This window comes from Stegostoma tigrinum, chromosome 31, assembly GCF_030684315.1.
Source record: "Stegostoma tigrinum isolate sSteTig4 chromosome 31, sSteTig4.hap1, whole genome shotgun sequence".
Lineage (NCBI taxonomy): Eukaryota > Metazoa > Chordata > Chondrichthyes > Orectolobiformes > Stegostomatidae > Stegostoma > Stegostoma tigrinum.
In genome coordinates, this window is record NC_081384.1 from 39,908,359 (window position 1) to 40,022,121 (window position 113,763).

Genomic DNA, 113,763 nt, shown 5'->3' on the forward strand with positions numbered 1-113,763 from the left:
TTTGAATGTTACAAAACCAGCTTCGTTTTTGATATAGTGGTCAATTTCCACTTCAATTTGTAATCCAAGAAAGAACATATGTGGTCTGTTATGTACCTCCAGCCTTAAAGAAAATGACATGCCATTTTTAAATATGTTCGATAACTGAGCAATACCTATACAATACAACACAAAAGTACCATTCATTCATTTTCATTCATTCTTTACAGAGGATTTAAACACATTTTCATCATTTACTTTCCACATTCTCAAACCTTTTCAGCACATTCACATTCTTGATAATGTGCCTGATATTACATTATCTTTTCCAACAATGTGAATGATTTTTATATTGAATAGTTGAATTAATAACTCTATCAGAACAATCTTGCATTTTGAGAATTATATTTCTCTGCAAAAGCTAGCGAATTATTGTCAGTATATATTAATATTGCTTTGCAACCATAACAGATTTAAACTTAACAGTATGGCAGAGGTATTAATACCAAAAGTGTCTCTTTGCATTAAGGAATACTTCTTCTGATATTGGTTTGTTTTCTTAGAAAGTACCCCACTGAATTCTCTATTCCCAATTCTTCATCCTGCAGTAAATCTGCACCTACTTCAATGTCACTAACATCAATTGCTTTTCAAAAGACTTTATAAAGTCAGGGGCGGTCAATATCAGTTCATTTATTAAAATCACCTTTAGCTTCCGAAAGGCACTTAGTGCTCCTGACTATGCCACCAATGCCTGTTTTTACAACAAATCTGTGAAAGATAAGTCTCTGGTGCTGAAGTTAGGCATATATTTCCAATAAAACCTACAATGTCCCAAATATGTCATGATTTCTAATTTAGTTGAAGGAACAGGGAATTTTATAAGAGCATTCACCTTCACTGTTCTTGGTAACACTTGAATTTGCCCTGCAATATGTCCTGGGTAAGCTACTCTTCATTTTGAAAATTTATATTTGACTTGAATTATGAAAAAGTCATCTTCCTGTAGTTTCTTAAACAGTTCCTCTAGTTGTTTTACATGCCCTTTCCAGGTCTTACTGTATATTCCAATATTGTCTAAATAAACGACACAATTAGGCAGTTTAGCTATGACTTGATTTATAAGTCTTTGAAATGTAGCTGGTGTGTTTTTAAACCCAAATAGCATCACTCCACATTCTTGTTTACATTATTAAATAGCCATATACTTTATAATCCATTTCATGTTACACAGGCTGATATATCCTTAGCTTTTGATGTTATGGTATGTGCCAATACCTGGCAATAGATCAACCTTAAAAGGAAGCACTGCCTACCCTATCTATAGCATCTATAATTGAGGAATTAGATATGAATCAATTTTCAAAATTGTAATTATAATCTATTTGGAGTCACATCAACCCAGACCATTTAGGAAGCAAGACTATCTCGTGAACACCAGCTGCTTTGTCTAGATTCATAGAGGCAGTTTTGTAGAAAGCCTTGAATTTTCAGTTTCATTTGAGTTTGTTTTTCCAGGCTTAACCAATAAAGAAGTGTGATCAGAGATGATGGGAATTGCAGATGCTGGAGAATCTGAGATAACAAAATGTGGAGCTGGATGAACAAAGCAGGCCAAGAGCATCTTAGGAGCACAAAAGCTGACGTTTCGGGCCTAGACCCTTCATCAGATGAAGCACTAGGCCCGAAACATCAGCTTTTGCGCTCCTGAGATGCTGCTTGGCCTGCTTTGTTCATCCAGCTCCACACTTTGTTAACCAATAAAGAACTTGTTTTATTGGTACTAATTATCCTACATTTGCAGAATGTTGGGCTTACATAGTGCATTCAGTCATATCTTTACAAATTTCCTTTAATTTCTTGAGCAATTTGGCTAGATCTTCCCACTGTCTTTCCTTCAAGTACAACAGTACAGTCTAACTGTCCTAAAAGAGTCATTGAGTCGTACAGCATAGAAACAAACCCTTCAGTCCAACGAGTGTATGCTGACCATAATCCCAATCCAAACTAGTCCCACCCATCTGCTCCTGCCACATAACCCTCCAAACATTTCTTAATCATGTATATGTCTTTTAAACATTGTAACTGTTCTCGCATCCATCACTTCTAGAAGTTCATGTCGCACATGAACCATTTGCTATGTGAAAAATTTGGCCCCATGTCCTTTTTAAATCTTTCTCTTCTCACTTTAAAAAGTGTCTCTTAGTCTTGAAATCACCCACCCTACAGAAAAGACCTTTGTGATTCACTTCATCTATACCTCAGAGAATAATGAAATCTTGCTCAGATGAGCTGAGGAGTGGCAGATTTGGATCAGATGGGCTAATGGGCCGATGGAGTTTAATCTAGATAACTGTGAGATGTTGCATTTTGGACAGGCAAATCAGTGCAGGACTTAATGATAAAGTCCCGGGAAATGTTGCTGAATAACGTGACCTTGGGGAGCAGATTCATAGTTTTATGTAAGTGGAGTCACAGGTAGATAAGGTAGTGAAGAAGACGTTTGGTATGTTTGCCTTTATTGGACAGTGCATTAAGCACAGGAATTGGGAGATCATGTTCTGACTGTACGGGACATTGGTTAGACCACTTTGGAACACTGCATGCAATTCTGGTCTCCCTGCTATGGGAAAGATGTTGTGAAACTTGAGATAGTTCAGAAAACATTGACAAGGATGTTAAATAAAATTGAAAGAACTGCAAATGCTGTAAGAGTTCTGAGGAAGAGTCAGTTCTGAGGAAGGGTAACTCGACCTGAAATATTAACTCTGATTACTCTCCACAGATTTTGCCAGACCTGCTGGGATTTTCCAGCAATTTCTGTTTTTGTTAATAAATATGTTGCCAGGGTTGGAGGCTTTGAACTGTAGAGTGAGGCCAAATAGGCTGGGGCTATTCTCCCTGGAGTGTTGGAGGCTGAGGGGTGACTCTATAGAAGTTTATAAAATTATGGGGGGCATGGATAGTGTGAATAGGCAAGATCTTTTCCTCAGGGTAAAGGAGTTCAAAACTAGAAATCAGAGGTTTAAGGTAATTTAAAAGGGACCTAAGGTCAAGTTTTTCACATTGAGGGTGATGCATGTATGGAATGAACTGCCAGAGGACATAGTGAAGACTGGTACAATTACAACATTTAAAAGGCATTTGGATGGGTATATAAATAGGAAGGGTTTAAAGGGATATGGGTCTAATGCTGGCAAATTGGACTAGATTAATTTAGGCTACCCAGTCAGCACGGACAAGTTGGACCGAAGGATATATTTCCATATTATACATCTCTATGACTCTCTGACCCAATATAGTCATGGATTTAGCTGCATCATTTGATGAAAAAGGGGCTATCATTTCTTTTGCCAAATCTCTTTATAACTCTCAGCTCGTTATCTGCTTTTCCACTCACAGTATTTTCTTTGTGAGTTCTCTTTTCAGATTCATTACGAGCTCAAATAAGAACTATGGTTTTCCTCATATCTTCCAGCATTCAAAACTATGCTGTCTCACGTTATCACAATGAAAATACCTAGGCCTTAAGTCTTCACTTCCACCCTCAGCACTTTCATTTCAGATCTAAGGAGGCAATCTTGGGGCATTTCCAGCTGCCCTGTCTTTACCATGGCTAATTGCCTTCCTGTCTTTACCATGGCTAATTGCCTTCCTTTCACCCTATCCTGTACCTATCCAGGCTTATGGGATAATGGAAAAGAGATTTAGTTTCATGAATCATTAATAATTATCAGCCATTTTCACTGCTTGTCCAGCAAGTGCAATCCTTCACTCCCCAACATCGCTTCTTGTTACAAAGGGTAGTGGGTTTTTAAATTTTTCCAAGAGAATGATTTCACTGAGAGCTTCATACATGGTATTTACTCCTAATGCCTATATCCATCTTTCAAAATTACTTCGCTTTAACCTTTAACATTCAATATAGGTTTGTCCAGGCTATCTCCTCATATTTCTAAATTCAGGACTAACTGATATGCCTTTGAAAGAATAGTATTCTTTTCCTGTGTCCTACATTCTTCAAACCTCAGCTGACAGTGGTGCAAAATAGTCATATGCTCTACCTGTCAACTTGTTATGGGTGGGCAATATCCAATTTTCTTTCAGATACTTTACTTGTCTCACTGTTTTCTCAAACGACTTAAAGAATGTCTTCACAAACTTTTCCTCAAGTTTTAGTAGGGCCTGTACAAACATAAGCATTTCCTGACAACTTTATTCTGAACTTTAGGGTCTGGTTCTTCCCATGACAGCCTTTGTCAGCATCTGACATCTCTTTATTTGATTGTGTTATTTTAAGCCAGTATTTCCCTTTGTCACTCTTCTTTTTCTCATTCCCTCAGAAATTCAAATTCAAGTTTTCTCATTTCCATTTCCTGATTTTAAATATTATTCTATTTTATTCCATGTCATGGAGATTGTAAGGATTGCAGATGCTGGAAGCTAGAGCCAATAAATGTGGAGTTGAAAAAGCACAGCAGGTTATACAGCATCCAAGGAGCAGGGAGGTCAATGTTTTGGGCCAAAACCCTTAGTCAGGACTGGGGAGGGGAAGAAGGGCCCAGAAATAAATAGAGAGAGCGGGATGGGGCTGCAGGGAGGGTAGGTGGGATGGAGTTAGGTGGATGTAGGTAAGGGTTTTTTCTAGTTGGTCAGTGGGAAGGGTGGAGCGGATATCTGAGTTGGAAGATGGACGGGTTGGGTGTGGAGAGATTTTGAAGGTGATGAAGTCAATATTCAGGCCACTGGGCTGTAAGCTCTCAAGGCGAAATATCAGGAGTTGTTCCTCCAGTTTACATTTGACTTCACTCTAACAGTGGAGGAGGCCAAGGATGGACATGTCACTGGGGGGATGGGAGAGGGAATTAAAGTTGTTGGCAACCAGAGGGTCGGGTTGGTTGGTGCGTGCAGCGTTTTTGCACCTTTGCCTCCTCCAGAGCATGGCTTCATGCATGGAAGGTCATGTCTCACTAACTTGATTGAGTTTTTTTGAAGAAGTAATGAAGAGGATTGCTGAGGGCAGAGTGGTGGACGTGACGTGATCTATATAGACTTCAGTAAGGCATTTGACAAGTTTCCTCACGGTAGTCAGGTTATCAAGATCAGATCACATGGAATACCGGAAGAACCAGCTATTTGAATACAGAACTGACTCAAAGGTACAAGACAGAGCATGATGGTGGAGGGTTGCTTATCACATCACCAGCCAGTTACCAGTGATGTGTCACAAGGATCAGTGCTGGTGTCCACTGCTTATCGACATTTATATAAATAATTTGGATATGAAACTAGGAGGTAAAGTTAGTAAGTTTGCTGATGAAACCAAAACTGGAGATGTAGTGGACAATGAAGAAGGTTACCTCAGAAAACAACAAGGTGTAGATCAGATGGGCTAATGGGCTGAGAAGTGGCAGATGGAGTTTAATCTAGATAAATGTGAGGTGCTGCATTTGGAAAGGTAAATCAGGCCAGGACTTATACACTTAAGGGTAAGGTACTGGGAAGTGTTGCTGAACAGACTCCTTGGGGCGCAGGTTCATAGTTCCTTGAAAGAGGAGTTGCAGGTAGACAGGATAATGAAGAAGGCATCTTGTATACTCGCCTTTATTTGTCAGTGCATTGAGTATAGGATTTGGCAGATCATGTTGCAGCTGCATAGGACATTAGCCAGGCCACTTTTGAAATACTGTGCACATTCTGGTGTCCCTGCTATAGAAAGGATGTTGTGAAGCTTGAAAGGGTTCAGAAAAGATTTACAAAGATGTTGCCAGGGATGGAGGGTTTAAACAAGAGGGAGAGGCTGAATAGATTGGGGCTATTTTCCCTGGAGCATCAAATACTAAGGGATAACCTTATAGAAGTTATAGAGGGGCTTTGGTAGGATAAATAGAAAGGAACTTTTCCCTGGCGTGAGGGTGGCCAAAACTAGAGGGCATATGTTTAAGGTGAGAAGGGAAAAATGTAAAAGTCACCTAAGGGTAAACTTTTTCACACAGAGGGTGGTGTGTGTATGGAATGAGCTGACAGAAGAAGTGGTGGAGGCTGGTACAATTACAACATTTAAAAGGCATGTGGATGGGTATATGAATAGGAAGAGTTTTGAGAGATATGGACCAAATGTTGGCAAATGGGACTAGATTTGTCTAGGATATCCACTCAGTATGGACAAGTTGGACCAAAGGATCTGTTTCTGTGATGTATGTCTCTATGACAATGATGTTGACCAATTTGCCCTGTTGACTGCTATTCGGAACAAAAGGAATTCACACCAGGTTTCATTAGTAACATGAAGTAATTATTTATTGCAACACATTTAACTACAAGAGCAGTGAAAAGAAATAATTTCTAATCTACCACCAAGCAAATTAAACTATACCCCTTCTCAGCCTAAAAACATGCACACATTCAATCATAAGGCAGACAAAACACAAACAGATTAACATATATACACACTATGGCTGGAAAAAAAAATTAATGTAAATTCTGAAGATCAGAAGTCCAGACTACAAATTAGAAAGTGTTATTCTGGCAGACCTGAGATAATGGGAACTGCAGATGCTGGCGATTCTGAGATAACAAAGTGTGGAGCTGGATGAACCAAGCAGCATCTTAGGAGCACAAAAGCTGACATTTCGGGCCTAGACCCTTCATCAGAAAAGGGGGATGGGGAGAGGGTTCTAAAATAAATAGCGAGAGATGGGGAGGTGGACCGATGATGGATAGAGGAGAAGATAGGTGGAGAGGAGAGTATAGGTGGGGAGGTAGGGAGGGGATAGTGAGTCCAGGGAGGATGGACAGGTCAAGGGGGTGGGATGAGGTTAGTAGGTAGGAAATGGAGGTGTGGCTTGAGGTGGGAGGAGGGGATAGGTGAGAGGAAATTCAGGTTAGAGAGGCGGGGACGAGCTGGGCTGGTTTTGGGATGCAGTGGGGGCAGGGGAGATTTTGAAGCTTGTGAAGTCCACATTGATACCATTGGGCTGCAGGGTTCCCAAGCGGAATATGAGTTGCTGTTCCTGCAACCTTCGGGTGGCATCATGGCACTGCAGGAGGCCCAGGATGGACATGTCGTCTGCAGAATGGGAGGGGGAGTTAAAATGGTTTGTGACTGGGAGGTGCAGTTGTTTACTGCGACCCGAGCATAAGTGTTCTGCAAAGCCGTCCCCAAGCCTCCGCTTGGTTTCCCCATCCCACTTCCTACGGACAAAGGGGGTTGCCATGGGTACCCCCATGGGCCCAAGCTACGCCTGTCTCTTTGTAGGTGACATGGAACAATCCCTCTTTTTTGCAGGAAGGTGGGTGGGAGGAGGTGTATTGCAGGTAGCTGTGGGAGTCGGTGGGCTTGAAATGGACATCAGTTTCTAGCTGGTTGCCAGAGATAGAGACAGAGAGGTCCAGGAAGGTGAGGGATGTGTTGGAGATGGCCCTGGTGAACTTGAGGTTGGGGTGGAAGGTGTTGGTGAAATGGATGAACTGTTTGAGCTCCTCTTGGGAGCAAGAGGCAGTGCCAATACAGTCATCAATGTAACGGAAGAAGAGGTGGGGTTTGGGGCCAGTGTGGGTGCGGAAGAGGGACTGTTCCATGTAACCTACAAAGAGGCAGGCATAGCTTGGGCTCATGCAGGTACCCACGGCCACCCTCTTTGTCTGTAGGAAGTGGGAGGAATCGAAAGAGAAGTTGTTGAGCGTGAGGACGAGTTCGGCTAGGCAGATGAGGTTGTCGGTGGAGCGAGACTGGTCGGGCCTGCGGGACATCCCTTATTCCATCCCCTATTCCCAATTCCTTCACCTCCGCTGTATCTGCTCCCAGGATGAGGCATTCCACTCCCGCACATCCCAGATATCTGCTTTCTTCAAGGACTTCACCCTTGCTGTGCTCTAGAATGCCCTCAACCTTGTCTCCCACATTTCCCACAACACATCCCTCACACCCTGCCCCAGCAATAACTGCCCTAAGAGAATCCCCCTAGTCCTCACATACCACCCCACCAACCTCTGGATACAACGCATCATCCTCTGACACTTCCGTCATCTACAATCCGACCCCACCACCCAAGACATTTTTCATCCTCACCCTTGTCTGTCTTCCGGAGAGACCACTCTCTCCGTGACTCCCTTGTCTGCTCCACATTCCCCTCCAACCCCACCACACCCGGCACCTTCCCCTATAACTGCAGGAAGTGCTACACTTGCCCCCACACCTCCTCCCTCATCCCCATCCCAGGACCCAAGATGACTTTCCATATCAAGCAGCTGTTCACCTGCACATCTGCCAATGTGGCATACTGCATCTACTGCACCTGCTGTGGCTTCCTCTACATCGGGGAAACCAAGCCGAGGCTTGGCGGCCGCTTTGCAGAACACCTCCACTCGGTTCCCACAAACAACTGCACCTCCCAGTCGCGAACCATTTTAACTCCCCCTCCTAATTCTTAGACGACATGTCCATCCTGGGCCTCCTGCAGTGCCATAATGATGCCACCCGAAGGTTACAGGAACAGCAACTCATATTCCGCTTGGGAACCCTGCAGCCCAATGGTATCAGTGCGGACTTCACAAGCTTCAAAATCTCCCCTTCCCCACTGCATCCCAAAACCAGCCCAGCTCGTCCCCTCCCCTCACTGCATCCCAAAACCAGCCCAGCTCGTCCCCGCCTCCCTAACCTGTTCTTCCTCTCACCTATCCCCTCCTCCCACCTCAAGCCGCACCTCCATTTCCCACCTACTACCTCATCCCGCCTCCTTGACCTGTCTGTCCTCCCCAGACTGACCTACACCCTCCCTACCTCCCCATCTATACTCTCCTCTCCACCTATCTTCTCCTCTATCTATCTTCGGTCCGACTCCCCCTCTCTCCCTATCTATTTCAGAACCGTCTCCCCATCCCGCTCTCTGATGAAGGGCCTAGGCCGAAACGTCAGCTTTTGTGCTCCTGAGATGTTGCTTGGCCTGCTGTGTTCATCCAGCTTCACACTTTGTTATTCTGGCAGGTCTGTTTGTTTTATCAATGATGACATGCTGCTGTCTAGGGTTGGTCGGGTGGACCAAGGTCTTTCTTGTTTTAGACTTCTTTCTCATTAAATTTTTTTCTTTTTCTATCTTTTCCCTCTATACACAGAGAGAGAGGGAGGTATGGAGAGGTGGATGATTTCAGTTGTGCAAGTTTCTCTCCTCTGCTACTGCCTAGTTGTTAATAGTTTTTTAATACTTTACAGCCCAGACAGAATGTCCTTAACTCCAAGTGTTCTCAGTCTAATTCTCTCTCTTATAGCCTCAGAAAGCAACACAGCCATACAGCTCAGCAGTCTGCAATCCTCGATTTCAAGTTGAAAACTTCTCCTTTTATTTCAATTTTAACACTCCTATTTTCATTTCAGTTGAGAGCTTCAAACAAAAAGAAACTGTGTGTTACCTTTCAACACTCGCATACAGGCACACGCCCGCTGACATTCGTATATACCCTCAAATGCACATGTGCACATGCACTCGAGCTCACAGGTAGACACACCCACTCATTCACACTTTATCAAATTTACACATACTAGTATATAACGGCAGACCAATACACACGCATACATACCCACCCGCACACAGATGCACACACAAATGCAAACACAATCATTCAGACTCACGCACTCATGCAAACGTGTCCATACAAACAGGCATACACTCACATAGTGAAGCAGGTGCTCACTCACTGCCCTCTGGACCCTGGACCAGCCCATCCTGCAGGACTGTGCTCAGAATCCATGCCGAAAAGAAAGGGTCAGAGTTGACTTTTCTTCTGGCTTGTGGAGCCGAGAACGAAAGTATCTTTTTCAAAGCTGTTGGGACGTGGCCAGGCTTCGTGCCTATTTGTTGTGTGGGACTGGAGCTATATCCAAACCAGACCAGGTAGGTTCAGCAGATTTTGCAATCAAGTGTTGGTTTTGTTTTTTACGTTGTATAAATCGGGAAATATGCTGTCTGTAATACGGTTTCAGAACCGTCTGCCCTAGCCCGAGGATCTCAGCCCCATTGGAATACCATTCCTCTAAGAATGTGTCCCTCTGCCTCTGACTGCGGCTCGCTGCTCACCCAGCTCTCACTGCACCCATGGCTATGTGACCTGCCCTGGAGATGATCCTGGGAGGCGGTTCCCTACTCCCTTCCAGACCGTTCGTGATGGTGGAGGAGGCGGGGTGGGGTCGGTGGAGGGTGGTGGTGACGGGAGAAATTTCCGAGCAGGCGAAGGGGCATTGAGGAGTCTGGCGACGTGGTGGAGAGCCGGGCTCAGAGAGTTTCAGGCGGAGAGTCAACACTGAGTCCGAGGGATACCAGCAACTCAACTCAAATTCTGACTGCAAACTCCAAGGGACTCAGATCGCGGGGAAAGGAGCTCTGGAACTGGGTGAAGTTTTTTTTTATTGAAACACTTTTTGGCGTTTAAATTCATTGTTTTTAGTTGTTTTTTAAATTTATCGCGAGTTTGCTAAATTGATGTAATTTTAGTATAATTGCTGTTCTCCAATTTGGGTTACTGCATGTAATAAACATTACAGTTCTCTTTAGTTCAGTTCATTCGTCGATCTTCGTTGATAAATCATTAAAACTGACGTTTTTGCGCGTGAAACCGTTGCAAAGTTTCTCACCTGATTGTGTGCATCCTGCAGTGAGTGAGTGCGGTCGGTGGAGAAGCCGTCCCCGGGGGGAAGAGGCTGTCGAGCCGGCTGTTGCTGAGGATGCTGAGCCGCTGCAGGCAGGGGGGGCGCCGCTCGCTGAGGATGGGGGATATCGGTCGCCGCTGTCTCGGGCTCCTGCTCTGCTCCTTGCTCCTGGGTTCCGCCTGTGCCCTGGTGAGTACCAACCATCAGCCAACTACAAAGAGTGCGTACCCCGCATTACCCACTCCCCCAGGGACTGGCATGGCGCAGCTTCGGTGTGAATTAAACAGAGGGCATGGATGGCATCCTGAAGAGGGTTACTACACTCGCATTCCTTTACCCTCGTGCCCAGTTTAATTTGGAGCATGTGTACCTACATAGGGTCTACTCAGATGGAGTGCCCATGTACATAATCCTACCGTCAATTCCGTGCAGTCTTCTGTTCAAATGTCATATTCGTGTTCCTAATTGCGATATGGGTTTAAATCTATCCCTGCCCCTCCGACTAGGAGAAGCCCCTCAGATGAGACAATCTGTTGTGTAAGTTTTTTTTCACCTGCAACACTAAGGCTGAGGTCACTTAAAGAGCTGTAATAATCTGGAAGCTTCCCTGTGACAGTGATCTTCTAGAGCTAGAGAAGGGTTTAAATGTGATCGTCTTTCTTGGGACTCGCTGCTTAAGTCAACCGGGTTCGCAACTTTAAATTTCTAATTTCACGGTTGTTATGTAAAGAACAATCGAACATAACACTTCAAAGTAGTTCACCCAACTTTGTGAGTTCATTTGGAAGTCTCAAATGAATCACAGGTCCAAGCTTGGTAAACCGTCTGCCAACCTTAAATGCTACATTTCTTTTAAAGCTTAAAGTCTTTCTTTACCTTTCCTAAAGTGACAATCACTTCTGTCATACTGAAATGAAACTTCAGATCAGGTGAATCCCATCAATGACAATTCATGGTTAATGTTCTGTAGCATCCCACTTCTCTCGTTCCGGTTCAGAGCACAGGCCAGTTGATTCAATTTGCACAATTATGACAAATATTATTGTACATTGAATTGTAAACAAGAAAAGGTCAAAACCATTCCCCCACTTTATGTTTTCATGGTTCATTCATTGCCTAATCTCTTAAGATCCTCCGATACTTTGTATCAGCGTGATTGTGGAAACATTCACTTAAATTTCAGTGTTTCCACCCGAAACATGGAACTTTCTTCTACCAATTATGTCCTTTCTGTTTTAAAAATTTCATTAACTCAGATTGTTAATAGTGTATTTGATTCTCCCCACAACCACAAGTTTTATCGATGTTAATGTAAGATGTTGGTTTCTCTGTGGACTATGCATCGCCCTCAGGCGTAAAAGGTTTAAATTAGTAATGATTCAGTATGTGTTTTCACAATCATGAGCCACATTGACTATTTCTTGTAAATGGGTTGCCAATATTGGCTGTGTACTGAGACCTGATGCTCCGTTATATCTTCAACGTGAAGTCCATTTGTAAAATGCCACATTGACTGTCTACAAATTGTATGCTTTTTGAACAAAATAGAACGTGTCTGCAATTACAAATTCACCCCATAGACTTATATGTATGTGGTTGTGGGGGACAGAGAGTATGTGTGTGAGGGGGAAGAAATGTGGAAGTGTGCCCTTCAGCTCATGCCACCCCTCTGAAGACTGTCCTACCCAGACCTGCCCCCTTACCCTATCCCTGCATTCCCACTTTAGACACACTGGGCAATTTAGCACGGCCAATCTACCTAGCCTACTCATCTTTGGACTGTGGGAGGAAACCCACACAGACACAGGGAGAATGCACAAATTCTACACAGACAGCCACCTGAGGCTGGAATTGAACCTGGGCCCTGGCAGTGCTAACCACTGAGCCACCACACTGCCCACAAGAGTGGGATCTGAACCCACACATAACAGATTAACAACCCATCAGCTTAACTGTTCGGCCACCGTGTCACAAACTCAAAATCCTTATAATGGGGAACTAGCCCATTCAGCCCATTGAGTCCACACTAACCCTCTGAAGAGCACCCCACATAGTTCCACCTGCCTACTCTATCCCTGTAACCCCGCATTTCCCACGCCTGATCCAGCTAGCCTGCACATACCTGGACTGTGGGAGGAAACCAGAGAACCCAGAGGAAAACCACATAGAGGCAGGGAGAAAAGGCAAACTCCACATAGGCAGTTGCCCAAGGGTACAATTGAGCCCGGGACCCTGGCGCTGTGAGGCAGCAATGCTAATCACAAAGAGTATGTATGTGTCTAAGGGGGAGAGGGAGAGAGACAGACAGAGAGAGAGATAGACAGAGACAGAGTGTGTGTGTGTGTGAGAGAGAAAGACAGAATGTATGCACGCGTGGGAGAAAGAGTGTGTGTGGGAGAAAGAGAGTGTGTGCGCGTGTGAGAGAGAGAGAAAGAAAGAGAGAGAGTGTGTGTTTGGGGGAAAGAGAGAGCGGGTGTGTGTATGTGGGAGAAAGAGAGAGAGAGACAAAGAGTGTGTGTGTGTGTGTTTGTGGGAGAGCAGGGGAGAATGTGTGTGAAGGGGTAGAAAGAGAGAGAGAGAGAATGTGTGTGCGTGTGTGTGTGAGAGAGAGAGAGAGAGAGACTGCGTGTGTGAGGGAGAGCAGGGGAGAATGTGTGTGGGGGGATAGAAAGAGAGAGAAATTAGAGAGAAGGAGGTTGAGAGGTGACTTAATTGAAACATATAAAATAATCAGAGGGTTAGATAGGGTGGATAGGGAGAGCCTTTTTCCTAGGATGGTGACGGCGAGTACGAGGGGGCATAGCTTTAAATTGAGGGGTGAAAGATATAGGACAGATGTCAGAGGTAGTTTCTTTACTCAGAGAGTAGTAAGGGAATAGAACGCTTTGCCTGCAATGGTAGTAGATTCGCCAACTTTAAGTACATTCAAGTCGTCATTGGACAAGCATATGGACGTACATGGAATAGGTTAGATGGGCTTGAGATCGGTATGACAGATCGGCACAACATCGAGGGCCGAAGGGCCTGTACTGTGCTGTAATGTTCTATGTTCTATGTAGATAGAGAGAATGTGTGTGCGTGTGTGTGTGTGTGTGAGAGAGAGAGAGAGAGAGAGGGGAAAGAGAGAGAGAGAGAGAGGGGAAAGAGAGAGACAGTGTGTGTGTGGGAGAAAGAGATGCAGGGTGAGTGTATATGGGAGAAAGAGAGAGACAGACAGAGATAGAGTGTGAGATAATAAGATGTGAAGCTGGATGAACATAGCAGGCCCAGCAGCATCTCAGGAGCACAAAAGCTGACGTTTCGGGCCTAGACCCTTCATCAGAGAGGGGGATGGGGTCAGGGTTCTGGAATAAATAGGGAGAGAGGGGGAGGCGGACTGAAGATGGAGAGAAAAGAAGATAGGTGGAGAGGAGAGTATAGGTGGGGAGGTAGGGAGGGGATAGGTCAGTCCAGACGGACAGGTCAAGGAGGTGGGATGAGGTTAGTAGGTAGGAGATGGATGTGCGGCTTGGGGTGGGAGGAAGGGATGAGTGAGAGGAAGAACAGGTTAGGGAGGCAGAGACAGGTTGGACTGGTTTTGGGATGCAGTGGGTGGAGGGAAGAGCTGGGCTGGTTGTGTGGTGCAGTGGGGGGAGGGGACGAATTAGGCTGGTTTTGGGATGCGGTGGGGGAAGGGGAGATTTTGAAGCTGGTGAAGTCCACATTGATACCATTAGGCTGCAGGGTTGCCAAGCGGAATATGAGTTGCTGTTCCTGCAACCTTCGGGTGGCATCATTGTGGCACTGCAGGAGGCCCATGATGGACATGTCATCTAAAGAATGGGAGAGGGAGTGGAAATGGTTTGCGACTGGGAGGTGCAGTTGTTTATTGCGAACCGAGCGGTGGTGTTCTGCAAAGCGGTCCCCAAGCTTCCGCTTGGTTTTCCCATTGTAGAGGAAGCCACACCGGGTACAGTGGATGCAGTATACCACATTGGCAGATGTGCAGGTGAACCTCTGCTTAATATGGAAAGTCATCTTGGGGCCTGGGATGGGGGTGAGGGGGGAGGTGTGGGGGCAAGTGTAGCATTTCCTGCGGTTGCAGGGGAAGGTGCCGGGTGTGGTGGGGTTGGAGGTCAGTGTGGAGCAAACAAGTGAGTCACGGAGAGAGTGGTCTCTCCGGAAAGCAGACAAGGGTGGGGATGGAAAAATGTCTTGGGTGGTGGGGTCGGATTGTAGATGGCGGAAGTGACGTAGGATGATGCGTTGTATCCGGAGGTTGGTGGGGTAGTGTGTGAGAACGAGGGGATCCTCTTTGGGCGGTTGTGGCGGGAGCGGGGTGTGAGGGATGTGTTGCGGGAAATGCGGGAGATGCGGTCAAGGGCGTTCTCGACCACTGTGGGGGGAAAGTTGCTTTCCTTGAAGAACTTGGACATCTGGGATGTGCGGGAGTGGAATGCCTCATCGTGGGAGCAGATGCGGCGGAGGCGGAGGAATTGGGAAAAGGGGATGGAATTTTAGCAGGAGGGTGGGTGGGAGGAGGTGTATTCTAGATAGCTGTGGGAGTCGGTGGGCTTGAAATGGACATCAGGTACAAGCTGGTTGCCTGAGATGGAGACTGAGAGGTCCAGGAAGGTGAGGGATGTGTCTCTTTATAGGTTACGTGGAACAGTCCCTCTTCCGCAACTACACAGGCCCCAAACCCCACCTCTTCCTCCGTTATATTGATGACTGTATCGGCGCCGCCTCTTGCCCCCCAGAGGAGCTCGAACAGTTCATCCACTTCACCCACACCTTCCACCCCAACCTTCAGTTCACCTGGGCCATCTCCAGCACATCCCTCACCCCATCCCCCTCTCTGATGAAGGGTCTAGGCCCGAAACGTCAGCTTTTGTGCTCCTGAGATGCTGCTGGGCCTGCTGTGTTCATCCAGCCTCACATTTTATTATCTTGGATTCTCCAGCATCTGCATTTTGCATTATCAGAGATGGAGTGTGTGTGTGTGTGTGTGTGTGTGTGTGTGTGTGTGTGTGTGTGTGAGATAGAGACAGTGCATGTGGGAGAAAGAAAGAGTGTGCAAGTGACAGAGATAGAGTGTATACGTGTGCATGTGTATGTGTATGTGTGAAGGAGAGGGAGACTGCGTGTGTGTGAGGGAGAGTTTGTGTGTTGGGGGGAGAAAAAGAGAGAGTGTGTGCATTTGAGAGAGAGAGAGGGAAAGAGAGAGAGTGTGTGTGGGAGAAAGAGAGGCAGAGTGAGTGTATGTGTGAGGAAGAGAGAGACAGACAGAGACAGAGTCTGTGTGTATGTGCGCGTGAGAGAGAGAGAGAGCATGTGGGAGAAAGACAGTGAGTGACAGAGAGTGTGTGTGTGTGTGTGTGTGTGTGTGTGTGTGTGTGTGAGAGAGAGAGTGTGTGTGAGGGAGAGAGAGAGAACATGTGTGTGTGTGGAAGAAAGAGAGAGAGTGTGTGAGTGACAGAGAGATAGTGTATGTGGGTGTGTGTGTGAAGGAGAGCAAGGAAGTGTATGTGTATATGAGGGAGAAAGAGAGTGTGTGTGTATGAGGGAGTGTGTGTGTGTGTGTGTGTGTGTGTGAGAGAGACTTTTTGATAATACTCATATAGATGTTTAGAATATTTGCATGAAATCATATGAAATTTAAAGCTCAGAGACAGATTCTTCCTTCATTTAGTTTGTGTTTGAGTTCAGGCTGCAAACAAGTCCCTTCTGACTGTACAGTTTCTCAGAAATTCAGATTTTCCTTTGATTCCTTTCTTTATTTGGTGTTTGCCCTATTTTTCCACAAATGAGTCCATGCTGCCTGCCTTGATTACTCCATGTGCTGGGAAAAACAAAAGTATATAATAATGCTAAGTTCCAGTGTGTGGGGTACGGGGGAACACAGTCCCTTGTTTGGTTTACTACTATCTCATTAATTGCTGACCACAACCCTGCAACTACCATTCTGAGGTAACAAGGTGTAGAGCTGGATGAACACAGCAGGCCAAGCAGCATCAGAGGGGAGGAAAGCTGAAGTTTCGAGCCTGGACCCATCTAGACCCTACAATTCTAGACCCTACCGCCTGGATCCTACACTTATCAGACACCCTACCTTGCTGTTCTCTGCAGAGTGTTGCCTGGTTGAGACACGATCATTTGTTATTATTTTTGAACCATCAAACCTCTTTGAATCTGAGATACTTCAGCAAAGAGAGCACCAGTCATTTAAATAAGCTTCTGTGCCAACTTAATTCTGATCTTTGATATTCAAAATAAATTTCCCTAAACTTACATAGAGTTTAGATTTGATTCTGCTGTGCCCTAATATTGGTTAACTGCAACCCACCAGCAGGAGCAATAACCCTACTATCAGAGTGCATTCGGTAAGTCTTTTGCATCAACACAGTGCATGATTGTGTCACCCAGCTTGATAGGGTTGTTAAGAAGGCGTACGGTGTGTTAGGTTTTATTGGTAGAGGGATTGAGTTTCAGAGCCATGAGGTCATGTTGCAGCTGTATAAAACTCTGGTGCGGCCGCACTTGGAGTATTGCGTATAGTTCTGGACGCCGCATTATAGGAAGGATGTGGAAGCGTTGGAAAGGGTGCAGAGGAGATTTACCAGGATGTTTCCTGGAATGGAGGGAAGGTCTTATGAGGAAAGGTTGAGGGGCTTGAGGCTGCTTTTGTTAGAGAGAAGAAGGTTAAGAGGTGACTTAATAGAGACATACAAGATGATCAGAGGATTAGATGGGGTGGACAGTGAGAGCCTTTTTCCTCAGATGGTTGTGGTTAGCATGAGGGGATATAGCTTTAAATTGAGGGGTGATAGATATAGGATAGAAGTCAGAGGTAGGTTCTTTACTCAGAGAGTAATAAGGGCGTGGAATGTCCTCCCTGCAACAGTAGTAGACTTCGCCAACTTTAAGAGCATTTAAATGGTCATTGGATAAACATATGGATGAAATGGAATAGTGTGGGTTAGATGGGCTTCAGATTGGTTTCACAGGTCGGCGCAACATCGAGGGCCAAACGGCCTGTACTGTGCTGTAATGTTCTATGTTCTATTTACATCAATGTACACATTTCTATAATTTACTCCTCAAATCTGTATGGAATGCAACATTGAATGTTAGATGCCACAGTAAAGAATTCACAACCACAGAAAGTGGTGAGGCCAAAACATTGTGTATTTTCAAAAAGGAGATAAATACAGCTCTTTGGGCCAAAGGGATCAAGGATATGAGGGGGAAGGTGGGATTAGATATTGAGCTCAACAATCAGCCATGATCACATTGAATGGAAGAGCAGGTTCAAGGAGCCAGATGGCCTACTCCTGCTCCTGTTCTTTGTTTCCACGTGTGTGTCAATAATTGAACATGACTTAGCAGCAATATTTTCGACCAGAACTTGTAAGCTTAGAGGATTCAGACTCAGTTCTGAACTGATTGAATCAGCTGCAGATCCTCGAATGCTATGTCTCTGTCCCAACATAAGGATTAGCAGACTGAGTCACTGGTCAATTGAAAAAATGTGGCCTTGAAGGTGATGTCATTGTAGTCTTTAAAATACTGGGAGTTTTTGAAGGAGTGGAGTGGGAAAATACAGAACCAGAGGCTGTAAATGTAAATAGTGACAGAGAATTCGTAAGAAACTACTTTGCTCAGAGAACCACGAGAGCATTGGTGCATTGAAGAGGAATCCAGACAAGCAGATGAGGGCGAGCTACAGCCTAATAGGATTATCACTGGACTATTAATCCAGAGATCCAGGTAATGTTCTAGAAACCTGGGTTCAAATCTGCCATGGCAGATGGTGGAATTTGAATTCAATTTAATAAAACCTGGAATCAAAATGATCTATGAATCCATTGTCAATTATTGGGAAAAACCCATTTGATTCACTAATGCCCTTTAGGGAGGGAAACTGTCATCATGGTCTGGCCTACATGTGACCTCAAACCCAGAGCAATGTGATTAACTCTTAACTGCCCTCTCGGCAATTAGGGATGGGCAATAAACTCTGCCTAGACAGTGACGCCTTCATCCCGTGAATGAATTTTAAAAAAAGGGGATGGTGAATTTAGATGAGGAAAGCTGGGTCGACACTTGTGTGGAACATAGAGACCAGCATAGACTGATTGCCCCCAAGGAATACTTACCCCAAGGGAGGTTCCTCATGCTGTCTAATGAAAGTTTGGCAGTGAGATTATTATTGGGCTGTACTGGGGTGGGGAGGTGTTGGGGTGATATCATGGATTACCCAGCGCACCTCTTGGTATGCAGCATTAGCCCCATACCTTATGTGAACAGTCAGTTTACATATCTGTGTTGATCTTACACAATTGAATAAAGTGGTAAAAGAGAGTTTCACCCCATGGCATCTATTGATGAGAATTTGGTGAGTTGGCTGGGAGCTCAGTCTTCAGGTGTCAGCAGTGGTTAATGGAAGCTTCCGCTGGATAGAGTCCAAGCTAATAGCCTCAGCCACATTGTCAATGCTTCAGGAGTCAAGGCAGATCCCAAAAGGCATCAAGAATTTTCTGTCACCCCCACACGGCTTAGTTGTGACCAAATTGCAGTGAATTGTTATCCAGTTGATCAAGTCTTAGTTCCTTCTGGTTCATTTCAATGAATTCCTAAGACAGCTTTTAAAACAGCCCAGGTTTGTACAAACCTATAGAAAAAATTTTCATGTAATCAAGAATTCAATCACAACTAGCCAAATTCTGGCTACCACAACCTGGAACCACCCACTTTTGATGCATCCAATGCCTTCTCCATTGTCCTAGGAGCAGTTTTTTTGTTCCAATCCAGCGTGAAGGCTCCTGACAGTCGATCCATTTCACACTGCGGATGCTCACCAAACAGTGGCCTGCTGTCATTGGGAAAATGGCCCTAGCACTCACACGAGCCTGTGAGAAGCTCTCTGATTATGTCTTCAAATTCAAATTCACCACGCTTCAGGTTAGGGGAGAGCTTAAGAAGAAGTCACCTCATCAGGCATGGGAATTGAACCCATGCTGCTGGTGTTACTCACAAGGCAAACCGGCCCTTGAGCCAACTGAGCTAGCCAACATAATGAAATGTGAGGCTGGATGAACACAGCAGGCCCAGCAGCATCTCAGGAGCACAAAAGCTGACGTTTCGGGCCTAGACCCTAGCCAAAACCTGTCACCAACTGCACCCAGATCGACCCCTTCTTCTGCTGCCCTTGACTTTGTCCTCCAGCTGAGATCGCTGCAGCTTTTCAGCTCTGATTAAATAGCCAAAATTTCCTTTTCTGAATGTCACTTCTCAGGAGTTCTTTTTACTCTTGCAATTTTAAATGCCTCTTTGTTTATCTATGATCTGTCCAAAGAATTCTTAGCACATGTCTCAGAATCCACGTTTTAAATAATTCTCTTTACTTCCACAGTTCTTTAATTATTGCCCATGTTTCCAAGGCTATAGGGAATTGGATAGAATGTAGCATCTTATGAGGTTTTCTTTTCCCCTGGTCATAAGTTCAATTTTTCTTGTTATTAACACATCCCTCATCTTCACAAGGATACGTCTGGCTAACTACATCCTACTTCTGAATCTTGTCTGTAAGCTTCTATTATCAGCTATTCTCAGCACACAAATGTATTGAGTTGATCAAGTGTGATATTGTTCACTTCAATCTCTACTCCTGCTTCTTTTGAAGTTTTCCTTCTAACTTCTAACAGTTTTTATCCTTTTGGTGTTCAGACTCAATTCATGTTCTAAACGTTTTCACTTGACCTATGATATTTTCTCAGGCTTTTTCTGATACTGCAAGTATTGTTGTGTCATCAGTGTACATCAAGTTTCCTATGTACTTGTCTCCAAATTTCACCCTGAAAGTACAGTGAAATCTCAGTATTTATTTTGTGCACAGACTGAATGACTTTGATGACAGTGCAAAGCCCTTTCAAACTCTGAAACTGATAAGTGATAATGAAACTGATAATGTCTGATAAGGGTCAATTTGCTCCCAATATTGGCTGTGAATAAATCTCATTTTTTAAATTCAATAATGGGATGTGAGCACCATTGACATTGACCAACATTCATTATCCATCCCTAATTGACCTGGAGAAGGTTGTGATGTCCTGCCTTCTTGAACCACTGCATTCCAGTTGGCGTAGGAACACCCCCAAACCACAGTTTTTAGGAAGGGAAAGCAGGATTTTGACGAAGTAACACTGAAGGAATGATGACATGTTTCCAAGTCAGGATGGTGAATGGCTTGGACGGGCACTTGCAGGTAGTAATATTTCAATGTATCTGCTGCCCTTGTCCTTCTAAATAGTAGAGGTTAGAGGTTTGGAAGCTGTTGCCTAGGGTGCCTTGTAGAATTGTTGCAGTGCATCTTGTAGATGATATTCATTGCTGCCCCTGTGGGCAGGGGTGGGGGGAGTGAATGTTGAAGTTCTTAGATGTGGTGCCAGTGAAAAGGGCTGCTTTGTCTTGGCTGGTGTGAAGCTTCTTGAGTGATGTTGAAAGTGCACTCACCCAGACAAGTGGGGAATATTGCATCAAACTCTTGATTTGTGCCTTCTAGATGATGGGCAGGCTTTGGTAAATTAAGGGGTGAATTACTGATGCCTGATGCCTGATGCCTCAAGTCCCTGCTGCTAAACTGACTACACTGCTGTAACCATGTTATGCCATGCTGCTACCATGTAACATAGAGTTGGCACTCTCCAGCACCATCTCACCACCACCAGCACCGCCACCACCATGAGCTGGTGCTGAACCAACCTTGCCAATGCATTGTCACTTGTGCCACAGGGTCCTGCGCTGGGGCCAAACTTGCTATCTCTGCCGCCAGGCTCTGGGCCCAGTCACGGACTTAGAGCCTCAGGTCAGTCTGCAACGCCCGACCAAGGGATTAAGCCTGGGACCTTCTCCTCGCTCACTAGGAGACCTGAGTCTGGGGTGGAACCACATCAGCCTCATCCTGTCACTGCCACCAGATGCCTCCACTTCAACATTTACTTGGCTTGCTCCTCCCCAGGCCCGCGCTGCCATCTATGTCTTCCATTTGTTTGTCAAGGGAATGAAGTGGTGTGGGATTAAGACAGTGTGGTGAGTTTTATTGAATGTTAGGGCAAGTTCAGTGGGGAATATCACCTGCTCTTGCTGCTATTTCCATGATAATATATTCTCACTTCATGAGGTTTGACAGTCTAATTTGAATTCAGACCATGGCTGATTTGTTTTAGAAGATTAGATAGAAATTTTGGAGCCAGTGATTAGAAAAGTAAACATTTGTATATATATAGCAACTTTCATGATCTTAAAGTACTTCACTTCCAATTAAGTACTTCTGAATCACAGTCATTGTTGTAAAGGCAGAAATGCTATAGTCTGAGAGTTGTTCAACGTGTGGAAGGAGATCCTAAGAAATTGGAGCTAGAGTAGGCCTTCTGGCCCTTGCAGCCTGCTCTGCAATTCAAAACTTCATGGTTGGTCTAATTGTGATGTTCACTTTCCCACCTCTCTCCTTTAACACTGGATTACTGTGTTAATTAACACCCTCTCGTCAACCTTGAATAATCCAATCTCCTTGGTTCTCTGTGAATTCCAAAGGTAAAAGGCCATCTGAGACAGGAAATACCTCCCCATCACCATGTGCCCCTTAGCTCTAGATTCTTCCATGACAAAAACATTCTTTCAAGCTTATCACACCCCCTAAAAATAAGATCCCTTCCTATCAGTCTAAACATTATCAGGATAACTTGCTTAGCCTTTCCTCAAAAGACAAACAAGACAAGGTTTATCTCCTTCCTTAAGTAGGGAAACTGTGACCTCCCCAATGCTCAGTACTGCTTTGGAATGATATCTCCACTTTTATACGCCATCCCTCTTGTGATAAATACCAACAGTCTGTTTGTGTTCTAAATTACTTGCTGTATGTGTCTACTAGCTTTTTGCCATTTGCGTACAAGGACACCGACATCTCTCTGTACTGCTACATGCTGCAGTCTCTCTCTCTATCTTTTTCTGTTCTTCCTGCCAAAGAGAATCACCTCATAGTTTCCCACATTGTATTCCATGTATTAAATTTTTGCCCAATTATTTATCCTGTCGATATCCATATTGAGACTGCATATCCTCCTCGCAAGTTCCTTTCATAGAAACATAGAAGATAGGAGCAGGAGGAGGCCACTTGGACCTTTGAGTTTGCACCACCATTTTCCATGATTATGGCTGCTCATCCAACTCAATAGCCCAATCCTGATTTCTCCCCATTACTTTAATCCCATTTGCCCCCAAGTGCTATATCTAGTCGCCTTTTGAATACATTTAATGTTTTGACATCAACTACTTCCTGCGGTAATGAATTCCACAGGCTCACCCCTCCCTATTTTTGTATGATCAGCAAATTTGGCTAAAATGCAACAAATCCCTTTATCCATTCAGAGAATAGATTATAAATCATCCAGGCTCCATCACTGATCCCTGTTGTACACCACTCATTAGAACATAGAACACAGAACAGTACAGCACAGGAACTGATCCTTTGGCCCACTGTGTCAGTGCTGATTATTATGCCATTCTAAACTAATCCCATCTGCCTGCACGTGGTCTGTAGCCCTCTATTCACTGCCTGTTCATTTGTCTGTCTAAGCTCCACCTAAACATTGCTATAATCTTTGCTTCTGTCATGCCCCTGACTGCACTTTCTACTACCTACAGCTTCTTTGCACATCTCCTTTAAACTTACCCTCCTCATTTAAACCTATGCCTCCTAATATTTGACATTTCCAGCCTAAAAAAATGATTCCAACTATTCACCCTATCCATGCCTCTCATAATTTTATATACTTCTGTTAGTCTCCAATCCTCTAATGAAAACTGTCCAACCTCTTGTCATAGCTAATACACTCCAATCCTGGCAGAATCCAGGAAAACCTCTTGCACTCTCTCCAAAGTCTCCATATCCTTCTAATAGTGTGTGAAATAGTTCCACAGAGGCCAGTATTCTGTCAGCAAGTCACCCTTTTATTACACATGCATAGTACTTGACACATATCAGAGCCAGTTCTCAGAGTGAACAGAACCTCTAACAGACCTGTTTATGTCAGTTAGCCAGGGCTCCCCAAATGACCCAGGTTAGCATCCTCAATCAGAGAACTCTTATTCTATGAAGTCTACTTGGCTGACCTTGTTACAATCACTACAATGTAGTGAACAGACTGCTCACAATACTCCAGATATGGCCTAATTAAAGTTTTGTACAGCTGCAACATGACTTACTAACTTTTATATACAATGCCCTGACTGATGAAGGCAAGCATGATATATGCCTTCTTTACTACTTTATCCACCAGTGTTACTATTTTCAGGGAGTTATGAACTTGCTCTCCGAGATCCCTCTGCATATCAACGCTCCTAGAGGTCCTGCTGTTTACTATAAACTTTCCTATTGCGTATGACCTCCAAAAATGCATTACCTCATACTTGTCTGGATTAAGCTCCATCTGCTATTTCCCTGCCTAACTTTCCAAATGCTCTATATCCTGCTGTATCTTTTTATAACCTTATTCACTATCTATAGCTCCACAAATTTTGATGTCATACGCAAACTTACTAATCAGACCGCCTACATTTTTATCCATATCATTTATATATATGTTGCAAACAACAGAGGTCCCAGCACTGATTCTTGTAGAATATTACTGGCCACAGACCTCCAGTCAGAAAAATACCCTTCCACAGCTACCCTCAGTTTTCTGTGATCAAGCAGTTTTGTAATCAACTTGCCAACTTGTCATATGGATTCCATGTGACTTAATCTTCTGGACCAGGGTTCTTATTAAATGCTTTATGAAAGTCTGTGTTGACAACAGTCACTGACCTATCCTCATCAATCAGCTTTGTCATGTTCTCAAAAAACTCAATCAAGTTTGTGAGACAAGCTCTCCCCTGCTGACTATCCCTACTAACTCCATTCTTCTCTAAATGCAAGTAAATTCTGTTCCCAGGAATCTTCGTCAATAACTTCCCTACTACTGATGTAAGGCTCACCAACCTATAATTTCATGAGTTATCCTTGATTTTTAGGGGCAGCACGGTGATATAGTGGTTGGCACTGTTGCCTCACACAGTGCCAGCAACCTGGGTTTGATTCCAGCCTTGAGTGATTGTGTGGAGTTTGCACATTCTCCCCATATCTCCAAGTCCTGCAGTCTCCTCCTGCAGTCCAAAGATGTGCAGGTTAGGTGGGTTGACCATGTTGTATCCAGAGATGTGCACGCCAGGTGGATCAGCCATGGTAAATGATAAATGTGGTAAGGTGGAGTGCTCGTTGGAGGGTCAGTGCAGACTCGATGGGCCAAATAGCCTCTATCTGTCCAGTTCTGTTGCATCCCAATCCTGCTTGGAATGAAAATATGGCAGATGGGCCCTTTTTACAGCTGGCTAGCCTGTCAGATTCAAATGTTGCCTAGTTCGATCTTCCCACCTCCTCCATAAAAATCTTTCCTCAGTTTACCTGAACTTGCTAACATAAGTTAACCCTTTTAGACCAAGATATCCACACTTCCTACGGTGTGATTCCCAGATTTGAATGCAGGGCTCCAGATGGGGGCCAAACCATTGGCCATGGATACGAAAACAGCTAAAGCAGCCATGATCTTTGTTAAAGGAGTGTTCTTGTAGCACTGTGGTAATGTCCCTGCCTCTGAACTGCAAGGTCTTGGTTTGAGTTCCACTTGCTTTAGAGTTGTGTCATAATGCATCTGAGAAGGTTGATTAAAAACCATCTTATTTTAAGACCTTAATTCAAACTGACTGCAGTTCACCTGAAGGCATAGTTCCTGTGGTAACATTGCACCATTTCTGGTTTTCGGTTACTAAGCTGACTGGCTATTCAGCAAGTGAAGTACAACGGGAGGCAGTCTCTGTTTCTAATTGCAAATTGTTTTCAATAACATTCTTGGTATTTGTGTTCACTGATGTGTGTGAGTGTAGCTGAGTGATGTGTTTAGCTTGTCAGTTGTGTGCGAAGATTTTTCACTGGCTGAGACAGGCTTCTGAAAAACATGGGCAGCCTTGTGTATCTACAGTGTACTAACAATCCTAAGACAGGTCAGGCACATGCTGAAGAGACAGAAGTAGTCTCTGTGTGTGCACACTATTTCTTTATGTTTCTTTATCTTGGCAGCATTAAAGTACCTTAACCTCTCGACACTAGGAGCTCTGTATGATTAGTAAACAGGTTCTTGGAATGAACATTGTCACACCAACCTCACTGGGTATTCAGTAAACTCCTCCAAGTTAAACACACCCCTAAGACAAAAGTGGCACAGCTACTGTGGAAGTCACTATCAATATTTCACAATCTCTCTCTGATTTGGCAGCACAGCCACAGAAAATTAAACAGGACAGAAACTAGATCGAGTTGAGAATGAGTAAATACAGAATGACACTGGGTAATACTGAGTCATTTACAATCTATGTCAATAACTTGCAAGAAGGGACAAAATTTATGGGTTGCTAAATTTGCTGATGACATAGATAAATAAAAATTAAATTGCCAAGAGGAGATAGAGTCTGAAAAAAGGAATTAGAGTCTGTTATGATCCTAGCCAATTCTAATACTGGACAAGTCAGATTCTAGGGTGAAATCTAGCCTGATAGTCAATAAGATTTGTTTTTTGCTGTTAGATTACTGTGATGGTCAGTCACTGAACATGCTCACATGAGACTCCCTGCAATATTTCCTTCAAGCTGTGTGACCACAGGGAAGCTCCACACAGTTTGCTCGCCGTACCGACATGTTGCTTATGCTTCTGGAAGCTGCGACTGTGCACTGACCTCAGAGATCCATGCAACAAGAAGAAGAATTATAGGGAATGTTGTCTGCAAGTATACTTTGAAAAAAAACAAATGCCAGAATTTATTACATGGAAGGTCAAATCAAAACAAAGTTGTAGATGTATTTAACAATATGGAAAGATCTAGATGAAGGAACTGTGGGCATTCTGGCTAAGTTTGCAGATGATACAGAGACGGGTGGAGGTACAGGTAGTATTGAGGAGGTGGAGAGGCTGCAGAAGGATTTGGACAGGTTCGGAGAGTGGGCCAAGAAATGGCAGATGGAGTACAACGTGGGAAAGTGTGAGGTCATACACTTTGGTAAGAAGAAGATGAAAAGCATCGACTATTTTCTAACTGGGGAGAAAATTCAGAAATCTTGAAGTGCAATGAGACTTGAGAGCTCTAGTCCAGGATTCTCTCAAAGTAAACTTGCTGGTTAAGTCAGTAGTCAGGAAGGCAAATGCAATGTTGGCATTTATTTTGAGAGGACTTGAATGTAAAAGCAGGGGTGTACTTCTGAGGCTTTATAAGACTCTGGTGAGGCCACAGGAAGGATGTACTGGCCCTGGAGCAGGTTCGGAGGAGGTTCGCGAGAATGGTCCCAGGAATGGAAAGCTTAACATATGAGGAACATTTGAGGACTCTGGGACTATGCTCATTGGAGTTTAGAAGGGTGAGGGGGGGGGATCTAATTGGAACCTACAGAATAATGAATGGCCTGGACAGAGTGGATGTTGGGAAGATGCTTCCATTGGTAGGAGAGACTCGGACCCGAGGGCACAGCCTTGGAGTAAAGGGAAGATCTTTTAGATGGGAGATAAGGAGAAATTTCTTCAGCCAGAGAGTGGTGAATCTATGGAATTCACTGCCACAGAAGGCTGTGGAGGCCGGGTCATTGAGTACATTTAAGACCGAGATAAATAGATTCTTGATTATCCAAGGGTTACAGGGAAAAAACAGGAGAATGGAGTTGAGGAACTTATCAGCCATGATTGAATGGCAGAGCAGGACCAATGGGCTGAATGGCCTAATTTCTGCTCCTATATCTTATTATGGTCTTATAAACAGCAAAAACAAATAATTTTAGCCTTTTACCCAACAATATTGTTTTACAGGCAATCAATCTCAGTGGAACACTAGTCCTCTCTTATCTCTTTAATTTATTGCTTAACTGATGAATTTGTAACTATTTCCTTCTGGTGCTTTTCTGTATGTACAATCACCTGATGTGATTCTCTCTTCTATTGTCTCTCCCTGAGATGCAGAGACACCGGTTACTTCTCTGACTCTTCCAATTGAACTCCCCAAAACTTGAGTCCCTTCTAACTAAACTGCTAAAAACTTTTTAAGACTCCTTGGCAGCTCTGAATATCTATCACTAACTAAACTGTTCTTCTGGTATTGAACTGTTAGCCCTGACTGGAACCTGATTTGTGGCCTTGGTCTGTCTTTTTCTATGTCACACAAGTTCAACTTTATAAACATTTAATTCGCAAACTCCCCAGGTTATTTATCTAGTTGGTTACCAAGTCACATGCACTCTTGGATATTTAACTGCACCATTCAAGAATTACTTTCTGATCACTTAAAACATTAGAACTAAAACCAAAAACATATTTATTGTTACTTTAAAATCCAATTCCCAAGTGATAATATATTATGCACTTTTACCACAATAAAATTGTGAGTGGGCAAAAATTTAGCAGATGGAGTGTGTGGTGGGAAAGTGTTTGCTTTGACAGGAAAAGAAATATAAACCTAGTATTCTTTTCTAGTGGAAAGAGATACATAGACCTCTATAACACAGGGGACCAGGATGTCCTGGTAAATGAATCAAAAAAGGTTAACATGCAAGTGTTTAGGAAAGCAATGGGATGTTGTGGTTAACTAAAGTGAAATCACATATAAAATGAATTGTAACTGCTGTAGGGGCATTAATGAGGCCATCTGTGTGCAGTTTCAGTTTCCTTACTAAAGGATGGATGTAACTGCATTAGAAGCAGCTTAGAGAACAGTCACTTGACTAATCCCTGGAACGATATGATATGCACGCAGCTTTAAATGAGTGTATCCTAAACTACTGTTGATCGTTATCCACCTCTGCAAGAATTGATGGATGAACCCTATTATTTGTTGATCATTCTGAAGCAGCAGTGATAGGAGTCAGGTATATAATCATTAGCTCCCAGTAAACATTAGCTGTAAATATTCTTATCTTTAAATAAAAAACCATGCTTTAATGTTTCACCAAGGAACATTATGGCGGCTGAAACCAAAACAGAAATTGCTGGGGTAACTCAGCAAGTCTGATAACAACTGTGGAGAGAAAGCAGAGTCAACATTTCAGATCCAATGATTCTTCATCAGAACTGGACCTGAAGCATTGAGTCTGCTTTCTCTCTGCAGATGTTGTCAGATCTGCTGAGTTTCTCCAGCAATTCCTGTTTTTTTCAGATTTCCAGTGTCTGCAGTTCTTTGGTTTTACATTATGACATCTGGCAGCTTCTGAAGATGTTTAAATGTTAAGTGCGCATGCTGGTAGTTTGATTTTGCAGATTTGAATGAACAGGATAGAGACCTTCAAATCTAGAGGATCTAATCTGGTAAAATTGTCAAGACTCAACACGTATAAGTAATTCTGTGCTTTTTTTAAATACCCCATGCCTTTGTTTTGGGATCACACCTCATTCCAGTCAGCAGGCAATAGGATTGGTCAAACTCAACAGAGCTGAAAAATAAAGGCCCTGCTGCTGTGAGCTAGGAGCAGAGATTTAAACAGCAAACTCCAAGGGTCTCAAATTGAGTAGAACATACAAACTGCAGAAAAAAAAGTTTATTTCAAGTACTTCTGGGGAAGCAAGATACTACAGATTGGACTAGGTAGAATAATTTAACCAATATTACCAAGACTGCCTCTAAAGAATTTTTCTTCTCTTTACTTTCATTTGATAATTCGGCACCAATGATCCTATCACAATTGTGGGCAATTTGGTAAAATATCAGTGAGCTCAATAGTGCCACCATTGCAATCAAGCAATAACTTATGACCAGCTAACACAGTGGCTACTAATAGTACTGCTATCCAGAGTTAGGTTTTCCCTCAATGAATTGGAAGAAACTTGAATTGGCTTGAACAGGATTAGTTAACACCTCCGGACAGCATTAAGAATTTTGCAAAAAGCAGAAAAGTAATCACAAAATTCCCAACCTCCATTTGAAGACAATAGATTTCCTGACTGAACTTACTTTTCTCTGATAAGGTGTCAAACTTGTACTTTGTGGACCTCACTATTTCTGAATAAGATTAAAATTAACATTGCCAGAGGCAAGGGAGGGCCCCACAGACTGAACATGCCAGGTATGTCCAATGACCATCTTAAGAATCCAGAAAAAATATGCTCAATAATTGAAGATAAATTATGAGTGGAGTTCAACTTCCAATACTTCATCTGAAATTCAGCCTTTTAGGTAACAGTGGAAAAAGAACATGATCTAGATCATGACGTTTCGGGTCAGAAGGGTCCCGACCTGAAATGTCAAGCTTTCCTGCTCCTATGATGCTGCTTGGCCTGCTGTGTTCATCCAGCTTCACACTGTGTTATCTTTGATTCTCCAGCATTTAGCAGTTCCTGCTATCTCATGATCCAAATCATAATAGGTTGCAGGGACAAGTGACACATTACAACTTAACAGCAACAGAACTAACCAACAGAATGAGAGAAGAGTTTATAGGCTACATATAATTTGCGGACAGCACTGGAGGACACTGAAAGCACCAATGTAGACAAAAAGGCTGGAACAAATGTTATGCAGGTTCCTGCAAGATCCCCCTGAGCCACACGCTGTCCTGACTTGGAATTATACCATCATTCCCTCATTGTTGCTCAAAATACTGGAACTCTTTCTTACACCCCGAGGATTGCAGTAGTACACGAAGGCAGTTCTCACCACCTCTCCCTCGGCAATTAGGGATGGCAATAAATGCTGACCAAGCCAGTTATGTGCACATCCCACAAATTAATTAAAAATCAATAACTGCAGTCTAGACAGGTAAAGCATTCTATCAACCATCTTCATGACAAGATCTGTAGAATCTCCAATAAAGCTACACGATCAAATGATGATGATGGCCGTAAACACAGAGTAAGCAGACACTGGTCACAGTGAATATCAAAGACTATGTTGGCACAGTGGTATCAATGGGCGTTTTTGCAGCCATCGGATTGTACACCCATATATGCAGCACCATTCTGTAAGCAGACTGGTTACTGGTGTAGATCCACACCCTCAGAACTCAAGCCATGGCTTGACTAATCATTGCCAAAGTTACACCATGAAATGATTCAGAAATTACATCCTTGGAGGCCACTCAAGTGCCTGACTGGAACTCACCCTGGTCGGCCCAGATACTTGATATAGTTCGCACCACAATCTGCTGATCACTAACTTTCTGGTGTTATAGGATGCATCCTTGGACACTGTCCCATGGTATCATTAAGGCAATGCCTATAAACTACAAAAATCCCTATCAGAAACCCTGCATTTACACTGAGAGAAGGACACTGAGTGAGACTGGACAATAGAATGTGACACTGGGTAACAGAGTGAGACTTGAGAACATAGTGAGACTGGACAGCGCAGACTGAGACTGGCCAACACAGAATGAAACTTGATCATACAGAATGAAAGATAACAAAGTGTGGAGCTGGATGAACACAGCAAGCCAAGCAGCATCTTAGGAGCAGAAAAACTGACATTTCGGGCCTAGATCCTTCATCAGAAGGGTCTCCAGCATCTGCAGTTCCTATTATCTCCTCTCATACAGAATGACACTGGTTAACACAGAATGAGTCTGGACAATACAGAGTGACACTGGACAATACAGAGTGAGACATGATATTCTATAGTGAGTCTGTGGATCACTGAGTACGACTGCACAATAAAGAGTGAGACTGAGTAACACAGAGTGAGACTGAGTTACAAAGAGTGAGATTGGACAAGAAAACGTGAGGCTGCGTAACACAGAGTCATACTGGACAGTTCAGAATGTGACTGGAAAATACAGAGAAACATTATAGAGTGAGACTGGAAACCATAGAGTAAAGATGGACAATGCAGTGTGAAATTGGCGAATGCAGTAAGCCTGGATGACACTGAGTAAAACTGTCTAACAAAGAGTGAGACTGAAAAATAATAATAGTAATTTATCGTTGCATGTATTTATGAAAATACAGTAAAATGCATATAGGGTGCCATAAAGTGGTGTCATTTTAATTACATTAATTATTAAAAATAATAAATCATACAAAGTTAGGACAAATTTTGTTTTTTGTTCCATCTATGGCTTCTTGATTTCCTAAGTTGCTGCGGAGCTCCAGCATATTCTGCAGCTGCCAAACCATTCCCTGAGCTGCAACACCAAGGAGGATGCATGCTGAAGCAGCACCTGCTACCACTGACTAGACCCAGAGTGTTGTTTCTGTCTAAGCAGCCTCATCACTGCCGATGGTGCAGCCACAACTATAGCCAGGAGTCTGTCCCTACTATTGAGAACTCCTGAGAACTGATTGATCATCCAAGTTAACTCCCGAGGACTGAGAGATCATTCAGTTGAGAGATCGTTCACTCTGCTGCTGTTGCAGATGCTGCCAAAGCATCAAAGGGAAAAAACAGATCCCAATCCATCGACATTGGAACAGTTGCTCAAGTTGCAACTGCCATGGCCACAAGGAATGGATCAGATTCACCACTCAACAGCTCCCTGCAACCTCTCTCGTCTGCATGTTGCCCAGTCTCACTTGGTGTTCCACAGATCTCTGTATAATATCTATTCGCCAAGAGCAGTGCAGTGGCTCAGTGGTTAGCACTACTGCCTCACAGCGCCAGGGACCCGAGTTCAATCCCACCCTTGGGTGAATGTCTGTGTACAGCTTGCATGTTCTCCCTTTGTCTGCGTGGGTTTCCTCTGGGTGCTCTGGTTTCCTCCCAGAGTCCAAAGATGTGCAGGGTAGGTGGATTGGCCATTGAAAAATAGTGTCCAGGGATGTGCAGGCTAGATGGGTAAGTCATGGGAAATGCAGTGTTAGAGGGTAGTCAGGTGGGTCTGGGTGGGATGCTCTTTGGAGGGTCGCTGCAGACTCAGTGGGCCGAATGGCCTGCTTCCATATTGTAGGGAATCTATGATTCTCTCCACCACTGTTGCCACAGAAGGAAGAAAAGATTAATTTGATTCAAAAGTTAAGGACTGAGACCGGACAATAGAGCAAGATACTGTGTCACACAGAGTCAGTCTGGATGTTACAAGATGACCAGAGGTTTAGATAGGGTGGACAGTGAGAATCTTTTTCCGAGGATGATGACGTCGGCTTGTACGAAGGAGCATAGCTACAAATTGAGGGGTGATAGATTTAAGACAGATATCAGAGGCAGGCTTTTTATTCAGAGAGTGGTAAGGGCGTGGAATGCCCTGCCTGCCAATGTAGTTAACTCAGCCACATTAGGGGCATTTAAACAGTCCTTGGATAAGCTTTTGGATGATGATAGGATAGTGTAGGGGGAGGGGCTTAGATTAGTTCACAGGTTGGCGCCACATTGAGGGCCGTACTGTTCTATGTTCTATATTCTATGTACACAGTGAGCCTGTAGAACACGGAGTAGGACTGAGTGACTGTAGAAAATGAGGGGTGAGACTCTATGACACAGACTGACACTGAGCAGCTAGTGTCGGGGTAACAGAAAGTGAGAGTGGACAATACAGGCTGAAACTCGACAACAGATACCGAGAGTGGACAATCAAGAGTGTGGCTGGGTAATTGTGTGAGACTGGATAGTACAGTGAGATTGGATAATACAAAGTGATACTGAGTAATAGAGTGGGACCGGACAATGTAGAGTGAGCCTTGAAATCATGTGAGTCTGGAGAACACAGGGATAGACAAGACAATACAAAATGATACTGGGTAATAAAGTCTGAATAGGTAATACAGAGTGAGACTGGGTAATGTAGAAAATGAAAATTTTAGCATTATAGTAATGGAGTGACAGCAGCGACAATAACTTCCGTCAATATATTGAAATAAAAGCACTTTAAACCCGGTGCATTTTCTCTCCCTTTACTGTGCCTCTGGCTATCCTGAATGGTAAAGTTGCTCTCGATAGCTAATGTATTTTTCCCTGACTTCTCGATGCCCCCTGTCTTATTCAGAGTCCCACCTCCCTGCCAAATTAGTTTAAACCCACCCAGGTAACACTAGCCAATCCCCCCACAAGGCTACACCGGTGAGAAGTGCACCCTGCTGCAGTTCCTGACAGACCGCGTTAGGGAATGGGAGCTGGAGCTGGATGTACTCAGGATCATCCGGAATGCAGAGAACATCATTGATAAGAGCTATAGTGAAGTGGTCACTCCAAAGGGGCAGGATGCAGGTAACTGGGTAGAGGGGGAAGGCAGATAGTGCAGTTCTCCTCTGTGGCCGTTCCCCTTAATAACAAGTATACCACTTCGGATACTGTTGGTGGGGTAATGTCCTTTCAGGAGCAGCAGGCAGGTCAGTGGCACTGTGACCGGCTCTGAGGCTCAGAGGAAAAGGATGCAATCAGACAGAGCAATACTGAGGGGGACAGTTGTGAGGGGGACAGACAGGAGATTCTGTGGCTGCAAAAGAGACACAAGGATGGTGCGCTGTCTCCTGGGTGCCAGGGTCAAGGATGTCTCTGAGCAGTTGCAGAACATTCTGAAGGGGGAGGGTGAATACTTAGAGATCATTGTGCACATCGGTACAAACGACATAAGTAGACCAAGGTATGGGATCCCGTGAAGTGAGTATAGGGAGTTAGGTAAGAAGTTAAAAAGCAGGACCTCAAGGGTAGTGATCTCCAGATTACTCCCAGTGCCATGTGCCAGTGAGGATAGAACTAGAAGGATGGGCCAGAAGAATGTGTGTCTGGGGAGCCAGTGTAGGGGGCAGGGTTTTCAGTTCTTGGATCATTGGGGTCTCCTCTGGGGCAGAGGTGACCTGTACAAGACGGATGGGTTGCACTTGAACCAGAGGGAGTCCAATATCCTCGTGCTGAGATTTGCCAGGGTTACCCAGCAGGGTTTAAATTAGTTTGGCAGGGGGTGAGACTCTAAGAGGGGGGCCATCAAGAAGTCAGGGGAGAATACATTAGCGATCGAGAGCAGGTTTACTATTTGGGATAGCCAGAGGCACAGTAAAGGGAGAGAAAAGGCTTCTGGTTTAAAGTGCATTTATTTCAATGCATGAGGCCTGACTGGTAAGTAAGATGAGCCCAGAGCATGGATTGGCTCTGGGGACTGGGATATTATAGCAATAACAGAAACAGGGCTGAGAGAAGGGCAGGACTGACAGCTCAATGTTCCAGGATGGAGAAGCTATAGGCTAGACGGAAGTACAAGTAAGCAAGGAGGGATGTTGCACTTTAATAAGGGAGGGCATAACAACAATGCTTAAAGACAATATTCTTAGGGGGTCATCAAATGAAGCCATATGGTTAGAACTTAGAAACAAGAAGGGGATGGTCACTCTGTTGGGACTGTATTATAGACCCCCAAACCAGCCAGCGGGTACTAGATGAGCAGATGTGTAGAGAGAATGCTGTAGGAATAATAGGATAGTGCTGTTTGGAGAGTTTAATTTACCCCTGTTGACTGGGCCACCCTGTGTGTAAAAGGCTCAGACTGGGTGGAATTTGTCAAATATGTCCAAGAAATTTTCCTAAATCAATATGTAGAGGGCCCCACTCAGGAGGGTGCAACACTGGACCTCTGCTTAGGAAACAAAGTTGGTCAAGTGACTGGAGTGTCAGTCAGAGATTCCTTCGGGTCCAGTGACCATAACTGTCTTCAATTAAACATAGTTATGGAAACAGACAGGTTCGCAGGTTAAGGTGCTAAACTGGAGCAGGGCCAATTTTGGGGCCATGAAGCAAGATCTAGCAGAGGTCAATTGAGTTGGTCTGTTTGAAGGAAAATGAATGACTGGCAAATGGTAGGGCTTTAAATGTTTGATATCAAGAGCCTAAGGACAGTATGTCCCTGTTAGGATGAAGGGAAAAGCTGGCAGGTTTAGGGATCCCTGTCTAATGAGGAATATTGAGACTCTAGTCAAGAAGAAGGAGGAGACATAAATTGGATTTAAGCTATCAGGCTCAGGTAAATCCATAGAAGACAATAGAAAGTGTAGGAGCACACTCAAAAGGGGAATCAGAAGCACATGAAGAGGGTATGAGATGGATCTGGCAGATAAGGTTAAAGATAATCCCAAAAGGTTCTATAGCAATATTAAGAGTAAAAGGGTGGCTGGGGAGAGAATAGGTCTCCTTAAAGATCAGCATGACCACCTGTGGGTGGAGCCACAGGAGATGACGGAGATTTTTAATGAATATTTCTTCTCTGTGTTTACCAAGGAGAGAATCATGGATGCTAAGGAAATGAGGTAAACAAGTGGGGATGCTTTGGACCGCATACATATTACCAGAGAGGAGGTTTTTGCAGCCTTAAAGCACATGAAGATGGATAAATCCCCAGGGCCTGATCAAGTCCATCCTCAGGCATTGTGGGGGGGCTAGGGAAGAAATTGCAGAGGCCCTTGCAAAGGTTTTTACTTCATCTTTAGCCACTGGTGAAATTTCAGAAGACTGGAGGATGGCTAATGTTATTTCATTGTTTAAGAAATGTCGCAAAGATAAACCAGGGAACAACAGGCCAGTGAGCCTGACATCAGTGGTAGACAAGTTATTGGAGAGGATACTGAGGGACAGGATCAACCAACATTTGGATAGTCAGGGTCTGATTAGGGGTAGTCAGCATGGATTTGTGTGCGGGAAGTCATGTCTGACAAATCTTTTAGAGTTTTTCAAACAGCTAAACAAGAGGATGGATAAGGGTAGGGCAGTGGATGTTGTCTACATGGAACTTAGTAAGGCCTTTGACAAGGCCACAGGGCTAGTCATGAAAGTTAGGTCACATGGGATCCAGGGAAAGCCAGCTAATTGGATTCAAAATTGGCTCGATGATAGGAAGGCATGATGGGTGAAGGTTGTTTTTCAGACTGGAAGCCTGTGACTAGTGGTGTGCTACAGGGATCAGTGCTGGGACCTTTGTTATTTGTTATTTACATTAATGATCTGTATGTGAATGTACAAGACACCATTAGTAAATTTGTGGATGATACAAAATTAGGAGGTATCATTTATAGCGAAGAAGGTTATCAAAAATTACGGAGGAAGTGGGCTGAGGGTTGGCAAAAGCAATTCAATGCAGGTAAGTGTGAGGTGTTATATTTTGGAAAGTGAAACTGAGGTAGGACTTCTATAGTAATTGGTAAGGTCCTGAGGAGTGTTGTGGGACAGAGGGACCTAGGAGTACAAGTACATAGTTCTTTGAAAGCGGTGTCACGTGTGAACAGGCTGATGAAGAAGACATTTAGCAGGCCTGGCCTTCGTTGGGTGAGGCATTGAGTATGGAAGTTGGGAGGTCATGTTACCATGATATAAGTCATTGATGAGGCTGCACTTGGAGTCTGGTGTATAGTTTGTTCACCCTGTTATGGGAAAAACGTAGTTAAACCTACAAGTGTGCTAAGAAGATTTAGGAGGATGTTGCCTTGGTTAGTAGGCCTGAGTTATAGGGAGAGATTGGCCAGGACAGAACTTTATTCCTTGGAATGTCAGAGAATGAGGAGTGACCTTATTAAGGTGTATAAAATCATGAGGGGCATAGATAGGATGAATGCACATAGTCTTTTCCCCAAAGGTGGGGATTTGAAAACTAGAGGGCTTAGGTTTAAGGTGAGAAGAGATCGACTTAAGAAGGGCCTGAGGGGCAACTTTTTTCATGCAGAGAGTGGTGAGTATATGGAATGGGCTACCAGAGAATGTGGTTGAGGCAGGTACAATAGGAACATTTAAAAAACATTTGGATAGGTACATGGATGGGAAGGGTTTAGAGGGATATGGAATAACTGCAGGCAATTGGAACTACCTGAGTGGGGACCATGGTCTGCATGGACCAATCTGGGTTGAAGGGCCCATTTCCATGCTATATTACTCAATGACTCTGACTCTAATCATAAATTTTAATGTAGCAATCGTTTGAAGGTGATTAACTGGTGTGTTATTGACAAAGTGAGACACTGAACAATGAATGACTGAAGTGAGTGGCTGTCAATATTTTGCTCAAAGAGTTTAAAAGAATGTCTTAAATGAGGAGAGAAAGATTGAGATGTTCAGGGGAATATCCAGAAGTTAAGGCCCAGTTACCAGTCAGCGATGGAATCATGGAAATTAAGGACCAGGATTACAGAACTGTAGACACCCCTCCGGTGGTTATCGAATAGAGGAACATGGAGCTCGGAATGAATAAGGTCACGAATTGATTTGGAACAAGGATGTGAATTTTAAATTTGAGGCCTTTTTAAAAATTCTTTCATGATTTGTGGGTGTTCCTGGAAAGGCCACTTTTGCCCTTTCTTCATTGCCCTTGAACTGACTAGTATGACAGACCATTTCAGAGGGTAGTTATGAGTCAAGTGCATTGCTGTGGGTCCAGAGTCATACGTAAACTCGACCAGGTAGGGACAGCAGGCTTCCTTCGCTGGGGGAAATAACAATAATAATCAGTGGTTGTTCTTATTGTCACCATCATTCTGATCAGATTTATATTCCTGATTTATTGGATAAATGGATCCAATCAACTCCCGTAATAGCATTTGAGCCTATGGTCCCAAAGCACAAGCCTGGTCCTCTGGATTACAAGCCCAGGGATATTTCCACAAAGGGTACAGGCCAGGTGCTGAAAAATAGGATGAGAATGGTTCAGCAGTTGTTTTTGACCACTTGGATGTGACAGGCTGCAGGCCCTTTTCTGTGCTGTAGATCTCAATGACTCCATGACCACTATACCATAATCATTCCCACATAAAGAGCCAATGGATGTCAATGAGTGAGGGCTTTGGGTGAACCTGACTTAGCGTAAGTTAGGAAATGAGCAATGATTGGAGTTTTGAGTTAGCTGCAATTTATAAAGGATACAAGAATGGCGACGGGAGTGTAAAATCACAAAGGCAGCGATGAAGTTTTCAGCAGATGGTGAATTGAGGTTAGCTTAAGAAAGGTGATATTAGATGGAAAACTTTGTTTCAGGGAATTGGGATGTGAGCAATCTGAATCAGCTTTAGTGGTTGAAGAAGGGAATGGCCTCATTGAGAAAGCCACTGAAAACAGTGGATTTGGTCTTGCCAGACTGGAAGACATTTCTGTTTACCCAGCTAACACAGCACAAGGCATTTCCTTCAGACTCATTGACATCTTCACACTCTACCTTTATAAAGGAGAACAAAAGACTTTAGCAGGATCAGGCCATTCAGCCCTTTGAGCATGATCTGTCATGATCATGGCTGATCATTCAATTCATTTCTGTTCCTGCTTCCCCACACCCACCCTCTTTTGATCCCTTGAGCCCTATGAGTTATAGCAAACTCCTTCTTGAAAACATTCAATGTTTTGGCATCGACCAGTTTCTGTGCCAATGTATTCCACAGGCTCACCACACTCTCTGGGTGAAGAAAATTCTCCTTACCTCTGTTTTAAACAGCCTACCTCACATTCTTCTCCTGTAACCTCTGGTTCTGGACTCCCCACTCACCAGAAACATTCTTCCTGCGTTTGTCTAGTTGGTCAAATGAGAATTGTAGGCATGTATTCGTGTCACTTTGTATAGCATTTAACAGACTGTTGTGTACCAGGCATCTATACCGGCATGCCATTGTGTATGTCACCCCCATTGTGTGCCTCCATAGACCCTGGCCCATTGATACTCATTTTGTCTTTGAGCCAGAAAACTGTTGATGGAAGCCCCACTCCTGAGACCTGAGCATAAGATCCAAGCTGGTACTTCATTGAGTGTGGCTGTAAGGAAGTTTTACACGGTCAGAGGTCTCAGACAAAGCATTAATCCATCCTTCAGATGCACATAGGAGATTGCGTAGGAATATTTCAAAGACGAGCAGGACAATTCTGCTTGGTGTTTGGTCACTAGCAGGAACTTTTGCTGTATTATTTCTTATATTACATTAGTAATTATACCTCAAAAGTACTTTGTTTTCATTGGAACAGCTTGTGTTTGTGAAAGGTGTTATATGAATGCAACTTATTCCCATGTTTCTTAGAGGTCTTTTCCGCAGGTACAGTGTATTTCCAGAATCAAATACCCATTCAATAATGGAATACATGCATGAGGTTAAATCTGAAACAGGGTTCATGGGCTTGTCCAGGATATTAAATGGGTGGTAGGGTAGAGTGTGAGAGGAAAAAGTGTACACTTTTTTCCATGATAGATTCAAATGTACATGAGTTTTTGGAGGAGATGAACTGAATGACTGACACAAAATTGCCCTTGTTCTGGCCCCAACCCTCTTCCATCAAATCAGGTATTGTAAAATGCTTGAAGTACCTTCATGGTTCATCATTACAGTACTGTTTAGAGCTGGCTTCTTTATATGGTTGTAAAATAACGGCTGTGGACTGGAATTGGGATGAGCCTTGCAGCAGCAGTAAGTCATTTTGACTCCTTATGTTCTATTCTGTGGCATGGTTATGCAGGCTCCTGATCCACAGTCTGGGGTGTTTGATGTTTATTTGTGGGTTTCTCTCACTCCTGTTACTTTTAGAATTATCTGTGCAGCCACTGTGGGAAACCCTAAAGGACATCTCAGAGTCTCAGTGTGAAATATTGGAGATTTAAACAGACTATAGATTGTGTGTGTGTGTGTGTGTGTGTGTGTGTGTGTGTGTGTGTGTGTGTGTGTGTGTGTGTGTACCAGGTTCTGAGTGTATACAGCGAGTAATTAACTGGGTCCATGGTAATTTAGTATGTTTATTGTTTTGAGTTGGCATCTGTTCTACTCCTGGAAGTTGAACATGAATTGCAGTATTTGTATCTTTTTGTTGTTCTTTTCTTGCATCTCCTGCGGGCATCAGGTGCAAGACCAGACTGTGTTGTCTATCCGCGGATGCCCTTGAGGTAAGTGGCATGCTCAGCCATTTCAGAGGGCAGGAAAGAATCAATTACATGGCCATGGGTCAGAAGTCACATGTACATTGGGCACGACAGTCTGAATAATAATGTGACATATATGTTTGAGTGTATGAGTGCCATTGTCTTAGGCCTGAATATTTCTGATAGATTAGAAGACTCTTCATCAACTGGAAACACATGACCCCAGAATGGTGCACTGACTGCCGGAGCACCCCCAAATACACCCGATTCTAGCCAATAGCTTCCAGCTCAGTCATTCGGTGAGCAGCCTCAGTGTTACCCTTTACATCACCAGACAGAAAGATAAAGAAGCCCGATTGTGGGTTACTTAAAAGTATATAAAAATAAAGAGAAAATAATACAACCAATGTTACTTTTGATGAAACATACTGATGTGAAGGAAACATGGTGCAGAGCTGGATGAACCCAGCAGGTCAAGCAGCATCAGAGGTATAGGAAGGCTGACGTTTCGGGCCAAGACTCTTCTTCAGAACTGAGCTGGAAGCTATTGGCTGGAATTGGGTGTATTTGGGAGTGTTCTGGCAGTCAGTACACCATTCTAGGGTCGCGCGTTTCCAGTTGATGAAGAGCCCTCTAATCTATCAGAAATATTCAGGCCTAAGACAATTTTTTTCAGGCCTATTTTTTCCGAAGAAGGGTCTGCATGATGTATTTCACATTCAGGTTCTCACTAAGACTGATGTTTTGAAGTTTATTAATCACGAGAACTGTTTTTATGGCTGTAATATCACAGGCTTGTATCCATAGTCTAGGATTTATGTTTAATTATGTGATGTACTGTTATATAAGTGACTACGTGCACTAAAAGAAAACAAAAGAATTGCGAATGCTGGAAAACTGAAACAAAAACAGAAATTGCTGGAGAAACACAGCAGGTATGACTGTACTTGTGAAGAAAGAAACAGAGTTAACATTTCAAGTCCAGTGAACAGGTCCAGAGGAAGGGTCATTGGGCCCATAATGTTAACTCTGCTTTCTCTCCAGAGATTTTTCTATTTTTGCCGAGTTCCTGCAGCAATATTTGTGATGTGGAGGTGTCAGTGTTGGTCTGAGGTGGACAAAGTCAGAAGTCACACCACACCAGGCTTTAGTCCAACAGATTTATTTGAAATCACAAGTTTTCAGAACATAGCCCTTTTGTCAGTTAAGTGAGAGAGAAGCATGCAGACACAGAATTTATAGACAGAGAGATCAAGGGCAGAGACAAATAAAGATCGAATGATCACAGAAATAGTGTGAGTGGAGTGTTCAATAATAAGTCTGTGCGGGTGATCAAAAGCGGCAGACAGTGTGAGTAAAGTGTCAACCGCTCAATAACAACCAAAGGGATGATTTGTCATCCAATTAAATGAGGCAGAGAGATAATTACAAAAAAATTGAGATAAGATGGTGCTGGAGACAAACCAAATAACTGGAATAACATGAGAGTTTTAAGAGTCACATGCCAAGAGTATAACCAAAGTAATAAGTAATCCAAAACTGCAAATCTGTACAAACTAATTAAGGTAGAGAGAGCATAACAAGTTACCCAGGTGATGGTGTTAAAACAGGACAGTAAAGAAGATTTTACAGATACAGAACAGTATGGTGAGGGTACATGTAATGCAACATGAACCCAAGATTACGTTTAACACTGTCTTCATGGGTACAGAGCTTGGCTATCAGTTTTTCTCAGCGATTCTGCAATATTGTGTATCTCAAAGGCTGCCTTGGAGGATGCTTACCCAAAGATTGTGCAGTTTTTGATTTCTTATTACTTTGGTTAGACCCTTAGAATGTGGCTGTTATACCTAGCATGTTATTCCAGCCGTTTGGTTTGTCTCCAGCACCACCTTACTTTAAATTTTGTGTAATTATCTCTCTGCTTCATTTAATCTGGGTATAAATCATCCCTTTGGTTGTTATTGAGCTGCTGACACCTTACTCACACCGTTTGACACTTTTGACCATCTGCAGAGACTTATTATTTGACCTTAATTCACACCACTTGCATGATAGTTCTCTCTCTTTTCCCTTGATCTCCCTACCTATAAATTCTATGTCTGTACACTTCTCTCTCACTTCAACTGACAAAGGGACCACACTGCGGAAGCTTGTCATTTCAAATAAACTGTTGGACTAAAACCTGGTGTTGTGTGATTAGCAATTTTTGTGACTAAATACACCATGTTGCCTCCATCACATGGACAGAGTGACTGAAGGTAAGGTGGTTATCTTTATGCAGAACATCAAACAATGTAATATCTGCAGCTGTCTGCAAGTTTGCAGGTTCATCAAGTCTGGATTCTGTTCAATAACTGGGCATACTAGCAGGAATTGTATTCCTGTCCATTACGACAGAGGGAACAATGAGAGATTGGGGGCAGAGAAGCATTTAAGGGGTTGGGATGAAAGTTCCAGGAGAAAGTAATCAGGGCTAGTGACTGGCAAGCAAGGATCAAAGTGAGAGAAAGCGGGAAAGGAATCAAGCTAGAAGTAGAGGAGAGAGATAATGGGGACTGCAGATGCTGGAGATTCCAAGATAATAAAATGTGAGGCTGGATGAACACAGCAGGCCAAGCAGCATCTCAGGAGCACAAAAGCTGACGTTTCGGGCCTAGACCCTTCATCAGAGAGGGGGATGGGGGGAGGGAACTGGAATAAATAGGGAGAGAGGGGGAGGCGGACCGAAGATGGAGAGTAAAGAAGATAGGTGGAGAGAGTGTAGGTGGGGAGGTAGGGAGGGGATAGGTCAGTCCAGGGAAGACGGACAGGTCAAGGAGGTGGGATGAGGTTAGTAGGTAGCGGGGGGTGCGGCTTGGGGTGGGAGGAAGGGATGGGTGAGAGGAAGAACCGGTTAGGGAGGCAGAGACCGGTTGGACTGGTTTTGGGATGCAGTGGGTGGGGGGGAAGAGCTGGGCTGGTTGTGTGGTGCAGTGGGGGGAGGGGACGAACTGGGCTGGTTGAGGGATGCAGTAGGGGAAGGGGAGATTTTGAAACTGGTGAAGTCCACATTGATACCATATGGCTGCAGGGTTCCCAGGCGGAATATGAGTTGCTGTTCCTGCAACCTTCGGGTGGCATCATTGTGGCAGTGCAGGAGGCCCATGATGGACATGTCATCAAGAGAATGGGAGGGGGAGTGGAAATGGTTTGCGACTGGGAGGTGCAGTTGTTTTTTGCGAACTGAGCGGAGGTGTTCTGCAAAGCGGTCCCCAAGCCTCCGCTTGGTTTCCCCAATGTAGAGGAAGCCGCACCGGGTACAGTGGATGCAGTATACCACATTGGTAGATGTGCAGGTGAACTGAATGTTCTGGGTGTAGAGGTGGTCACGGTTGGAGCCAATGAATGTTCTGGGTGTAGAGGTGGTCACGGTTGGAGCCAATGAATGTTCTGGGTGTAGAGGTGTAGAGTAGAAGCTAGAAGTAGAATGTTTAAAAAGTCACACCTAGCGTCAGAGGGCAGGAGTCAGTGGGCTGGTGAGAAATTTGTTTTTTGATAGTGTTTTTCATTTCTCCAAACTGACAGGTTGATGCTGACGATGTCATCACTAAAGAGGAGCAGATTTATCTGCTGTTTGAGGCAAAGCAAAATTGTGAGAAGAATCTGAACAGAAGACCAGCTCATAAAGCAGGTAAAATATTCTGAAAGAGGAGCCTCAAACTGCGTTTGAACTTTGAACATCTCAACTGGGATAGAAAAGAACTAGATCAGATTACTGAAAAGGAAAATCAGCAAATAAAACCATAGAGATGTTGAGGAGAATGAATGTGATTCAGAACTGAATCATTCCCATGGTGGGGCAAAGACAGAGCAGTGACAGTTAAATTAGAGAAATAAAAATTGTGAATTGATAATTTGTGAAATTGTGAAATTGATCAGCATTCAAGTCGATCAAGTAGCAGAAGTGTTCATGGACCCAAAATTTTGGCAACAGTGGCCATAGTTCTGTAATTTTTAAAGTCATTATAGACAGAGTTAAGATTAGCGCAGAAGTTAAATGTCCAAACTGGGAGAAGGCCAATTTCAATATCATTGGCAGAACGTGACAAATATAGGCTGGGAGCAGCTACTTGCAGGTAAATCTGTATTTGGAAAATGGAAGCCCTTTAAAAATAGTTCAGTGAGAATTCAGGGCCAACATGTTACTCTAAGAGTGAAGGGCAAGGGAACAAGTCCAGGGAATCTGAGATGTCCAGGGATATTGAGAGTTTGCTGAAGAAAAGGAATGGAGCATCTGTCAGGTACAGTGCATTAAAAACAGGGAAGCCCTTCAAAAGCATAGAGAGTATAGGAGGTGGCTTAAAAAGGAAATTCAGAGGTCAGAGAGAGGCCACAAAATGTCTTTGATGTTTAAGATGAAGAAAAACCAAGGTCTTTTCTAAGTGTATTAAATGTAAGATGATCACCAGTGATAGAGTAGGGCCTAATAGAGACCAAAAGGGACAAATGTGTAAGTGGACCCAACGGACTGGGTGAGGTCTTAAATGAATATTTCTCATCTGTATTTACAAAGGACAAAGACATTGTAGCCGGCGATTTCAGTTGGGAATGGAAGGTTCTAGAAAATGTTAAAATTAATAAGGAAGAAGTCTTGAATGTTTTAACTGACATAAAGATGCATAAATCTCCAGGGCATGATAAGATGTATCTTAGTCTTCTGTAGGAGAAGAAGGAGGAGATTGCTGGGGCCATAGTAGAGATATTTACTACCCCACTAGCCACAGGTGAAGTGCCAGATGACTGGATTAAAGCTAATGTGGTTTTTTTGTTCAAGAAGAGCAGCAGGGATAGGCCTGGTAATTACAGACCAGTTAGTCTAATGTCAGTGGGAGGGAAATTATTGGAAAAATCTTTGAGAGACAGGATTAGTCAATGATTGGAAAAGCAGGGATTAATCAGAGATAGTCAGCATGGATTTGTTAGAGGGAGGTCCTTTCTACCTAATTTAACAGAGATTTTTGAAAAGATGACTATGTAATATTGATGAATGTGGTGCAGTTGATATGGTTTACATATGTTTGACAAGATCCTACACAGAAGGCTGTTACAATAAGTAAGACACTGTGGTATCTGAGGAAAGTTGGCAAACTGGATCCAAAATTGTATTGCAATAGGAGGCAAAGAGTAATGTTGGAGGGTTGTTTTGTGATTGGAAGCCTGTGACCATCAGTTTACCAGAGGGATCGATGCTAGGACCCTACCCGTTTGCTATGTACATTAATGACTTGGATGTATGATGAAAGTGTGGCTTTAAGAGGTGTATTTTGTCCTGGTTTTTTTTCTTTCTGAAGAAAGGCTGAGACAGAGGTAACGAACAGTCTGTTTAAATCACTGAAAGTAAACAACTCCTGAGGCCTTTTTTTTAAAAGTTGGAACAGTAGAAGCGGCCTGAATAGGTGGGGTCACGTTCCCACAGAACCAGGATTTTTAGTTTTAGTTTCTGCAATTGCTGAGGTCTTGAAGCTGGATGTGGAAGCTTTTATTCCTCTCTTAGTTACAGCTAAAAACTGAGGTTGTCTTCCTGCTGCTAGATTTGCATATGAGACAATCCGTTTTAATGAATTTGCCTTTGCCAAGGGAGGCTTCTACATTGGAACAGTTAATTGTTAGTAGTTAATATATATATTATTTCTTTATGCATTACAATAGAGTTGCAGTTAAGCCAATTCTTTTCTTCTATTTTTATTTTGTTTGTATTTTAGCTGTAGTATAAAAATAAAGCGCATTTTGCTTGAAGCCGATAGTTTAACCAATTGAATAGCATCTGGAAAGCAATGCCTTATATTTACCTTTAAAATAAGAAAACATTAGTGCCTAGACTATCTTCCTAATATATTTTGAGTTGGTTTGGTCTGACAGATGTGAAACTGGAACATTTAATTCATAAGGTGACAAATGACATGAAATTTGATGCTATTGTTAACAGTGCGGAGGATGGTCTGAGGCTTAATCTTAATACTGATCAGACTGTAAACTGGGCAGAGCAATGGTGGATGGAATTTAACCCTAATAAGTGTAAGGTGATGTGTTTTGGGGGGTCCAATATGAAAGGATATATACATTGAATGGTAAGCCCCTGGGAGTACTGAAGAACAAAGGGATCTTGGTTTCAAGTCCAGAGATCCCTGAAGGCATCAGCACAGATAGATAGAGTGTTGAAGAAGACTTATGAGATTCCTACCTTCATTGGCTGGATGTATAATAGAGGAACAAAGAAGTCTTGTTATAACTTTATAACATAATGTTTAGGCCACAGATGGAATACTATGTACAGTTCTGGTTGGCACACTAGAAGAATGATTGCACTGGGGAGAGTGCAGAGGAGATTCACCAGAAAGTTACCTTGAATGAAAAATCTCAATTGTGAGAAGAGACTGGATAGGGTGGGTTTGTTTTCCCTGGAGCAGAAGAGCCATCTGATTGGGGTTTATAAAATTATGAGAGGCATAGATCGGGTAGAGCATAAAAATAAAATAGCTCATGACAGACATATCTAAGACCAGAGGACACAAGTTTAAGGTCAGGAGCAAATAGTTTAGAGGAGATCTGAGAGAAAACAAACTCACCCAGAGGGTGGTAGAAATATAAAAGTTTCTGCCTGAGAGGGTGGTGGAGGCAGTTACTCTTGCAACGTTTAACAAGCATCTGGACAAGCATTTAAAATGCCAAGGCATAGTGGGCTGTGGATCAAGGTGCAGGTAAATGGGATTAGTATTGTTGAAGCCCAGCCAACACTGGCTCCTGTTATTGGCTCGTACAGAGAGAATAGTTGCTTTTACTATAACTCACTAATCTCTTTTATTTGAGTATCATGAAAAGGTAAATGTGTGGCCTATACATTAGGTAATACACAAGTAAATCATACATTTTCCCGAAAGAACTAGAACCTATTTGTACACCCAGAAAAAGCCCCAAACACTTCCAGAATAATCACGGAATGCGAAAGCTAATACCTGTGCAGAATAGCTGCAGTCGCTGCCGAGGACTGACATTGGCCAGATGCTGCACTCGATTCTGGGGTCACCGCGTCCCTGACGAGGGGTGCACTTCTGCGAAAGTTGATCTCCAGAGTTCTCGCTGGCTACATGCTCCGAGGGTCTACTTTTATCTTTTTTTCTTCTCTTTCTCAAGTTATGTTGTCTTCTTCCTGTAGGCTCAGGCTAATTCAATTATCACATGTCTTTACCTATTGGCCCTGGACCAGAGACTTAGGTAGCATTACTTCATTGCCCCTTGTCCAAATAAGGCTTCTGCATTATCTCATCTTTCTTACTTCTTTTTACAGAACTTGGTTGGGAACAATAGTTTCTGACCAGCACAGGTCAGCTCCTAGGTCTGGGTTTATCCTCAGTTCACAAGCTGCTTCTTTCTTTATGTCAGGATTTTTTTTACGTCCAGTATGTCCTGTTAGCGATATCGACAACTGGCATTCCGCTGTCTCCATCTTTCTCTCTGCAACCTCTGGTCAGCATTTCCCAGGCAGCGATGGCAGAGGCTTGTCTTCATGCCTCTGTCTCTCTCTTTCTCCCTCCCTCTCTCACTGCAGGCCCTGGCTAACAGTATAGTTTAGTGTTTTCAGGGTGGCACAGACATAGTTTGTCAAAGGACAAGTTTCAGTGCTGTATGACTCAATGACTCTAATAGTTTATGTTAAATAATGCAGAAGGAGCATAGTTTGTGGCAATGAAATTAATTGAGGACATAGCCTCAGTTATTATAATGTCAATTAGACAAGAGAATTGGAGGTGAGAATTTAGTACCCAAAATTACCCAATAGCAAAGGCCCTGGGTTTGGATAACTAAATCATATACAGTGACAGCCCAAGATCAAACGCTGATCATCATCTTTCAAACACAAGGAAGTTGCATGGGAGAACTATTAGTGTAAGATCTCTGTTCAAAAGGACGAAAGCCACTTACATGAGTCGGTGTCAACCAAAGTTAAACAGTGACTAATCTTCAAGAGGTCTGGACACAAACTTAAATACTACTCCTGATGAACTTTTGATAAAGGACAGAAAACATCCCTCAAGACCTATCTATGAATCCTTCTGATTTCTGCATGCAACATGATTGTATAGTTTTCTCCAAAGTTAAATTTTCCTTGGACTGTAAGAAATCTGATGATCTATCAATAATTCCAAAAAATATTCTATCTCATATGAATTATGATTTTAGAATTCCCTAGTCAATGTTTTTAACAATGTATTAAAAAACACCATGAAATTATCCATAGATTCCTCTGGAACTTGAACAATTTAATGTTAAATGTTACTCATTCAAGAATTTTTTTTACTTCAACATTGAAGTAATTATCAAAAGATGTTAGAAATTCTTCAAATATGCTTGTGTCTCCTTTCATATATTGGTGTTGTATAATACCATCCACCATAGAATCTATTGAATGCTAATGAATTAATTTATTCGGCTTCGGACTTTATGTTTAACCATAAGGCAATTCTGTGCCTTAAGAATTGTTTTCTCCAAAATGTCCAATCCTGTGTCTTATTTGACATTGATTTTTTTTGAAGTATTACTTCTCCATTCATTTCTTCAATGTGTTTATTAATGCCTATTTTTTGTAAAGCTATTTACATCTGTAATATCTCAATGCTGTTTGTCATCTGTTGTATTAGTCTGACCAATGGCTCTATGCACTGGTGGTGGAGGGACTAGAAGTTTATATGTGTGTTGAGGGCTTCTAATCAAACAAACTGCTTCATTCAGATTGTTAGATAATAAAATGTGAGGCTGGATGAACACAGCAGGCCAAGCAGCATCTCAGGAGCACAAAAGCTGACGTTTCGGGCCTAGACCCTTCATCAGAGACTCTGATGAAGGGTCTAGGCCCGAAACGTCAGCTTTTGTGCTCCTGAGATGCTGCTTGGCCTGCTGTGTTCATCCAGCCTCACATTTTATTATCTTGGAATCTCCAGCATCTGCAGTTCCCATTATCTCTCATTCAAATTGTTGTTCAGTCTCTGTGAAATAAGCAAATGGCTAGGGGAGGGAATGTTTGTGAGTTAGGGGCTGTTTCAGGTAGAACAATCTGAATGAACAAGTTGGTTCAGGAGGGAGATGTTGTGAATTGGTATATTGGGTAGTAAGACACCACATGCATGGATGTGCATGGAGCCTCCAGCTGTTTGAGTTGTCCATTTGTGGGGTTAATGAATGCAGGAGTTACCTCTCTAGAAGCAACTCCAGGATTTCTGCTTTTACTGCAGTTCCTGCTGTTGTGTATTTCTCTAAAAACAGGCTGAGGCTATTGGCTGGAAGCTTGCCCTCCCTTTCTGTTAGATTTCACTGCACCTTGATGGTTTACTAATCTGTGACTTGTTCAACTGTTCAATAATGTTTGCTCTTTTTTTTCTCTGTGCAGGTCTCAGTTGCAGGCCTGAGTGGGATGGTATCGTGTGTTGGCCCCTGGGGACTCCCAACAAGAGTGTCTCAGTCTCATGTCCTGAGTATATTTATGATTTTAACCACCGAGGTAATAGACAGATTGTAGTCTGCTCATACGGACTACTAACATTAACTGTACACACTATATGTCCACATTAACTGTTCACGCTGTCTGCTCACATTGACTCCTCACTTTGAATGCAATCATGCTCAAATGGGAGACCCTGTTAGGGAGCTGGAGCTGGATGCACTCAGGATCATTCCAGCTGCTGAGCGCATCATAGATAAGAGTTTTTGTGAGGAGGCACGGGCAGAGAGTAGCTGGGTGACCACCAGGAAAGGCAAAGGGAACAGGTAGACAGCGCAGGAATCCCCTATGGCCATTCCCCTCAAAAACAAGTGTTCTGCTTTGGATACTCTTGGGGGGCAGCGGGGTGGTGCCCAATCAGGGGAATGCAGCAGTAGCCAGGTCAGTGGCACTATGACTGGCTCTGGGGCTCAGCAGGAAATGGTAAAGATAAACAGGACCTTAGTGATAGGAGATTCAATAGTTATGGGGCAGGGAGGAGATTCTTTGGCTGCAGGTGGGAATTCAGGATGGGGTGTTGCTTCCCAGGTGCCAGGTTCCAGGATGTCTTGGAGCGCCTGTAGAATGTTCTCAAAGGGGAGGGTGAGCAGCCAGAAGTCATTGTGTACATTGGCACAAATGTCATAGGTCGAAATAAGGATGAGGTTCTGCGGAGAAATTATAAAGAGTTAGGAAAAACATTAAAAACCAGGACCTCGATGGTGGTAATCTCCAGATTACTTCCAATGCCATGTGCTGGTGAGGGAAAGAACAGGAGGATATGGCAGCTGAATGCATGGCTAAAGAATTGGCACAGAGGGCAGGGATTCACTTTCCTGGATCATTGGAATCTTTTCTGGGACAAAGGTGACCAGTTTAAGAGGGACAGGTTGCACCTGAACTGGAGGGGTCCAATGTCCTGGCGGGCAGATTTGGTGGTGCTACAACGGAGGGTTTAAACTAGTTTGGCAGGGGGTGGGATCTTCAACAACAGGGAAGCAAGTATGAGACTGGAAGGAGATACAGTAATCAGAATTGGCAAGTTAAAGAGACATGTCAGGCTGGAACAGGACAGGGAGTGAGGAACGTCTGTTGGATTAAATTGCATCAGTTTCAACGCAAGAGAGCTGACAGGTAAGGTCGATGAACTCAGGGTATGGATGGGTACGTGGGATTGGGATATTATAGCCATTACAGAAATGTGGCTAAGGAAGGGATATGACTGGCAGCTTGGTGTGCCAGGATGCAGGCGCTTTAGTTGGGACAGAGGTGGGGGAATAGGGGAGGGGGAGTTGCATTTTCGATTAGGGGGAGTTTCACAACAGTAGTCAGATATGAAATAACTGAGGAATCATTCAGTGATGCTTGTGAGTGGAGCTAAAAAATAAGAAGAGGATGGTGACATTATTGGGTTTGTAGTCAATGGGAATTAGAGGAACAAATATGCAAAAAGATTGCAGAGACTTGCAGAAGTAGAGTTGTCATAGTGAGGGATTTTAATTTTCCTGATGTACACTGGGACTGCCATAGTGTTAAGGGTTTAAATGAGGTAGAATTTGTTAAATGTGTTCAGAAAAGTTTCCTCAAGCAGTGTATAGAGGGTCCTGCTCGAGAAAGGGAAAAACTTGACATACTCTTGGGAAATAGGGCAGGACAGGTGGGGGAGTACTTTGGGTCCAGTGACAATAACTTATTAATTTTAAGATAGATAAGGAGAAGGACAAAACTGGTCCACAGGTTCAAGTTCTAAATTGGGGCAAGGTGAATTTTGATGGAATTAGACAGGAGTTTGCAGGGGTTGATTGGAATAGTTTTTTTGCAGTCAAACGGACCTCTGACAAGCGGGAGGCCTTTAAAAATGTGATAGCTAGAGTTCAAGGTTTATATGTTCCTGTGACGGTGAAGGGCAAGGTTGGCAGGAGTAGGGAACTCTCGATGACAAAAGATATTGAGGCTTTGACCAGAAAAAAGAAGGAGGCATGGCTCAAGTACAGACATCTGTGATCAAGGGAATCCCTGGAGGTATGTAGGGGATACAGGAGTTTACTGAAGAAGGAAATCAGGACGGCAAAAAGGGGGCATGAGATAGCTTTGGCTGAGAAGATTAAGGTAAATCCAAGAGATTCTTTCAGTATATTAAAGGAGAAAGAATAACTAAAGAGAGAATAGGATCCCTCAAGGACCAAAGTGGACATGTACGTGTGGAACCGCAGGAGATAGGCGAAGTCCTCAATGAATATTTCTCCTTTATGTTTACTGTGGAGAAAGACATAAAGACTTGGGAACTTGGGGAAGTCAATTGCGATATCTTGGGGATAACCATATTACAGTAAAGGAGGTGTTGGAAGAATTAGAATATATCACGATGGATAAATCTCCTGGCCCTGATCATATATATTGAAGAACCCTGCAAGAGGCTAGAGAAGAAATTGTGGGGGTCCTGGTTGATATTTTGCATCATCATTAGCTACAGGTGAGGTCCCAGAAGACTGGAGGGTAGTGAATGTTGTGCCCGTATTCAAGAAGGTTTGAAAAGAAAAACCTGAGAATTATGGACCAATAACCTCAACATTTGTGGTAGGTAAATTAATTGAAAAGATTCGATAAGATATACATGCATTTGGAAATACAGGGTTTGATTGGGAGTAGTCAGCATGGCTTTGTGTGTGGGAGATCATGCCTCACAAATTTGTTAGTGTTCTTTGAAGAAGTGAATATAGAAAATAGAACATAGAACATAGACTAGGAAGGTTGATGAGTGCGGGGCAGTAGATGTAGTCTATATAGATTTCAGTAAGGTCTTTGATAAGGATCCACAAAATAGGCTGCCCTAGAAGGTTAGATCGCATTGAATCCAAGGAGAGTTGACGATTTGGATACACAATTGGCTTGATGGTAGGAAGCAGAAGGTAATAGTGGAAGGATGCTTGTCTGACTGGAGACCTGTGACTAGTGGTGTGCCTCAGGGGTCAGTGCTGGGCCCATTGCTGTTTGTTACATATGTCAGTGGTGTGGATGAGAATGTACAGGGCATGATTTGTAAGTTTGCAGAATACACTAAAATAGGTGGTACCGCAGACAGTGAGGAAAGTTATCAGAAATTGCAGCAGGATCTTGATCAGCTAGGGAAATACGCCAAGAAATGGCAAATGGAGTTTAATATAGATAAGTGTGAGGTGTTACATTTTGGAAAGTCAAATCAAGGTAAGAATTTCATGGTAAATGGTAGGGCCTTAAGGAGTGTAGTAGAACAGAGGCACCTTGGAGTTCAGGTGCACAGTTCTGTGAAAGTGAAGTCCCAGGTTGACAGGGCAGTGAAGAAGGCTTGAGGCACACTGACCTTCATCAGTCAGGGCACTGTGTACAGAAGTCGGGAAGTTACATTGCTGTTGCATATAACATTGCTGAGGCCGTACTTGGAAAAGAATACTGTGTTCAGTTTTGGTCACCTTGCTATAGGAAGAATGTAGAAAAAAATCTACAAGCATGTTGCCAGGTCTCAAGGAACTGCTTTATAGGGACACTTTGGACAAACTAGGACATATTTCTTTAATGCATAGGAGACTAAGGGGGGATCTTATAGAAGTGTATAAGATCATGAGAGGCATGGATAGGGTGGATGTCTTTTTCCTACGATTGAGGAATTGAGGGTTAGAGGGTGTCAATTTAAGGTAAGAAGGGAAAGAATACACGGGGAATTGAGGAGCAACTTTTTTTTTTACACAGAGGGTGGTATATATCTGGAATGAGTTGCCAGCGGAAGTGGTTAAGGTGGGTACACTAACAACATTTAAAAGGCATTTGGACGAAGACATGGATAGAAGGGATTAGAAGGACATGGGCCAAGTGCAGTGAAATGGGGTTAGCGTGGATGAACCTTTTGATTGAAATGGGCCTGTTTGGGCCGAAGGGCCTGTCTCCGTGCTGTAGGCCTTTATAACTATATGACTCTAAAATACTGACGGTATGTAAAAGAACAGGAGATATACAATAGGCAGAATTGGGCAAGTGTGTACTTGCTGAAGTTCTGTAGGGCTGGAGAAGATTAGAGCAATGAAGAAAATTTGAAGTTGAAGTGTTGAGTGTTGGGAATCAAACTAGGTCTTGTGCATGAATGATCGCTGATTGGGACTCAGTGTAGAATTGGATCTAGAAATCATATGTGTGCACTTTTTGTTACAGACATCCAAGGAAGAAGATCAAACGCTTACATTTTCTTTTTGATGTTTAAGATTTTGTTGAACACAGTTGGAAGGCTATGAACCCCACCTTCCACCACAGTTCCTCACTGGTCTCACTTTGTTCCTACCCTCACTGCTTTGCCTCTAGATCTTTATTCCAACCACCCACTCCTGTTCAAAGGAAATAGGAGAGCAGTAAAGCTGAGGGAGAACAATGATTGATGCGGTCTGGGTGGCTGAGAAGGAAAAGTGAAAGGAGGCACATATGCATAGTATAAAAGGGAGGAAAATGGTTAGAAGGCCCTGTTGAGTGAACAGAAAGTAAAAGAGTCATAGAATGAATGGATATGGGTCTGGAATGACTATTGAAATGTGCAGAAAAATAGAACTCAGGGAGACAGAAATAATAACGATTAGAAATGACATGATATTTTGCTTTATAACTGAATGTTCTAATCTGTCTGGAGTTATAGTCGAGGCCCAGTAATTGGACAAAGTCAATGTCTGGGTAAGTTTAATTCAGCCTGAAGTTTCTATGAACAATGGTGTATCTAGCTGTGGAGAGCCACTGGATCCATGCACTGTTTGCAGGGCTGCTGCTGCACGTTGTTTGGTGGAATCCTCTATTGTAAATATAAACATTGCCTTCCTTCTGACAGGTCACGCCTATCGCAAGTGTAACATACATGGGGACTGGGAGTTAGTCCCCAGCATTAACAGAACCTGGGCAAACTACACTGAGTGCACCAAGTTCCTGAAGCCTGACCACTGGCACCATAAGGTACACTCGTTTAGCCACGCGTTATTATTTATTTACTAGCCAAGTTTCAAACTCTACTACAAACTTTAAAAGTAGCTAAAAGTACTGGATACAGCAAAAGCTTTGGACACTGACAACATCCAGTTATAGTACTGTAGATGCCTGCTGCAGAATTAGCCACAACCATTGGGAAGCAACTGCAGTACAGATACACACCTGAAAAGCCGGAACCTTTTCCAGCTGATTCATGCTTTCCAAATGCAGAGTCTGTAGAACACAGATGATTACCAACCCAGTGGCCTACTCTCAGTCATGAATAAAGTGATGGAAGGAGTTGTCAATAGTACGACAAAGCAGCATCTACTCAGCAATAACCTGCTCAGTGATGCCCAGTTTGGGTCCCGCCAGGGTCACTCATATCCTGACCTCAATACTACCCTTGGTTCAAATATGGACAAAAGAGCTGAATTCCAGAATGCGGTAAGAGTGACAGCCGTTGAAATTAAGGCAGTATTTGGTCAAGAGTGGTTTCAAGGATCCCTAGCACAGTTGAAATAAATGGGAACGGCAGTAAACTCCATGACTAGTTTCAGTTCTAGGACATCTATGCAATGCTTCTCAAGGCAGGAGAACTATATTCTCGGGCTTGATCAATGACCTTCTGTCCATCATATGGTCAGAAGTGGGGATGTTTGGCAATGCTTACACTATAGTGAGCTCCTTCTGCAATTCCTGAAATAATGCTAAAAAAGCAGCTCAGAAAATATGAAACCTGCAGTGTGTAACTCACCTTTTGACACCTCAAACTTATCCACCATCCACAAAGCAAAGTCAGAGTGTGATAGAATACTGTGTGATAGAATGATAGAGTGCAGCTCCAATAACAATCAAGAATCGACACCAACCAGGACAAAACAACTTGCCTGTTTGGCATCACATCCATCACCTTCAAGATTCACTCTCTTCACCAGTAGCAACAGTGAGTATCATCTACAAGATGCACTGCAGAATTTCAACAAGGCTCATTGGACAGCACCTTTCAAGCCTCTATCAATAGACAATAGACAATAGACAATAGGTGCTGGAGTAGGCCATTCGGCCCTTCGAGCCAACACCACCATTCATTATGATCATGGCTGATCATCCACAATCAGTATCCTGTTCCTGCCTTATCCCCATAACTCTTGATTCCACTATCTTTAAGAGCTCCATCCATCTCTTTCTTGAAAGTATCCAGAGAGTTGGCCTCCACTGCCTTCTGGGGCAGAGCATTCCATATATCCACCACTCTCTGGGTGAAGAGGTTTTTCCTCAACTCTGTTCTAAATGGCCTATCCCTTATTTTTAAACTGTGTCTTCTGGTTCTGGACTCACCCATCAGCGGAAACATGCTTCCTGCCTCCAGAGTGTCCAATCCCTTAATAATCTTATACGCCTCATATCACCTTGAAGGGCAAGAGATATAAATGCATGGAAACATCATCATCTGCAAGTTCCTCTCTATCCCACTCACCATCCCGACTTGGAAACAAATGGCCATTCCTTACTGAGTCAAAATCTTGGAATTCCCTCCCGAAAGGCATCATGGGTCTACCTACAAGACATGGACTGTAGCAGTTCAAGAAGGCAGCTTACTACTAACGTCTTAAGGGCAACCAAGCATGGGCAACAAATGGCAAACAAACAATGTTCACATTCCATGAATGAATAAAATAACAGAACTTTCCAACAAAAAATGAATTTACCAATGCACCCAAGAGTTATAAATTGAACTTGATTTGAGTATTGATGAAAAAGACACATTTTGTTGAAGTTTTGCATCTTGCAGTCATCAGCAAAATCGAAAAGAATATCAACATAAAGAGAAAACAAGAGTTTGGGCTGTTTGAGGAAAATCCCAATTGATTGGCATGCGGACTCTGTCAATGCCATGGAACGTGCAGCAGGTACATGATGACTGACAGTTAACTGCCAAGCTTTGTTTAAATTTTATCTGAGACAGTCGCTATAAATTGCATTGACAAACCCAAATTGTTTGTAAATGCAATTCGTCATACCCTCAGAAATATTTAGCAAATACTGCCCTATTACAGAATCACATCTAATATTGACACCCCTTTACCTAAATGTTACCAACTAAACCAAGACTTACTAACCAAAGAAAGACTTATTAACTAAGCCAATATTTAGTAACCAACCTTGAGGTGTTCCAGGATAATAAAGTGTGAAGCTGGATGAACACAGCAGGCCAAGCAGCATCTCAGGAGCACAAAAGCTGACGTTTCGGGCCTAGACCCTTCATCAGAGAAGGGGATGGGGCGAATGTTCCAGTTTCTGTCCTTTGACAATGAGCCTTGCATGTATTTGCTGCTCATTATGTGAGTATAGAGTCCAATCCCATTGTTCCCATACTGAGAGCTTGTACTGGGCTTTCAAATGTCAGTGGGAGCAAGAATAAATGTAGGTGTGAATTAGGATCACATTTCCTGAAAGGAACAGGGAACAGGCCTACTCCCATCTCCATGGGAACAGGCCACCTCTAGAAATTAATGCCAATTTCAATAGGAGAGTTGGGAGTGGGGTTTTGGAAACCCATAGCCCTCCAAGTCTGTGCCTATTGAGATCATTAATGAACTCAGTATCAGGCTTTGGGGAGCTTCTTGAATTTTCCATTGGCAATCGCAGGAAACATGCAGTGTGTGAGACATGTTATAGTGCATCTGGTGGAAACATAGTCGGGGACCAACTGGGCTAAAGGATGCACAAAGCAACTGATTTAAAAGAGACGGTAAAACTCATCTATGTGTTATCATTGTGTTATTTAAAAATACCATGAAAATGATACATGGATTCCATTTCTGTGCTAGTCGCTTGTGGGTTTATTGAAAGCTAAACTAGTATATACAGTACAGAGTAATCTATAAATGCAGCTTGGCCTCGAATGCCACAGTGCAGGAACTTGGCTCATTTAAATATTGAGCTGTTAAATGTACAGCACTCCAAATGTGATCATGGGCAGATGGTAAAACCTTTGTTCAGAGTTATACCCGCCATTGAATTACACTTCATATATGAGTGTGGCTGACATGCTGGTGATGTGACTGGGCACTTGTTCTGACCATTTTAGGGAGCATGAGGAGCTCACAGCCACCGAACTCATGTACGTGCTGCTATTTACAGTGTTTGAGACCTGTCATAAGAAAGCAAGTCAGCTTTCTGAATTTTAACAGTTGAATGAACCGCCTGTGATACTGAACTCACTGTTGTTGTGTGATGCCTCTAATACTGACCTCCACAATGGTCCCTGTCCAAGCTGTTTGAGTTTCCTGAGGCTGGGGTGGCACAGTGGCTCAGTGGTTACCACTGCTGCCTCACAGCGCTCGGGACCTGGGTTCCATTCCAGCTCAGACGACTGTCTGTGTGGAGTTTGTACATTGTGTGTGCGGATTTCCTTTGGGCGCTCTGGTTTTCTCCCACAGTCCAAAGATGTGCAGGTTAGGTAGATTGGCCATGGGAAATGCAGGGTAGTGGGGTGGGTCTGGGTGGGGTGCCCTTTAGAGGGTTGGTGTAAACTCGATGGGCTGAATGGCCTGCTCCCATAGTGTAGGGATTTTATGATTCTATGAATCTTTTCTGCTGAATGCTGCAAAAGAGAATTACTCACCTTCCAGTGACTGCCTTCATTAACATCTCAAGGAAGGCATTGGGAAACCTCAGGGGTGCGCACTGATGCCAGTGCCTGCTTGATTCTGCGCCATGGGGCACATGTAGTTACATTGAGGGCCGAAGGGCCTGTTCTGCGCTGTATTGTTCTATGTTGTCAGTGAATGGCATGTCTGGGCAAAACTGCAAGCCTTTAGAAAGGCCTTTGGACTGTGACATATCAATGTTGTGACACCATTCCACCCACATAGACCCACCACAGCCATAGCCTCCCCTGTGCCCACCCCAGCTGATTTAGGTCCTCATTGGAACTGAGTTAGGAATTGGAACTTATCCTAGTGAGAAGATCCTAACCCCAATTTGCAAATGCAGTGTCTGGTTCTCTGGGTGGGAGGGGGTGTGGGCCTTGGCACAGTCAGTGATGAATGCTGAGCTACAATGTTGGAAATGCGCTGAAGTTGTTCATCCTACACAAGACTCTCAGACCAAGATTCCCATTTATCTCCTCAGGAAGTGTTTGAGCGTCTCCGCCTGATCTACACAGTGGGGTATTCCATCTCATTGGTCTCGTTGTTGGCTGCTGTCTCTATTCTCAGCTACTTCAAGTAAGAATATTGCCACTACTTCACACCATGAGACTGCATTTTATCAGAAATTCTTTGTTGTTGACATTTTCTGTTTCTCAGGTGCTGTATGGACAATGGTGGCCCTAACCAGGATAGATGTGGTGGAGGGAGCGGTCGTTTTCGGTTGGCGGGGAATTGGGGAGGTGGTGGTGGGGGTAGTTTGAGGGCGGTGATTAGGGGATAGTGGGGAACAGGAGCTACACTCACATTGAAGACAAGTACACTGCTGCTCATAAAACATAGAAGAATCAGTGCCCCACACCAAATTACAGCCCATATAAAAGCAAATTGGGCTCCTAAATGTAGCTTCATCTCAATCACCTCTGTCATACTCCCCACCCCTAACCCCTGTGACAGAGAATGCCATAAGCTCATTCCTAAATCATAGTCAATTTCGCCAACACCTGTCACCCACCCTCAAATTCAACTGGACCATTTCTGACACCTCCCTCTCCTTCTTGGACCTCTCTGTCTCCATTTCCGGAATCAGGCTCACCACTGACATCCATTTCAAACCCAATGACTCACACAACTATCTCAACTACACTTCCTCTCACCCATGCTCCTGCAAAAATGCTATCCCATACTCTTAATTGCTCCGATTCTGCTATATCTTCTCCCAGGATGAGGCATTCTACGCCAGGACACGTCAGATATCCTCCTACTTTAGGGACCATAACTCCTCTGCAGTTAAGGATGCCCTCAACTGCATCTCCTCCATTTCCTACATTTCTGCCCTCAAGAGCCCTCCCACCACCGACAATAAAGGATAGAGTCCCATTAGTCCTCATGTACCATCCCACTGACCTCTGGATCCAATGCATCATCCTGCGATAGGGTTAGGGTTAGGGTTAGGGTTAAGGTTATTCTGCCACTCACAATCAGACCACACCACCAAAAAGATATTCCCTTCTCCACCCTTATCCACTTTTCACAGCACCATTCACTCCCTGACTCCCTCATCAGCTCTACACTCCCCACCAACTTCTCCACACACCCGGTTCCTTTCCCTGCAGGTGCAAGAGGTGCAACACCCGCCCAGAGGTGCATCACCTGTCCGTACACCTCCCATTTCACCTCTGTCCAAAGCCTCAAACAATTCTTCTAGATCCAGTAGAGATTCACCTGCATTTCATCCAACCTTATCTATTGAATCCATTGCTCCCAAAATGGTCTCCTGTATATCGGGGAGACCCATCACAGACTTGGGACCGGTTCACAGAGCATCTGTGCTCTGCATGTATCAACCAACCCGACATTCAGGTTGCCATCCATTTTAATTCCCCCTCCCACTCCCCTAGTGGCATGTCCATCTTTGGCCTGTGCTGCCAAACATAAGTCAGGCCAAACATAAACTGGTAGAACAAGCCCCGATACTTCACCTTGGGAGCCTATAGCCCGATGGCCTCAATATTGACTTCACCAGCTTCAAAATCCCTCCAGCCCCACCCTATCTGACATCCAGCCCACCCCCTCCTCATCAGCTCCCTGACCTCATCTAACCTGTCCATCTTCCTACTCAAACCTACTCCACCCTTCCGACTGACCAATCACAATAGCCACCTACCTGCATCCGCCTATCACCATCCCACCTACCCTTCCCTATTTACTTCTGGGCTCCCCTCCTCCTCCCCAGTCCTGCTAAAGGGTCTTGGCCCAAAACATTGACTTTCCTGCTCCTCAGATGCGGTTTGATGTGCTGTGTTTTTCCAGCTTCACACCTATGAATTCAGTATTCTCCCTAGCTTAGCGTCATCTACAAATTTAAAGATTGTACCTTTAACATCTATCTCCCAATTGTTTATATAAAGCAGAAAAGACATGACTCCCAACACTGATCCCTGTAGAACATGACTTCCAACTCATCTCCAGTCTGAGAAATGCGATCTATAGCGACCCTCTGTAACCTGTCTTTTAGACAACTTCTAATCTGTACTGTCAAGGACCCATCAATCCCAAACGTTTCTAATTTGCCAAACAACCTGCTGTTTGGCACCATATCAAATGCTTTCTGAAAATCGAAATATACAACATCCACTGCATTATCCTCATTGTCCTCAGTATTGTCTGTGATATCTCATCAAATAATTCATTTAATTTGTCAGATATGACCTGCTCTCGGCAAAGTTACATTGACTATCTAATATTAGCTTATTTTTCTCTAAGTGTATGTACTTTATCTGTATTCTGGCCTCCATTGGTTTCCCCACTATTGATGCCAAACTGTAGTATCCCAGGTTATCGTCTGTCCCTTTTTTGAAATGTGGCGTTATACTTACAATCTTCCAATCCCGGGGATTACTCCTATGCTCGGAGATCTCTGGAAAACTTATGCCTAAGGCTCCAAAATTTGCTTTTTTACCTCTGTCAGCAATCTAGGATGCATTCTGTCCAGGACAGTGACTTCTATACCTGGAACGCAGCCAACCTTTTTACTCTATCTTCTTTACATCATCCCCCCCATTTGGAGATCTATAATAAATATCTAATAGGGTCACTGATCCCTTCCTGTTTCTCACCTCTAATCATGTAGGGTCTAATTCATTAACTGCATCTTGTTCAAGTGTAATGACACTTGGACCCTCCCTTTTACTCATCCTGTTTCTACTAAAATCCTTATAACTTGAGATGTTAAGTATACAGTGCTGTTCTGGCTTGAGCCACTTACCTGTCAATGCCAATATGTCGTATTCTCTGGGAGCATTTCTGCTTCCAGTTCCTCAATTTCTTTCATGATACTCTGTGCATTTACATAGATACAATTTAGCCCGGCCCGTATCTCTTTCTATGTTCACTCCCTGACTCATATCCATAAAGTGTGACTTCCCAGTCATCCGGAACATTTCTTCCTGCATTTACTCTGTTTATATCTGTTAGAATTTTATAGGATTCTATGGGATCCCCCTTCATTTTTCTAAATTCTAGTGAATATACTCCTAACTGATTCAAGCAGAGAATGGGGATAAGGCAGTCTTTTTCAGGATGGCAGCCAGTGACTAGCAGAGTTCTGCAGGAGTCAGTGCAGGACTACAACTATTCATGTTATACATTAACAATCTGGATGAAAGGAACTCAGGGATTGTTGTGAAATTTGCAGATGACATAAAGATAGGTGGAGGGGCAGGGAATGTTGAGGAAGTGGGAAGGATGCAGAAGGACTTGGACAGGCTAGGACAGTGGGCAAAGAAGTGGCAGATGAAATACAATGTGGGAAAGTGTGAGATTATGCACTTTAGCTGGTAGAAAAGAGATGTAGATTATATTCGAAATGAAGAAAGACTCAGAAATCTGAAGCACAATGGGACTTCAGAAATCCAAGCCACAAAGAGACTTAGGGGCCTGGATTGTCTTAAGGTTAACATGCAGGTTGAAAGTTAGGAATACAAATGCAAGAGCTGTGGGTGTAGTTTAGATGGACTTTAGTAAGGCATTTGATAAAGTCCCACATGGCAGATTGGTACAAAAATTAAAATCACATGGGATTCGGTATGGCTGGCCAGATGGATACATAACTGGCTTGGTCATACAAGACAGAGGGTATTGGTAGAAGGGTGTTTTTCAGAATGGAGACTGGTAACTAATGGTGTTCCACAGGGATCAGTCTTAGGTCCTTTGTTGTTTGTATCAGATCTAAATGGTCTGGAGGAAAGTGTGGGTGGTCTGATTAGTAAGTTTGCAGAAGACACGAAGATTGGTGGAGTTGCTGAAAGTGCTGACAACTGTGAAAGGATACAACAGGATATAGATAGATTGGCAACTTGGGCACAGAAATGGCAGATGGAGTTTAATCCTAACAAATGCATGGTGATGCATTCTGGAGGATCAAATTTAGATGTGAATTATACTGTAAATGGTAGAACACTCAGGAAAATTAACATACAGATGGATCTGGATGTGCAAATCCACAGTTCCCTAAAAGTGGCGACACAGATGGCCAAAGTGACTAAGAAGGCATATGACATACTTGCCTTCATGGGCTGGGGCATGGAGTACAAGAGTAGGTGAGCCATGTTACAGCTATATAAAACCCTTGTTAGGCCATATTTGGAGCATCGTGTGCAGTTTTGGTCATCACATTACCAGAAGGACATGGAAGATTTGGAGTGAGCTCAGAGAAAGTTCACCAGGATGTCACCTGGTCTTGAGGGCATTGGCTGTGAGGAAAGGTTAAAAAGACGAGGATTGTTTTCACTGGAAAGACGGCACCTGGAAGAAGACTTAATAGAGGTTTACAAAATCATGAGAGGCATTGCTAGGGTGGATAGTCAGAAACTTTTTCCCAAAGTTGAAGTTTCAACTGCAAGAGGCACAGGTTCAAGATGAGAGGGCAACAGTCAGCTTTCATGCTCCTGAGATGCTGCTCAGCCTGCTGTGTTCATCCAGCTCCGCACTGTGTCATCTTATAAAAGTTTAAGGTGAATGTGCAAGGAAAGTTTTTCATGCAGAGTGTGATAGGAGCCTAGAATGCATTGCCAGAGAACATGGTGAAAGCAGGCATGTTGTCGACATTTAAGAGGCATCTGAATGGCTACATGAATAAGGAAGGAATTGAGGGATATGGACCGAATAAGGGCAGAAAGTTTGTTTTTAGTTCAGTCAGGGCACAATGTTTGGCAAAGGCTTCGAGGGCCGAAGATCCTGTTCCTGTGCCATGCTTCTGTTATGGTCTTTTGTTAGCATTTATTTTGAGAGGACGAGAATACTACAAGAGAGATGTACTGCTGAGGCTGTAGGAGGCTCTAGTCAGACTGCATTTGGAATATTGTGAGCAGTTTTGGGCCCCATATCTAAGGAATGATGTGCAGGCATTTGAGGGGATCCAGAGGAGATTTGCAAGAATGATCCTGGGGATGAAGGGCTTCTCATATGAGGACTGGTTGAGGACTCTGGGTCTGTATTAATGGAGTTTAGAAGGATGAAAGGGGATCTCATTGAAACTTACAGAATACTGAGAGGCCTGGATAGAGTGAACATGGAGAAGATATTGCCACTAATGGGAGAGGCTAAGACAGGGGACACAGCCTCAGGGTTATGGGAGGATCATTTGTAATTGAGATGAGGAGGAATTTCTTCATCCAGGAGGTAGATAATCTGTGGAACTCATTGCCACAGAAGGCTATGGAGGACAAATCATTGAGTGTATTCCCCCCCAATTATATAGGGGGAGGCGATGGTCTTGTGATAATATCACTGGGCTGTTAGTCCAGAAACCCAGATAACATTCTGGGGACCTGGGTTCAAACCATGCCACAGCAGATGTGGAATTTGAATTCAATAAATATTTGGAATTAAGGATTCAATGATGACTGTGACTCCATTGTCAATTTTCAGAAAACCCATCTGGTTCACTAATGCCCATCTTTCATGTGACTCTAGACCCACAGAAATGTGGTTGACTCTGAACTGACCTCTGGGCAATAGGGATGGGCAATAAGCACTGTCTAGACAGTGATGCCCTCATCCTGTGAATGAATAAAGAATGAAGGAATTGGAATTTCCTCCCTAAAGGCATCATAGGTCAACCCAGAGCAGGTGGACTACAGTGGTTCAAGAAGGCAGTTCACCACCACCTTCTCAAGGCAACTAGGGATGGGCAATAAATACTGGCCAACCAATGATGCCCACTCCCACTAATGAATAAAAACCCTAAGACAGAGATAGGTAGATAGGTATTTGGTTAGTAAGGGGATCAAACGTTACTGGGAGAAGGAAGGAGATTGGGATTGAGAATATATTAGCTACAATTGAGTGACATAGCAGACTTGATGGGCCGAATAGCCTAATTCTACTCCTATATCTTATAGCCTTGTCATTTCTCATCTTGCATCAGTCCTGCCATCTCTGGAATCATGAGACGTGCTATGTTGGAAGTGTGGATGTACAATGTCCTTTACACCAGTCAATGACAGCAGACAGGCAGGTGCAGCAAGCAATTAGGAAGGCATATGGTATATTGATCTTAATTGCAAGAGGATTTCAGTTTAAAAGTAAGATGCAGTGTAACTGCAGTTACACAGGGCCCCAGTGAGATGACGGCTGGAGTATTCCATGCAGTTTTAGTCACTCTACCTAAAGAAGGATATACTTGCCATAAAGAGAGTGCAGTGGAGGTTCACTGCAATGATAATGGGGATGGGCAGTACAGGCCCACGAGGAGATTGATTAACTAGAGTTTAGAAAGATGAGAGGGGCTCTGATTGAAATGTATAATGTTCCATCAGGGCTCGAAAGACTAAACTTTGGAAGCGATAGGAGGAACTGCAGATGCTGGAGAATATGAGATTGCAAAATATAGAGCTCGATGAACACAGCAGGCTAAGCAGCATCAGAGGAGCAGGAAGGCTGACGTTTCGGGCCTACACCCTTCTTCAGAAATGGGGGAGGGGAAGGGGGTTCTGAAATAAATAGGGAGAGAGGGGGAGGCTGATTGAAGATGGATAGAGGAGAAGATAGGTGGAGAGGAGACAGACCAGTCAAAGAGGTGGGGATGGAGCCAGTAAAGGTGAGTGTAGGTGGGGAGGAGGGAGGAGATAGCTCAGTCCAGGGAGGACGGACAAGTCAAGGGGGCGGGATGAGGTTAGTAGGTAGGAGATGGAGGTGGGGCTTGAGGTGGGAGGAGGGGATAGGTGGGAGGAAGGACAGATTAGGGAGGCGGGTACGAGTTGAGCTGGTTTTGGGATGCAGTGGGGGAGGGGGAGATTTTGAAGCTTGTGAAGTCCACATTGATACCATTGGGCTGCAGGGTTCCCAAGCGGAATATGAGTTGCTGTTCCTGCAACCTTCAGTTAGCATCGTTGTGACACTGCAGGAGGCCCAGGATGGACATGTCATGTGCGGAATGGGAGGGGGAGTTGTTTAGTGCGAACAGAACGTAGGTGTTCTGCAAAGCGGTCCCCAAGCCTCTGCTTGGTTTCCCCAATGTAGAGGACTCATATTCTGCTTGGGAACCCTGCAGCCCAATGGTATCAATATGGACTTCACAAGCTTCAAAATCTCCCCTCACTCTACCGGATCCCAAAACCAGTGCAGCTCATCCCTGCCTCCCTCCCTTCCTCCCACCTATCCCCTCCTCCCACCTCAAACCCCACCCCCATCTCCTACCTACTAACCTCATTCCACCCTCTTGACCTGTCCGTCCTCCCTGGACTGATCTATCTCCTTCCTACATCCACACCTACACTCACCTTTACTGGTTCCATCCCCACCTCTTTGACCTTTCTGTCTCCTCTCCACCTATCTTCTCCTCTATCCATCGTCCATCCGCCTCCCCTTCTCTCCCTATTTATTTCAGAACCGCCTTCCCCTCCCCCATTTCTGAAAAAGGGTATAGGCCCGAAAAGGGGTATAGGTTCCTCTGATGCTGCTTGGCCTGCTGTGTTTACCCAGCTCTATACTTTGTTATCCTAAATTTTGAGAAGATGTTTTCCCTGACTGGGGAGACAAAACCCGGGGACACTGTCTCAAGATACAGGGTGAACCATTTAGGACTATGATGAGGAAACATTTCTTTCACTCAAAGGGTAGTGAACCTGTGGAATTCTCAACCATAGAAGGCTGTGGAGGCCAAGTCACCGAATGTAGTCATAAAAGAGATACATTTTCAGACATTAAAGGCATCAAGGTGTATGAATGGAAAGCAGGAGTAAGGCATTGAAATAGAATATTAGCGATGGTCACACGGAGTGCCAGTGCGGGATTGAAGAGCTATATCTCCCACTCCTGCACCTAATTTCAACGCTTCTATGAATGAAACTCTGGCTGTTGGGTTAGGTGCATGCCTCTAAAGTGTAGCTGTGTTTGAAGTGTATAAAATGAATGGATCTAGTTCTATTCTTCACTAACTGGATTTCTGAGAAAAAGAATTCCCCTCCTCCGGACAAAGTTTAATCATGTGGTGCTTCTGTCCTCCATACAGGCGTCTGCATTGTACCAGAAATTATATTCATGTGCACCTCTTCACTTCGTTTGTATGCCGAGCTATCAGTATCTTTGTCAGGGATGCTGTGGTCTATTCAGACTCAGTGGTGGATGGGCTGGAGTTCAGAGTTGAAGATTTAACTGGTGATGTTGCCACTTTCCATGTGGACAAGCGTCAGTTTGTAAGTGCAGTCACACACACACAATCGGAACTCTGTCACACACCTGGCAATAAGTAAATAGCGAATGAGTCTCTTATCCATTGAAATTAGCACATCATCATTTTGCATTTTGTTTCACTGAAGAGTCACATTCTCTCAGCCTGTTAGGTGACCAAAGATGATCAAGGGTTTCAACGGAGGACCAATTAACACAGGGAGTTAATTTTGGCTATCATCCTGAGGAAAATAACATCAGATTAAAGGATGTCATTCAGGGAGATGGAGCGGGTATTCAGAGGTCACATGCAGCCAATAAAAGTTCCAACTCCAGGAAGCATGTGTCAACAATTTGGGGAACGCTGTCATTGATCTGATGCTCAAAATACTATCAGCAGCCGAAGCCTGAATCTCTGAATAAGCTGACCCTATGACAAAACCTGACCAGTACCAGCAAGGAGCCCAATCACAGAAATATTACTTGCAGTAGAAGACCATTCAGTTTCTTGTATCTACGCCAGCTCTTTGAGCGTCATGACTTAGTGCCATTCTCCTGCCTTTTCCCTGCAAGCCCTTTTCTGTGTCTCTATTTAAGTAATTCTCCAAAGCCCTCACCCTTACCCTAACACTCTCTTATCTGCCTCAGTTGAATCTACCTCTACCTCACTTCCAGGAAGTTTATTCCAGACCAAAACTGCATGTCTCTGATTTAGAAAGTTTTAACTATCCCTTAATCTAATTCCAGGTATTACCCGCCTACTCTCTATTCTAGTGCTACCTGTCTCCTCCAATATTTTACACATATAATCGAATAGAATATCCTTTAATATCACATGTACTCAAGTAGAGAAGTACAGGAGTATAGAGAAAGGTTCACAATGTCATTTTTCATGATGCCATCTTAGACACAAAGTACCTCAGTATAAATGTTTGAGACAAAACGAGGAATAAAAAAGGGTTGCATTACCTTACAGTGATTCATAGTAGGAGTTAGAAAAAAAAGGATAAACATCCTGATGTTACTCTCTGATATTCTCTCCTGGTTCCCACCACCTTGCAGACTCAGTTTAAACCCTTCACATTAATATACTCCACTCACAGTACAATGAAGGCAACACAAATTACTTGCTGACATTACAAAGATACATAAGAATGGAATTTGTGAGGAGGATACAAAGCATCTGCAAAATTATTTTGATAAGGTAGTTTTAAGGATAGAAATGTTCCTACTGGGAAAGATATAGAGGAAAAAAGTGTGCAAGGAAATTGCAATGAAACATAGTGGGGTCCCTAATTATTCTGCAACAATTAGGGGAGTAATACTGTGAAATGCAAATGGGAAAGGAATTTGTGAAGTGCAATCAGCAGAATCTTCTTGAATAATATATTTCTGGCCCAAGGAGAAAGGAAGCATTCCTGAATCTTCCATGGGGAATGAGGTGTGTCAAATTGTTCATTTCAGGAAGAGAACATTTGGGTGATGATAATGATGTTTCATACCATTTAGGGTTGGTCATGCAAAAGATCAAGAAGCAATGAAGAATAAAAATAATTAATTGGAGAGGCTAATTTCAATGGTGCAAGAATGAATCAGGCCAAGTATATTAGAATCAAAGATTGGCAAATGAGATATCTCTGTGAATGCTGAGGAAAGTCAGGCTGGAAATGACAGATGCATTTACCATAATCCTGCAACGCTCAGGGACAGTGCCAGTTAACGAAGGAAATAACCCTTGTTCAAAAAAGGATACAAGAAGAAACCAAGCAACCAATCAGATTAGCCCTGGTAGTGGGAAAGCTCTTAGAAACAGTAATGCTGGACAAAATAAACAGTCACTGGGCCAGTACTGGTCGATTACAGAAAACTAATAAAATATTAGTAATGGAAAATTTTATCTAACTAATTTGAATGAGTTTAAGAAGAATTATAGTCGGTTCCAGCTACGCAAATTGGCTATAACGCAACTGATAAATAGGGGAACGCTATTTCTAAAATTCAAATTGATGTTGTCTATAATGTGATTCCATTGGAACGTGAAGGAGTACACATTAACATCACATGATTGTTTAGTGGGTTTTGTCATGAATATGTGCATTGTTACCACTGAGAGAGTCTCAGCTCTAGTATCATGTGATCATCTTGCAGTGAACAGTCCTTTTTCAGAATGAAGAATGTACATAGTAGGGTTCATTGAAGGTTTGTATTGTGGCCTGCAGTACAGACTTAGTACTATTCTTCTGCCTTTTCCCCACAAGCCTTTACTTTTCTGCTTTTCTAGATGTATGCTAATGACTCAGAATTGAGAGAATAGGATTTGGCATGTTCCAGTCTCCACATCCCTCCAGCTCAGGTCCTGTTTCCTCAACTCTGAAATGACCAACATTTCTGAAAACTTTTGCAAGGTATGGTGGAGCTCTCCTTGAAGAGCCACAACATTAATATTAATGACTTGGAGAAGCTCGCTGCACACTGTTCACAAAGATGATAACATCATGCTTGGAGCCACAAAGCAAGAAAAGAAAGAAACCTTGTTCTCCTGACACCACTTTATCACCCTTTTCCTCCTGTTTTAAGTTGATTTTGGATCCAGTTTGCCAACTTGCCTTGGATCCCATGGCCTCTTGCCTTTTTCACAGCCTTCCATGTGGAACCTTGCCAAAGGACTTAATGAAGCCCATGTAAACCCATATCAACCTACACAATTCTCAATGTATTTAGTCACCTTTTCGAAACCTCAATTAAATTTGTCAGACAGGATCTCCCTCTAATAAATCCATGCTGACCACTCCAATCAACCCCTGCCTTTCCAAGTATCCTGACCTTTTTCCCATTAATTTTCCATCCCACTGACATCAGACTAACTGGAGCCTGGAATTACCAGGCCTACCGTTGTTACCCTTCTTGATCAAAGGAACCACATTAGTTATCCTCCAGTCATCTGGCACTTCACTAGTGGCTGACAAAGTATTAATTATCCCTGCCTCGGCCCCAGCAATCTCGTCCCTCACCTCCCGTAGCAGCCTGGTGCACATCTCATCATGCCTTGGGGATGTATGCATCTTTATGCTCACTGAAATATGTAGTAGCAGCTCCTTATTAATCTTAATTTGTTCTAGAACCTCACCATCCTAACTGATATCCCCAGCTATAATGTCTTTCTCCTTTATAAACGTAGATGGGAAATATTCATTTAAAATCTCTCCCAGTCTATTAGTTTCTCACACAGGCTTGTCCCTTTGGTCTCTGAGTGGCTCCACTCTTTCTCCAGTAATCTTTTTAATATACTTATAAAAGATCTTGGGGGTTTTTCTTCATTCTAAAAACCAAAGATATTTCACGGCCCCTCTGCCCTCCAAATTTCCTTTTTGAGCCACCTCTTATGCTCTCCATACTTTTGAATGGCCTCCCTGTTTTTGATGTACTGTACCTGACAGAAGCTTCATTCTCTTTCTTTAGCAACCTCTCCATTTCCCTGAATGTCTAGGTTTTTATGAAGAAATTGCCCTTGGTCTTCACTCTTAGAGGAACATGTTGCCCCTTAAATCTCACTATATTGTATTTAAAAGACTCCCACTTACCAAATCCAAGTACCTGCAAGTCGCTGATGCCGATTTGTATTTGCCAGATCCTGACTCATGATAGTGAAATTGGACTTTGCCCAACTTCTTCACCATCCCTATCCCTATCCCTTTCCATAACGACTTTGAAGACTGCACAGTTATGGTTACTATCTGCAAATATTTATCCACTGACACTTCAACCACTTAGCCAGCTTCACTCCCTTGGATTAGGTCTAGTACTGCTCCATATCTAGTAGGTCTGTCCACATACTGGTACTGCTCTCCTGGATGCACTTTAAAAATTCCACCCTGGCTAATCTTTTCACACTAAGTCAATCCCAGTTAATGTTAGGCACGTCGAAGTTCCCTACCACTGTAGTGCTGTTTCTCTCACATCTTTCTGTGATTTGCTGACATATCTGCTCCTCTATCTCTTTCTGACTGCTGGGAGGCCATTGGTGTAGTCCCAGCAAAGTGGTCGCTGGTCTTTTAGTTCTAAGATCTACCCAAATGGCATTGTTTGAAAACACTTCTAGGACATTCTCCCTCATTATTGCAGAGATGTTTTCCTCCATCAATAATGTAATGCCCTACCTGTCTTATATTGCCCTCATCATGTCTGAAAATTCTTTACCATGGAATGTTGAACTGGCAGTCCTGCTCCTCCTTAAAACATGCCTCAGTGATTGAAACGATATCATATGCCCATATGCTGATCCATGCTTTAAGTTCACTAGCGGACAGTCTCCTTCTATTAAAATAAGGACAAAAGTCACATGACACCAGGTTATAATCCAACAGTTTTATTTGAAATCACAAGCTTTCGTAGCGCTATCCCTTCATCAGATGAAATGCGGACAACACCCATACACAGACTTCGTAAGCAGAGAGATCAAAACATCGTACAAATGGTGTGAGTGGAGTGTTGGCAGGTGAAGTAAAAGGTCTCTGCAGGTGACCAAGAGTGTCAGACAGTATAAGTGTCAATAGCCAAATAACAAGTGAAGGGGTGATCTGTAATTTGTTAATTGGAGCAGAGAGAAAATTACAAAAAAATTAAAATAAGACGGCACTGGAGACAACCAAATGACTGGAATAATATGCTTGGTAGAAGAGTCACATGCCCAGGGTCTGACCAAAGTAACAAGTAATCCAAAATTATATAAACTAATTAAAGTAGAGATATCATAATAAGTTATCAAGGTGATGGTGCCAAAACAGGAAGTCAGGAAGATTTTACAGAACAGTAATGTGACATGAACCCAAGATCATGGTTGAACCCATCTTCGTGGGTATGGAACTTGGCTATTGATTTCTGCTTGGTGATTCTGCATTGTTATGTATCTCGAGGGCCACCTTGGAGGACGCTTACCCAAAGGTTGGAGACTATGTTGAGGGCATCTTGAAACCCGTTGTACAAGGAACACCCCAGCTTCTGTTGTGACACTACAGACTTCTTACAGAAACTCAGTACCCACAGACCATGGAACCAGGAACATTCCTCATCACAATGGACGTTTTGGCACTCTACACCAGCATCCCCCATGATGACCACATTGCTGCAACAGCCTCAGTATTCAACACCAACAACTACCAATTTTCAGACACCATCCTACAACACATGCACTTCATCCTCGATCACAATGTCTTCACCTTTGACAGCCAGCACATCACCCAGACACGCATGCCATGGTACCAGATTTACTCCCCAATATGCCAATATTTTCATGCACAAGTTCATGCATGACCTCTTTACTGCAAAGGACCTCTGACTAACGCTATACACCAGATACATTGATGAAATTTTCTTCCGTTGGAGTCATCGTGAGGAATCATTGAAATGATTCCACAATGATGTCAACAAGTTTCATCCCACTATCAGACTTACCATGGACTACGCTTCAGAATCATTCCCATTCTTGGACTCACATCTCCATCAAGGATGGACAGCTCAGTAAAAACCGAAAAGGGGAGGTGATGGCCTAGTGGTATTATTGCTGGACTGTTAATCCAGAGATCCAGATAATGTTCTGGGAACCGGGTTCAAATCCTGCCATGGTGGATGGTGGAATTTGAACACAATAAATATCTGGAATTAAGAGTCTAATGACGACCGTGAATCCATTGTCGACTGTTAGGAAAAACTCACCTGGGTCACTAATGTTCTTTAGGGAAGGAAACTACCATCATTACCTGCTCTGGCCTACATGTGACCCCAGACCCACAGCAATGTTGTTGACTCTGAATTTCCCTTGGGCAATTACGGATGGACAATAAATGCTGCCTAGCCAGCTGTTCCCTCATCCTGTGAATGAATAACGAAAAAGAAAGAACTTCAGATGCCCTAAATCAGGAGCAAAAACAAAGTTGCTGGAAAGGCTCAGCAGGTCTGGCATCATCTGTGAAGAAAAAAACAGAGTTAATGTTTCAGGTCTGGTGATGCTTCCTCACAACCTCAATCAACAGGCTTGGCAGCATCTATGAAAAAAATATCCAGAGTTAACATTTTGGGTCCAGTGAGCCTTTTTCAGTTTTGAATTTGTTTTTTGAATTTTTTTTCACAGATGCTGCCAGACCTCCTGAACTTTTCCAGCAATTTCTGTTTTTGTTCCTGATTCACAGCGTCCACAGTTCTTTTGTTTTCTCTTAAACAGACCATTGTTTGCAGCAAATTACTCAGCCTTCAGGACAACATTGACCACAACACCACACAACACAGCCATAGCACTGTCAAGACATGTCAGATCATCGACATGGACACTACCACCACATGTTGCAACACCACCCACCACGTGCACGGCAGAAATTCGTTGTCTATTTCATGCCCTGAGGTATGGTATATTGTCAGGAACACAGATGCTGAAACAATGGACGAGTAGACACTGCACAACAACTGCCATATAGGAACATTCCCTCCCAGTCAGGGAACACTTCAATGGTCAAAGACATTCAGCCTCTGATCTTTCAGATGGACTGCCATGGAGGATGCCTTTGAGATTCACAACAACACGGAATCACTGAGTAGAGACTGATAGCCAAGTTCCGTACCCATGAAGATGGCCTCAACCATGCTCGTGTGTTCATGTTGGGCTACATGTAACCCTACCGCACTGTTCTGTAAAATCTTCCTTACTGTCCTGTTTAGGCAGGAACACCTTTATAACTTATGATCTTTCTACCTTAATTGGTTTTGACAGTTTTGGATTGCTTGTTACTTTGCTTAGTCCCTCAGCATATGATTCTTATCCCTATCATATTATTTCAGCCATTTGGTTTGTCTTCAGCACGAGCTGATTTTTTGTTTGTAATTTTCTCTTTGCTTCAATTGACAGATAGTAGGCCATCCCTTCATTGTTTTTCCGCAGTTGACACTTTACTCACACCATCTGACACCTTTGATCACATGTAGAGACTTATTTTTCAGCCTGTTGACACTCCACTCACACCATTTGTGGGATCTTTCGATCTCTCTGGTTATAAAATCTGTGCCTGGGTACTCTCTTCACTTCAGCTGATGGAAAAGCAGCGCTCTGAAAGCTTGTGATTTCAAGTAAACTTGTTGGACTATAACCTGGTGTCATGTGACTTCTGACCTTGTCCACACCTGCACATCATGGTTTCCATTAAAATATTGCAGTTTATCTTTCCAGATCTCCCATGTGCCTTACCGTGCCCATGTTTTCTCTGCCTTCTGGACTCTCCTAATATTCGGCACGGGGCATCACGGTGGCACAGTGGTTAGCACTGCTGCCTCGCCAGGGACCTGGATTCAATTCCACCCTCGGGCGACTGCCTGTGTGAAATTTGCACATTCTCTCCATGTCTACGTGGGTTTCCTCCAGGTGCTCCGGTTTCCTCCCACAAGTCTAAAGATGTGCAGGCTAGGTGGATTGGCCATGCTAAATTACCCATAGTGTTCAGGGATTGGTAAATTAGATGGGTTATAGGGGGGAGGGTCTGCGTGGGCTGCTCTGAGGGTCGGTGTGGACTTGTTGGGCCAAAGGGCCTGTTTCCACACTGCAGGGATTCTATGATTCCTTCCATATCTGTTTGGTTCTTAGTCCTGCCTTTTATCTGCTCTGTGGCCCGTCCCCCTGACAAATCAGTTTGAAATCTTCCCAACAGCACAAACAAACAGCCCAGCAAGGATATTACACCCATTCCAGTTCAGCTGCAAACTGTCCTGCATGTACAGGTCCCAAATACTTCGGAAATTGTCCCACTGATCCAAAAATCTAAAGTTCTTCCTCCTACACCATCCATTTAGCCATGTGTTCATCTCACCTCCCTTTCTATTCCTATACTCAGTGACAGGTGGCACTGGAATTAACCTGGAAATTACAACTCTAGTATTCCTCTTCTTTAGTCTACTCCCTCAATCTTTAAATTCCTGTCACAGAACTTCATTTCCTTTATTTTTCCCATGTCATTGGTACTGACACATACAATGACAGTGGGTTGTTTGTCCTCCCATGTCAGAATGCCCTGCAGCTGCTCTGAGACATCCCTGATGCTGGCACCATGGGGGCACCCTACCATTTGAGAGTTTGTTTGCTGCCACAGAGCTACCTGTCAGTTCCCCTGTCACTGGAACTCTCCTAGTCCCCTGTTGTGCAGCAGAGACAGCCGTGATGCCACAATATTGACTGTTGCGGCTTTCCCCTAGGGGCCATCCACCCCAACACTATCTCACTACAAAACAAAGACAAAAGTTGCTGGAAAAAACTCAGCAGGTCTGCCAGCATCTGAAGAGAGAAATCAGAGATAATGGTTTAGTTTTTAGTCAGCATATCTGTTTGAGAGGGCAATGGCCACAGGGTACTCCTGCAATGCCCATCCATGATTATTAGTCTTCCTGGTGGTCATCCAATGCATCTCTGCCTTTGTAAGCCTAACTGGTCATGTACCCAGCTCACTAAACATGCTAAATAAAAACTGAAAAAACTGTGGATGCCGTAAATCAGGAACAAAAACAGAAGTTACTGGAAAAGTTCAGCAGGCCTGGTAGCATCTGTGAAAAAAAAATATCAGAGTTAATGTTTCAAGTCAGAACCTTCTCCAGTTCTAAGGGTCAACAGACCCGAAACGTTAACTGTGATTTTTTTCCTTTACAGATGCTGCCAGCCCTACTGAGCTTTTCCAGCAACTTCTGTTTGCATCACTAAACATGATATTCATGACATTCTCAGCCTCATGAATGATCATCGGTGAGTTTACCGCAGCTCTGGCTGTTCCATATGGTCAATTAGGAAGCTGCTGCTGAACACACTTCCTGCATAACTTGTTAGCTTGGAGACTGGAAGTGCCTCTGATTTCCCATATTTTGTGGGAGGAGCTTTTCACAGTGCTGAGCTCTCCTGCCATTTTGATCCTTATCCACCATAAACTAGGAACCATTCATACAACTTACCCACTGCTTAGAAAATCAGATTTCTCACTGTCTCTATTTCTAACAAACTACAAACTAGAAAAGCAAGGGCTTTACACTTTGTCTCGCTCCCAGTACTACTCAGTCAGTACCTAAACCTATTTCCTAAGTAGCCAATGCTCTTGTCCTGCATGATGTTTTTCACTCTGACATCACTGCAGGAGCTCTGCCTCTGGGTTTAGTGGAAGCTTCACTGCTCCTCTGCCACTGAAGTTGATCTGTGCCTTGTTGCTCAGGTTTTTATCTGGAAGCTCACTATTTCATCCTCCAGGCTCACTCAGCTCTCCTCCTGCTGCTGCTCTGAGTGAGCTCCTATAGGCGCAAAGAAGCACAGGTTTCAGAGCAGGTTGAGACAACAGTTACTAAAGTATCCTAGACTTTATTAACAAGTGCAGTGAAAAAAAACAACAAATTTGTGATGAATCTTTATAGATCAATGGCTCAGCCTCAAGTCGAGATCGTGTCTCAATCTGGCTAACACACCTTAGAAAAAGGAGGCTACGGAAAAGACTCAGAGAAATGTTCCCAGGATCAGGGAACTTCAGTTAATAGATAGGTTGACAGTGTTTTCATCAGAGAGAAACAGACTGAAGAGATTTGGTAGGCCTTTTAAAAATCATGAGGTGTCTGGTCAGAGCAGATAGGGAAAAGCAACAATGACTTAAGGAGAAACATCGTCACCCAGTGAGTGGGTGAGATTCTGGAATGCACAGCCTGGGAGTGTGGAGCGACATTCAATTGTGGCTTTCAAAATAGAATTGGAGGATTATCTAAAGACAAAAATTTGCAGGTTTGGGAGGCAGGGTACGGGAATGGGATAAGACGAGTAAGTGTTTACAGAGTTGACACACACTCAAATGGGCTGAATGGCCTCATTCTGGCTGTTACCTTTCTTTGGCTGTAGGTTCTAAATGTCAAGATAATGCTTTCGGATTCAGCTCGTAATATCAGGGATAAAAGTGACAGTGAAGTGCTCAGAATGTTGTAAAATTCAATGGGTTCATGAGTATCCTTAATGAAAGGAAACTGATGCTCATTATCCTGTTACTCTAGGCACACTCCAGCTTTCCTAGTTATCTGAATTCACTAATATTTGCATCTTGTCATTTCTTGATCCTGGAATTTCTTGCATTGGGAGTCTAACTCCATTTTCACACACTGTAGGAGTAAAGATAATGGTCCAGAGCATCACAGCGCCCAAAACACTTTTCAAATCTCATCCATCCTGTGACCAACAGGTTTTGTCAAAATGGGAGGGTGTGTCTGACATAGGGGAGTTTGGGCTGGCAGTTTGTCCATTCTTACATCACGTCCCCTCCTCACAGTCTGTCTCCTCATCCTCACACCCTGTCCCCTCCTCACAGTCGGTCTCCTCACCCTCACATCATGTCTCCTCCCCACAGCTCACCCCCACCTCACAACCCATCCCCTCCACACAGCCTGATTCCCCTGCACACAGCTCCATTCAGGTAAAGCATATTTCAACCACTTACCAAGCTGGCAAAGGCATTCTAAAAGCTTGTTTTATGTTTGTAGCTGTAGTGAGAAGTACCTCCATTTCAAGCTGTATTTGAGCAGGCAATAAGGAAATGGAATGAACTTCTTTATCTCTGTATCCAGTGGGAATGATTCTGTTTCCAGCATGGCACTGGGTCATCACTTGTTATTTGGCCCAAATGTGCTGCGCTTTTGTCATATGCCTTCTGGGCACCATACTGAGAACTTAGCTACCCAATCAGTGCCTGAAAAACAAGCACTGTGTAACAAATATAGGGGCCAGAGAGACAGACAGTATTGTATCTATCACTGTTTCAGTCTGATAACTGAGCTGTACATTTGCAGGCTGGTTGTAAAGTGGCAGTGACGATATTCCTATACTTTCTTGCTACTAATCACTACTGGATCCTGGTGGAGGGCCTCTATCTACACAGTCTGATCTTCATGGCTTTCCTATCAGACAAGAAATATCTCTGGGCACTAACTCTGCTTGGTTGGGGTAAGACTGCTCAAATGCAATGTACTCTTTGCCTGATTGTGTATATACTTTTGATTGGTTTCCCCTTCTCTCAGTTCAATTATTCATCAGAGATAACAAGGTGTGGAGCTGGATGAACACAGCAGGCCAAGCAGCATCAAGAGCAGCAGGAAGGATGATGTTTCGGGCCTAGACAATTCATCAAGCAGTTTAGATGTCACAGAATCAGCCATGGCACTGCTCCCTGATAACTCCAGCCCAAATCATTTGGGACTGAGCATTGAGTTGGTGAGACGGGAGCAGGACCATATTGAACCCATTCCATTATTCAATAGGATCAGTTAGCCACAGATGATGCATGCTTCTTGGAGGCATTCTCTTCCTCAATGGAACAAATTTTTGTTGACAGTTATGAAATAGTTCCTCGAACGTCCATTGCTGCTTTGCTACCATTTTAGCTATTAACCTATATCCTCATAGTGTAGTAATTGTTCTTTAAGTTTAAGACACTAGAAAAAAACCTTTTCACACAGCGAGTAGCCAGGATCTGAAAGGCACTACATGAGAGCGTAGTGGTGGAAGATTCAATTGATGCATCCATTAGACTGTTTTTTGAAAAGGGACTGTGTGCAGGGTAACAAGGTGAAGGCAGGAGAATGTTTCTTTTAGCACTGTAATAGTTCTGTGATTCTCAAACTGAATCTGAAATTATATCATGCTATGATCATTCCTGCCTTGAGGATCCTTTACGGTGAAATCATCAATTAGCCCTGTTTCATTGCCCAATTTCATGTTCCTTGGCTGATTCCAGAATGTATTGTTCAAAATAAAACTGTCCTTAAGGTTACTAATGGAAACTTGATTCATCCGATTTATGTGGAGATTAAAGTCTCCCATTATTGTTGCAATTACTTTATTACAAACCACCATTATTTCTTGATTTATGCTGTCTCCTATCCTGTAGGTATTGTCAAAGGCTTTATAAGCCACTCCTACTAGTGATTTCTTTCCTTTGCTATTTCTTATCTCCACCCAAAGTGATTCTACATCTTGACCTTCTGAATTACAATTATTTCTCACAACCGTACTGATAGCAACTTTTATTTGGAGTATTGCCTCTTTCTTTCATTTTCATTTCATTACTGAAATGTCAAACACACAGGAATATTCAGTTCCCAGCTTTGGTCACTTTACAAACATGCCTCTGTTTTGTCTATCATATAATATCCCTTTATTTCTATCCATGCTATCACGTTATCCATTTTATTATGACAGCTTGGTGCATCCAGATAAAGAGCTTTTAATGTTGTCTCTTTCTCCTATTTTTATTTATTCTGACCATATCTGTTGGTGTACTCTGCTATTTATACACATTGTCCTTTCAGGTAGTGCTCTGGTCATTACCCACAAACATACCCATTATTGCCTGTCTTATAATAACTAACTCTCTAAATCTACCCTCCTATTACATACCAGGGTGATCACCATGCAGAGTGGAAGGAAGGCAATGACCAGAAATGGGGCAGAAGATGCAATAACTACACAACAAATAGCATTACGTCAGGATGACTTCAACAAAGTGACATTGCTTGTTTCAGTGTTGCCAGCGGAGCTTTAACACTAAATGTATTGGTAATATATAGAGATGGGGCGTGCAGTGACCACACTAACTAATGTTGGGCAATAGCTAAAGTCCAGTCCAAGCTCCATTCTTCTGTTGAATTGTTAGTTGTGAAAATGACCAACACCTATTTTAATCACCCTGGCAGTCACATGATGCAATAATATTGGGGGTTGATATTTAATCATAGCAAACAATCTCTGTCCATTAGACAAAAATAAACCCAAATGGGATGCAAGGGGGAAAGAAACAGTGGTGGAAATCTTTAGAAGCCATGAAAGTTAAAGGCAGTTTTTCTGTGCAACTGGAAAATGGATACAACTCTGCAATCATATCTATTCACTATGTTTTATCAATGTTTTGGAGAAATGGTTAGGGGCAATAGTGTTCAAAATGGAGGTGTTGCTAAAATGGGCAAAATGAAGAGACAGCATGAAAACACAGCAGAACTCTTGTGAAAAGTGTGATGAGACTCAGAATTCACTTCTGGGGTGTGAGTGAGCAAGTGAACATTCAAGGTGAGATTGTACAAGTGAATGAAGGGAAGTAGTTTGAAGGTACGTAGCGGGTATAGTCCAATTTTAACCTGTTTGCTTATGCAGAGGACAATCACTGAGATAGGTTAGTTGGACAAATAGTCTGTTTCTGTTTGGAAGCCCTGTATATTTCTGCAGATTTGTAGTGGTATTGACCAGCATCAGCTTGGATGAAATAATAAACTTGATTTCAACCAACACTTTGATACACAAGCCCCAAGTAAGACCAATCCTCAGTCACCCATCATTCTTATGCTACTGATGTACACTGGTGTTAATTGTATCTCTATTGTGTGAATTATATACAAATTGAGGGCCTTAACTGGGATTTCACTTCAGCATAAGAGACACTCACCGATGCTGAGTTAGGTGGTGAATATTTGTAATGTTTCATTCTGCATGTTAATGTCAACTGGCTCCAGCACATCCTTCTCCAACTGACTTTCTGCGCCTGTTTAAGCATTGTCTCAGTTTTAAATGCCATCTTTGTTTTCAAATTTCTCAATGGCCTCATCACACACAATCTCTTCCAAGCCTAATTTCTTCCAAAATATCTATCTAGCTTCAACTCTGGCCTCTTGAGCAATATGATTATCATGATTCTGCCTTTCTTGGCTCTGCCTTTAGCTGACTGAACCATAATCTCTGGAATTCCCTCCCAAAATGTCACTGTCATCTCTTAAGACATTTTTTCAAACTCACATACCAAATTATTTGCTTATGTGCCCAAGTTATGTTTAGTAAGCTTCACGTGACACTTTAGTCCTTTAAAAGGTTCTATATAAATATATGTTAGTTGCAGTGTGTGTGTATTGAATGAGTGAATACCTGATCTAAGATCTCAGGTGGCTGTTTCTGGATTTCTGTAGGAGTCCCTGCGGTGGTGGTGGCTGTATGGGGGAGTGCCAGAGCATTATTAGCTGATACACGGTATGTATATTGTCAGTGCCAGTAGTACAGATTCAGCACAATTCCTGAAATATTGTTAAAACATCTGAGCAACTTTGAAAATGAGACTGACCAACATTGGAACAATTCAAAGCTGGGTGGGAATGGGGTAACACATGCTCAAGATTTGAGCATATAACAATCGAGCATGGGCTGATTTTGGGGGGAGATGTAAACCAAGTTGCAGTTTGCTTTCCCAGAAGAATGTCAAAAACTAAGGGATCTGTCTCTGGAGTTTTGGTCAACGTTCATCCCTCGGGCAAATTCAATAAAACAATCTAGTCAGTTATCATGTTGATGTTTGTGAGAGATTGCCATGAGGAAATTGAAGGCTATTTTTCTGACCACAATGACTAAATTTCAGAAGGACTCCATTGGTTGTAAAGCACTTTAGAAAGTCTACAAGCTTTGAAAGGCACATTAGGAATCAATGTATTTTATTATAAGGTGAATTGAGAGGAGGCCACTGACTATATGGAAGGTAATCATTAATAACATGTAAAAATCAATTATTCTCTGTTGAGTTTCAATTTCTTTTCCCCTTAGTGTGGAAGCAGGCCATTTGGCCCAACAAATCCACACCTCCTGTTCGAAGAGCACCCAATCCAGACCCAGTACTCCTGCATTCCTCTTGTCTAACCCAAATATCCCTGGGCATTATAGCATGGCCAGTCCAATTACCCTGCACATCTTTGGACTGTGGGAGGAAACCCACACAGACATGAGGAGAATGTGCAAACTCCACACAGTGACCCAAGGCTGGAATCAAACCCAGGTTCCTGGTGCTGTGAGGCAGCAGTGCTAACTACTGAGGCACCGTGCCGCTCTTACCTTTAAAATATTTCAGAACCAGAGATACGACCACTGCAGCAAGATTTCCAGAACACCAGTTAATCTGCTGCTCACCCAGCTCCTCTTCCCACAATTAATGCTTAAATTTTATGTCTATTTCCTTTTCCATTGGAATTTCCTTTTCCATGAGGAATACATTCAAATTCCTCTTCTTCCCTGGTGATAGTTTGCATGGTATCCTAATGACACTAATATTTTTCTTTCTGCTAACACTATTTCTTAGTGAAGCTTGTTTTGTTCTAGATGTTTCTTGACAACACGTTCTCCTTATTTAAGATAATCTCCAATCATGGCATGATCAATTCAGTATTCATTAGGAAAACGTTGTAGAGGAATGGACTTTGTCCTGGTTCAGGCACCCTGAAAGTCCTTAAAACAAAGAATGGAACAGCAATATTTCTTCTTACAAAAAGAGTGAAAGAGTTTCCTGTGGTATCTCCCTGGTGTCCTCAACAATATTTCATCACAAATTATCTGGACATTACCGCATTATTGTTTATGGAATCTTGCGATGTCATATATTCTACACAATAACAGTGAGACAGAAGGCCACATTTGACTGAGAGCGACATCAAGGAGTCCCAGTAAAACTAGAAAATTCCATGGGAATTCTTTATTCATTAACGGGATGACGCATTGCTGGCTAGGCAGCATTTATTGCCCGTCCCTAATTGCCCAGAGTGCAGTTCAGCGTCAACCCCATTGCTCTGGGCGTGGAGTCACATGTCGGCCAGACCAAGTAAGGATGGCAGTTACCTTCCCTCACGGGCATTAGGAACCAGACAGGTTTTCTTGGTAATTGACAGTGGATTCATGTTCATCATTAGATTCTTAATTCCAGATATTTTTGATTGAATTCAAATTCTACCATCCACCATGGTGGGATTCAAACTGGGGCCCTCAGAACATTATCTAGGTCTCTGGATTAACAGTTCAGCAATAACGCCGTGAGGCCATGCCTCGAAATGAATTGGAGCCATATCCCCCATAAAAGCAAGATGGTTATGGTAGTTGGAGGCCAATCATCGCAGTTCCAGGACATCACTGAAGGAGTTCCTCAGAGTAGCGTCCCAGGCCCAACTATCTTCAGCTGCTTCATCAATGATCTCCCCCGAGTCATAAAGTTAGAAGAGGGGATGTTTGCTGATGTTTGCACAATGTTCAGCACCATTCAAGACTCGTCAGATACTGAAGCAGTCTACGTCCAAATGCAACAAAACCTGGATAATATTCAGGCTTTGGTTGACAAGTGGCAAATAAAATTCATGCCATACAAATGCTAGGCAATAACCATCTCCAATAAGGAACAATCTAACTTCTGCCACTGGTGAAAGCAGCAATGTGTTCTATGGACAAGATGTACTGCAGAAGTTCACTTAGGCTCCTTAATCAGTATGTTCCAAACCCACAGCCACAAGAACAAGGAATACAGAAACATGAGAATACCATCACCTTCAAGTTCCCTTCCAAGCAACTTACATCCTAACTTGGAAAAATTCACGTTCCTTCAAAGTTGCTGGGTCAAAATCCCAGAATGGCCTCCCTAATTGCATTGTTGGTCTTTCTACATTAAATGGACCATCATGGTTCAAGAAGACAGCTCACCATCAGCCTGTCAATTAGGGATGAGCAATAAATGTTGTTTCAACCAAAGACACCCACATCCTATGAGTGAAGGAATTTAAAGAAACTTTTAAAGCTCTGGTTTAGATTGCCTCAATGACTGCTCTCCTTCCAGTAGCTTAATGTCTTTGCCTGAGTATGCATTGCATATGGTTCACAAGGCTGTACCACAGCATCTAAACACCAGCATAATCCCATCTCTCTTGCTCCTTGGCTTCCAGTAGAACACAGAACATAGAACAGTACAGCACAGTACAGGCCCTTTGGCCCATGAGCTTGTGCCAAACTTTTATCCAAAACCTAAGGTCTATCTACTCTCCACCTCTACCTTATGCTATCATCCATATTGTCTATCTAATAGCCGCTTAAATGCCTCTAATGAGGCTGACTCCACTACCCTCTCCGGCAATGCATTCCATGCCCCGACCACTCTCTGAGTAAAGAACCTACCTCAGACATCTCCCCAATATCTACCTCCACTCACTTTAAAACTATGTCCCTTGTAATAGCTACCTCTGCCCTAGGAAAAAGATTCTGCCTGTCTACTCTATCTATACCTCTGATCATTTTGTACACCTCTAACAAGTCACCTCTCATCTTTCATCATTCTAATGAGAAAAGCCCTCACTCTGTCAACATTTCCTCGTAAGACCTTCCCTCCATTCCAGGCAACATCTTAGTAAATCTCCTCTGTACCTTTTCACATCTTTCACATCTTTCCTGTAATGAGGTGACCAGAACTGGACACAATACTTCAGATGTTGCCGAACCCCAGGCTTTGGTACAGCTGGAGCATAACTTCATGGCTCTTGAACTCAATCCCTCTATTAATGAAAACTAACACACCATATGCCTTCTTAACAACCCCGTAAACCTGGGTTGCAGCTTTCAGGGAACTGTGAACATGAACCCCAAGATCCCTCTGCTCCTCCACACTCCCAAGAATCTTTCCGTTAACCCTGTATTCTGCTTTCAAGTTTGTCCTTCCAAAATGAATCACCTCACACTTTTCAGGGTTAAACTCCATCTGCCACTTCTCAGCCCTGCTCTGCATTCTATCAACATCCCTTTGTAACCTAGAACAGTGCTCCACACTGTCCACAACGTGACCCACCTTCATATCATCTGCGAATTTACTAATCCACCCTTCCGCTCCTTCATCCAAATCATTTACAAAAGTCACAAATAGAAGAGGACCCAGAACAGATCCTTGTGGTACACCACTCATAACTGAACACCATGTTAAATATATTCCTTCTACTACCACCCTTTGTCTTCTAAGGGTCAGCCAATTCTGAATCCAATCTGCCACATTTCCCTCTATCCCATGCCTCCTTAACTTCTGCATGAGCCTGCCATGGGGAACCTAATCAAACACCTTACTTAAATCCATGTATACCACATCCACTGCTCCACCTCCATCCACATGTTTGGTCACCTCTTCAAAGAATTTGGTAAGGTTTGTGAGGCATGATCTACACCTCACAAATCGCGAATCAAATTGTGCCTTTCCAAGTGATCATAAACCCTACCTCTGAGAGCCCTTTCCAATAATTTGCCCACCACTTCTCTGGGATCTATCATCAGCAGGACAGAGCTACCAACAATTCCTGGGACTTTGCTGTGTTCCAGCAACATGAAGTTAATGACGGCAGTCTACCTGCATGAAGCCAACCTCCTTCTTCTGCCTCCAATGAACTGTTCATGCGGGCTTGTCTTTTTGCAACTAAAGCCTTGGGCACCTGGGCAATTAGGGATGGGCAATAAATGCTGGTCAAGCCAGCACTACCCATTTCCTGTTAATAAATAAAGAAAAAGACAGAAGCTGAAACTGTTTTGAAAGTTCACGCTGTCTGTTAAAAGTCTGTGACCAAATCAAAAACAGCCCTGTGTTTTTTTCTCTCTCTTTCAGCTGCTGGGATCTAAGTGCTGGAAACTTGAAGTGGATTTATCAGGTTCCCATTCTCACTGCAATTGTAGTAAGTGAGAGGCTGCATCTTTGGGGTCTGACAGGTGGTCGGTAATGGTTAATACAGCGCAGCGAATCAATTGGCACCAAAGGACCAAAGCCAATCACCTAGCATAATGCAGGCAAACAACAACTAAAAAATTTCCTTTTAAAAGTTTCTGTAAACATCAAATCCCTGTTTTTTTCAGAATTTTATCACCTGCCTTTGGTCTGATCCAAATGGGTTGGGGATCCACAAAGTCATGGGACCTATATTTTACAGAAACTGGTTCAGGCCAGCCCCTCAATAATAGAAAGATGTACAGAAATATCTCCAACAGAAGAGCAAGAAGTGAAACTCAGTGATGTGGAGTGAGTGATATTGTTCTTTCTTTCAGCTGAATTTCTTCCTGTTCATAAACATTGTCCGGGTTTTGGCATCAAAACTCTGGGAGACAAATGCAGGAAAACTGGACCCACGGCAACAGTACAGGTGAGAAGATGTTTATCCAAACCATCTTCTGGGACCAACAAATCTCCGGTCTGTAAAAGCATTGGCTGCACAGACGGTAGATGTTATAGTTATGCTCTTTACAATCCTTGAATCCAAGAGCAGTTCTAGTGCATTGGAAGTTAGCAAATGTAACACTGCATATCAAGACATATGAAAGAGAGGAGAGGCAAGGAATTAGCTAGTTAGCCTGCTAGTCATATGACCATAATAAGACTGTAAGGTACAGGAGCAGAATTAGGCCATTCAATCCATCCAGTCTGCACTGTCATTTGATCATGGCTGATGTGTTTCTCAACTCCATTCTCCTGGCTTCTCCTGGAACATCTGATCCCTCTACTGATCAAGACGTTATCTCGGTCTTACATAAACTCAATGACTTAGTCTCCACAGTCTTCTGTGGCAATGAGTCCTACAGATTCACCACCCTCTGGCTGAAGAAATTCCTCCTCAAATTCCTTCATTCTGGCACTAAACCCTCAGGTCCTAGTCTTTCCTACTAGTGGAAACATCTTCCCTACATCAACTCTGTCCAGGCCTCTCAATATTCTAAATTCCATTGAGTATAAACCCAGAGTCCTCAACCACTCCTCACATGACAACCCCTTCATTTCCATGATCATTCCCACAAACGTCCTGTAGACCCCTCCAATGCTAGAACACCTTTCACTGAATACAGGGCCCAAAATTCCAAATGCAGTTTGTCCAAAGCCTCAACAGTACATCCCTGCTTTTATATTCTAGCACTCTCAAAATGAATGCTCACATTGCATTTGTCTTCCTAATCATTGGCAAAATTCTGGAATCTATTATTAAGGGAGTCTTAGCAATGAATTGGAAAAATCATAACGTGCCAGACAGAGTTGGCATAGTTTCATGATAGAGAAATAGTGTTTGACAAGATCATTGGAGTTTTTTGAAAATGTAACGAGTAGGGTATCAAAGGGGAGCCAGGATGTGGATGGAGTACACATTCCAAAAGGTATTATTAAGATACCACAAAAGTTTACCATACAAGGTAAGGGCTCATGGACTTGAAGGAGATGTGGTTAGAGATTTGGTCAGTGGACAGGAAGCAGAGGGTAGAGAGAACTGAGATGTTTTCCAGTTGAAAGGCTACTTTGTGGAATGAAGAAGATCGGTGCTGGGGATTAAATTATTTACAATCTATAATTTAGATGTAGAGATGAAGAGTAGTATATCCGAGTTTGCTGACACCACAAAGTAAGGCGAGAACAGGAGAAAATGTAAAGTCTGTGATAAGTTGTAGATAGGTGAATGGGCAACAAGTTAGTATTTAGAGCACAATGTGGAGTAATATGAAGTGATTGACTTTGGCGGAAGGAATGGAACAGCACATAGTTTCTCAAAGAGGAGACAGATTGACATGTTGATGTTCAGAGAGACATGGGTGTGTTTGTATAAAGCATTGAAATTGTTTACAAGCACGTAGAGCAAGAATTCAGAAAAGCAAAATCATACAGGTCTTTCTTGTAAGGAGGTTTGAATATAAGGAAAAGAAAGTCTTGTATGGAGTGAGAGATAATGGGAACTGCAGTTGCTGGAGAATCCAAGATAACAAAGTGTGAAGCTGGATGAACACAGCAGGCCAAGCAGCATCTCAGGAGCACAAAAGCTGACGTTTCGGGCCTAGACCCTTCATCAGAGAGGGGGATGGGGAGAGGGTTCTGGAATAAATAGGGAGAGGGGGGAGGCGGACCAAAGATGGAGAGAAAAGAAGATAGGTGGAGAGGAGAGTATAGGTGGGGAGGTAGGGAGGGGATAGGTCAGCCCAGGGAAGACGGACAGGTCAAGGAGGTGGGATGAGGTTAGTAGGTAGGAAATGGAGGTGTGGCTTGAGGTGGGAGGAAGGGATGGGTGAGAGGAAGAACAAGTTAGGGAGGCGGAGACAGGCTGGGCTGGTTTTGGGATGCACTGGGGGGAGGGGACGAACTGGGCTGGTTTTGGGATGCGGTGGGGGAAGGGGTAATTTTGAAGCTTGTGAAGTCCACATTGATACCATTGGGCTGCAGGGTTCCCAAGCGGAATATGAGTTGCTGTTCCTGCAACCTTTCGGGTGGCATCATTGTGGCAATGCAGGAGGCCTATGATGGACATGTCATCTAAAGAATGGGGGGGGTGAGTTAAAATGGTTCGTGACTGGGAGGTGCAATTGCTTATTGCGAACCGAGCGGAGGTGTTCTGCAAAGTGGTCCCCGAGCCTCCTCTTGGTTTCCCCAATGTAAAGGAAGCCACACCGGGTAGTCTCCCTATTTATTCCAGAACCCTCTCTCCATCCCCCTCCCTGATGAAGGGTCTAGACCTGAAACGTCAGCTTTTGTGCTCCTTAGATGCTGCTTGGCCTGCTGTGTTCATCCAGCTTCACACTTTGTTACCTTGTATGGAGTGTTTGTTTATCCCAGAAATCCACTTGGAGAAGGATTGAACTTGTTTCAATCATTACAAACACTTTTATTTATGTTCAGCATTACAATTTGCAAACATATATTTCTTAACACAACAAAGCACCGTTTTAGCCACCAGAACTTCATTGTTGTGAGTACTGCTTCTAGTTCTTTTCTAATCAAGAGCCAACTGAATGTCTACATTAACAATGTGCCTACTGTGTATATGTAAAATTGAATGCAATTAATATTCAATTAACAGATTCCCTTAGCAGTCTTTAAATGAAAATTAGCAGTAATATGTACAATTAAATTTCAAAATAAAATAAATCTAAATCCCTCATTTTATGTTCGAAGTGTTACTTTATAAGAATTCCACCCCTAGCACTCCTAGCAATTTCTTCCGACATTCTTTTAATAAAACAATTTGACAGCTGCTTCATAATTGCTCTCTCTCTTGTTTAGAGACAATATGATCTTTCTGTGACGCCCTGGAATGATTAGCTTAGATGTGAGTAATACTCTATAAACTGGATTGTTGACTTAAAGTTATTCCAGACTTATGCTACTTTATATTGAAGCAAAATATTTAAAAGTCCCAAAAACCTAACTCCTACTGTTAAGGTCTGTTCCAATCTTATTAAGATGACATGTTTCAAACTCCATAATACCACTGCATCATCAACATGCAGGTGGTGCTACCTGTAAATGGTCCTTCAGGACACCAGTAAAACACTGCAGCATCTACCTTTAGTTGAACACAACCTGTTTTGAGCAAAGCAGATCTCATTGAAAAATACCATTCCCTGGAAGGCATCATTCAAACTACAGAGGCATTTTTGCTTTATTTTCATCATTTATTGTTCTGTGGTTGCTGCTTCTTTAGATGGTTTCAGAAACATTTTCTTTCTGAAAACTATTTCCCTTGGAAATGTGTCTTTTATGTTGATTATTCTGAATGCCAATGGACAAAAGAGATTTTCAAAATCACCTAGATAACGAAATATGAGGCTGGATGAACACAGCAGGCCCAGCAGCATCTCAGGAGCACAAAAGCTGATGTTTCGGGCCTAGCTCTGATGAAGGGTCTAGGCCCGAAACGTCAGCTTTTGTGCTCCTGAGATGCTGCTGGGCCTGCTGTGTTCATCCAGCCTCACATTTCGTTATCTTGAATTCTCCAGCATCTGTAGTTCTCATTATCACTTTCAAAATCACCTTTCCAGTTTTGGGAGGGTCCGCTCTGACATCTGTATTACTCAATTGCTCTTCAGCTTGCTTCACTTTAAGTCTCATCTGCAAGGACTGTTTCAGTCTAAATGCACCAATGTAGTGAGGCTGATTGCTCATTACCTGAATGATTCCAAATGCTCCTGAGCCACATATCCCTTTTATTTTGCTCTCTTTTCAGTTTATCCCCAACTTTATTGACAGCAATCAGAACTTCACAGTCACATGGACTACCACTTTTTGTTTGCTCAGAGACTATCCTGTAATCCTCATTTCATTCTGTAATCCATATGAGCCATGGTCTCTGCTTTTTTAAGATTTTAGAGTAGATTTGGTAGCTCAGGTTGTGGATGGTTTGGTTGATTAGCTTGCTGAGCTGATTCGTTGTTCCACAGACATTTCATTGCCTTGCTGGGTAACATCATCAGTGCAGCCTCCAATGAAGTGTTGGTGTGTTTTCTTGCCTGGCCTTTAAACTCTGGAGTCCATTGAGCTGGATTACCTCACTTCCAGTTTTCCATCGCAATGGAGTGTATATGGGGTTGAGTTCAATGTGTTTGTTGATGGCTTCTTTGTGGAATACCAAGCTTCTAGGAATTCCCATGCTATGGACAGGACCAATGTCATATACAAGAATCCTTGCAGAGACTGTGGCAAACATTACATCAGACAAACAGGAAGGAAATTAACAACAAGGGTGCACGAACATCAATTGGCTACAGAAAGACATGACCAATATTCACGCATCTCTATCCACATGGATAAGGAAAGCTACCAATTTGATTGGGACAGCACCAAGATCCAGGGACAAGCAAAGCAGAGACAGGCACGGGAGTTCCTAGAAGCATAGAACTCCATAAAGAAAGCCATCGACAAACACATAGAACTCAACCCCATGTACAATCCATTGTGAAAGCAAACTGGAAGTGAGGTAATCCAGTTCAACGGACCCCAGAGCTTAAATACCAGGCGGGAAAACACACCGGTGCTTCATTAGAGGCTGCAATGATGGTGTTACCCAGCGGAGTAATAAAACATCTGTGTGAACAATGAACCAGCTCAGTGAGCCAACCAACTACAACAGTGTCCGCTTTGTTGTCAGCTAAGATCAATATCTTGCCATATTGAAAGATTTTTCTCCAGTCTGTAATCTTTTCTGACTCAAGAGTCATTTCCAGACCGACTACAAAAACACTACACTTTACTCTCTACTCTTTCTCCTCCATTCCATGGACCTTACTTCTTGATCATCATTTGAAATATTCAACCAATGTTTAAACTTATTGTTTACCTGAATGTCCCACAATTACCACATCACTCCATTCGCTAGAATTCTCTTTGCCACCCACCCTAGTCAACTGGCCTTTAAATCTGTCTCATGTGCCAGGCTAATCCATATTACCACTATCCAGTGCTTGATCTGCAGTATCCATTTTCCACTACCTTCATCAAAAAAGACAAGAGCATCTAAGGCACAAAGCACTCTGCTTCCTTCTATCAGCTATTCAGAGTCTAAGATTTTGTAACGATTCCCCATTAATAATGAAACATAACCTAAATAGTTCAAAGTAATGTTTGACATGTGCTATTTTTCAATCACAGCGCTACCAGACCTTTTCTGTTTTTGCTACGGCATTCCATTTTACACCAAATCTTCCCAATGAAATTCTGTTTTGAACAGTCTTATATGGAGCCTCAATGCTGTCTGAATGTTTATCAAGCCCTAAGCCATGTAAAACATTCAAATGCACAAAACATGGAACAAATTGTGATACCTTTTAGAGCAGGAGGATGTTCGCATAGAGCTGAGCGCAACTTGAGATTTCGCCCAGGTGCTGTTTGATAGTGTGCATTGTTTGCATTCCCAGGGCAGCTGTCAACACACACACACACACACACAGACACACACACAGACACACACACACACACACACACACACACACACACACACACACACGCTTGCCCTGACACAGAAACAGAAGCTTGTCAGAATAGTGTTCCGTCATTGGCTTTGGATTCTGGATCGTGAACTCTGTACATTGAGGTTGGAGCTGCAGTGGTTAGCTATAATTCACTCTGTCTTTCAGTTGGTTTTGTTTCTCTTAAAGGAAACTGCTGAAGTCCACACTTGTACTTATGCCATTGTTTGGGGTCCATTATGTGATTTTCATGGCGATGCCCTACTCTGAGGTGTCCGGAATCCTTTGGCAGATCCAAATGCATTATGAGATGCTCTTCAACTCCTCACAGGTAGGTCTCTGAATGCAGGATTCAGGGCACTGGATGTTGGTTTGAGATCTGGTTTCCCCTATCTCTGGTTTCAGGTTCCATGGTCTAATGTATAGGCACTTCAACAGTGGCTTCAGGGCACCGGACTCTGAGCCTTGGGCTCTGGGTGCTGGGAACTAAGTTCTGAGATTCAAGCCCTGAGTTTTAGGACCTAGGCATTCACATCACTTCTCACCTCCCACTTTTGCTCTTTGGGTTCTGTATTCCCTGATCACACTCTGCCCATCTAATCGATCTCAACCTCAAATCATGAGGTGCGTGAACAGACTAGCTTGAATCAAACTGTTGCCAATGGTGGAAGAAGCAAGAAGCAGATGGCATAAAATGAAGGTGATTGGCATAAGCAGCCAGTAGGAAAAGCCTCTCATACAAAAAGTGCGTAAGATCAGGATCTTTCATGCAATGTGGATGTCATTGGTAAGGTGAACACTGTCACCTACTTGCCTTTCAACTAAGTGACTTTCTGGGATTTTTCAGAGTCAAAAGTCAACCACCCTGCTGTGGGTTTGGAGTCACATGTACACCAGCCTAGGTAAGGATGGCAAATTCTTTCCCTGAAGCACGTTGTGATCCAGATGGGTCTGGATGATAATTGATATCTCAATCATGAAAATCATGTGACTGTTAAGTTTTCAATTCCAGATGCATTTATTTATATGTAATTTGCTTGCTTACTGGGCTTTTGAACCCATAATCACAAGAGCATTGGAATATTTGTTCATTGACATAACAATTAGGCCACAGTCTCCCCTTCTGAAGGGCCTGATCTAGACAGATCAGTTTGGTATTTCAAATATATGATTCTATCATTATCTGAACAGAAACGAGTTACAATGCTAATGGGAAAAAAGGTGGGAGAATGGGATTAAATAAGGTGCTTTGGCAGGGGGCTGGCATAAACATGATGGACAGAATCATTTTCTTTATTCAGTAACTGTTCTATAATACTGTCATTCCATCCTGCAAGTTATCTAAACACAAATGAGAAGTGAACAGCCTCTATGGAGGAATGTGATCTTATAAATTATTCATTAGCAGGATGTGGGCAGCACCAGCTAGACCAACATTTATCGCCTGTTTCTAATTGCCCTGAAGAAGGCATGGTGCTTTCTTGAAACAGTGTGCCACCTTTGATGTCCATTCACCCACAATGCTGTTAGGGTCAGAGTTCCACGATTTTGAACCAATGACACTGAAGGAACAGCAATATATTTCCAAGTCAGAGTGGTAATGAGAGGCACGTAGGGGAACTTGCACATGGTGGTGTTCCCTGTCATCTGACACCCTTGTCCTCTAGATGGTAGAGGTTCTGTCCAAGGAGCCTTGGCGAATTTTTGCAATGCACCTTTTGGAGGCTCACACTGCTGCTGCTGAATGTCAGGGGCAGAGGGAATGAATGTCAGGGGCAGACAGAATGAATGTTGGAAATAGTGGATGTAGCACTGATCATGCCAGTTGCTTCATGAATGGTTTTGCACTTCTTGAGTGCTGCTGGAGTTGTGCTCATCCAGGCATTAAGCGGTGTTTATTACGTCACACTCCTGACGTGTGCCTTGTAGATGTTGTACAGACTTTGGGAAGTTGTGAAATGAATTATTTGCTGCAGAATTCTTAGTCCCTGTCCTGCTCCTGCAGCCGTATTTATATAGTTGGTCCAAATTAGTTTAAGGTCAGTGGTAACATCCAGGATTTTGACAGTGGGGCATTAAATGAGGATACAATCACAGAAATTCCAATTCTTATCTGAACAGATTCATATGAAATAGGAGTAAACAGGGACCATTTGAGTCTTCAAACATGCTCCATTATTCACTAAGATGATGGCTAACCAGCTTGTGTTCCAGATTCTACATTCCTAACTAGCCAAGATAACCTGTGATTCTGCTGCCTAACAGAATATATCCAGCTCTCTCAAAAATGTTCAATAAACCCATCTTCAGCACCTTCTGAGACAGAGAGTTCCAAAGTCATATAACCTTCTGAGAGAGAGAAAAATAAAATCTTCATTCTGTCTCCTAAAAGATCAGCCTCTTCCTAGAGAACAGTTCCCCTAATTCTGGTTCAGACATAACAAGTTCCTGGTTCAGGAACTGCAGATGCTGGAGAATCTGAGATAACAGCTGTAGCACTGGATGAACACAGCAGGCCAAGCAGCATCAGAGGAGCAGGAAAGTTGATGTTTCGGGTCGAGACCCTTTCTCAGAAATTACCCATTTTGCCTCGTGCTGTTAATGACATTGTGTACTGTTTTTGCATTTTACTGTCCTCTCTTTTATTGCTGTCCTTATTTCTCTTTCCCTTGCCACCCTGGTTAGGTTTCTACCCTCTTGCCATTCTAGTTTAAACCCATGCCAATCACAGAAAATACTAAGCTGAGGACACTAGTTCTGGGCCTGCCCTGGTGTAACCCATCTAGGTTTTACTGGTTCCACTTCCCCTGAGAGCCAATCCCAATACCCAGGAATCTAAAATCCTTCCGTTGCATCATCTTCCAGCCATGTGCTCATCTGATGTATCCTGCTATTTCTATTCTGACTACCATGTGGTAGTAATTCTGAGATCACTACTTTTGAAGTCCCAACTTTCAATATTCCTAACTCCCTATATTTGGCTTTTAGGACTTCATCCCTTTTTTTCAATTTATGTAATTGGTACGAATGTGTATCACCCACCCGCTCCAGAATGCCTTACAGCTGCTCTGAGACGTCCTTGATCCTAACACACCAGGGAGGTAACAAACCATCCTGGCCACGCCTGTGGCCACAGAAATGGCTATCTATTCCACTTACAATTGAATCCCTTATCACTATTACATTGCCACATCATCCTCCTCTCCCACGCAGCAGAGCTAACTGTGGTCCATGAATTTGGCTGTTGCATTTACCCCGATAGGCCATTTTCCTCAGCAGCATCCAATGCAGTTTATCTGTTTTTCAGGGAAATAGCCACAGAGGATTCCTGTATTGCCTGTCTAGTCGTCTTACTCTGCACCTTGATCACCCATTTGCTTTCTGCCTGCAGTGTAACCACCTCTCTATGTGTGCTATCCACTATTCCCTCATCTTTACAGATAGTCCAGCGCCCCCACCCAACACTGCAGCTCCGAAACCCAGGTTTCCAGGGCTGTAGCTGGAGACAGTTCTAATACGCATCTTGATCTTGGAGACAGAGAATATTCCCAGCTTCCCAAATTGAGCAGAAAAAGCATAAACTCTCTTGTCATGAATTATCCCTTTAAATTAAACCTTTAAAGGACTGTTAAAATCAAACAACACCAATTATCTGTGGGCCCATCTTCCCTGGAGCTCATTAAAACAGAACATAGTCCCTACAATCTGTAAACCACAAAATAAAGACTTTACAAACTGTAAGTGATAATAGTAGCACAAATACTCAATGTCTGTACTGACCCAATTAACAGCTTACACGTGCATCATGTTACATGTGAATCCTGATGTCACCTCAGGAGCTCTGCCTCTGAATTGAGTGAAAGTAACATTGGGCTGCTTCATTGAAAGCTTTCCCATTCCTCTGCTCGGCTACTCCTTGCCAGATTTTTTTTCTCAGTCTCTCACTTTCTCGTTCACTCTCTCGCTCTCGCTCTCCCTCTCACCTCCAATGCTCTATAATCTTCAGGCCACTCTTCCCCCTTTCCAATTTCCCTAACACCTTTATTTTGTATTAAAAAGCAGAAGCACACACCAATGAGAGAAACAGAAGGACTGATCAGTTAAATTGAAGAACAGACTAGATTTTGGATTGAAAATTAACTCTTAAATTTAGTTATTCCTTAAAACATCCACTGGGACTCCCTAATTCACCAAACACCAGTCACACTTAAATGCAGCAAAGCAGCACTACAGTGCATGTTGGGCAGCTTCAGACTGCTACCTGCTTGACTGGTGCACATTAGTGTTCCATATAAGGCATGGACACGAGGAATGCTGGTATAAGCTGGGCTATCCTGGAGCGTGGTAAATACCTCCTGCCACAGTGTGTAGGAGAATTGGACTAGCTGTAGACAAGAGGGCACCATGGGTGTGGTAGGTAGTTAATGAGGCAAATTTTCAGATGAAAGAGCGAGACTCTGAAAGCTTGTTGTTTTCAAATAAACCTGTTGGACTATAACCTGGCGTCATGTAATTTTTGACCCTAAGATTTTGAACATCGCTGTTAAGTTTCCCCACAGCCAACTCTTCTCCAAGGAAAGCAGTTCTAACTTCTGCAATTGAACATCATAACTGAAGTTCTTCATCTTGGAACCATATTCATCAATCTTTTCCACACCCTCTCTAATTGACTTCACGTCCTTCCCAAAAGGTGATGCTGAGAATTGTACACAGTACTGTATCTCATACAAGTTCAACATCACCCCCTCATTCTTGTACCCTAAACACTTTGGAAAAAAAACAGGATATTGAATACTTATAAAGCATCCTTTCAACCTCTCCTACCACCTTTAATAACTTAGTTCCTCTTTCCTGCATTTCATTGGAATATAAGAACAGGAATAGGCCAATTGGACAGTCAAGCCCTGCCCATCATCTGATCATCACTGATCAAACACTTCAATGCCGTTTACCCATCCCATTACCCCATTATAGGTTGACAGGGTTGTCAAGAATGCACTTACCCATGCTTGCCTCCATTGCTCAGGCCTTTCAGTACAGGAGTTGGGACGTCATGTTGATGATGCACAGGATGTTGATGAGGCCTCTTCTGGGATACTGTGTGCAGTCCTGCTCCCTTGTAAACAGGAGAGAGTTTGAAAAAGATTTACCAAGATGTTGCTAGGGATGGAGGGTTTGAGACATTTAAAAGACATCTGGGTAAGTTGATCAGCAGGAAAGGTTTAGAGGGATATGGAACAAGTGCAAGCAGGTGGAACTAATTTAGTTTGGGAACACAGTTGGCGTGAACTGGTCAGTCCAAAGGCCTGTTTCCATGCTGTATGACTCTATGACTCAATATGCCACTGGTAACAGAAATCTATCAATCGCTGTCTTAAACATACTCAAAGTCTAAGATTCCACACCCTTCCAGGTTAGAGAATTCCAAACACTCGCAACCCTTTGAGCTGACAGTTTTTCCTCCTTTCAGTAGTAAGTGACATCCCCGTTATTTGAACGTTACCTACATTTACCCTATCTATTCCTTTCAGCACTTTCTAAGTTGCAACGAGATCACCTCTCATTCTTTGAAGTTCTGGAGAATACAAGCTCAGTTTACCCAATTTCCCTTCATAGGACAGTCTTACCATCCTGGGAACAAATCTGGTGAACCTTAATTACACTGCTTGAATGGCAACAATACATTTGCTGAGATAAGGAGAGTAAACCTGCACACCGTACTCCAGGTGCAGTCTAACCAAGCTCCTATAGAATTGAAGCAAGACTTCACTGCTCTTGTACTCAAATCCTCAGTGATAAAGCTAATGTTCAGTTAGCCTTCCTAATTGCTTAGTGCACCTGTATGTTAGCCTTTAGTAACTTACTGACAAGGGCATCTAGATTCATTTGTATATCTAGACATTGCAACCTCTTACTATTTAATACAATACCCTGCATATCTGTTCCTCCTACCACATTACATTCCATTTGCCATGTTCCTGCCTAATCACTAAGCCTGTCCAAATCCTCTTGAAGATGCTTTACATCTTCTTCACCACTTACATTCCCACTTAGCTTTGTGTCATCTGCAAATCTGGAAATGTTACATTTTGTTGTCACTTCTGAATCATTTATATATATTGAGAACAGCGAGGGCCCAAATGCTGCTCCTTGTGGTACCTCACGTGTCACAGCCTGCCAATGTGAGAATGACCCATTTATTTCCCAGCCTGTCTTTGTCGCTTTCAAATTGTATGTTCTTTTACATTGGCCCTCCAAGCTGTTCCTATCAAAATGAATCTTCTCTGCATTGAGCTTCATTTCCCATTTGTTGCCTATCTTGCCACTATTCTCCTCACAGTGCAAAAAGCTGCCAATTTTCATAGATTCTGCATTCTCTGAAATTGTGCTCTCTGAACGAGGTCATTAATATCTATTGGAAAAAACAATGTTCTCAACGCTAACCCTGGGAAATTCCACAGCAAGCTTTCCTCCAGCCTGAGAACCTTCCATTAACTCTTACTGTTTCCAGTATCTTGGTCAATTCTGTATCCATGTTGCAAATGTCCCTTTTATTTCATGAGACCTAACTTTGCTCACAAGCCTGTTGTCAGCTTCATATTAAATGTTTGTATCAAACGCTGTGTTAGGCTCCCTATCGTTGGGCATGTAATGTTCACAGAAACTCCTCTGTCAGTTGCGTGGGTCTGATTCATTGATTGTGGGAGAACTTAGCCCTGTTTAATGCATGCTGCTAATGCTGTTTAGTCTGCAAGTTGTATTGTGTTATAGTTTCACCAGGTTGACACCTTATTTTTATGTATGCCTGGTGCTGCTCCTGGCATGCCCTCTTGCACTCTCCACTGAACCAGCATATCCCCCTGCCTTGATGGTATTGGTTGAGTGGGGGATATGCTGGGCCATGAGGTTGAAGATTGTATTGAAGTATAATTCTGCTGCTGCTGATGGGCCTCATGCCCAGACTTGAGTTGCTAGGTCTGTTCCAGGTCTTTCCCATTTAGCATGGTGACAGTGTCACACAAGACAATATTCTCAATGCAAAGACCGAATTTGTATCCACAAGAGCTGAGCAGTGGTCTTTCTTACTGATACTATCATTGCAGATTGATAAGGATGAGGTCAAGTAAGTTTTCCCTCTTTTTGGTTCCTTTACCATGTACCACTTACCCAGTCCTTTAGGACCCAGCCAGCTCAATCGGTAGAATTGTTGCTAAGCCACTCTTGGTTGTGGACAGTGAAATCCCCCACCCATTCAGTGCTTTTGCCACCCTCAGTGCTTCCTCCAAGTATTGTTCAATATGGAGCAGTTTCATCAGCTGACGGAGGTAAGTAGGTTGAAATCAGCGGGAACCTCCCTTGCCCATGTCAGACTTTCTGCCATGAGACTTCAGGGATCTGGTCTCAATGGTGAGGACTCCTAGGGCAACTACCACCTGATTGTATACCACTGCACTGGACCTATCCCGCCACTGGGACAGGGCATACCCGAGGATGGTAATGAAGGAGTTTGGGACCTAAAGTAAGAGTGAATATGTGAGTGTGATTATATCAGACTATTGCTTGACCAGTCTGTCTGACAGTTCTTCTAGTTTTGGCACCAGGTCCCAGATGTTAGTAGGGAGAATGCAGCAGGATAGAATGGACAGATTGTGCTCTTTGTCATCCCAATCCAGTGCTTAATTTGGTACCAGGTGGTTCAATATGTTTTACGTTTAGAAATTTGGTAGCGGTTTGGAAACAACTGAGATGAGCAATTTCAGAAAGCAGTCAACCTCATTGTTGGAGTCACAAATAGATCAGCCTGGGCAAGGACAGCCAGTTTCCAGCCCTAAACGGCATGAGTAAACCAGATAGATTTTAACAACAATCTAGTGGTTACCTGGTCAGCATTATTGATGTCAGATTTTTATTCTGGACTTATTTAGTTGACATAATTTAAATCCCATAATAGCCTTAGTGGGATTTGAACTCAGATTATTAGACCAGCCCTCTGCATTACTAATTCAGGAAATTAGCGCAATAGCTATGAAATAGTGTGATATTGGGCTTGAAATGTTAACTATGTTTCTCCCTCCACAGATGTTTCCAGACCTGCTAAGTTTCTCCAGCATTCTCTGTGTTTCTAGTAACATTTCTCTTGATGTGGTGGGATTGAAGCAGGCTCTACATGAGATTTGACCAGAATGTTGCTGGTCAATTGGGTGCACCATAGGAAAGTGTTTTTGTATTTAGTAATGGCATGGACACTGTGGGGGAGCCTGGTGGGTGAGGAGGGTATATTGGGAATTATGATTTCAACAACATATCATAACAATGGGGGTGCCAGCAAAAGCAGCAAAAAGAAGCTGAAACCTGCCGGATCATCATTTCCATTTCGCACTTTTTTGTTCCCCCTGTTTCGTTGTTGCGCATGTTCCGTAGGAAGAGTCTGGACAGCTGTAAGGAATCTGCCATTCTCCTGGCAGGTCCATCCACTTCACCATGGCAATATGGGAAAGGTGAACAAATAGGGATAGTCACAAGAAAATGAAAGACACAGAAAAGGCACAATTTTGAAATTTGCAGATGGTGCGAAACTTAGAATTGGAATAAAAATAGGAGGAAAATAGTGAAATACTTCACCGGGACAGAGACAGGCTGGGGGAATGGAAATGGATGGAAATGTGGTAGATGGAATTTAATGCAGGATAGGGGCATTTGATGATCGATTTTGGTTGAAAGATTGAGTAATCACAGTGCAAGCTAAATGGAGGTATGGCTGTAACCAAGTCTGTAAAATTGACAGGATTGGTTAACAAAGCAGCGAATAAACTAAACAGGTTCCTGAACTTAGAAACAGAGTTAAATACAGAAGCCTGGTAGTTGGGCATAATCAATGTTGGGGAAGTCCAGAGCTAGGGGTTACAGTCTAAGAATAAGGAGAGAAGACAATGAATTTCTTTACTCAGAGAGTTGTGAACCTGTGGCATTCTCCACCACAGAATGATGTTGGAGCCAGTTTTGTAGATACATTCAAGAGGGAGCTGGACGTGGTCCTTGTGACTAATGGGATCAAGGGGCATGGAGATAAAACTGGAGTGAGATACTGAGAACACATGATCAACCATGATCATATTGAACGTGGTGCAGGCTCAAATGGCCAAATGGCCTACTCCTGCACTTATTTTCTGTGTTTCTATGTTTTATAAAACATGATTTCAGCTCTAGCTACAGTATTGTGTCCAGGCTTCAGCAAGGATGTGATGTCTTTGGAGGAAATGCAGATGATATTTATTGGAATGTTTCCAGAGATGAGGGGATTATGTAGTTACAGTGGAGGACCTGGGATTATTCTCTTTAGAGCAGAGAAAGTAAAATACAGATATGAATGAAGGATTCAAATCATAAAGAGTTTAAATAAAGTAAATTAAGAGAAATAGCTTCCAATGATTTTAAGGGTTGATTACTGAGGCAGTTTCAAGGCTATTGGCAGAAGACCCATGTTAATATATTGTCCTGGTTTGACGAGAAATGAATTTATACAATGTGTGGATAAGATTTGGAATACATTGTCCGATAAGATGGTAGATGCAGTTTCAATCTTAGCTCTCAAGGTAGAATTGGAGAAATGCAGCAGAAAAACATACAAGGGTACAGGAAAATAATCTTTGGGCAGGGAGGGAAGCAACTGGCTTACTTTTTAAGTTAGCACAATTCAGTGGGCTGAATGTTCTTCTGTGCTATTTGATGATTCTGATATTGATTTTGTTTTTTTTCCCAACAGGGCTTTTTTGTTGCTTTTATTTACTGTTTCTGCAATGGGGAGGTGAGTCACTGAGTTTCAGGTAAAGAAAACTCCACAAACCAGAAAATATTGGAAAGAACATCAATGCCTCAATATTTATTAGCACACTAGTTAAAAATTTACCTCTTTGCAAAAAAAGTTATCTACTTGCCTTTATGTAGCTGTGTACCAAATTCTGTCTAATTTTGTTCCTGACATTTTCCTGTGTCACAGGCAACATTAATGTGCAGGACTTTGCAATTTAACCTTTCCCTGCACATTCTGAAACTGGAATCTACTGTTTTTCTGTGCAAGTATTAACCGCACTGTTGTACTTCCAGCATTTTCTGTAATTCAATCAATGACTTGTAGCCATATGTTGATTTATGACAGATATTTACACAGATCTGTAACAACAAGCCCTGTTAAGGTGATAAGATCAGAGGAGACAGGAGCAGAAGGAGGCCCATTCAGCCCATTGTGTGTGCTCCACCATTCAATGTGATAGTGGGTGATCTGATATCTCACAACTCCACTTTCCTGCCATTTCCCTGTAACCCTTGGTTTGGATTAAAAATCTGCTGATCACATTGCTGAAAATACTTAATGACCCAACCTTATTAGCCTTCTGCAGTAAAGGCTTTCATAACTTCAATGCTTATAAACTGTGGGTCCACATCAATGAGACATCATTGAAAGACAAATCGAAATTCCACCCATTACAGAGAATGTGTGTCCCAGAAGCCAATTGCTTGGAATATTCAAGCATTTTGTCTGGGATAGTGTGTGTAGCTGAGGGCAATGCATTTGATGTAGTCCACCTGGACTCCAGCAAGGCATTTCGATAAGGTCCTGCATCGGAGACTGAAAGCAAAGAAAGCCTTTTGGTAAATTAGATCCACAATTGGCTGTATGAGAGGAAGCAGCAAATAATGATTGGGGTGAACTTTTCAGACTGGAAGTCTGTGTCTAGAGGGGGTCTAGCGGGGTCCCACAGGGGTCACATTTGGGGCCCTTGCTCTTTGTGGTTTATATAAACGATTTAGGCTTGAATAGAACATAGAACATAGAACATAGAACAGTACAGCACAGAACAGGCCCTTCAGCCCACAATGTTGTGCCGACCATTGATCCTCATGTATGCACCCTCAAATTTCTGTGACCATATACATGTCCAGCAGTCTCTTAAATGACCCCAATGACCTTGCTTCCACAACTGCTGCTGGCAACGCATTCCATGCTCTCACAACTCTCTGCGTAAAGAACCTGCCTCTGACATCCCCTCGATACTTTCCACCAACCAGCTTAAAACTATGACCCCTCGTGCTAGCCATTTCTGCCCTGGGAAATAGTCTCTGGCTATCAACTCTATCTATGCCTCTCATTATCTTGTATACCTCAATTAGGTCCCCTCTCCTCCTCCTTTTCTCCAATGAAAAGAGACCGAGCTCAGTCAACCTCTCTTCATAAGATAAGCCCTCCAGTCCAGGCAGCATCCTGGTAAACCTCCTCTGAACCCTCTCCAAAGCATCCACATCTTTCCTATAATAGGGCGCCCAGAACTGGACGCAGTATTCCAAGTGCGGTCTAACCAAAGTTTTATAGAGCTGCAACAAGATCTCACGACTCTTAAACTCAATCCCCCTGTTAATGAAAGCCAAAACACCATATGCTTTCTTAACAACCCTGTCCACTTGGGTGGCCATTTTAAGGGATCTATGTATCTGCACACCAAGATCCCTCTGTTCCTCCACGCTGCCAAGAATCCTATCCTTAATCCTGTACTCAGCTTTCAAATTCGACCTTCCAAAATGCATCACCTCGCATTTATCCAGGTTGAACTCCATCTGCCACCTCTCAGCCCATCTCTGCATCCTGTCAATGTCCCGCTGCAGCCTACAACAGCCCTCTACACTGTCAACGACACCTCCGACCTTTGTGTCGTCTGCAAACTTGCTGACCCATCCTTCAATTCCCTCGTCCAAGTCATTAATAAAAATTACAAACAGTAGAGGCCCAAGGACAGAGCCCTGTGGAACTCCACTCAATGTCAGGAGGTTGATCAGTAAGTTCACAGACGATACAAAAAATTGTAGTAAATAGGTGGGGAGGATAACTGGTCAAATGAGTTGATTAGTAGCAAATGGAACTCAATCCAGATAAACAAGTTAAGGGAATACATGGTAAGCAATATGACCCTGCGAAGCACCAAGGATAAGCAGGACCATGGTGTGCATATATACTGGTGCCTTAAGGTATCAGGACCGACCGATAAAGTGGTTAATAAGGCATAAGGAAAGTTTGCTGTTATTAGCTGAGGTATAGAGCTTAAGAGCAGGGAGGTTATGATGGAACTGTAAATCCACATTATAGAAGGGATACAATAGCACCAGGAGAGGGTACATTGGAGATTTATCAGGATGTTGCCTAGACTGAAGAGTTTCAGTTAGAGAGACTGGACAGACTGGCGTCTTCCTTGTAGCAGAGGAGATTGAGAGGGGACTAAAATAATTCTGTGAAGGTCTGTATGCTGTCACCAAGTCACCTTTTATTTACACATGCACACTACATGACACTGACCCAGCTAGCACAGAGGTGGCTCCTGGGATTGAGTAGGTCCCCTGACACTCCTGTTTATGTCTGTCAGCCAGGATTATCTGATTGGACCAGGTTAACAGCCCAATCAGGGAGCCCATATTACATGAGATCCACCTGGCTGATCTCATTCCAAACATTACAGGGACATGACTGAGATGTATATAACTGTGAGGTGAAAAAGTAGAGGAGACGTGAAGAAACCTTGATGGAGCAATCAGTGTTTGGGACATAGTTTTATGATAAGGGGCAGGAATTTTGTAGGAGATGTGATGGGAAACTGAAACTCACTGCCTGTAAGAGTGGTAAAGGCAGAAATCCTCATAACCTCTATATTTAGATTTGCACTTACTATGCCAAGCCATGCAAGGCCATGTGCTGGAAAATGAAATTAGAATAATTACGTGGATGTTTTGGAACAGTATTGATGTAATGAGTCGACTGGCCTTTTTCTGTGCTATAGATCTCTATGACTATGGCATGGTGGATCTTGGACAATGAATCTGGGACAGTATATTTCAGACAGCAAGTCTGGTACAGTAAGTCTGTGACAGTGATTCTGGAGACACTGCGTCTGGATGGTTTGTCTGGGACAGTGAGTCTGGAGACACTGTGCCTGGAATGCTTCGTCTGGGTCAGCAAGTCTGGGACCATGAGTCTGGGACATTATATTTGAGCCTGGGGACATTGTGTATTCAGCGATCTGCCTGGGACATGGGGCACTGAGTTCCTGCACTAGACTATGTGCTCTGTTTTTATCGGAGCTTCCTGTGAGATGGTTGCCTGCAGTGAGTGCGCTTCATGGCGTCAGCTATATGACTATGTCATGCATGAAGCATATTTGTATGATATTACATTTTCTTCCAAATGTCCCCTTTTTGTATGAAAAACACAGATAAAAAGGAATTTGCGCACACTGCACTTACACTGTGAGAGTTACCCACCTTGCAAACAACCTTTCCCATGCATCAGCAAAACTGTTCATTACTCTAATGAGAAACAAAACCAGAAATTGCTGGAAAAACTCAACAGGTCAGGCAGCATCTGGAGAGAGAAAACAGAGTTAATATTTTTAGCATGATGACCTTTCTTCAGAATTGATACAGACTAGGAAAGGGTGGCTTTACACTGATGACAGGGGGTGGAAAACCAGTGAGAAGTTAGATGGAAACAAAGCCCAGAGTAGGGGAAGAAAGTTAAGCAAACAAAGGAATGGTAAATAGTAAGTCAGGGAAGAAGAAATGACTAGGTGAAAATGAGGTGGCTGTGCTAAAAGTCAATACAAGCTCTGGCCTGTGGGGATGGGTAAAGTACGTGGGAGAATGTGTTCAGGATCTAAAATTATTGAACTCGATATTGAATTGAATTGAATCATTTATTTTCACATGTATTCAAAGTGAAAATACAGTGAAAAGTGTGTGCCTTCATTGTACATGGAAGCACCATTCATATTAACTTAGAATAAGATAAGAAAAAAAAATAACTTAAGAGAATCTAACTTTCCTTCCCACTGCTGTAGTCCTGCTCTGGGCTTTCTAGCCCTCACCATGCCACTGCCAGTGTCCCAACCTGGACTGCCTCACCAGCTTGCTCTCACCATCGCTGCCTCTCTGGCCCACTCTTGATCCATCGTCATCGCTCCAGCCCATGCTCAATCCACCATCACTGCAGGACACGACCTGAACATTCAACTCCCACCATGTAGTTCCCAGCCATGATCCAGCTCCTTCTCGTCTCCTTAAGTAAGTAGCTAAAAGGGGTGGGGTGAGGATAGAATTACTACAGAAGGAAAGAGAAAAGGGGAGAAAAACTAAAGGAAGGGCATAGAAAGAAAGAGAAAGAGAACTGGTGAGCAGAGTGGAGCTCCAAATGGAGTGACTTACCCTGCTACCATCTTGCTGGCATTCCCGAAGGCTGCAGGGTCCCCAAGCAGAAAGTGAGGTGCTATTCTTGCAGCTTGTGTTGAGCTTTGCTAGAGCCTGAGACAGAGATGTTGGCCACAGAACAGGGTGGTGTGTCAAAGTGGCAGGCAACTGGAAGTTCAGGATCTTTTTTTACAACCAGAACATAGGTATTTTGCAAAGTGATCACCCAGTTTGTGCTTCATCTACCCAGGGTAGAGGAGACCGCGTCGTAAAATACAATACATTAAATTGAGTGAAGTGCAGGTAAAGTGCTGCTTCACCTGGAAGGTGGGTCTAGGGCTTTAGATATTGAGGAGTGAGGAAGTAAATGGGTAGGTATTACACCTTCTACTGTTGGTATCGAGGAGGTGTGGGGAGATATTGAGAGTGGAAGAGGAGTGGACAAAGGTGTCCCAGAGAGAACAGTCCTTGTGGAAGGCTGACAAGGGAGGGGTGGGGAATATGTGACTGGTGGGTGGCACACTACCACCAAGTGTCAGAAATGGTAGCTAATGACCCTTTCTGAAAATTTTGAAACAGACGTAAAGCATCAGAAGAATCACGGATTTAAGTGGGGATGGACTGGACAAGGGGAGAAAAAAATCGAGTCAATGTAGGAAGAGTTGAGTTCTGTGTGGCAGGAGTAGGCAGAAACAATGCATTTGCCCAGGCAACTTCGTTTCTGTATTTTGATAAGGGTGTAGAAGTGGGCTCGATGGAGTTAGGAAACCAAGAGCTGGGAGGCTAATAGATCCCCTGAGAAAATGAGAGTAGTGACCCATTGTGGACACAATAGCCTGAGGTTCAATAGTGGAGTCAAGTCCAGTGAGAGATGGGAGGATATATCTGAAAGCTGGCACTCAGCCTCCACAATATAGAGGTTAGTATGCCAGGCAATGACAGCATCATCCTGGCCAGTCAGCCTGATTACAAAGTCAGGATCTGAGAACATGGAATGCAGTCACTTCAGAGGGAGAAAGGTTCCAGTGGGTAAGGGAATCAGAGAAATTAGGGCAATCAATGTCATGTTGACAGTTCTCAATGCGCAGAGGGTCAGTTGAGGGTAAAAAGCCAAAGAAAGGTTCTAGGTGGAAGAAGAGTGTTGGAGGCAAGAGAAGGGGTCAATGGGATGGGGACAGGACTCCTGTTCAAAGAAACAGGCACGGTGGCAAAGGCAACTAAAGAGTTCAACCTCATGTCATACACAAAATTCATTGAAATGGGGGTTCAGGGGAATAAAACTAAGTTCTTTAACTTTGCTTTCTCCCCACAGATGCTGCCAGACCTGTGGAATTTCTCCAGTAATTTCTGTTTTTGTATCAGATTTCCAGCATCTGTAGGTCATTGTTTTATGTTATTCTAATGAGTCTCTCTTTTGTCAGTCTCTTTACACACATGGTGCGCATCACATTTAAAACGTCTGGATCTTGTGATGGTGCGCATGCAGTTGTTGGCTTTTCCTTCAAGGTCTGCTAGTTGGAGTGATGCGCTCTCTCTGGTTTCGTTTCAAAATGGTCCCAGCTGATTCTGCCGGTTTGCTCTGTTGCTTTAGACACATCTTTCCTTTAGCACTCACCGTGTCTGACAAGCCAATTGTATCATCTTGTGACTTTGATTTTAGGTTTACTTTGCATTCCTGCACTTGGAGTCTGTCTGTCTCACATTGTTTGTTTGAATGTTTTTCAATTGATGTGGCCTGTGCAACACTGTCAATCTCTTCTGGAGCGTTTGGGATACTCATCCGAGCTCTCACCCTGCTCCTGCTGAGATGTGTGGCTTATATTGGTGTCTAATCGGTGGAATTCCATGTCTCTAGTTTTTGCCTCTGTGGTGACTCTGAGTCCTGTAAGGCTGAGAATTATCCTGTCACTAAGCCTCTGTGGTACCTTCAAGGTAGAGTCATAAAGGTGTACAACACAGAAACAGGCCCTTTGGCCACGGTCGGCCATGCCGACTAGGTTTCCTAAATTACTCTAGTCCTATTTGTCTACATTTGGCCCACTAACCTTTTCTTTCATTATCCACCTGTTTTTTTAAATGTTGTTATTGTGCCCCACTCTACCACGTCCTCTGGCTGTTTGTTGCATATATGTACCACCCTCTATGTGAAAAAGTTGCCCTTCAGGTCCCTTTTAAATCTATCCTCTCTCACCTTAAACATGTGCCCCTCTAGTTTTGAATGCCCCTACCCTGAGGAAAAGACCAGGCTATTTACCTTATCTATGCCCCTTATATTTTTATAAACCTCTATAAGGTCACTCCGCAGCCTCCTACACACCAGGGAAAAAAATCCCAAACTGTCCAACCTCTCGAAATATCTCAAACCTTCTAGTCTTGGTAAGATCATTAAAATTCATTTTTGCACCCTTTCCAATTTAATAATGTACTTTCTATTAAGGGAAAACTAGAACTGCATGCAGTACTCCAAAAGATGACTTACCAGTGCCTTGTACAGTTTTACCATGATATCTCAACTCCTGTGATAGCAAAAAACTGCAGATGCTGGAAGTCAGAGTGAATACAGTGTGGACCTGGAGGAACACAGCATCAGAGGAGCAGGAGAGTCAATGTTTCGGGTCAGGACCCTTCATCAGAACTGGGAAGGGGAAGAGAGCTGGGAAATAAATAGACGGAGGAGGCATGGGCCTGGGGGAAGGTAGGCGGGATGGTGATAGGTGGATGCATTTAGGGGTATTGGGGGTTGGTCAGTTGGGGTGGATAGGTGGGAAAAAAGATGGACAGGTTCTGTCAGGTCAGGGAGGTGGGGATAAGAGTTTCAAAATCTCCCCACATCCACGCTCATCTCATGTCTAGCCCTCCCTCTTATCCGCACCTCCTTTCCATCTTCTTTCCCGCCTATCCACCCCACCCCTCCCACTGACAAATCCTGACTACCCCTTCCTGCGTCCACCTATCACCATTCCACCTACCTTCCCCCAGGCCCAACCTTCCTCGTTCTATCCCAGTCCTGATGAAGGGTATAAACCCAAAACATCGACACTCCCGCTCCTCTGATGCTACCTGACCTGCTGTGCTCTTCCATCTCCACACTGTATTGACTCTCAACTCCTGTACTCAATGCTTTGACCGATGAAGGAAAGCATGCCAAATGCTGCCTTCATCAACCTGTCTACCTAAGATGCCACTTTGAAGGACCTACATATCTGCACCCCAAGGTCTCTCCATTTGACAAAACTCTCCAAGGCCCTGTCATTAAATATGCAGTCCAGCCCTGGCTTGTCTTTCCTAAATGCAACACCTTGCGTTTATCTGCCTTTCCCCGATGCACTGGCCAGGTTAATCAAGATCCCCTTGTCTTTAACATCCTGGTTAAACATGGTTGGGTTATCCCCTTCCTAGAATTCTCCTTTGCTATGAACTGTCTTCTTCAATATCTGTCATTGTTCCTTCACTGCCTTTGCTGCTGAACTCCTTTCTCAGTTCACTCCAGCTGGTTGTGCCCTTTTTCCTTTGTAACTACCCTTACATAAGTTCAATACAATTGTTTCCAACCCGCATTCCTTCTCCTCAAACTGAATGCTAAATTCTACCGTGTAATGGTTAGTGTCCCCTTGGGGATATTTTACTCAGATTATTATTTAAACCTGCCTCATTACACATCATCAAATCCATTATTCAAAATGGCCTGATCCCAATTTGGACCCACAACATTATTTTCTCAGAAACTGTTCTGAATACACTCAGTGAATTCTTCTGCATGGCTAAAAGCAGTCTTTGAATATTTTTAAGGCAGAGGTGATTAGACTTTCACTAAGCAAGGGGTAAAATGTTAATAGGGGTAGGCAGGAATGTGGTTCTGCAGTTACAATCAGATTAGCCATGATCCTATTGGATGGTGGAGCAGGGTCAAGAGCAAAATGTTCTACTCCTGGTCCTTGTTTGTATCATCATATCTCAAGTCATTTCAAAGCTACCTGGACCTGCACCCAAAATATTATAGCTTATAAGGCTATGAATCAGGGCACTGGTAGGTGGGAATGGGATGGAAGGCTCTTTTTGTTTTGGCTAGTGCAGTAATTTTATGTGCTGTGACCTTTCCATAACTCTGTGGTTCTACAGACCAACTGTTGTACATTGAATTGTTGAACAGGACCAAGAAATTGAATGCTACCCATTTTCTATGCAACAGATATCTTCCCAACAGTGTTGGGTAGCTCAGTTGGTTTGCAATTCAGAGTGATGCTGTTATAAAGTTGAAGTCGACATCCCCTGCCTGGAAAACCAGAACCAAAACACCCAGAGAGGTGCGTCTTGCCCTACAATCTGTTAAAAGAGGTGTGAAAAGTGTTATAATCTATTATAACAGAGTGGTTAAATGAAATAAGCTCCTGACAATCATTCTATAATCAACAAGTAACAATTTATTTATCTAATTCTAATAGTGAACAAATTAACTGAACTATTAACAAACCAAACAATTCACCTCTAACTACTAACTATTCTCGAATAAAACAAAATTTTAATTGTGTGCTGCTCCAGTAAATATAAGTCCCACTTATATAAACCAAAATAAAAACAATTAGCACTTACTCTCTCAAAATCACAGCTAGTTACACCTTCCGGAATGTTCTGAGTCTTTTCCATTGATTTTCTGTCAGGAAAATTAACTAAGAGTGCTGCAGTACCTTTATTTCGATGGTGCTTTCTCCAAGAGCTGAGAAAGTTGATCTCTTAGCAGATGCCTGCTCGCTCTCCATTGACTTTGCAACTGTCCCTGTCTTTGTACCCTTGATTATATATTACTTTCTTACAATAGGATTGATCTTATGTTGTCAAAATCATCAGATTCAAATTTAGTTGGTTTTTCGTATTGAAGTGCCTGGTGAAAATTACTTGGTAACATTAATACTTGTTGTCTTGATATCAAAACAAACAAAACTGCAGCTTGGTCTGTTAACCTTCCAACCTTTTGATACAAATGTTACACTACAAACCCACAAGCTGCCCACAGGCATTTTTTCTAACCTCCAAGACCATAAAAAGCACATCATCTTTTAAAGGGACCACACACTACTTTCATCCCTATCATTTTATAAACATCAATACTTTACAGACACCAAATTCTAACATCCTGCCTCCCAATCCATAAGTGCTCTACCCAACTTTGCAACAATGCCAACAGTAAGAGTTAAATACCCACACAGGCAGAGGTTACCATGAAGGACTTTCCTTCTCATCCCCTCCCTTCACCTAAGACAGGTGACCCTCAGCTTAAACCACCAAGAGTCATTTTTGTTGAAAGAGAGACAGCACTATAGTCTGGCAGAACTCTGAAGACTACTTTTTATGTTTTGATCTTCCCAAGAACTGTGCAGCTCCTCACAACACAGACAGGTATTTATTTGGAATACGGAGTAGGCAAAACAGTTCCCAAAATATGATGGAAAACCTTTTTTATTCAGAAATCACAGTCTTTCAGATCATCTCCTGGTGTCACTGCACATGAGTCTATGGTGCTCAATGGAAAGATCAGTGTCCACCTTGCACTTCACATGGTTTGATTCTCTTCCTTCACTGTCTTCATCACAAAAATTACAAACCAGTTTTCTCCATGGGACTTGATGTTACCAACCTGCCCTAAGATGTCGATGGAATTGTCTGAATCCTTGTCCAGTATCTCTCTTGTACGCACACTCAATTTGTCAGAATCATCATCCAATCACTCCATTGCAATCATCTCAATAGATTTTAGAAGCTTAATTATCTTCTTCTGAGGTAAACACTTGGAATAGTAGTTAACTTCCTCACGGTTAAAACACTATATTTCACACACTGGGCATGCTTTCTTTGTTTTTCTGTGTTTCCCTTCTTAACATTGGCAACGGGTTCCTTGGCCTTGATCTTTCTGCTCACTTTTCTGTGGATATTCGCAGCTTTGCCCCTTCACTATCACATCTGAAAGGTCTTTCAACACAGTTCACAGCCTGAGCTGCCTCTCCACATTGCTCAGACTTATTCAGGAAATATGTCACAGTCTTGTATTTTTGCTTTGCAAGTAGTTCTGTTTCATAATGACATTCACTTTGACAGGAGTCACCCAGTGATTCACCTGCAGCTTGCTTCCTACACATTTATCATTGTCAATGGCTTGCAGTAGCTTTCGGCAGCTTTGCACATTTCTGCATTCCATTTTTAATCGTTGTGCTCAGTTCAGGACAGAGGGAAAATCAAGACTCAACAACCAGGTCACAGGACTCTAGGGACCCACAGTGCTCAGGACAGTGTGCAGGGGCATTGAGCATCAGGTTGGGGCTGTGATTGGGCTGAAGCCCTGGGCCTGGAGCAGCTCTGAGGCCTGTGATTTCTGTCCCTGCCCTCTAGCTGTGCTTCCATTACAGCTTTTCAGCTCTCAATCTCAACTCTACTGCTGACACCATTTTAAACATTCATGGATCATGGTGCAGCTTGTATTCTGTCTTTAATTCAACTCCCTAGCTGCATGCCTGCAGTGAGGGCCTCATGTGGGACTGGTCATCTGGCAAGCCAAGAAGCACATTAATTCAATATTCAACTAAATCCAGTGATCACTACTGGTCCTGAACCCATGATGTTCTGCTTTGGAGTTAAGAGGGTCTATTACAGAGAAAAGCAATTGCACTCATAGGGGTTGCAAGGGTATAACCAGCAACTCAGTGGTCTCTTAATCATGCTTACAAGATTGCGGTAACATTGTGATCCTATCGGCAAGTGTTCTGTTCTCTACCCTGTTTTCTGTGCTCTGTAACTGTGTGTTTTATTCTGTGCTCTGTAACTGTGTGTTTTATTCTGTGCTCTGTAATCACCAGGTCCAAGCAGAAATAAAGAAATCCTGGTTCAGGAGGAATGTTGCTCTAAACTTCAATCAGAACATGCGAACTGGCAGCAGCTGCCCTTATGTAGCAGTGACCTCTCACGCCACCAATAGTATCAGCACCAGCCTGGCCACCAGAGGAGTGTCCACCCTGCACACAAACACCAGACACTCTGTACCGCTGCTGCCTTCATTCTCTAAGCTGCCTGCCTACATCACAAACACCTCTCAGTCAGACAACTCACTGCCTTCTCCTACCCTGGACAGCATCACGAGGAAGGTGGAGAGCAAGGACCATTTTGCAAATCAGGAGCAGCAGAAGCTGAAGTCCCCTCTCCACAACCAATGGGAAACAGTGTTATGAAAAGCATAGATTGCATTTTGGCTTGAAACATTCCTTTATTGAATAAACAGTAACATTGCATTTGAGCCAACAATGTTAGTGAGTATTGTTTAAAGGTTAAGCAAGTATGAAGGGGGGATTCACAAAGATCCACAGCCTGGAGTCTGTGTATCTCAAGAATTTTTGTGATTTTGTGCTCTATGTAAGATTGGATGTAAATGGGGAATGGGTGACTATTCGCTTGAAGTCAGAAAGGAATTCAGGGGAAAAGGACACTCCTGTCAATATCGTGTCAACTTTGACATATCAGCTCCTGTAAAGCTAACCCAGAGTTTGGGGGTCATCGCAGTTTGCTTTCTGTTTGAAAATTCGCCATATGTTTACCGCACGTAACAGGGAAACCTGAGAGAGTAACACCTATACATGGTTCTGTCTCCGCAATACTTGTCGAGGAGTGACAGACCTTCCTTTGTTTTGCATTTTGTAAAACATGTTGATGTCAGCTCCTGCAGTCTGATTTCACAGC

General features: G+C 43.2%; 1 protein-coding gene across 1 annotated transcript; it reads left to right on the forward strand.

Annotated features, from left to right (window-relative positions):
- The first annotated feature begins 35,812 nt into the window (after positions 1-35,812).
- LOC125466176 (parathyroid hormone/parathyroid hormone-related peptide receptor-like) lies at positions 35,813-113,258 on the forward strand. Its single transcript, XM_059638801.1, has 15 exons — positions 35,813-35,886; positions 39,288-39,378; positions 44,016-44,121; positions 49,873-49,983; positions 54,803-54,924; positions 59,077-59,171; positions 67,108-67,253; positions 70,261-70,292; positions 78,099-78,252; positions 81,258-81,318; positions 85,724-85,790; positions 86,158-86,252; positions 92,011-92,152; positions 101,585-101,626; positions 112,890-113,258. The coding sequence occupies exons 1-15, from the start codon at positions 35,813-35,815 to the stop codon at positions 113,256-113,258; spliced, it is 1,707 nt and encodes a 568-aa protein (XP_059494784.1).
- The last annotated feature ends 505 nt before the right edge of the window (positions 113,259-113,763 follow it).

Excerpts from the sequence above, each read along its gene's own strand:
- LOC125466176 (XM_059638801.1), top strand. The coding sequence starts at position 35,813 with ATGACGGAGATTTTTAATGAATATTTCTTCTCTGTGTTTACCAAGGAG. Across the intron at positions 35,887-39,287 it reads ATGGATGCTAAGGAAATGAG|AAAACTGTTGATGGAAGCCC; the intron begins GTAAACAAGTGG and ends TCTTTGAGCCAG. Across the intron at positions 67,254-70,260 it reads CAGAGTTGAAGATTTAACTG|CAATCTCGTCCCTCACCTCC; the intron begins GTGATGTTGCCA and ends CCTCGGCCCCAG.